The 132,686-nt window shown below is 43.6% G+C and overlaps 1 protein-coding gene, 2 long non-coding RNA genes and 1 pseudogene across 7 annotated transcripts; 3 read left to right on the forward strand and 1 right to left on the reverse strand.

The window, feature by feature from the left end:
* The first annotated feature begins 9,763 nt into the window (after window positions 1-9,763).
* LOC101474103 (uncharacterized) lies at window positions 9,764-14,419 on the forward strand (annotated as a pseudogene).
* A 22,865-nt stretch (window positions 14,420-37,284) lies between these two features.
* Window positions 37,285-112,427, reverse strand: hspa12a (heat shock protein 12A). Of its 5 annotated transcripts, none has more exons than XM_024804792.2 (12): window positions 112,097-112,427; window positions 78,912-78,988; window positions 78,333-78,457; window positions 73,511-73,697; window positions 64,409-64,513; window positions 63,324-63,440; window positions 58,445-58,616; window positions 46,961-47,050; window positions 45,354-45,458; window positions 45,018-45,276; window positions 43,042-43,145; window positions 37,285-41,388 (listed from the first exon to the last, which is right to left on the reverse strand). In XM_024804792.2, the coding sequence occupies exons 1-12, from the start codon at window positions 112,134-112,136 to the stop codon at window positions 40,757-40,759; spliced, it is 2,013 nt and encodes a 670-aa protein (XP_024660560.2). In that variant the 5' UTR covers window positions 112,137-112,427; the 3' UTR covers window positions 37,285-40,756. The 5 variants fall into 5 exon arrangements, with proteins under 5 accessions (XP_024660560.2, XP_024660558.2, XP_024660557.2 ...); XM_024804790.2 differs by having other exon boundaries at window positions 46,961-47,047; window positions 112,097-112,426; XM_024804789.2 differs by having other exon boundaries at window positions 46,961-47,047; window positions 78,333-78,460; window positions 112,097-112,426.
* LOC143421731 (uncharacterized) lies at window positions 77,274-78,389 on the forward strand. The gene is made up of 3 exons (XR_013101290.1): window positions 77,274-77,359; window positions 77,466-77,641; window positions 78,257-78,389. It is a non-coding gene; the product is annotated as an uncharacterized LOC143421731 (long non-coding RNA).
* A 71-nt stretch (window positions 112,428-112,498) lies between the features above and the next one.
* LOC143421732 (uncharacterized) lies at window positions 112,499-113,929 on the forward strand. The gene is made up of 2 exons (XR_013101291.1): window positions 112,499-112,631; window positions 112,762-113,929. It is a non-coding gene; the product is annotated as an uncharacterized LOC143421732 (long non-coding RNA).
* Window positions 113,930-132,686: the final 18,757 nt, after the last annotated feature.

Below are 132,686 nucleotides of genomic sequence, written 5' to 3' on the forward strand. Positions count from 1 at the left end.
GTGCATGGTGGGAGTAGTTACCTTTGGCCCTCCCCAGATAGCCCTCCCCCGGTCCCTTGTTTCCCCTTCGGGCCTTCCCTGGGCAGGGTGGCATGCCCTAACAAGGGCGTGAGGGTTACTTATGCCCTGCTGGTGGCCATTTTGTCGCTCCCTCTATGGGGTGGAGCTTGACACGACAGCTGCAGGCCGACTGGGCATGGAGAGCCTGCCCCAATCCTGTGCCTCTCAGGCTAAATGAGGATGATGGCTGCAGCGTTCCCTCCCATGGCCCTGCCTCTGCGAGGCCTGGGCTGGTGGAGGTTGATTATCGTGAGGTGGATGTTGAAGAAGCTTCCATCCCCTCTGGCTATCACTGGAGTGGGGCCCCAGACGAGTGAACCCATTTCTGGGTCGCCTGATTCCGGGCCCCTCCGACAGCATTCCCTCCCATGGCCCTGCCTCTGTGAGGCCTGGGCTGGTGGAGGTTGATTGTCAGGAGGTTGATATTTATGACGCTCACTTGGGCCCTCAGTGGTCTGAGCCACCAGCCCCTCCCGTGTCGTGGATGATGCAGGTCAGCTGCTCTGCTTCTGGGACAGGCCCTGGGTCTCGTCCTACCTCGGCCATCCACTGAGTGGCCGAGCTGCTGCAAAAGGCTCTCTCTCCCTGGCACTGTGTCACTGCCTAGTGCCAGGTGGGTATCTGTTGTGACTTGACATCTCCAGCCTTCCCGTATGGAGCGTCATCCTTTTTTTTTTTTTTTGTATGGAGCGTCATCCGCATATAGCGGCTTTCTGTCACAGCGATAGCCAGCTGCTGTGCTCGAGTGGCTTGGTAGGCTGTGTTCCCCTGGCGGTTCACCCGCGTTCGCCGGTGTTGTGATATTTTGATACCATGATAGCATTTACAGGATATTGTTTTATAGTGATATCATACATGAAACTGTTACTCAATAAGGCCCATTTACTAGTTGTTTTTCTCTTTCTCTCTGACCCAAGAATTGATGTGTAAGAATCACAGGCTGGTACCCCAAGGTCGAAAATACCACAGAGACGAGACCACTTCCTTACTCCCATCCTCCCTTCTTTATCTCTTAGAAAAAGGCTCGTTAAAGGCCAGGTGGTTTGTTTCAGAATTCACTAATGAAAGAACTCTGTATTCTATGTCTATGAGTGTATTTTGCTGGGATGATCATAAATTGTAGCTGAACTGATAAACTACACACAGGATACTTCTTTGCTCACAAGGCAGGAAGACGTTTCCTTATTTGGTCTGTACCGGTTTGAACTGAGAACTTGCTGACACACGAACCTTTTTTTCCTCTATATAAGCTGTTATGTACTAAATAAACCTTTGAGTCGATTGGGAAGGCAACCTAAAGCAGTCTCTGTTTTCTTGTTCTCCCAAGCTGCTCCCGAGCTCGTACTAACACGCTGAATGGCATACCTGAGTGTTACTTTAAATAATTAGGAATCTTAGAAGGAAAGGACAGAACTCTGCTTATCGCTCGTGCCTTGGAGGGAAAACCGGGATGGACATTTTTTTCCTTCAATTTGGTGTCAGAAGTGGGATTGACTGACAGAAGGTAAATATGCGTCTTTCATATTTATATAAAGACCGTATTATACCTCTCTCAGTGATCGATCCATAAAAAAACGGGATATGCTGACGAAGTTTCACTTAGTGATCCAGAGAGATACACTGACGACTTCCTCAGTCCCCGAATAAAGTAAATTAACCCTTGTGTGGTGTTGGTGGACCCGCTAGAGTTGTGGCTTTCCAAATTAACACTATCAAACAATTTTATGTTAAATTACTATGAATTAATGTGCTTCTCGTTTTTCTTTTATATAAAATGTTATAAATAAATCAGTTATAATCAAGTGGAGTGAGTGGAAAGACACAACACATTTATACGTAAAAAAAAATAATAATAATAATTAATTGTTTAATTTTTCTTTTGAAAAAAAAACAAAAAAAACACGGGTCTCAAGGGTTAAAAGCAGTAAATTAAAAGCAGAAAGACACAGGAAGTTGCCTGTTGTTTTGCGAGAAGTTGCTCGTTAAGCGAGAAGTTGCTCGTTAAGTGAGAGTTGCTCACCCAAACAAAAATTGCTAGCAATAAATTTAAAGTGACCTCAGCTGTGCCGCAGCGAAAATACTAACCTAAATCCTCCTAGCGTGTAAACCCCTCTGGAAATCACTGAACATGGGTCAGAATAATTCAAAGACCACAGACAGGTCCGATAAAAAATCTAAAGTACCTGTAAAACCAAAAATTAATAAAATACAAAATAAAGTCTCAAATAACGGCTCAGTACAACTCCCATTTCCGGTTACGTGTAACCTACGTCCGCGAATCGGTGAAGACGTCCATGATCACGTATCCAGAACATGCGGAAGTGCTTATGGGACTGACTTTGTCTACAACTTAAGAAGTTCAATGCATTCTAATTTATTTCCGGAGCCCTATCCCGAACGATTATCGCCAGAAAACAGGTCAGTAAAACTGAAGGCCAGTGCAGATACTACCACGAAAGCTAAAAGTGTTAAGATAAAGTTGAATTTTGATGTAGAAGGCTCAGAGGAAAGTGAGAAACTAATGTATGCAGGATTACCCGCTCCAGCACAGCAAGGAAGTTTCAGAGGACGGAAGGATAAAAGTAGAGATATGTGTTTTTATTGTGGCTCAGTTTTCCAGCAGCCGCAGACACCCAGAGCAAAAATGAATTTGTGTATTTCATTTAACATAAAGGGTGAAATGTTTGCTGACACTGATAACAGCTTATGTTTTCTCTGCCCTATGTACCGACATGATGGAGAAGGAACATCCTCTGTGTCAGCTGGACCCTCAGCAGAGAATGAACTCAACATCCTTTTTGTCCGGTACTCTATGTCACACACTGTGCCAAAAAACGTGTACAGACGCCACTACCAGGTAATCCCATGACTGGGAGCCACACTTTTGTTTCTCTAAGGTCAAACAGTGATTTTGTCACATAACTCAGACATAGGTTACAAAATATGTCAACACATAGATGTAACCTACCTTATATTGACTTTATACCTTAAATACAACAAGCCAGTATATGTCAAGCAATGTCCCATTTCCACGGAAAAAGCCGCAGCTCTAGATGTCATCATAGGAGATTTAGTGACTACAGGAGTAATAAAGCCCACACTCCTGTCAATCCTGTGCCAAAGCCTAACAAACCTGGCGTATGGCGTTTCATACAAGACTTAAGGCAAATTAATGCAGTCAACATTCCTCTGCCACCTCTCGTTTCAGATGTTCACAGCATATTGACATGCATTGCATACACATTTTACCGTGGTGGATTTATGCTCCGCTCCTTTTTCTCAGTACCTGTGCATGAAGACACACAGCCGTTATTTGCATTCACACATAGAAATAAGCAGTACACTTGGACTCGTTTGCCCCAAGGCATGGTAGACAGCCCTGCTGCTTTCTCAATGGTGGTCCGTGCTACCCTGGACAGCTTCACTCCTCCAGGGCTGTACTGGATGACCTCCTCCTCTGTGCTGAAAGTGAAAAACTATGTCAAACTGCTACACACATGCTTCTCCAGCACCTCCAAAAGACTGGCCACAAAGCATCAGCAAAGAAAATGCAGTACTGTCAGACTTCTGTTCAATATTTGGGATTCACACTGTCTCACGGAAAACGTTCCATGACTGCAGACAGGGTCAAAGCTGTGACCTCCGTCCCTCGGCCCACTACACAGAAGGAAATGTTGTCCTTCCTGGGCATGGTGAACTATTGCAGACAGTGGATACCAGACTGTTCTTTTCATGACCACATTCTGCGTGACTGTTGTAAAAAAGAGAAGCCTCCTCGAATACTGTGATCCACAGAAATGACTGCCTCTTTCAATGCATTAAAGGGAGTGCTGACCTCCGCCACTCAAAGGTGCTGCCTGAATTGTTCAGGGAATGCCGGCCTGCCTGAGGGCAGTAGCAGCTTGCTCTATCATGATAAGGGACTGCGAGAAGCTTACACTCTCACATGACACTATTCTACACACCAATCACCAGGTCATGACCATTCTAGCAAACATAACTACACAACATATGCAAATCTCACTATAAAAGCGAGCAGCACACCTGATTCGCCAGCACATTTATTGATCCTATGCTGTGTTCTTCTGACCGACAGGATGGCTAAGACAGGCTTGACGATCATGACTGCATGACACGTATACAGGAATCCACAGCACCACGTCCAGATTTAGAGCAAACACCTATCCCAGACTCAGCCACGGTTTATGTGGACGGGTCCTGTTCAAGGCCGAATGACAACTCATTTCTTTGTGGCTATTCAGTGGTAACAGTGCCTGACATCATACTAGAGGCTCACTCATTACCATTTCACTCAGCACAAAAAGCAGAGCTCATGGCTTTAATACGCGCCTGTGAGTTACATGTGGATAAGCGTGTGACAATTTACACAGACAGCCGCTATGCATTTGGCGTCGTACATGACTTTGGCACATTGTGGAGACAAAGAGGATTTAGATCTGCTGATGGAAAACCGATTGCTAATTCTGATCTTGTGCAAAGACTTTTGCAGGCTATACAGCTACCATCGGCCGTTGCAGTTGTAAAAAAACGAAAGGACACAGTACAGCTGACACAGACGAAGCAACAGGTAATGCCTTAGCAGACGTGACAGCCAAGGCTGCAGCTGCGTCACAGCTCCCACCGCCGCAGGAAGTATTATCTGTGCCCCTACAGCTGCCACTTGTTACACTCCCAGACTATTTAGACACAAATGTTGATTTAAAATTCATACAAGAGCAGGCCTCTGCATGTGATTACACCTATTGGGAGAATAATGACTGTACCTTAGATGACAGAGATGGCCTATACAAAATCTTAAGGGTTTGATTGCCCTCCCATATTCCCTGATGCCAGTCCTTGCCCGACATTTTCACTGTGTGAGTCATGTCGGACAAAGAGGGGTAATAGGGGCAATAAAATCAAGATTTGTAATTGAGAAAACATCACATGCAGTAAAAAGCATATTAGCAACCTGTCTAACATGTGCGCGAACTACTGTAGGTAGCTCAAAAGCAAAACATCAGCATTTACCACAACCAGATTTTCCATTTCATACATTATGACTCCATCTGCAGTAACCAAATTATTTCCAATTGAAATAAGACTATTTCCAACACCATGGTCAGCTTCCAGAGGGGCACTGCTAGTAGAAGGTGATGTAGATATTGCATTGTCCGACTATGTCTACAATTTGGTAGAAAAACTGAATAATAACTATCAGAAAGTTTGTCTCTCTCAGCCTTTCCCCTCCACAGTTCCACCAGTGGAGACAAGGAGATGCGTGTTGGTGAAGTCGCTAAAACCAAGGACACTTTGGGAGGCCGCGTGTTCCAGCCCCAGACTGTACTGGCAGTGACGAAGAACCAGCATCCTCACAGACGGACAACCTCAGTGGATTCATGCCAGCAGGGTTAAGACCAGCCCAATCGGACCATCTCAGGCGTCAATCAAGCAGATGACATCTCCGGCGGGCCAGCGCCAGGATCCAATTCAATCCACATACACACACAATCACTGATTAACACACAACGCCTGAAAGAGCCAAGACTCAGAGAGCGCTTTGATGCTTCACCTGAACAACAACAAGGTACTCAAACATCCAGCAGGAACAGAAAGCCAAAAGTACCACATGATGTCTAACCTGATAAAGCTAGACTCATTCCATCCTGATAATGGAGAAAATGAAATGCCCATTGTCATCATACGACGCTTATTCTGTGTCTCTCGAACCTGGGACCAGGCCAGGAGACGACTGAAGAACTGTTTTTCTTATATATTTAGGTTATTTATCATATCTATCGCATTAACCTTAGGATTTTTCTTTGCTATTTTGTATTGTAAACTGCAACCATGTTCACATTTCTGCAGGTCATATTTTGCTGACTATACCTCATGCTCTATTTTGCAAGACACCTACTTAATGCACTCCTCACGCTCCTCACAATCAGTAAATAGCAACATAGACGCCACTAATAAACCATCTTATGCGCCCTCTAGAACAGGAGTCAACTCCTGGTATGAAAATGCCAGAACAGCCGCTCGTGATTTAGGAAACAGTAACTGTTATGTCTGTTCAAAGGCTAATCCAGAACAGGTAATAGTAGGATACCCCATATCCGGTTTCCCCCTCACTGAGGGACTAGAGGAAATCGGCGGAGATAATGCTCTCCTTAAAGACACTTTACAGTTGACTCTGAGCCCTCTTGACTGCTTACTTAGACACACACACACACCAACTAACCCTGAGACTCCATTAGGCGAATTATTGAAGTTATCTAATGACACCGCAGGGACCTGCGCCCCAATGAAACGCCCCAAGAATAGGTTAAAGCCCTCACTGCCCCTAGGACAGATCCCTTTCCATTTTAATACTAGTATGATATGTCTGCGCAGACTAAAGTTAACTGGCCCAGACACACACATAGATTATACAAAGGATAACTATACATTTTTCTCTGACTCCCCAGGTGCACGCTGTAATGAGACATGGCTAGCTGTCTCTGTGGCTGAAGTTTTATCATATCTGGAGGAACACACACACAGTTCAAGTTCGAGCAGAGACTCGATCATTGTTCCCCCAGACGGTGTATTAAATGATACTGACTGGGGGGAGTTAGTTAAATCACACATGGTCACGCGCCTAACTAGAGCAATCTCTAACGCTTATTGGTTGTGCAACAATACTCTTAGACTAGCCCTACCTGTTAATTGGACCGGTACCTGTGGTCTAGTGACCGTTGATGTATGCTGTACTTTCATTCCCAATAACACCGCCCCTAACGGTTCATTCACACAAGCTATGAATAAACTTGAAGCATTGCAGATAGAACTAATTGCCAATACAGGTCACGGTCAGTGGCTAGATAAGTGGCTACAGGACACGTTTGGAAGATGGAAGGAACTAATTGTAGCCTTTGTAACCGTTGCAGCATGTTTTCGATGATTATTGTCTGTTGTGTGATACCATGTATACGCTCTCGGAATTTTTGATATTAAGCTTGCTCGAAGGACTAGTTACATTTATGATTTGTCTTTATACTATGTTATCATTTCATGATAAAAGGAGGGAACTGTTGTGATATTTTGATACCATGATAGCATTTACAGGATATTGTTTTATAGTGATATCATACATGAAACTGTTACTCAATAAGGCCCATTTACTAGTTGTTTTTCTCTTTCTCTCTGACCCAAGAATTGATGTGTAAGAATCACAGGCTGGTACCCCAAGGTCGAAAATACCACAGAGACGAGACCACTTCCTTACTCCCATCCTCCCTTCTTTATCTCTTAGAAAAAGGCTCGTTAAAGGCCAGGTGGTTTGTTTCAGAATTCACTAATGAAAGAACTCTGTATTCTATGTCTATGAGTGTATTTTGCTGGGATGATCATAAATTGTAGCTGAACTGATAAACTACACACAGGATACTTCTTTGCTCACAAGGCAGGAAGACGTTTCCTTATTTGGTCTGTACCGGTTTGAACTGAGAACTTGCTGACACACGAACCTTTTTTTCCTCTATATAAGCTGTTATGTACTAAATAAACCTTTGAGTCGATTGGGAAGGCAACCTAAAGCAGTCTCTGTTTTCTTGTTCTCCCAAGCTGCTCCCGAGCTCGTACTAACACGCTGAATGGCATACCTGAGTGTTACTTTAAATAATTAGGAATCTTAGAAGGAAAGGACAGAACTCTGCTTATCGCTCGTGCCTTGGAGGGAAAACCGGGATGGACATTTTTTTTCCTTCAGCCGGGTTACACGCCAGTCTCACCTCACTGGGGGTGAAGGAGGCAGGACAAAAGACACGCTGTCCAGGAATAAATAACTGAATGAAAAGAGGTAAGAAGAAACACCTCAAGTGCATCATGGGAATCCCCTGGCAGCCTAAAACTTTTGCAGCATAACTAAGGGAGGATTCAGGGTCACCTGGTCCAGCCCTAACTATATGCTTTAGCAAAAAGGAAAGTTTGAAGCCTAATCTTGAAAGTAGAGATCGTGTCTGTCTCCTGAATCCAAACTGGAAGCTGGTTCCACAGAAGAGGGGCCTGAAAACTGAAGGCTCTGCCTCCCATTCTACTTTTAAATACTCTAGGAACAACAAGTAGGCCTGCAGAGCGAGAGCGAAGTGCTCTAATAGGGTGATATGGTACTACAAGGTCATTAAGATAAGATGGGGCCTGATTATTTAAGACCTTGTATGTGAGGAGCAGGATTTTGAATTCTGGATTTAACAGGAAGCCAAAACAGGAGAAATCTGCTCTCTCTTTCTAGTCCCTGTCAGGACTCTTGCTGCAGCATTTTGGATTAGCTGAAGGCTTTTCAGGGAGTTTTTAGGACTTCCTGATAATAATAAATTACAGTCGTCCAGCCTGGAAGTAATAAATGCATGAACTAGTTTTTCAGCGTCACTCTGAGACAGGATATTTCTGATTTCAGAGATGTTGCCTAAATGCAAGTAAGCTCCCCTATATATTTTTTTAATATATGAGTTGTGTCATAGCCCTGGACCTCCCAGTGGATTTTTCCTAGAGCCACAAGGTGAAGGACATATGGTGGCTAAAAATGACTACACTTTCACACAGTGTTACTGGAGGCCAAAGTAATGCCATCCAGTGTAAGGGTCTGGTTAGATATTGTGTTTTGAAATTTTTTAGGTTCAAGGTTTACAATGACCTCAGTTTTATCTGAACTTAGAATCAAGATATTAAAGCTCACCCAGGCCTTGATATCTTTAAGACATGCCCATAGCTTAAATAATATGTGTGCATCTGTGAAAATGTATGCTGTGACTTCTAATAATATTGCCCAAGGGAAGCATGTGAGCTCCTCCACGACTAACTCCTCTGGGTTAAGAGATTCCCCATTTCCACCTGGTGTAACACATGGTGCTCCGTGGTGTACTGACGTATGGAAAGTGAAAAAGAGGTGAATGAAGTTTATTAGATATGAGTCAACACATGAAGCACAATTCCTTTAATAGCTATGGTATGTTGTACTATCTGTAGTAAAATATTGTGGTCAGTGGCATCAATGCTGCAGTGCAGTCTACAGAGGTCCATGGTCAGAGACCATAAAGAGGATATTAGTAATTTTCACCAGTGCTGTTTCTATACTGTGACCAATTCTGAAACTTCAAGATTTTGTATATAAAAGGAAAGCTGAAGGTTGGTTTATAATAACAGCAGGGCCAAATAAAGGCCTTTTTAAGTAATGGGTTAAATTATAACATCTCAAAAGACTAAGCTACATAGCCCCTAAAAAAGACAGATTAATCACATTAAAAATGTATTTGTAATTTGTAAAATTGTATTTTGAAATGGATTTATCTGATAGGATACATCACTGAAGATGCATACCAGTGCATCTAGGAGATGTGTCTTTATAGTTAAACTCTGGCTGAGCCAGTGACGCTTAGGAAGAGTCTAGGTGACAACCAAGAAAGTTTGGTGACTACTGGAGAGACAGATGACAGCTCCGAAAGACGGCTCCAGGGGTAGGGTGGGCTAGCATCCCGGTCTGCAGTTTTCGTGAGAAAGCACCCCAAAAAGCTACGGAAAACCCTAAAGAAAGATACCCCCAGGAGATCCCGAGAGGGGGGGAGGATGAGGTCTCCAATCGGACGGACTCAAGGTTAACGACCAACGCAATGGAAAGGACTACGAGTAAGACATGTATCTGCGGCAAGCTGTGTAAGAACCAGCTTGGCCTAAAGGTCCATCAGGCTAGAATGAAATGTTTGGAGCGGGAGAGTGAGGTGCAACGCACAGGTCCTGAACCTGGTGAGACGCAGGAGGAGCCCGGCCAGGAGGCACCCCACAGAGCCCAGTCCCTCCATGCACTGGACTCTTCCAATCCAAGCAGTGTAGTTCCACAACAGCAGATTAAGTGGCCCCCAGCCAGCAGCCGGAGCGAGTGGCAGAAGTTTGATGAGGATGTCTCCAACATCATACAAGCTGTGGCCAAAAGAGATGCCGACAGCAGGCTTAAAACAATGACCACCATCATAGTCAGCTACGCCTCAGAAAGGTTCGGCCTGATCGAGAAGTGTAACAACAAGACCCCTTACACCATGAACCGCAGTGCCATGAAGATTCATCAACTGCGCCAGGAGCTCAGGAGCCTTAAGAAGCAGTTCAAGAACGCTGATGTGGAGGAGAAGCAAGCTTTAGAGGAACTGCATAACATCTTGCGGAAGAAGCTGATTACCCTCCGTAGAGCAGAATGGCACAGGAGGCGAGGAAGAGAGAGAGCCAGGAAACGTGCAGCTTTTATTGCTGATCCCTTTCGCTTTTCCAAACAATTGCTTGGGGTTAAGCGAAGCGGGCAGTTGGAGTGCTCAGCAGAGGAGGTGAATAACTTCCTTCATGAGACCATGAGTGACCCACTGAGGGAACAAGACTTGGGACCAAACGAAGCTCTCATCAACCCTGCCCCACCATCAGTAGAGTTCAAGTTGACGGAGCCAAGTTTGAAGGAGGTGTGTGAGGTCATCAAAGCAGCCCGCTCAGCATCCTCCCCAGGTCCCAGTGGCGTACCCTACCTTGTTTATAAGTGCTGCCCAGAGCTGCTTCGCCACCTGTGGAAGATCTTAAAGGTGATATGGCGGAGAGGGAGAGTTGCTGATCAGTGGAGGTGCGCAGAGGGAGTCTGGATTCCCAAAGAGGAGGATTCGAAAAACATAAACCAGTTTCAGAGCATCTCACTATTGAGCGTGGAGGGGAAGGTGTTTTTTAGCGTTGTCTCCCGGAGGTTGACCGAGTTTCTCCTTAGAAACAATTAGGTGGGAGAGCACCTTGCAGCGCAAGGTCACCTGGGCAAACATCATGCAGGCAGACTTCCACCGGATCCGATTCCTATTGCAGGCAGTATACGACACTCTGCCAAGCCCAGCAAACCTCCATCTGTGGGGAAAGAGCGAGACACCTGTCTGTCCCCTGTGCTCTGGAAGAGGGACCCTAGAACACCTCCTTAGCAGCTGCCCAAGGGCCCTGGCCGATGGTCGGCATCGTTGGCGGCACGACCAGGTGCTCAGAGTAGTTGCTGAAAAGATTGCCTCAGCAATCAGCACCAGCAAGCATCATCATGCTCCGAGGAAGGCAATCTCTTTTATTAAGGCTGGAGAGAAACCCCAGGTGCGCCCACATTTGACAACTGGCCTCCTCAACACAGCCTCTGATTGGCAGCTACACAGATGTCACACGGAATCACATCTTGTATTGAGATAATAAGTTCTCTATGTGTCTTTATGTGTCGCTGTGTAATTTTGTGTTAGTCAGTCAGCCGTGTGTGGCGTAAAATGACAAGCTAACTAGCTTGGTGCTAATGCCAGCTCAGCAGCTAATACGCTGCTGAGCTGACAACCAAACTCTCCGTGTTTGTGCTCTGCAGGACTTTACTGGTGAACGCAGGGGCTGTGCTGAACTTCAAGCTCAAAAGGAAGGAGTCGCAGGGATTTGGAGATGACTCTGGATCACCAACAACAGGGGACAACATCAGAGAGTTTCTGCTCAGCCTGCGGTACTTCCGGATCTTCATCGCATTGTGGAACATCTTCATCATGTTCTGCATGATCCTATTGTTTGGATCATGATCGTGTGTGGCCAGTGGACTTCCTCCAAGATGCTTCCCTTTCCAGATGGATGCTGTCAGCTTCTCCTTAATGTCCTTTTTCTCTTTCTTTGACCCTTTTACTAGTAATTATACTCCTTTTGGTTTACAACCCTTTGTGCTGTACAGGAATTTATGAATGGCTGTATTTATTCTTCTCTTGTTACATTTTTATTGATCTTTCTTTAACTGTAACACCTTTGCTGGAAACTTGTGGTTTTGTAGTTAGTGGTAAAGAAACACCAGAAACATCATTTATTCCTTTTTCCTGCACAGGCTCAGTTCATCCAGATTCCACAGAAAAATCTGAATCTGATTTGTGAGTTATAAATAGGATTATTTTACTCACTTATGTGTTTGTTTTCAACTTCTTAGGGGGGGAAATTGTGCTATTTTCTTTATTCAGCAGCACATGTGCTGTAATTAAATATATATTCACTGTAAATGTGACCTTATTCTTAATAAAAAATAAAGTTTTATTATCAAAAAAAAAAAAAAAAGAAAAAAAAAAAAAGAAAAACATAAACCAGTTTCAGAGCATCTCGCTATTGAGCGTGGAGGGGAAGGTGTTTTTTAGCGTTGTCTCCCGGAGGTTGACCGAGTTTCTCCTTAGAAACAATTACATTGATCCATCAGTTCAGAAGGGGGGGATCCCAGGAGTTCCTGGTTGCCTAGAGCACACTGGTGTAGTTACACACCTTATAAGAGAAGCCCATGAGAACAGAGGCAACCTAACTGTATTGTGGCTGGACCTGACTAATGCGTATGGGTCGATCCCACACAAACTGGTTGAGCATGCTTTACACCTCCACCATGTCCCCAGCAAGATCAAGGACCTGATCCTGGACTATTATGCCAATTTCAGGCTTAGGGTCACTTCTAGGGCAGTTACGTCAGACTGGCACCGACTCGGGAAAGGTATAATAACAGGCTGTACCATCTCAGTTACGCTCTTTGCCCTGGAAATGAACATGGTGGTAAAGGCTGCGGAGGTGGAGTGCAGAGGGCCGTTAACAAGGTCAGGTGTTCGTCAGCCCCCTATCAGAGCCTATATGGATGACCTCACCATTACAACATCATCAGTCCCCAGGTGTAGGTGGATCTTGCAAGGTCTTGAGAGACTCATCTCATGGGCAAGGATGAGTTTTAAACCTTCCAAGTCAAGATCGATGGTACTGAAGAAGGGCAAGGTGACGGACAAGTTCCGGTTCTCAATTTCAGGATCCATAACGGAACAACCAGTTAAGAGCTTGGGGAAACTCTTAGACTCCAGCCTGAAAGACTCTACTGCTATTCAGAAGGCAAATGAGGAGCTGGGAGCGTGGCTCATTAAGGTGGATAAGTCCGGCCTGCCTGGAAGATTTAAAGCCTGGATCTACCAGCATTCCATCTTGCCCCGAATCCTGTGGCCCTTGCTTGTCTATACAGTTCCAATAACTACTGTGGAATCCCTTGAAAGAAAGATCAGTGGCTTTCTTCGTAAGTGGCTGGGACTTCCCCGCAGTCTCACCAGCGCTGCCTTGTATGGGGCAAGCAACAGCATGCAGTTACCCTTCAGTGGTCTCACAGAAGAGTTCAAGGTGGCTCGCACACGAGAAGCCCTACAGTACAGAGATTCTAAAGACTGCAAGGTGGCATCAGCAGGTATTGAGGTAAGGACAGGAAGAAAGTGGAAGGCTGAGAAGGCAGTTGAGGTGGCGGAGTCACGCCTAAGGCAGAAAACACTGGTGAGGGTCTTAGCAACAGGGGGAGCAGGCTTGGGGTACGTCTCAAAGGCCCAGGTCAGCAGGGCACAGGGAAAGGAGACACACCAGCTACTCTAGGAAGAGGTCCGATCAGGTGTGGAGGAGGAGTGAGTAAGTAGAGCTGTAGGCCTTAAGTGGCAGGGAGCATGGACAAGGTGGGAGAGCACCTTGCAGCGCAAGGTCACCTGGGCAAACATCATGCAGGCAGACTTCCACCGGATCCGATTCCTAGTGCAGGCAGTATACGACACTCTGCCAAGCCCAGCAAACCTCCATCTGTGGGGAAAGAGCGAGACACCTGTCTGTCCCCTGTGCTCTGGAAGAGGGACCCTAGAACACCTCCTTAGCAGCTGCCCAAGGGCCCTGGCCGATGGTCGGCATCGTTGGCGGCACGACCAGGTGCTCAGAGTAGTTGCTGAAAAGATTGCCTCAGCAATCAGCACCAGCAAGCATCATCATGCTCCGAGGAAGGCAATCTCTTTTATTAAGGCTGGAGAGAAACCCCAGGTGCGCCCACATTTGACAACTGGCCTCCTCAACACAGCCTCTGATTGGCAGCTACAGGCTGACCTGGGTAAACAACTAACTCAGAACATTGCAAAAACATCACTCTGGCCAGACATGATAATTATTTCTGAGGCATCAAAGCAGCTGATCATGCTGGAACTCACAGTGTCCTGGGAAGAGCGGATTGAGGAGGCCAATGAAAGGAAACGAGGAAAGTACCAGGAACTAGTGCAGGAGTGCAGGGGAAGGGGCTGGAAGACTTTCTATGAGCCCATAGAAGTGGGTTGTAGGGGCTTTGCAGGACGATCACTCTGCAAAGTCCTAGGCCGGCTGGGCGTGGCTGGGGCAGCCAAGAAGAGGGCCATCCAGGCTGTGAGTGAAGCGGCAGAGAAAGCCACAAGGTGGTTGTGGATCAAGAGGGCTGATCCGTGGGTAGCTACTGGTACGCAAGTCGGGGCCTGATCACCCCCGGCTGGGTCGCCTGGGCGAGGGTGTATGATGTTGTGAGACCCGAAACACCTGATGACCCCAGGATACATCACTGAGATGTGAGATGTGTCTTTATAGTATATATCTGAAAATGGTTTTTGAAGTGAGGTTACTATTGAGAGCTTTATCCTGTTTTTTGTGAAATCCATGCACCATTTGAAGCATTTATTAATGGAGTAATAATTACATCAAAATATTGATTTATAATTAGTGATTTTAAATACATTACTTAAGTAATACATTACTTAAGTAATGTAAATGAAAGAATTAAAAAATTTATTTTAAATAAATTCACTAATGCATATTTTATTGCACAATTCATTATTGAAGCATGAAATTCTTTATTTTGGTGTGTGTTACCCTTCTGGTCAGGCTTTCAGATGAATATAAATTTTATCGAGGTTTCTGATCAAAGTGCTGGAGGTAAAAGCTGCTGCCCTCCTCAGCCTGTGCTGTGAGAATTCTGCAGGCTAGCAGGACTTGTGGGTGTTGATTTGTGGGCCCTGATAATGACACCCTGTGAGCCACTGCACCAGCTCCTGGTTGATGGAGCAGCACACCAGGCAGACCAACCTGAACACTGGACAGACTACAAGAAAGACCAGTAGTGGCTCACGCTGATATTGGAATACAAGGCAAATAGTGCACTCATGGCATTCATCAAGCACTCAATGGGACTGTGAAGACAACACTGGAGGCCAACTCAAGAATGGATAGAGATATCGATTCAGGAGAGGACATGGATTGATTCTTACAGAGTGCTTTTTCACTCAAAGTGCTTTACACAACATGCCACATTCACCCATTTACACCAGCACTGTTTGAATACCATCAGAAACCTCCTGTACATGGATGATATTAAGCTGTAAGCCAGGACTGAGCGACATTTCGACTGACTGATCCATCATGTCACCATCTGTATCGAGGATCCGGGAGGGCATTTGAATTGGATAAGTGTCACCAAATGGTTGCAAAGAGAGGGAAGGCAACACAGCTGGACTGATTTTTTATGTTTGTTTGTTTTCTTTAATGGTATAAACAATGAAAGGTGGTGGATTTGCCAATTGGTCATGATGGGCTCTGGGCAGGACCAATTACAATACATCATTACTGAGGTGAAGAGGAAGCGATTGGTCCTGTACTTCAGCTAGAATGAAACCAAGACACAAAGCTGGATTTATTCTGTCTTTGCTGCGCTGCTGCCTCTTCTTCTCCCCCCCTCCCTCTCCTGTTCATACATCATGAAACTGATTAATGATCAGCTGATCGGCTTTTCTCTCTCATTTGTTTATTGCCCACTTTGCGTCAGAAAGAGGAAACCAGCGGATAAACCACAGCAGCACGTTTAAGCTTAATAAGCTGTTGTTAGAATTGATTTAATATCACTGTCTAGTATCAGCTGATGTTTGCTGGAGCCACAGCCCTAAAGTTGCTGGTCATGATGTCGGTTTGGATATGTGGTGAGAGGGAAACATGAAAATGAACCCAGGAGATGTCCTTAAGTGGCCATCTGGTGTGAACTGTATAGAAATCATACATAAATACCAACAAGACTGTACATCACTGTCACAACAGCGTTTGTTTTCATTCAAAGGCTTTATGGTTTTTCCTGTAAACCTGGTGGGCCGGTCTCTAGGGCCAGCCCAGCCCTGGAACGTGATCTGGATTTAAGGGGTAGAAAAATTACTCTATTAAACTTTATTCAGTTGTATTTCTATACTTTCAAATCACAACATCAGCTGCCTCAAGATGTTTTCTATCATAAGGTAGTGTAAGGAAGAGGCCTCCCTTACTACTATTTATTTATAATCTGTTCAGCACCTTAGAAGCACCTTTCACTTTATTAGAAGCACCTTATCTAGCACTTTATTTAGCATCGCACTTTAAGCATAGATTTGCACAGGAAGAACAGTTGCACACAAGGAGTTTAATTATTTATTGAATATTTATTGGGTATTTTAAAATCAGTTGGTAGCCTTGTTTCAGGTCCTGCACAGCTGCTGCTTATCAAGGATTGTGGTGGTTGTCTTTAAAAAGGCAAAGGTTGTGATTGAGAGTAAATAAGGTTTACCAGTAAGGAGAACTAATGCATGTGTGTGTGTAGAAGTCTAGAATTAAAGGGGGGGCAAAGAAATGATTGTAAGATGTGATTACTCACCTTTCTTTCCTGGTGTTTGGGCAAATTCTTCCCCGGGGGTCCAGACACCATGGGTTAAGAGAGTGTGGGGAATCTCTGGTGCTTGGGTTTTGGGGGTTTTATAATAATGGGTGTGGTGTCTGATTAAAGTGTAAAATATTTAATAATATGGAAATATGAAATGTATGTATATCTTTATTCAAATTGTGTTGTATACTGTGGTGGAAGGTTGGGATTTAAGAATTTACCTGTGAGTGGAACAATGTCTGTGACAGCTGAAGGTATTTAAGGCTGCCAGTTGTCATTAGAGAGGGTGTTTTGTTTGGGAGGAGAGCTTCATGTTTGTTCCACTAACACTTGTCTTGGTCTGCCTTGCAGTAACCCTACGATATGAAGGATAACTAAGATCCCAAAGGGGTATGTACCCCTGACACATAGAGGAAGTGGCAGTGATGAATGAATCCATCATTGACTAGAAAAGGTTAGAACAAAGGCTCTAATAATGGCAGCACATGAACAGGCACCAGATCTATGGAGGCATAGGCAAACCACATCCCACAGGACGCAGGTTGCAGACTGTACAAAGGTACGCTATAGACTATCTGACACATTGCAGCAGGATGTGAGATGCAAACTGAGGCAGGGGACACTGAGAGGCACAGCCAAGCGGCTGGGATAGTGTACAAGAAGATCTGTGCTGTATGTGGACAACAAGTCCCAGCGGGAGACGCCACCAAGAGTGACTGAGAACAAAAGGGCTCAGGTGTATGGGACTTTCTGTGTCAATCCCCCGAAACCCAGGTACAGTGCTTCCGAGGTGGAGCTGCAGATAGGCAAAGGAAATAAGACGTGACTTTGTCTTTTCTCTTCATGTCACAGAGTGAAAACAAACCCTGATTAAAGATGAAGAGAAGAGATTTTACAGTTTGGATATAGAATTGAAAAAATGATTTACTTTGCAATGAGGAAAAAATCCATCATTTATTAAACTAACACACTTTTTCTCATTTTAATCCATGGCCACATTCAGCCCACTGATCTCCAAAACAGAAAACACAGTCACCTGCTGCATAATAACCTGAGAACAAAAAGCAAAATGCCCAAATGTTTGGGAAATGTTAAAAATGGATAGCAATGAATAATAATAAATAAAACAATGTTATCGAGTTTTACTCGGCCAAAGAAGAGTGCAACTGCTTATTCTAAAATTAGTGGAAAACTTATTTTGTATCTGCTTTTTTCTCTTTTAACCTTTTATAGCTATCAGCTGTGTCCTCATCATCCATTTAATGTTGATAGTACGCCTCCTAGTGGTGTCAGGAATAATTTCAGAATGGAGATTTTAAAGATGTGATTCAGGCCCTTATCTCATTAAATAATGACTTGCTTGTTTTGTTTTTTATGATTTTGTTTCTCTTACATGCCCTTGTATGAACAAATGTACATGGATGCTGTTGGTCCAATAAGTCAGAGACAACACACAGCCAGCATGTTTGTGTCCTAATGCTGGAGGTCACCTGGGCTGTAGAGAGGCTGAGCACCCTGATAACTGTAAGGAAAGCAACACAAATAGATTTATTTGGAATATAGTGAAGGTACTTTTTCCATAAACAACATGCAACATCAGAAGTACTAAAGTAAGTAATGACTATCCTAATATTAATATCCTAACACTATTTGTATGAAATCTAGAGCAGTCATGCACTTCTGAGTTGGTGAAACACCAACGTGTTACTATGGAGTAGGAAAGGGAAACTGGGATGTGTAAACAGAAATCCTGACAGAGCCCCACTGACTCTGTGTCCAACTGCAGCAAGTGCTCTGTCAAATGAACTCACTAGAGGGCAGCATGGGACTGTCTCTACTGCCACCTAGTGGTGACTGGAGCTGGAGGACAGGATGGGGATGGGGTGGTTGATTAGTTTTCATGATTTAATTTCATTGGTGACTTTTTTGTTACAGTACACTTTCAGTTAAAGAAGAAATGCTCGGGGAAAAGATTTAGAACAAATCAATTTCAATTAAAGGTGCATTTGTTATTTTTATAATTATCTGAGTTATTACATCTCAGATTGTGAGCACATGCATATTTCAAACATTTACTGCATAATTAGATTTATTTCTCATAAAAATGTCAGTGTATTATTATATTCCATTGCTATTTATACAACAGTAAATTAAACATGATAGGTAAATTAAAATATTCACATTCTTTGCTGCAAAGTCTTATTCGGTCTCTGTGTATATCTCATTTTATTCCACAATTTCTTCTTTTGTGGATGTTGGGAGAAAACTCTGTAAAAAACCCAGGAGAAATAAAGACACAATGAGACAAAGTTACTTTCTTTGCTAAACGTGTACACGGGTGAGCTGCTGAGAACAACTCACACCATGAACAGAGGCTTGGCACTTTTTATAGGAGAGACAGTGAGAACAGGATAAGAAAATAATAAACAGATAAAATAAACAACTCCATATGTGGTGCTAGTCTCGTCAGCAGAGAGCTGGGAGAGAGCTGTGAGAGATAAAACAATATGTCCCAAAACAATATGTCTTTGCTGGGAAAGTCTAAAAGGATAATTCTAAACTAATCTAACCATAGACAAAGGGCATCTTTGTACATTTAAAAGAAGGTAAAGAAACATATAATCATTTTTCCTGTAACAGTGGAACAGGAAATGTTGAGAATCCAATCCAGCCTGTTTCCAAGCCATGCTTAACCAACCACAATCACCATTTCACTTTAGCTTAAGATAATTCATTTAAACATAATGTGCAGTCTGAGTTTCAACCTCATGGATGTAGTAGGTTTATACAGTTACTGCACAATGACACAATGACAGTGGGGTGCAGCGAAAAAGGCAAAGTCAGTCCACATAAACAAACGTCCTTACTGCATCTTTGTCCTGAGGTTGGGTGCAAAAGCAGGAAATGCTTAAAGCTTTGTTGTTTAAAAAACCCAACAGAATAATCAAAATTATTAATAAGCATTCTACTAATGTTCACTGGAAAGCACCAAACAGTTGCTTTCTTTACAGGAAAACTCAACCTGATCTTGGTCTAAACATGTACCGAAAACTTTTAGTGAGAGTACAACCAAAGAAACATGTAGAAGAATATGCAGAGAAAACTGTTTTGTGTCATTCCTCCCGCCATGTGGTTAAAATGGAAAGCCTTTCATAAATATGCTCATAGTTGTAGATGTAACATTTTCTGCTATTATATTCTGATTACTACAGGGAGTGCAGAATTATTAGGCAAGTTGTATTTTTGAGGAATAATGTTATTATTGAACAACAACCATGTTCTCAATGAACCCAAAAAACTCATTAATATCAAAGCTGAATGTTTTTGGAAGTAGTTTTTAGTTTGTTTTTAGTTTGAGCTATTTTAGGGGGATATCTGTGTGTGCAGGTGACTATTACTGTGCATAATTATTAGGCAACTTAACAAAAAACAAATATATACCCATTTCAATGATTTATTTTTACCAGTGACACCAATATAACATCTCCACATTCACAAATATACATTTCTGACATTCAAAAACAAAACAAAAACAAATCAGCAACCAATATAGCCACCTTTCTTTGCAAGGACACTCAAAAGCCTGCCATCCATGGATTCTGTCAGTGTTTTGATCTGTTCACCATCAACATTGCGTGCAGCAGCAACCACAGCCTCCCAGACACTGTTCAGAGAGGTGTACTGTTTTCCCTCCTTGTAAATCTCACATTTGATGATGGACCACAGGTTCTCAATGGGGTTCAGATCAGGTGAACAAGGAGGCCATGTCATTAGTTTTTCTTCTTTTATACCCTTTCTTGCCAGCCACGCTGTGGAGTACTTGGACGCGTGTGATGGAGCATTGTCCTGCATGAAAATCATGTTTTTCTTGAAGGATGCAGACTTCTTCCTGTACCACTGCTTGAAGAAGGTGTCTTCCAGAAACTGGCAGTAGGACTGGGAGTTGAGCTTGACTCCATCCTCAACCCGAAAAGGCCCCACAAGCTCATCTTTGATGATACCAGCCCAAACCAGTACTCCACCTCCACCTTGCTGGCGTCTGAGTGGGACTGGAGCTCTCTGCCCTTTACCAATCCAGCCACGGGCCCATCCATCTGGCCCATCAAGACTCCCTCTCATTTCATCAGTCCATAAAACCTTAGAAAAACCAGTATTGAGATATTTCTTGGCCCAATCTTGACGTTTCAGCTTGTGTGTCTTGTTCAGTGGTGGTCGTCTTTCAGCCTTTCTTACCTTGGCCATGTCTCTGAATATTGCACACCTTGTGCTTTTGGGCACTCCAGTGATGTTGCAGCTCTGAAATATGGCCAAACTGGTGGCAAGTGGCATCTTGGCAGCTGCACGCTTGACTTTTCTCAGTTATTTTGCGCCTTGGTTTTTCCACACGCTTCTTGCGACCCTGTTGACTATTTTGAATGAAACGCTTGATTGGTCGATGATCACGCTTCAGAAGCTTTGCAGTTTTGAGACTGCTGCATCCCTCTGCAAGATATCTCACTATTTTTGACTTTTCTGAGCCTGTCAAGTCCTTCTTTTGACCCATTTTGCCAAAGGAAAGGACGTTGCCTAATAATTATGCACACCTGATATAGGGTGTTGATGTCATTAGACCACACCCCTTCTCATTACAGAGATGCACATCACCTAATATGCTTAATTGGTAGTAGGCTTTCGAGCCTATACAGCTTGGAGTAAGACAACATGCATGAAGAGGATGATGTGGACAAAATACTCATTTGCCTAATAATTCTGCACTCCCTGTAATAGAAAACATGTTGATGCATTCGTTTTAAAATTTGAAAACTCTGCCGTTTGATACCTGAAAACAAAACCTTTAAAATGAGCAGCAGAGCTTACATGCATCAGTTTTTTATAGTGCCATTACTGCAGTGTTATCATTGTCGTTTTAACCACCTCAACAACTGCAGAGTACACACCGCACATGTCCAACTTGCTCCTTCTCTGCTTAACAAAGCCAACGGCCCGCTGATGCCTGTCAGGGCAAATATCATCCTCCTAATGTTGCGATATCGTTTGTGCAAACACAAATCAACAGTAGATTATACGGTGAGGTAGCTGCTTTCTCCTGTTCGTTTGGATACAGAACGGTGCCAGACTAAATCTTGTCTAGTGTGTCACATATATCTGTAATTCCAAAGGTCCTTTGCATGTATGTGTGTGGATGCAAGTGTGTCTGCAAAGCACTTATTAATCTGTCCATGGCCTTTCCCTAGCTTATGAAGTGCTGATTGTTTGTCATTGTTTTGGCTTCATTTATTTGAACACACACCCCATAATCACGCTTGCAAATATACAGCTTTAAAAAGGCGAGCTGCCATTTTCATCATGGCACTAACAAAGTGCATTTGAAATCACTTTGACTTCCCCTGAGCTGAGCCGTGAGTGCTTGCACAATACCAATCAGAAGAAAAAACTCTCGGCTTCAAAGCTTCAAGCTTGACTACATTAATAATATTAATAAAACAGCAAATTGAATATGTGGGCTCAGAGGTGGGGGGAGAAAACGTCTTAATCCTCTAAAGACATCCATCTTTGTCTGCGACTCTTGTTTCTCTTTTCATTATTGGCTCATTGAAAGTGAAGGCTAATGACAAAATAGCAGGCTAATTCCTGTAATTATCTGTATTTGTCAGAGGAATTTTTGGAATGACAGTGCTTCTTTTTCTAATCTTTAAGCCAGTTGTGAGGGGTGGCATTGTTACTAACAAAGCATTTATAGACAGGTCATGAATTAGCGAGGTATAGATGTAGGTGGCAAGAAAAATAGCTTCCCTGTGGAATGCTTGCACAACAAACTTAACCCCTGGCCGTTAGTGTCTATTGCAACAGGAGCAATTCAACACTGACGGAGAGGTAACGAGAGAGCATTTTTGCAGGAGGGTGCAACATTGAGGAACAACCAATAAATGAATGTTGACTAAAAGCATAACAGGACACATTATGCTCACAGACAAACCTGAAAGGAGCAGAGACCTCACACTGAACAGCAAAACGTTCAACTGTTCACTGTCTTCCCACATTGCCAGCAGAAAGATTAGGTCTGTGTTACCCTTATAATAAAACAATTTTAAATACCAAAATGTGTTTCGATCTTAATAATAAATGATTCCAGCAGTAATATGAGATACACTAAGAAGTCTGTATAGTGAGCAGAGGCTGAATAAAATGTTGTCACACACAGTCAGAGCAGTGTTTTACAGCAGCTGCTGACATTAGCTTTAACTTGTTTTGTGCTGATACTTGACAGCTTGAGAAGACAACCGTTGCTGTGCTTCTGCAATTCATTCACACATGAGGGTATGTAAGGCTGCACATTTCTGTAGTCTAGATATATATAATCTTATATCTGTGCTGATCTTTATGTCATTGAAGATAATGTATGGCAAAAACTACCGTTCTCCAGACTATGCCTGGACTACTGTAAGTTATTGTGAGAATATCCTAAAAACTCCCTGAAAAGTCTTTCTTCTGTGCTGCTTCTGTGGAACCAGCTCCCAGTTTGGATTCAGGAGACAGACACTATCTCTACTTTTAAGATTAGGCTTCAAACTTTCCTTTTTGCTAAAGCACATACAGGTGTGAACAAAATTGTTGGTACCCTTCGGTCAATGAAAGAAAAACTCACAATGGTCACAAAGTAATAATAAATAAAAATTCTATAAATGTTTACCAGTGAAAGTCAGACATTGCTTTTCAATCATGCTTCAAGGGAATTATTTAAAAAATAAATGCATGAAACAAGCCTGGACAAAAATGATGGTACCCCTACTGAAAATAATGTGACCAAAGGGACGCGTTAATCCAAGGTGTGTCCACTAATCAGCATCACAGGTGTCTATAATCTTGTAATCAGTCAGTGGGCCTATATATAGGGCTCCAGGTAGTCACTGTGTACTACACTCAACATGGACCAGAGAAAGTGAAGGAACTAAATTAGAAAGAAAATCATAGCATGTTGAAGGTAACAGCTAGAAGACCCTCTCCAAGCAGCAGATGTTCCTCTGACTACAGTTGCACATGTCATTCAGAAATTTAAGATCCATGGGTCCGTAGCCAATCTCCCTGGACGTGGCCGCAAGAGGAAAATTGATGACAAATCAAAGAGACGGAAAATCCGAATGGTAACAAAAGAGCCCAGAAAGACTTCTAAAGAGATCCAAGCTGAACTTCATGCTTAACGAACGTCAGTGTCAGATCGCACCATCCGTCGTTGTTTGGACTACATGGCAGACGACCGAGGAGGACACCATCGTTGAAAACAAATCATAAGAAAGCCAGACTGGAATATGCCAAACTACATGTTGACAAGCCACAAAGCTTCTGGGAGAATGTCCCGTGGACAGATGAGACCAGAATTGAACTTTCTTCCAAAGCACATCAGCTGTTCACAGACAGACAAATGAAACCTATCAAGAAAAGAACACTGTCTGAACTGGACATGTGCGTGCTTAATAAACTGGCAAATTACAGCAGGATATTCCTATCCTTGGTCAGAAGGTGACTTGTATGATGAAAGAGGGGTCCACAGCAATGATAATATGGGTTCCTTTAATCCAAAAACATCTTCGGAACATTTGCGATCTTTAATCTTCGTATGATTAAGTGAATCTATGTGAGTGTGTGTGGTTCTGTAAAATAACAGAAATTACAATTAGAAAACAATTAAAGTAAACCAAAACTGTTCTAAATAATACAGAAAATCTAAATCAAAAATGAATAAACACCACCCCTGGTGGACACACATGGGATGCTGCACAGGGATAGACTCCATCTTTACTTTGGGCAGCTCAGTCCACAAGGGTGGCGCCATTTTGGTCAATTCAACATGAGTAACTACAGTGTCTCGTGGCTATACAAACCACTGGCAAACTGTATACAAGCATCACACAACTACGGTGGCCCCTAGAGACAAAGCACGTACAAACTCCAAAACACTTGCAAACCCCAAAAAACACGTGCAAATTCCAAAACACAGCGGAAGTGCTCCAGGACGCTAGGGGCAGTGTTGAGCTCGATTTGCAAAATAAACGGCAAGTTTGTCTGTCTCCGTCGCGCTTCCCAGGTTGCCTAGCAACCATGATACTAACCGCTGGAAACAACTTTGTTTGACAGAAATGAGGGAGAACATATTTTGTTCATTTGTTTGTTTGTTTCTACAAGAGCTTTGTGTGATTTGATAAGTATCTGAGGCTGAGACCACAGGACTGTAAAACCCATTCTGCTGCTGATACATACTTTAGGTTTCTAAACATGAAACTTGTTGCTGCCTTTCATACAGGGAGTGCAGAATTATTAGGCAAATGAGTATTTTGTCCACATCATCCTCTTCATGCATGTTGTCTTACTCCAAGCTGTATAGGCTCGAAAGCCTACTACCAATTAAGCATATTAGGTGATGTGCATCTCTGTAATGAGAAGGGGTGTGGTCTAATGACATCAACACCCTATATCAGGTGTGCATAATTATTAGGCAACGTCCTTTCCTTTGGCAAAATGGGTCAAAAGAAGGACTTGACAGGCTCAGAAAAGTCAAAAATAGTGAGATATCTTGCAGAGGGATGCAGCAGTCTCAAAATTGCAAAGCTTCTGAAGCGTGATCATCGACCAATCAAGCGTTTCATTCAAAATAGTCAACAGGGTCGCAAGAAGCGTGTGGAAAAACCAAGGCGCAAAATAACTGCCCATGAACTGAGAAAAGTCAAGCGTACAGCTGCCAAGATGCCACTTGCCACCAGTTTGGCCATATTTCAGAGCTGCAACATCACTGGAGTGCCCAAAAGCACAAGGTGTGCAATACTCAGAGACATGGCCAAGGTAAGAAAGGCTGAAAGACGACCACCACTGAACAAGACACACAAGCTGAAACGTCAAGACTGGGCCAAGAAATATCTCAAGACTGGTTTTTCTAAGGTTTTATGGACTGATGAAATGAGAGTGAGTCTTGATGGGCCAGATGGATGGGCCCGTGGCTGGATTGGTAAAGGGCAGAGAGCTCCAGTCCCACTCAGACGCCAGCAAGGTGGAGGTGGAGTACTGGTTTGGGCTGGTATCATCAAAGATGAGCTTGTGGGGCCTTTTCGGGTTGAGGATGGAGTCAAGCTCAACTCCCAGTCCTACTGCCAGTTTCTGGAAGACACCTTCTTCAAGCAGTGGTACAGGAAGAAGTCTGCATCCTTCAAGAAAAACATGATTTTCATGCAGGACAATGCTCCATCACACGCGTCCAAGTACTCCACAGCGTGGCTGCAAGAAAGGGTATAAAAGAAGAAAAACTAATGACATGGCCTCCTTGTTCACCTGATCTGAACCCCATTGAGAACCTGTGGTCCATCATCAAATGTGAGATTTACAAGGAGGGAAAACAGTACACCTCTCTGAACAGTGTCTGGGAGGCTGTGGTTGCTGCTGCACGCAATGTTGATGGTGAACAGATCAAAACACTGACAGAATCCATGGATGGCAGGCTTTTGAGTGTCCTTGCAAAGAAAGGTGGCTATATTGGTCGCTGATTTGTTTTTGTTTTGTTTTTGAATGTCAGAAATGTATATTTGTGAATGTGGAGATGTTATATTGGTTTCACTGGTAAAAATAAGTAATTGAAATGGGTATATATTTGTTTTTTGTTAAGTTGCCTAATAATTATGCACAGTAATAGTCACCTGCACACACAGATATCCCCCTAAAATAGCTCAAACTAAAAACAAACTAAAAACTACTTCCAAAAACATTCAGCTTTGATATTAATGAGTTTTTTGGGTTCATTGAGAACATGGTTGTTGTTCAATAATAACATTATTCCTCAAAAATACAACTTGCCTAATAATTCTGCACTCCCTGTAGTGTGTAACTTGAAGGCCCTGAGTACTTTCTCCCACACTGGAAACACTGGGATGATCACATTATTTGAACATTACCTAATAAGACTGATTCAGCACAGACAGTTATGTTAAACTTTCCTAGCAGTCCTTCACAAACAGGGAACAGTCTGTCTATTCTCTCCATCTGTCAGCTGCTGCTGGCTCTTCCTCCTCCTCTTCCTCACACACTGCTGAGTTTGTCCTGGTGGATCATCAGGGGTGCAAAGCCTCACAGATGATGTGCAGCAGTGTGTCCCTCAGTCTGTCCTCACTCTGGACACTTGCAGTCGTCACACATGGAAATCAAATGTGTGATAAGCTGCAGGATTCAAACACAAGTGTAACTTATAAACACATGTTCATACTTTTATTCCACAATCAGAGAGAAAGAAACAGAGAGAGAGTGCAGGACAGACAGACAGGTGACAGTCTCAGGTGTACACACTGCTACACAACAGCACAGAGAAGCAGGATTTAGTGTTTGTGTTATTACGAAACAAGAAGAGTTCCAGATGGTACAGTGGACACATGTGTGACTGCTGTGATTAAAGCATCTTTCTTTCAGCTTAACGAGTGAACCGTCAGCTCGTTCAAACACACGTTAAAGTGCGTTTGGCTCGACACCACCGAACAGAGGCAGCAATATAACACAGCTAACATTAACAGTGCAGTGGATCCTGCTTGTGCCGTGATGTTCAGGACTGCAAACCGAGCAGCATCACTGACTTTCAGCTTGTTGTGTTTGTGTATATATATATCTGACTTTAATTATCCATAAAATCATCAGATTCTCTGTAAGATTAAAGTCAGCTATTGAACGGCGTATATTTTGAAGTAAAGGCTTTAAAACCAAGTTAGTACAAACATCGCTAATGTCACATAACTTTCCCGACATGTGGCCAACAGTAATGTTTTAATGTTCTACATTATAAAAACATTTGCGCATAAATAAGTGACATAATATTCAGTACTTACTTCTGAAAGTTTACTCTTCGTCCGCTCCGCCTCCGCCGTTTTTTTTCGGCAAAATTATCCACACCACTGCCGAGCTATGAAGTCTGGGATATGTTGGGCCATGAAGGCAGGGAAATTAAGGACGCATTTGAGGGCCGCATTTCGAGGACTCCAGTCACCCCAGCCATAAACTGTTCAGACTGCTTCCATCAGGAAGGAGGTTCTGCAGCATCCGTTCCCGTACCAGCAGACTGAGAGACAGCTTCTTCCATCAGGCCATCAGACTGCTGAACACGTCATAGACACCTCAGCTTCACTACTGGAACTTCAACATTATGCACTCCATACTGTATATAAATGCCACTTGTTTTGCACATATTCAACTCTGTATATTTTATATATTTTATTATTATTATTATTATTATTATTATTATTATTATTCTTTTATTTTTTTTGTTTTACTATTTAATTTGTAAAAATGTGTATACACACACACACACACACACACACACACACACACACACACACACACACGTAGGAAAATATTTAGTATACACATCCAGAAATGCATACACTATTATATATTGTACATATATTTATTAGTTTCAGGTTGGCCATTCTTGTATTTTGCTCGTTTGTGTTGTTGTGTTTGCACATCTCTGTTGCTTGTGGGGCTCGCACACAAGAATTTCACTCGCATGTGCTGTGCCAGTGTGCCTGCACATGTGATGTGACAATAAAAGTGATTTGATTTGATTTGAGCAGCCTTTGAATTGGGACAGCCTTCGTCGTGTCGCTGTGACGTAATCGGCCTTAAAAAATTTTTTTTTTTTTTTTTAATTTTTTACTTTATTTAACAAACAATGAGTATACAACATACGAACAGATGAAGTATACAAAACAACAGAACATGAACACAAAAAGCCAAGGGTAAAAGAAAAAGGTAACAATTATAAGATTCACATACATATATTGTTTTGAGAGGCTTTTTGTTGGTGGAGTCTGATATTGATTGTATGTACATTTCCACATCCTTAAAATAATGACAGAAATATGGTGTTTTGTTAGTAAACTTACATTTATGGATAAAAACTTTAGCTAAAAGTATTAACAAATTTATCATAAAAAACATTTCTCATACTTCTTGGGGAACTTAAAGAAACAGAATAAAACATTTTCCCATCGTAAAGAAAACTCCCTTAAAATATGGACAATAACAAAGCTGCTAAATTCCTTCCAGAATCTCTGTGTAAAAGAACAGCACCAAAAAAGATGTGTCACAGTTTCTGGATGATCCCCACAGAAAGTACAATTAGTATTTATGTCCCTTTTAAATTTGACCATGTAGTGACTGGCTGGATAACATTTATGTAGAATTTTAAAAGAGACTTCTTTCACCTTATTTACAATCAAATATTTATGGGGGACCATCCAGACTGTCTTCCACTTGATATCTGGAACATATCGGTTCCAATAAGATATTATATATGGGAGAGAGACGATATCTTCTTGGAATAAACTACGTATTCTCTTATTGCTATTACCAAGTTCCTGTGAAAAGCAGATTTTTCCTGTTGGTGACTCAGCTGGATCAGGGAGAGTGACTGAGGTAGAGATCGAGCTGTCAGTGTTTTTATATAACATTAAAGTCCCTGAGGGTATGGCACCAAGCACCATTGAGAATTCCTGAACACTGATTGGAAAATTATATAGTGCAATAAAGTCGTCGTATGTAAGTAGTTGTCCCTCTTTATTAACCAGCTGAGCCATCAATAGGATCCCATTCTGGATCCAAGTTTCCAGGAAAAGTGATTTATTTTTCTATAAAATATCTCTGTTGTTCCAGATAAGGTATTTGTGAGGTGAGAAGTTGTGTTTATAAATGAGGGTCCACGCTAAGAGGACCTGCTTATGGAAGGATGAAAGCTTTAAATCGGCCTTAAAATGCGGCCTTTAAGGCTGCAGACCCCAAATCCGGTCATTAGTGCTTCCTGGCTTGTGTAGTTACTAGGTAACAAAAGCTCAACACTGCCCCTAGCGTCCTGGAGCACTTCCGTTGTGTTTTGGAGTTTGCAGTTATTTATTTGTAAAAAATGTTTGGAATCATGTCTGATTTTCGTTCCACTTCTCACGTGTGCACCACTTTGTGTTGGTCTTTCACCTGGAATTCCAATAAAACTGATTCATGTTTGTGGCTGTAATGTGACAAAATGTGGGAATATTCAAGGGGGCTGAATACTTTTGCAAGCCACTGTATGCAATTTCAACAATGTTAAAGTGTTCGGTTAATGTTTTTGCTATAATTATTCTGCATGCATACTCTGGCATGATGTGAGGATAGTCAGCACTACAACTACAGCACACACTTTAATCCGCTCGTGCTACACTGTCAGTGTGACAGTCCAACCAGATTAACACAGGTGATTAACAGGTGACACCCCCACCGGGATTCATTCTAACCAGATTAACATTTCCTGTTTCATGTTAAACACATCAGATACAACCGCTACAGCTGTCCATCTTTTTGTATGTACTACCCTCTTATAAACTAAGATATATATAAAATTTCTGTGTTCCAGCTCCCTACTTACCTCATGTGTTTTAGAGTCCTCCGTTTCCCTCTGTTGTTCATCAGATTATCATCATAACTCTTCATGTCGTGTGGGCTCCAGTCTGTCAGTGTCTGTGTCAGTCTCTCAGTCAGTCAGCTTCAGGTAACTCTGCCTTGAGTTTTTGCTAAGCTTCCCAGTGCTAGCTAATAAAGCTGCATTTTGAATTTACCTCTGTCTAAGATATCCTGCATTTTTGGTCCCTCCAACTAATACACAGCACCCTATGACATGTGCACACTACAAACAAAAGTATCACAGAAAGTTCATTCTCTTCATCTGGACATAGCGTTTCATCATCATCAGGTGACTTCTTCAGTCTTAGTTGACTGCAGGTTTCCAACATTATGAGCTTAATGAGTGAAATGTTCACCACTGACTAACAATGGGCTAAGATCAGTTTCATGATCATTAATATGAAAATGATGTCTGCACTCTGTGCTTGATGACAAAGAGACGTGGAGTGTAGAGGAAATAAGATACACAAGTAACTAATTTCAACAATGTCAAGTATAATATAATATAATATAAACCAGAAATATATAATATTATATGTGTGTGCAGTGTATATAAAACTAAGATAGCTCATGTTTCATAAAAGTGTTGGTGTATGGGGTTACTAATGTCATAGCTGTGAGCTAGCACCACTGACCAACAATGGGCTGAGGTCAGTTTCATGATCATTACGTTTTGAAAATCAATCAAGATCTAAAAATATTACTAACAAATTACTCTATATACCAAAGTTTACAAGTTTTCAGAGACTATGTTTTCAAAGGCACGAGCAACAAAGAGGATTGCAGCAGATAATTGCAGGAAACCTTCAGCAAATGTGCACGAGGCCCAGTAGGGGGCACAGAACTCAAGCAAAACAGCTTCCTCCTAAAGTGCTTTGAGTGGATGGTAAAACTAGTGATGTACTATATAAATGTTAGTACAGTCAGGGGTAAGGGCAAAGCTGGTGGTTGTCCCACCCCTGCACCAAAGGAACCAATCAGGAGTAAAAATGGAAAACATATGGATCAATCATGTTGCTACACTGATGCAAGATTTCATTGAGGGCAATCTTGGCTTATTGTATAGATAACATCAATCAAATGGTAAATGGACTGCTTCTTATGTAACGCTTTTCTACTCTGAGCACTTAAAGCGCTTGAAAGAATGAGAAAATTTATTAGAATTAACATGAAGCTTCTGCTTTGTGGGATGATTGTGACGGCACGCATGAGGAGGAGAAGATGAGGGCTTTTGGCATTTTTATTTTTTACATTTTTAAAAAAAAATATGAGATTCTACAGATGCACTTGTTACATACCTCCAGCCATAGAAATGCAGGCTCTGTCCTCATTCATTGGGTTGAAATTGGGTTCAAAATAAGTGCCTCTGAAAATATTAAGAGCCTCAGAATTTCTGATGATCATGTTGCTAGGCAACAAACAGGGAAAGGCTTTGCAAGAACTGACCAGGTTTGCTAGTGCTGGTTCTTGTTGAAGAAATATTTTCACTGATTACTGCCAATCTAAACAATAGAGAAGGTCACAGAATGGAAATAACATTTACACATTATGTGTGTAATATAATCATGAAGCATGAAAAAACATTTTTACTGATCACTGTCAACCTGAAGTGCAGATAAGTCATTGAAAAAAATAAATAGTATACATTAGATTATTCAAATAAATGTCATTGTGACACTGTGGAGAATCAATGCATGTGATTATGTCAACCGATTTTAGACTGGAAGGTGCCAGTTTAGCTCAGTGGGCGAGCAGGCAAGTACATGCTGCATGAAGTAGAGGCCTGGGTTTGAGTCTAACCTGCACCCTTTGCTTCCTCACTTTCCTGTCTGTCTATCCAATAAAGAGCAAGCTAAGAAGATTGCACCCTGTCAGAAGCTTGTTTACAATTTTGACCTATATATGTACCTTGATTCAGTTTTTTCTTAATAAATCCAACAGTAACTATGTGAAATAATTAATATCAGTATATGATGTATGTGCTTTTTCACTTCATCTGTGTTCACCTCTTAATACCATGACCTGTGGTGCTCTCTAATAGATAATAACACAGTCTTTCTCCCTCAGTGAGCCTGTGTTTGGTTCCTTTACAGGTGAAAACTTCCTGATAATTTAAGAAGGTTACACAAATTTTCCATTAGGTTGTTGAACTTAGATTCTGTCTTTTTTTCATGACAGGAATCATTAACGAGCACGTGTGTCAAGCTGCCTGTTATTGTCCTGTGATTTCATTGGTTAGTCATATTGCTCTGAACTCTGCCATTAACTGCAAGAGAACGCATAAGTGAGAGGGCAGCTAAGCTGGCAACTAAAAGGCCATTTGGAGAGTCTGGGTCCCTCCACATTGCTGTAGCAACTACTCTGCTTCATTGTTACGTGAGGGAAGTTGGCCACACCTATCCAACTCTCTCACCCTTTCTCTACAGGCCCCTTCTACTGACCCTGGCACACACACACAAACACCATACCCAAGCTAAAAACAACCTTGCCCTGTAAAGGGTCGAGTAGCTCTCTACCTGCACTTGTGTAAGAATAACACACTCTGCATAAATGTGTTCTGGTTACTGAATAAGTGGTTGTGTTTAGTTTTATATTCAGCTGAGTGAATCACTGGTGGTGGTGTTTGAAGAGAACTGAAAGAGAAAAAGCTGAATTTAATGGAAAATTGGTTCCTCTATGGGGGTTTGTAACCTTTAAAGCACAGCAGAAACAACAGCTTGTTTTGTTCTTTCTTGTTTAGCAGTCAGATTTACTTACGACCATGTCTTTCTTATTAAAACGGAAAATACACCCATGAGCCTTTATACTGAGCTCCTCACATCTGTGGATATTGTGTAAATGTCAGTGTAGTCATTTTGGTCTGTACAGAGAACTGTAATGTTTTGGTTCAGATGGTTGTATGCAGGTTGAAATCCTTTAGCTAACAAAATGTTTAGGCTGTTAGATTTGGCCCACATCTTAGCCTCCATATCCTGTAAGTGCAACACAACATTATTACACTGGATTAGAATAGATTTGCCATATGAAAAGATACAAAGAGATACAATCTTGCCTTGTGGTGACAGTTGTCGTAATTTGGCAATACATAAATAAAATTGAATTGAATTGAACTTAATTTCTAAGACTGTAACATAACAATATCAAAGAATGCACACACACACACACACACACACACACACACACACACACTGAATTCAGTGAATTAATCTAAGCGTCATTAGTTTAAATTCATCTCTGCTACACTTGATGTTACCTAACTCTGCCCATGAACACAACAGCCACTATGCAGCAGTGCAACACAGTGCTTTACTGTAAATTCACCACAGTACTGCAAGCAAAGTTATTTGTCCCGCACTGAACTGCTGAGTGTTTTGAATAACATAATATATTTCAGTTTGTTTTGCAGGACATTTTACAATATAAAAAACACAGCATTACATTAGATTCATAGTTACTTTATGATTTAAAAAAGTATTTAAAAATGCATGGTCAGGCGCTTCCTGGTCTTGATGTCAGTGGCTTCTATCTCCTCCTTTGACCAGCTTATTATCTCAGCAGGGTATCTGATCACGGGCAGGGCAGGGCGTAGGTGTTGATAGGCCGGATCTCATTGTTAACGTTTAGCTGACTGCTCAGGACTTGGCTGACCCTCTGCGGGTACTTGGTGGTTGCAGCTTACCTTGATCTTAGCCTCTAGCCTTCTCCATGGAGGGTACTGCCCCCTGTGGCCATTTAACTTTGTAGCCAAGCATCTCACTGATCACTGCTGCCATATTGTAGATCAGCTTGTTAGTCTCGGTATTGGTAGCTGTAGGTATCGTCCGTAGTGCTGTATTAATGTCATCTAGCAGACCTTCTGAGGGTACCCTATTAGAGCACTTTGCTCTCGCTCTGCAGGCCTACTTGTTGTTCCTAGAGTATTTAAAAGTAGAATGGGAGGCAGAGCCTTCAGTTTTCAGGCCCCTCTTCTGTGGAACCAGCTTCCAGTTTGGATTCAGGAGACAGACACTATCTCTACTTTCAAGATTAGGCTTCAAACTTTCCTCTTTGCTAAAGCATATAGTTAGGGCTGGACCAGGTGACCCTGAATCCTCCCTTAGTTATGCTGCAATAGACGTAGGCTGCCGGGGATTCCCATGATGCATTGAGTTTTTCTTCTTCACTCACTATGTATTAACAGACCTCTCTGCATTGAATCATATCTGTTATTAACCTCTGTCTCTCTTCCACAGCATGTCTTTATCCTGTCTTCCTTCTCTCACCCCAACCAATCACAGCAGATGGCCCCGCCCCTCCCTGAGCCTGGTTCTGCCGGAGGTTTCTTCCTGTTAAAAGGGAGTTTTTCCTTCCCACTGTCACCAAAGTGCTTGCTCATAGGTGGTCACATGATTGTTGGGAATTTCTCTGTATCTATTATTGTAGGATCTACTGTACAATATAAAGTGCCTTGAGGCGACTGTTATTGTGATTTGGTGCTGTATAAATAGAATTGAATTGAATTACTTCACGCAGTCTTGGTAACCGGCCAGGTTTCAAGCTTGGCCATGATCCTACCTTTCAGGTCAGTTCCTCTCACACTCAATGATCCTTCTCCTCTTGCACTTGGGGCGTGGTACCCAATCTCAGGTGGGGGTGATGATATCTCCCCCACACAATCCAGGCAAGTTAAGCCCACCATCCACCTGAGCATCTTCATCTCCACAGCAGTGAGGATCTGCTCATGTTTCTTGGTGGCTGGCCAGCATTCTGGTACTATAGGGCCACCGGCCATATGACTGCCTTTTAGATCTTAGCTTTGAGGTGTTCGGGCATCCTCTGATAACACAGGATGCAGGTCGATTCACGCCATTTAAGCCATGCTGCGTTGACTCATAAGAGCACATCCGCGAGGGTCTCACTGTCCACGCAGACCATGGTATTCAGTGGTCTTCTTTAACTACTGGCCATCGATCTGGATCAATCCCAGAGTTCGAGGGCCACATTTTAGGTACTCCATCTTCTTGGTGTTCAGGTGCATTCCACTTTCTTCCAGCCAGTCCTTCTACTCCTGCAACTGCTCTTGGAGGGGCAGGTGGTCTGGGTCAGCAAATGCAACATCGTCAGCGTAAAGGAAGCTCCAGTGTATTCGTGATTGTAGGTCGGCCGTTGCTGTGTCCATGCAGAGGATGAACAGCAGGGGTGACAGGGCTGAACCTTGGTGGACGCCGATGGTGATGCTAAACGGTGACGAGGTACCTGCAGGGCATATGACTTTGCTGGTGACATTTTGGTAGAGTAGCTGCATCCATTGCACTTATTCTTCTGGGATGCTATGTGACCTAAGTGCTTTCCAGATAAGGATGTGTGGGACGTGGTCGAAAGCTTTCTCCAGGTCCAAGAATGCCACATGCGCCATCCCGTTCATCTCCCTGTGCTTTTCCATAAGCAGTCGAGCAGCATGAATGGCATCCGTGGTGCTGGAGCCCTTGACAAATCCACACTGGTTTGGGGTAAGCTCAACGATATCACGAAGGCATTTATTCAGGATTCGCTCAAAGATTTTCATTGCATGACAGAGTAGTCGAATCGACGCAGAGTTGGTGCACTGGCTGACATTCTCCTTGCCTTTCCAGATCGGCATGGTGGTGCTGGTTGTCCAGGCCTGGGAAGGCTTGTTCTCGGCTGCAATACGATTAAGGAGATCAGCTAGGAACGCATCTTCCATATTTTGGCTGGGATGTCATCTGGTCCGGTTGCCTTTACATTCTTCATCTTCTTCAGTGCCTTCCGCACACAGGTACTGGGCAGGGAATGGGCGGGGGGACTTTGGATCGGCGGGTGTGGGAATTCCTGATTGGAGATGCCAGCAAGCATCTAAGATAATTTGAGATTTCCAGTTACAGATGGACAAAATGGTGATGGCCAACCAACCGGACATTTGTTAGCTAGAATCAAAATCAGTGACTTTTTGCCTGCCCAACAAATACTTTTAAGTATTAGAAGGCTCAGACAAATAAATTAAAGAGCCTTTAAAATTAGGAGAGAGTGGGGTGAGTTGTGCCAGTTTTTACTTACAGTGAGGCCATGACAGTAATGCTTCCAACTAAAACATGTACTTATATTTCAGGATGTTTCAGGATGTTGTGCATCCCTGGGAACAATCACTGTGGATCCAAAACAAAGTGGCCTTGTGGCACACCTTGCCCCCAGTGCGGGGTAAGTTATAAAAGCAAGTTGCGCCACATGAGCACATCCAAAGTCAATTTTATTAAACAAGGCCTAGCGCCACACGGCCACATGTTCAGAACAAAATGAAATTCAAATGAAGACGAAATGAACTGCAATTGTCTTCACAGATCTGGCCTACTTCATAACATCCCACTCTTTGATGCTACCCACTACCACCAAGTTTTTGTGATGTGGGTAGTGTTTTTATACACTAGGGATGACTCCATCATCATCTTCTTTGAAAGTGAAGCTGGGCTTTCCATTCACAGACCTATTACTACTTGACCTTAAAAACTTGCACCACTGTTGGAACCATCAACCATCTCAACCAATCCAGCGTAGTCGTAGGATTTGGCTTTGTTGCAATGAGGCTCTCTTCCTTGCAGGATGAGTAAAATGGTTGACTCTTCAAAAATGTGCAGTCACATGACCAATTTCCTCTATGGCTTTGCAGAAACAAGACCACTTTCCCCTACACTTAAATACAGTAAAGTATTTTTAATTTGTAACTTCCCACTTCTGGTGCAGTTCCCACATAATCTCCTAAATAATTAACTAAATTCAATGAAAATGGAAATTACTTGCAGCCTTTAAAATGAGGTCTGCAGTGCTTTGAGAACTCATGTCAAAAATAACATGCTAGTCCTACGAGCAAACTTTTTTTCTTTTAAAAAAAGTGGAGTCCTTGACGTCTCACAATAATAAAACCAGGGTAGAGCCAGCTCATTCCTCATTAGAGCCACTTGGTGGCAGTGTTGCTTCACAAACATGTAGCCATTGTTCTTCAGATTGTGTCAGCTTGGCTCTAACAGACCTGCTGATAAAACCTTAAAGCGTTGGTCGGTGTGTTAGGAAATACAAAGGTCTAAATCTAAAATTAGATAGCTAATCATACAAGTAACACGCAGGCTGTGGTTGCACATGTTAGCATAGATAAACACACTTTGCGTAACTTTAACATTTTAATTGTTGGTTGCCTTGGCTCTGCTACTAAGACCTATGAAATGACCCCATTTTAACTAAGCTGAAGAAAGTACAGCAAACAATTTGAAATAAACATTTTATTAGTGACAGTGAATATCTGGCATTGGTAAAATACACATAGTACTGCATGAAAAATAATAAACATAAAAATGTCTTTGCTTAAACAATAAAGTTTGCTTAGTTTTTGCGTTCCAGAGTGGCTAAGGTGATCCTTACAACAAGCTCTGTGATTTTAGCTGCGAAATCTTCTGAATTCTTGGATTTTCTAGAGAGTCTTAAGGAGATGCTTAAAGACAACGCAAGCTGACTAGAGTGCTACTCAAATCACATCCAAATAACCTGAAATCATTCACTCATTGACCAAAAATTATGCTTCACACACCAAGAATAAAGTCAGCTAAAGTCAGCTAGTCAGCTAAATCTTGCTAATCTTGTTATAGCTTTAGGTAAAAAGCTGCTACATAACAGTACCCTGTGCATCACATAACACTCAAAGGTGTACAAAACACATAGCAATCATCTAATGTTAAACAAGTCTTACATTTATGCTTTGTGAACACAGAGACGTGTAAAATAAAAGGTTATTAGTTCAGTTATCAGTAATGTTTGTTATGAGCTGCCATCGCTTGAGCTCAAACACCAGAGCTCAAAAAGAGGACACTACCAGAGTAAACATCAGTAGTTAAGCGTGGTTTTGTGTATTAGTAATAGCAGCCATTCCTATGTGACACATGCAAAACGTGCATCGCAGAAAGAGTGCTGAAGACAGCAGAGGGCACTGGAGCTTGTGCAGCTTTGTACACTTACACTGAAAGGCGAGACCAGCTTTAATTCACAGTTTAAACAAAGGATCAAAGGAAATCCATAATAATTCAGACATAACTCATAACTGCTGCATATCTGGACCATGGCAGTGAAAAAATGAAATTCAAAAGTGTGATTATATAATTTAAGGGAGTTTGTTGCAGCTGAGACTGAGTGTTTTTCCTCCTAAATCTCCTGCTGACTGTCAGTGTGCTCCACAGGTGCCACTCTAATGATGGCACCTGGGGGTGCTGATGTATACTGAGTATACGTCAAAGTACTTGTACTTTTTCTTTAAGTATGTATTTGTAACTTTCCAAAGCATGAAATTTAAACAATAATGTGGCCCTAATGCAACAACTGTTAAAGGGCAGACTGCCTCCTACATCTGTGCAACACTGAGACTAGAAAGGCCAACAGTTAACGTCTGAATCTTATGGCCGTTTCAACAAATTAATCTTAAGTCAAAAACAGGCGAAGCTATGAAATCAGGTTTTGCACGTTCCAATTCGATCGTTTTCTGCTTATTCAAATACGGATCTTCCTCCATTGCAGGGACGAACGGATGTCTTTATGAACCGAGCTGCAGGTGAAAGTAAGCACTGTATGTTCTTGGCGGTGACAGAATTTGAACATCACATTTATTCATGCTAGGCACTATCATGATTGAGACTTTTTTGGAGATCTGGAGATTTTACCTGTATGATTATTGGTGACTGTGCCTCACACTTTAATGAAGAGAATCTGAATGTGTGCGGTCCAACTGGGCCGTGCACATTCAGATCGTGGAACCATGCAACCCTACGGGCTGAAATATTTTTAAGGACAAAGGTATTCAAGCTTTTTTGTGTGATTGCAAAGTGACAGTAAGGTGACGCATCCAGTCTTTGAAGGAAAACAACAAAGCCTCTAACTCTCACGTTCTGGCTGGTGAGAAAGAAATGTTGAGGATGTCCATGTGACAGAACATGAGCTTTCTTCTCTCCTTCATGTGCACGTACACAAAAACACAGACATATGCACTCTTGGCTTTGAAATTGCTCGTACAATGCTAAAAATCTGTACAATATTTAAATACTGTATTTACAGAAATAAATACACTGTTGTTTGCCTCAACTGGCCTGCTGCACCTTATACGTGCAATCAAAGAGGTCGAGTGGGCGGGGTCATTCTTTCCACAGCTGATAATCAGAAGCAAAAACTAATAAAGGCCACAGTTAAGCAGATTGATGGTTGTTCTTTCTTTAGGATTGAGCTTGCAGCACATTTCACATTACTGGAATCAGATATAACACTGGATTACATCAAAGGGCCAAGCTGGTGCATTTGCATGATTCAGCCTAATGGTAAAGTGGCTATATACTTTATAAATATACTACTATAAATGTAGTTGCAATAGAATCACCACACCTTCAGCCTTTACACGGGTTCCCTTCGTCTGTGTAGTACTGGGTCTAAAGGCTTGATCATGAAACCAAAGCATGAAGAGGACAGCATGTTTTTCCTGGTAGAAGAAGCTTTCCACTCCAGCGGTGGACAAAGGCTAATAAAAGTTGAAAAAATCAGCAACCTCGGTTGAGTAAAAACCCATATTTCTACAGATGGTACAGTGACTACCATGAGTGCACCAAACCCTACATGAGGCTGTAAACATAAAGTATGTTGCTACAGGCGAAGCACAAATATGATCTCTTATGTATGTAAGTATTAAATGTCTATGCAGGATGTAAAACACGTGTTTCATAGATTGTAATAATGAAATCTATGAATGAATGAGCCTGACAGTGAGAGTCCGCCCATGCTGGAAGCTGAATTCAATCTAAAAATATGAACTACTCTCACATCTCCCATTAATGGAAAAAAGAGCAAAATGACTCAAATTAATATTTTTGCGTGCATTCTCAACGCATTAAGAATGATATAGTGTATATTTGTAACTTTAGTTTTGGTAAATGTTAGCGAGTCAGCGTGGTTTCACTTGTAGCGGCTACCCAAAGATGTCACAGCGTTAACACTTTGCATCAATCCTCCATAGCTGAACATTTTTACATAGTAATGCTAGTTATTTTTAAGCTAGCAATCTCACAAATGGAAGATGACTGCAAGTCGTCCATTTGGCAGACTGGCCATGTATAAGGAAAACTGTGTGTTTTGCCCTCGAGGGAACCATTCAAAGGGCTGAATATTGCAGAACTACTAACATGACACGAGTTTATATAGAAGAACATTAAGATATTTTTGTGTAGCTCTTCTGAGGATGTTTACTGACCCTTTCATAGTCTCAGAACAGAACAACAACAAACAAAGATGAATTCACCGTATGTGTTCCTCTCTGTGCCAGAGGCAGTAGATCTGCATAACATAGATTAAAGTATGGAGAAGCTTCTGTCAGGAGCTTTTAAGCCTCATCACTGGGTTCAGGGGTTTCCTTGGAGGGAATGACCACTAGAATGCTGCTTATCCACGAAACCTGACAGATGTGGTGAAGTGACGAACCTAAAACATACTAAGCTCTCATTAGTGCCTCTCTTACCTCGATGATACGCGGATTCTAAAGCTGAATGTCTGAGTTTAAGTTAAGTTTGCACACATCATCACTTTAGTGCTTAAATGAAGAGCGACTGAACCTTCCCGGTACACGCCCCTACAGGTGTGTGTTTGTATGTATGTGTAAGCTGTTAGCGTCCGTCTCCACAGCTCCGGACTGGAGCACGACTTCTCTTTTGATACTTAATGGCTTAGGAAATCAATGCTAGCTTTGACAGTGCGTCCGGTAGACACGTCCACTGCCATGGCTCGGATCTCCGTGTCGCCGAACTGCATGAGCGTCTGGATCTCTCGGCGTGCCGCTGTACTTTCTGTTCCGCTCACGTCTAAGCGCAGTGTCCCACACTTCCTGACACTGGGCTCGCTGATGAAGCTCGCATTCTCCTTCTCAGAGCAGTAAACATGGATGACAATAACCTGCTGGGAAGGTTTAGCCGGCGTGTAGCTCCGCTTGACCATCTCGCCAAGCGCCACAGACTGGTCCGCAGCTATGAAGGTGTCGAAGACGTCCGTGCACCAGCGCGTTCCATCTTTAACTAGCAGCTTCTCCGGTGGGTGCTTCCCCTCCACAAAACGATTGAGGACACCAACCCCGTATGTGAGTGGCGAGCGGCGGACTTTAATCACACTGGGGTCCAGGCCAAACAGAACAGCGCCTTTCAGGATGGTTAGGCCAACGTCATGGGGAATGATAATGCGGCTGCGGCCCTGAAGCATGTTCTGGACAGCTTGCTGCAGCAAGGGAGACTCGGCAAAACCTCCCACTAAAAACAGGAACTTGATGTCACTGACTTCTGGCTTCTCGAAGAGCTCAGCTGCAGGAGAAACACAGAAATGCCTTTTATTCATACCCAGTGAGTGCACTGATACACAGCTGTTTATATCTTCCTTTCACTGATAAACAGCTGAATTTGAATTTTATGACCACCACCAGTCTCTGAGCCTGGTTCTGAAGGACGCCTTATTCTCCTCCCACTGTTGCTCATGTGATTGTTGGGCTTTTCTGTGTATTGCACGGGGTTAACCTTTCAATATAAAGCACCTCAAGGCAACTGTTGTGATTTGGCGTTATGTAAATGAATCGAATTGAACCTGTCACCAAAATAACATGGTTTATGAGGCTTGGCCTTGCTGTTCTACAGATCCTCATCATCTGGCCATAGCAGGTTTCCTCTTGTAAAAGTCTTCATGCTTTCCCATTTCTAGAGAATCCTTCCAATCAGATAATCGATGTTATTATCTCTCAGTGTTTTCGCTCATCAGTGCGATTCATACACACGATGATGGCAGGAAGTTGTCACGCAAGGCTGAAAAAACAGGACTTACTCATTTTAAATTGGTTCTAACACGGGAGCAAGAATACAATTACCCATTTTGGTGTTTAAACTTCATTAAGGTTTGTGGATTTCCTTTGATGTCTTTCTTGAGACAACGTATGGATATTAGGCAGATTGTTTATTAGATTCCTCACTTTGGGGCTTAATGAACGGACAGAGAGCAGGTCTCTCCCACGTTAGCTTCTCTTCTTTGGCGTCCTGTTAAATCCAGAATTGAATTCAAACTCGTTCTCCTCACATACAAGTGCATGTGCCGCAGGTTTCTTCCTGTTTAAAGGAAGTTTTTCCTTCCCACTGATGCCAAATGCTTGCTCATGGAGGATTGTCTAACTGCTGGGTTTCTCTCCACTACTGTAACATATTTACAATTTGAGGCAGCTGTTGATGTGAGTTAGCACTTTATACATTAAACTGAATTAAATTCAGTTGTAGCACTGTCTTTGCAGTGTTTTCAAATGCGTTACAAATGTCACAGAAAAACAGGGGTTTTATTTTATTTATGTTATGCTATAATAAATTGCTATAATCACTATCTGTATTGAAGCAGGCCCATCCATCCTTAAGAAATGTGACCTACTTTCATGTGGTTGAGCAAACTGTGGATTATCTAGGCCAGGCAACGCCAGGCCTCGAGTGCCGGTGTCCTGCAGGTTTTAGATCTCACCCTGGGTCAACACACCTGAATCAAATGATTAGTTCATTACCAGGCCTCTGGAGAACTTCAAGACATGTTGAGGAGATAATTTAGCCATTTGAATCAGCTGTGTTTGATCAAGGACACATCTAAAACCTGCAGGACACCGGCACTCGAGGCCTGGAGTTGCCCACCCCTGATCTAGGCTGTCTGGAGTTAGGGAGTGACCAACCCTGTCAGTTTGAAACTGAGCAACAACAACACATTGAACAGAATGTTACTGATCCCAGTGAAGATTTTTGACACTCATTGTTCAATACTTATACGATCTTTTGTTACTTGAGAGTAGTGGCACAGTGACTAAAGGTTGTCTTAAAAGTTGCATTGCAGTTTTAATGTATTATTATTAGCAATACAACTACTATTATTTACTTTGCAACTTGCTTGACTCTAAGGTGAGCGATATGTGTTTATGCAGGTGTTATAATGTAGCTTACTGAGATGTTGGATGATGTGGTCTATGGTGGGCTTAAAGAGGGAGTTCATAGCATCTGGATTCATCCGCAGCATCCCCTGAGATGACCACTTCACAAAGTCCACACTGGAAAGAGAGGAGAACATCTGTTACATACACTGTATTCATTTCAGTTCACAGGCAGATCATTAGTTAGTTACAATAAATTATCAAATCAAAACATCACTGAACTGTCAAATTTCACAAAATGGCAAAGACTCATATTTATAAATGACAGCACAAAATGTAACTAATGATACAACTGAACTGTTGTTCACTTTATTCTCATCCAGATACAACATGTTTGTTACAAATGGGACTAAAAATGCAAGAGTTTAACTGTTTATTAATGCAAGTCAGAGATAGAAATCAAAAAAAGACTTTTGCTTCAGGTGATGGTCCAGAAAATGAAAGCATCTCTTAGGCTCTTAACATGTTAGCACAGCCTACAGACAGCCACTAGCTACAGCAGTATGAAAAAGTAATTGCCCCCTAAACCTAATAAGTGATTAGGCCACCCTGACAGCAACAACTGGAACCAAGCGTTTCTGCTAACTGGCTGTTACAGTGCTGTGGAGGGTTGTCGAGGTCGCCTTGTCAAGGTCATGTCACAGCATCTCCATCAGATTCAGGTCAGGACTTTGACTAGGCCACTCCAAAGTCTTCATCTTGTTTTCCTTGAAACATTCAGAGGTGGACCCGCTGGTGTGTTGCGGATCATCGTCCTGCTGCAGAACCCAAGTGTGCTTCAGCTTGAGGTCTTGATGGCTGGACAGTCTCCTTGAGGGTGTTTTGGTAGACGGCAGAATTTATGGTTCCATTTACCACAGCAAGTCTTTGGGTCCTGAGGCAGCAGGACGGCCCCAGAGCATCACACTACCACCACCTTATTTTACTGCTGGCAACATGTTGCTTTTCCCAAAAGTCTTGGGACTCATCAAGATGATTCAAGATCAAGAAACTGAGAGGGGTCTTTATGTTCCTGTTGCTCGGCAGTGGTTTGGAACTCATTTTTTGCCCAGTGTCTTTCTTATGGTGGAGTCATGAACTCTGACCTTAACTGAGGCAAGTAAGCCCTGTGGTTCTTTGGATGTTGTTTTGGGGTTCAGTGACCTCTTGCAAGAGTTGTTGTTGTGCTCTTGGGGTCATTTTGGTTGGCCAGCCACTCCAGGGAAAGTTCACCACTGTTCCGTGTTTTCGTCATTTGTGGATAATATCTGTCATTTTTGGTTCGCTGGAGTTCTACAGCTTTAGAATGGCTTTATAACATTTTGCAGACAGAGATTTCAGTTACTTTGTTTCTCATTTGTCCCTGAGTTTCCTTGGATTGCGTCATGGTGTCTGGCTTTTGAGGATCTTTTGGTCTACTCCACTTTGTCAGGCAGGTCCTATTTAAGTGGTTTATTGAGAACAGGTGTGGCAGAAATCAGGCCTGGCGGTTGCTAGAGTAATTCAACTGAATAAAGGGGACAAACACTTTTCACACTTTTAAAATTTCATCTTAGTCAAGATGTTGACAAGCTAAAAAAAACTAATATGTGCCTAATCTGTCTTGATGGATGCTCAATCATCCAGGTCAGTAAATCCCAAAAGGCAGCTCATCTGGACTTAGCGTTTAGAATGGTACTGAGGAACTGGCCTCCCAGCCCATTGTTCATCAGTGGGCTAGGAGATGTCCCCTGATGTCCTGTTCATAAGGTTGGAAACCTGCAGTCAGCTGAGACTGAAGAAGCCCCCTGATGATAATGAAACGTTTCTGAAAACGTCCAGATGAACAGAATCAACCTTTTGGATCATGTACAGAATCAAATGTGATCAAGAAATATTGCAACATGAAATCACAGAGTCAATATAATTCAGATTAAATCTGTATCAAAAGCAAACGAGCGCATCTTTTTGGTGTCAGGATTATAGAGACGCTCATGTCAGTCCAGGATTGGGTTTTCTGTTTACACTCACTTGCTTTTGCGCAGAGCATGTTCCACACTGTGGCCCCTGAACTTCTTGTAGTAGTCAATGAAGGAGAAGGGCAGGTTAATATTGAGAGGATTGGTTCTGTCAGGGGCTGCAGCTCTCTTTCGAGACTCAAATGCAATCATCAGATCCACCCACGCAGCTGGCCTCTTTATCTTAAATTGGTCAATGAAATCTTGGCCAAAGATCTTACACAGCAGCTTCTCAAATTCATAGTCAATCCCAATGGACCCATAGGGGCCACCTGAGAAAACAGACAGCTGTGAGTCACATGAACACGGTCTGATGCTTTAGCAAAGTGTTACGCTACACGTGCTGTACCCGAAGCCTTGTAGAGCTCTTTCAGATGTCCTTCTGGAAGACGGATCTGATGGACAGTCAGGTCAACTGTTCCTCCACCACAGTCCACCACCACATATCGGTCACCTGTGCAGAGAAGTGAGCAGGTGAGAAGCGTGGCATGAGACAAAGTGCATGCACTGTGTTGTTTACAGGAACATGACTTTGTCTGGCACTCCTGCTTCTGGAGTGAGGCCACAGAGAGCACTGCTGACCTGATCCTTGTAAACTCAGTTCTAAGGCAGTGTAGAAGGAAGCAAACCACTCAGGACAGGTGGAGCTAACAGGTTTAATAGCCTCTATTAACCCTGTAAGACCCATCACAAAATAGCCAGAAAATTCAGATTTTTTAGAACTGAGATGTTTATGAACCCTTATAACAAAATCCACAAAATGTGTTTATTGCTTTATCATGTTGTGTTTGATAGATTTTTATTATGTGTATGTTTTGTATTGCATTTGATACATTGAGTGTTTTTGACAACTGTTTGATAACAACGATGTTAATTTTAGACAAAAAAAGAGTTTTGTCCATAACATTTTGAAATGATGGCAAATATTGATCATGTTGATGCAGGTCTCAGAAACTCATGTATCAAATATGATACAAAAAGTTTATATGTATCCATGTTGAAAGCAATAATTATAGTCTTTGTATTAAAGTCAGTCTTCAATTTTTAGTTAGAACTTTTAAAGATGAAGGGTGTGTAACAGCACAGCCACTCGGCTGTGACATGGGAACAGCACAGAAACCACAGCTCCCGTGGTTATTAAAGCTCGCTAGCAGGACGGCGTTTAGCAGACTGATACTGTCAGCTGCAGGTAAGCATTTGTCCAGTGTTCAAGAGCAGAGATGCTAATGAGCTATCAAGCCTGTAAAGCAGGGTTTCCAGTGGTTTGTGCTGTGATTGGTTGTTTGCTAACCAGTCAAATGGTTTATGTGTTAATTTAGCAGAGCTGCACATGTGCCGCTGATGGGTATCCCGAATAAGCCTTAAAACCTCTTCAGCTGGGCTCTTTTCCCACCTAAAAGGAAAGGTTTGTAAAATAAATGAGCTCAGTTTAAAGTGGCTCTAAAACCACATGTGTGTGTTGAAGGAACAGAAACTAATTTTATAGGGAGGCTGTAATATCCTGTCAGGTGACTGTTTATTCTGATATGACCAACAACATAACAACCAACCACAGCAATGCGTCCCTCTGGCTGATCCAGCCTTTCCCAGTTAGTGCAATCAAATGAACTTATTTAGCAAACTGCATCAGTGTTATTTGGCTCCATGCTGGACACACATCCCCGCTGTGGTTGTGTCAGAAGGGTAAGAAACTGCCAAATCAAATGTGTGGCCCTACCTTCTGCCAAGCCAGCAGCTGAACGATGCTTAAACTATGTCGGTGTTTCTGAACACTTGAGTTTTTTTATTTCTTTATACGTTTGGTGCCAATTCTCTAAATATTAGGTTTATGATGCTGGTTTCTTAATCGGCATCATAATCTCTTAATCTATGACAGGATGACAGTACATGAAAGAGCCAAAGGAGGCAGCCTAAAGTAAAAGAGAACAGATGAGTAAAAGAAGAGAGAGACTCTACCTTCTTCCAGCTCCGACCAAAGCTCCCCTATGACATTTTCCACCAAAAACGTGCGACTCTGCCGGTTGCGCCGTACATGCTCCTTAGCTGCTTGTTAACAGAAAGAGAGTGTTCTGGTGAGTCTGACCAAGGCAGGAAGCGTTGCTATGAGAAGTTGTGGGGCTCATATACAGTGGAGTGTGAGACAAGCAGCAGCCTGAGATTAATCCATACTATGAGCAGGATCTCTATAGAGATCTTTTCAGGAACAGTTTCATTAAAATGCTTATTAAATGGGTCATTTGGTTGGCATACATACATACAGTCACTACAGAACATGATATACAACGTCATGCACAGAATCTAAGTGGAAAATGGATCTATTCAGTCTTATTTATATAGATGCGAATCACAACAGTCACCTCAGGACACTTTAGCTTGTAAGTTAACGACCCTACAAGAATACAGAGAAAACCCAAACAATTGGACAACGCTCCACGAGCAAGCAGTTTGGCGACAGTGGGAAGGCAAAACTCCCTTTTCGTCTGCAGATTAACTCTGTTTATGTATTTTCCATTATCACCACAGACGGTCTGCAGCGTGTTGGTGATGTCACCAACCCTGAACTACAGGTGCTGCATACCAGTGATTGTTGCATAATGGGGAGGTTAGGTCTTATCAACCAATCAGCATTTGCAGTCGCAAACTTGATCCACTGCCAGCGACATGCAGTTGGGATCTGAAGTCCCACAGATGTGTCCATCCACATGTTTGGTTTGGAATGAGCCGGAAAGACGATAAAAGAATAAAGCATGAAAATGCAGATTTTTAACTCTCGCTTACACTCCAGCTTTTTGTATGTTATAACCAATAGCAGCACAAGTAAGAGTGGCAAACCAGCAGTAACACATACTTTGTGCACTGCCTCCAAATGACAACAGAAGACGGGCCCTGGAGCAGGGCGGCCACCCGAGCGCTCTCTCTGCTCGACCACACATTTAGCTTTAGCAAACCGACTGCAGGGTCCTTTACAGGGGCCCTCTTCTGTGTTGTGTCATCTACTTAGCTTAGACCATTCAGCTTCCCTGATGTATAATTCATGGCGATCATCCAGGCACGTCACCGTGCATACTATATCACTCTGTGCCGGGTCCCGATCCGTCATGTGTGGACCAGTTTTGATGCACCGTGTTATGGGGTTCAAACAGTGTTTAGAGAAAACGTCACAGCTGTTCCGACAGTCCCACTAAAGACTTTTCTGTGGGCGAAAATCCTCTTTTTCTCTGTTTACCTGAACTTTGTTTGCTGTTTTAGCTGTTTTTGTTGTTTCATGGTTGTTTCATGGTTTTGTGGGGTTTTAGCTGAGATTCTGATGTTTCCATGGATACCACACATCTATGTTTAAATATCTGTACATCCTGTTAAACCAGCTGTTCTCCCTTTTACCCCCGGTAAGGGGAATGGAGGTTCAACAAGTTAATTGTTTATTGCTTAATTACTTTGTTAAGCTGAGGTTTAAGGCCTGGACAATTGTCAAACCTTTTGTTCTCCATTATGGAAAATTGCTGAAAATAAAAATGGTTATGACTTTAGCTCCTGATTCGATCAAGTCTCCACGTCACTGAAATGCAGACAGGTTCCGCTCACTTTATGTTTTCGCTCGTTGCCTTTTTCCCGACCCACTTGGGTTTAAATGCCTCAGTGTCTCTGTGTACCTGGCCTGTACCACTACACCTGCTGTTTTGGAATATCTGCCCCACTTCCTTCTTTCACACAATGGTATGATTCCAGTCTGCCTTTGCATGTGATTGGCTGCATGATGTGTCCGTCAAAGTCTCACCCTAACCTGCATGGATTCTCAGCAGGGCTGAAGATTCGGCTCACACATAATAATTACATCGTGTGAAACCCATGACCTAGAGCAATATTTAAGTGCGTTCCCAGCTCTGACAAATGTTTTTAACTGACTTTAGCAAGGACTGCCTAAAGTTAGCACATGAGTAGGTGTAAAGGCCAGCCAGCAGACCTGACATCCATCACACTTTCCTGTTTTAAAAGGTGGCGTGGCCTGGAAGAAAGAGATGTGCAGCTGAAAAGCTGCTATAAAGAAAGACCATGTAAATAAAATCACTCATCCTGCAGCACTGTGTGGATGGGTCCTTTTTGTGTTACAAATGGGAAGAAACAGGACCAGGCTTGGGAATGAGGCTCATTTGACACAACCAGCTGGGGAAGAGGGGCGAGGTCAAAAAGACAAACGCTGAAACAGAGCCAGAGATCACAGTAATATAAATGTATGCTATGTCTTCTAATGATGCTGCCTAAGGGAAGCATGTATAATGTAAACAGAATTGGTCCTAGCACTGAACCCTGTGGAACTCAATAATTAACCTCAGTGTGTGAAGAGGACTCTCCATTTACATGCACAAACTGGAGTCTATTAGATAGATATGATACAAACCACTGCAGCGCAGTACCTGCAGCATGCAGCTACTTCTCTAATAAAATGTTATTGTGAGTAGTAACAAACACTGAGGTTTAACAGGAAGCTTAGAGATCGTTCTGTGATTAGCTGAGACAGCTAATGATGCTTTTTAAGTAAAGGTTTAATTCCTGCACCCTCCTGTGGTACTTAACCTGTTAACAGAGAGACTCAGTGCTATCTGAGTTCATCGTTCTAAAAACATTTAGTGTAAACTTTCATTTTTACCAGAGCAGGTCCCTTTGACGATGAAAATGTTCAGTCCAACTATAAAGAATTTTAATTACACATGATGCAGAGAGGGATGGACAATCAGTAGTTATGTACAAGAATCTCAGGCTAAATGATACCTGAAAGATCAATCCAAACCAATCAATATAGAAATAACATAAACATTACAAAACATTACAGATGTGTGATTTGGACTAAACCATGTGAGGAAGAATATGCTTCAGTGGGAATGCACATCCAAAGGAAACTGCAGTCGTGTTCCAATAGTCTTTAATATTCTGACAGCTTATTTATTATGGACTCATGTGTGTACTATGAGATGAGATGCATGCACCTGACTGTTCACAGGGATCCTCCAACAGAGTGTTGGACTAACGGACTCTCCTATCTCCAAGGAAAGCTCAGAAAATGACAGAACTGACACCCAAGTCTTTAAATCATCTTTAAACCATTGTTTCTAATAATACTACTCTGAGACGTATTCGACGAGGAGTGACCGTCACCACTTACAGGACAGTTTGTTAGGTAGATTTCTAATCAGCCATTCTCATGGCAGCATCTCACTGCATTTAGGCATGTCAACAGGGTTAATATTATTAGTTATTTTTGTTGTTTGTACTGGGGGACCATTTCCAAGGCATCCAGTTACAGCTAGAAATATGTTCTCCAAATGCAGTGACACTCCTTTCCTGATGTATTCATTGTCACCTGAATTGTACAGTCTGTTGCAAAAACGCACATTTCAAAGGTCCGTTTTCAATTGCTCTGAATCTTTGAAGCCCTGAGTGCTTCCTGCTTGAATATGACAAAACCAATGAATGGTTTCTCTACGATTACAAACTGTCATGGTCCTGGGTCATTTGACTCAGCATTTTGTGTTTATTATTATTATGATCTTGTGTTCTAGTTCGTTCTGATCATGTTTTTGTGTTTTGATGCATGTCCCTCTGCTCTCTGTCTGTACCGTGTCTCTGAGTCCAGTCTGTGCATTTCCTGTTTTACTTTGAAGGTCTGTGTCTTATGTCAGTGTGTTCAGTTTTGTGCTCTCCCTGTCTCATCTGTGTAATTAGTGTCAGCCGTGCCTCCCAGCTGTTTCCTCTTAGTCCTGTTCACCTCTTGTATTTAGTGTCTGCGTCGTCCCTCATTCAACTCCGTGTTCTGTTTGCCTGCCTGTTAGTTTATTTGCTTTGTTTAGTTAGTTTTCTGTTCAGTATGCAATCTCCCAATAAAGCCGGGTGTTTTCACATTCGCCTCCGTGAGTCCTGCTCTTGGGTTCACCATTCCCTCCTGCCTTCACACAGCTATGGCACAAACTCTGTGATTTTTCTATTCATTTCTGTGTTTTATAGCATGCCTGCCTGTAGCCGAGGTCTGAGCTGCAGGCGGTGCCAGCACTCACACTCTTCTATTCTGAACTCATGCTTGTGTTGCACAGGCAGTGTACTGTTTAGCATTAACCCTACAAACTGAATGGAACATATGTTACTCTAAAGCTTTGATGATGCCTTTTAGGAAGTGAGGTGTTAGAGCGATATGATGATGCGTGCTCGATCATCCAGGTGAGGAAATCCCAGAACGCTGATTTTGTTCATCTGGACGTCGTCAGTGTCAGAAACATTTCATCACACATCCAAGACTGAGCCTGAGACTCAGCTGGATTCAAGTTTCCCCCCATTATACACAATAAACTAGCACTATTTACTTAATAATGAACAATGGCTTCAATTTCATAATGATTGGTAGGTAAACTGTCAACATTGAAACTGCCATCTTCAGACGAACAGAATCGGTTTTCTGGCACTGTGATACATGCAGTATACATGCAGTATACATGCAGTATACAAGCAGTATACATGCAGTATACATGCAGTATATATGCAGTATATTTGGTCTTGTGCACGTGTATAAAAGTGTGCTGCAAAGGTGCACAACTAGAGCAAACTCATTCGTATCCATCCATCCATCTTCATCCGCTTTATCCGGGGCCGGGTCGCGGGGGCAGCAGCCTAAGCAAAGAGGCCCAGACCTCCCTCTCCCCAGCCACCTCCTCCAGCTTATCCGGGGGAACACCAAGGCGTTCCCAGGCCAGCCGAGAGATATAATCTCTCCAGCGTGTCCTGGGTCTGCCCCGGGGCCTCCTCCCGGTGGGACATGCCTGGAACACTTCACCCAGGAGGCGCCCAGGGGGCATCCTTATCAGATGCCCGAACCACCTCAGCTGGCTCCTTTCGATGTGGAGCAGCAGCTGCTCTACTCTGAGCCCCTCCCGGATGGCCGAACTTCTCACCCTATCTCTAAGGGAGAGGCCAGCCACCCTTCGGAGGAAGCTCATTTCTGCCGCTTGTATCCGCGATCTCGTTCTTTCGGTCACTACCCACAGCTCGTGGCCATAGGTGAGGGTAGGGACGTAGATCGACCGGTAAATTGAGAGCTTCGCTTTTACACTCAGCTCCCTCTTCACCACGACGGACCGGTGCAGCGTCCGCATTACTGCAGCTGCAGCCCCAATCCGTCTGTCGATCTCCGGCTCCCTTCTCCCATCACTCGCGAACAAGACCCCGAGATACTTGAACTCCTCCACTTGGGGCAGGAACTCATCCCCGACCCGGAGTGGGCACTCCACCCTTTTCCGGCTGAGAACCATGGCCTCAGATTTGGAGGTGCTGATCCTCATTCCCGCTGCTTCACACTTGGCTGCGAACCGTTCCAGTGCAAGCTGGAGGCCCTCACCCGATGAAGCCAACAGAACCACATCATCTGCAAAAATCAGAGATGAGATTCTGAGGCCACCAAAGCGAAAGCCCTCCGCCACTTGGCTGCGCCTAGAAATCCTGTCCATAAAAATTATGAACAGAACCGGAGACAAAGGGCAGCCCTGGCGGAGCCCATCACCCACCAGGAACGAGTCCGACTTATTGCCGGCAATGCGAACCAAGCTCTTGCAACGGTTGTATAGGGATCGAATGGCCCGTAGCAATGGGCCAGACACCCCATACTCCCGCAACACCTCCCACAGGACAGCCCGAGGGACACGGTCGAATGCCTTCTCCAAGTCCACAAAACACATGTAGACTGGTTGGGCAAACTCCCATGCACCCTCAAGTATCCTGGAGAGGATAAAGAGCTGGTCCAGTGTTCCGCGACCAGGACGAAAACCGCATTGTTCCTCCTGTATCCGAGGTTCGACTAACGGACGAACTCTCCTTTCCAGCACCCTGGCATAGACTTTCCCAGGGAGGCTGAGGAGTGTGATCCCCCTATAGTTGGAACACACCCTCCGGTCCCCCTTCTTAAAGATAGGGACCACCACCCCGGTCTGCCAGTCCACAGGTACTGCCCCTGATCTCCACGCAACATTGCAGAGGCGTGTCAACCAGGACAGCCCTACAACGTCCAGAGCCTTCAGGAACTCGGGGCGGACCTCATCAACACCAGGGGCTCTGCCACCAAGGAGTTGTTTAACTGCCTCAGTGACCTCGCCCCCGGAAATTGGCGGGTCATTCCCCTCATCCCCAGACTCTGCTTCCTCCTCGGAAGACGTGTCAGTGGGATTAAGGAGGTCCTCGAAGTATTCCTTCCACCGCCTGACAATTTTCTCAGTCGACGTCAGCAGCGCTCCGCCAGCACTATACACAGTGCAGGTAGAGCACCGCTTTCCCCTCCTGAGACATCTGACGGTTTGCCAGAATCTCTTCGAGGCAGTCCAAAAGTCTTTTTCCATGGCCTCTCCGAACTCCTCCCACACCCGAGTTTTTGCTTCAGCCACTGCCCGAGCCGCATTCCGCTTGGCCTGTCGATACCTGTCGGCTGCCTCCGGAGTCCCACAGGCTAACCAAGCCCGATAGGACTCCTTCTTCAGCCTGGTGGCTCCCTTCACCTCTGGTGTCCACCATTTGGTTCGGGGATTACCACCACGGCAGGCACCAACCACCTTGCGGCCGCAGCTCAATGCAGCAGCTTCGGCAATGGAGACGCTGAACATGGTCCATTCGGACTCAATGTCCCCAGTCTCCCTCGGAATGCTGTTGAAGCTCTGCCAGAGGTGTGCGTTGAAGATCTCGCGGACTGGGGCCTCTGCTAGACGTTCCCAGCACACCCTCACTACGCGTTTAGGTGCACCAGGTCTGTCCAGCGTCCTCCCCCGCCACCTGATCCAACTCACCACCAGGTGGTGATCAGTTGACAGCTCAGCCCCTCTCTTTACCCGAGTGTCCAGAACATATGGTCGCAGGTCTGCCGATACAATTACAAAATCGATCATCGACCTACGGCCTAGAGCGTCCTGGTGCCACGTGCACTTATGGACACTCTTATGTTCGAACAGGGTGTTCGTTATGGCCAAACTGTGATTAGCACAGAAGTCCAATAACAAAGCACCGCTCGGGTTCAGATCAGGGAGGCCGTTCCTCCCAATCACGTCCCTCCAGGTCTCACTGTCGTTACCCACGTGAGCATTGAAGTCTCCCAGCAGGACAACAGAGTCTCCAGGTGGAGCACCCTCCAGCACCCCCCCCAGGGACTCTAAGAAGGCTGGGTACTCTGAACTGCCACTCGGCGCATAAGCGCAGATGACAGTCAGGACCCGTTCCCCGACCCTAAGGCGCAGGGAACAAACCCTCTCGTCCACCGGGAAAAACCCCAACGTACTCCAGACTGAGACAGAGTCCAGCCCCTCTCCAGGAGACTGGTTCCAGAGCCCAAGCCATGCGTAGAGGTGAGCCCGACTATATCTAGCCGGTACCTCTCAACCTCACGCACTAACTCAGGCTCCTTCCCCACCAGAGAGGTGACATTCCATGTCCCTATTGCCAGTCTTGGCAGCCGGGGGTCAGTCCGCCAGGGCCTCCGCTCCTGGCCGCCACCCGGCACACAATGCACCCGACCCCTATGGCGCCTCCTGCGGGTGGTGGGCCTGCGGGAGGATGGGCCCATGTCTCCTCTTCGGGCTGTGCCCGGCCGGGCCCCATGGACTAAGGCCCGGCCACCAGACGCTCGCCCTCGGGCACCCTCCCCGGGCCTGGCTCCAGGGCGGGGCCCTGGTAACCCTATCCCGGGCAGGGTAAACTGTTCCCTCGGTGTCCTTTTCATAAGGGTCTTATGAATCGCTCTTTGTCTGCTCCCTCACCCAGGGCCAGTTTGCCATGGGAGACCCTACCAGGGGGCAAAAGCCCCCAGACAACATAGCCCCTGGGATCCCTGGGACACACAAACCCCTCTACCACGATAAGGTAGCGATTCAAGGAGGTTCTTTTGTGTATCCATGGATACACAAAAGAACCAACAATGCAAATGGAAACAAGCAAGGCCAAAATGAGTCTTTGAATGTGGAGTTTGTCTTTATGCAGACTAACAATAGGACTGATAAACCTTGTAAGTCTTCTGTTTTGGTTGTGGTGATGAACACATGCTTTGCACCAAATACAACTTAAATATGTGAGAAAGAACGCACAGAGAGCTCATTGCTGTTTAACATTTTCACTTTGCATCATTGGCACACTGCTTGATAGACTAGAAATGATTCTGTCCTGCTTTTAATGTGGAAGCATAGAAAACAGGCCACATGTTTAACTCGTTCCAGGCCTAATAAAACCATAATTAAAGTCCTTTTGCTCAGATGGGAGGTTGAAATTTCATGTAATTTCACCCCTAATTACTATTGCACAGATTTCGATTGCAAATGACTTTCCTATGTTTTGGGTTAGTGGGGGCAACATGAGCAAGCATTTGGTGGTCTGGCCTTAGCCCGCGGAGCCAGCCATGCTCAGCCCGAACGAGCCACATGGTTGTACCCCTTCACACAGGAGGGGCTGCAGGGGACCAGTGCGCTGTGGACCAGGCAGCAGCTGAGGGTGGACGTATTGGTGATCCAACCCCCAGTTGCTGAAACTGGTTTTAGATATATGTGACGTCCACTTTTTGGTGGGAGAGCGCCCAAACTGGTGTTTGAGGGCGAGAGACACTGGTCCCACCTGATGACTCGACTGTCTTACTGGTGTTGAGGTTTACATTTATAATCTTAAATGCTTATATGCTGATTATATTGCTTTATATAAGAAAGGCCTAACTCTGAGTACACTCTGTGCCAAAAGTGCTGACAGGAAACTGCATGCGTTTGCAGAAGCGTGGTAACTGCAGTAGAAAGTGAAACCAACTAGGCTGTTTGATCGAAACGTAAAGTGTGGTGTGACGTAGAGAGCAAGTGCATAAATACCTAGGCTTCTGTTTGTGCTTCAGACCTGGGGTTGTGTGTTTTGTGTTCAGGACCACTTCTGAACTGTGTCTTTTTGGCCGTAAAGAATACAAAAGAACCGAATTTAATACTGGGAAACTTTAACACTAATGTGGAGGGGATGTGACTGCAGGGACTGACATGCTCAGCTGTGAAGCAGAGTGTTTTCTATCCAACATCCAAGATTCACCCTGACTTTCCCAACTTTCTGTTGCAGTTTGCATGGCTGACACGCATCTGCAACACTGCAAGGACACTGCCTCTGGATTGGCTGACCCTCTTCAAGAGGGTGTACCAGAGAGTGTGCTGCAACTTTTGGGCCTCAAGCTTCTCAGCCCCCTGGGAGGATGTATGCCAGAGAGTTGGAGAGGATCTATTAGTCAAACCTCAGATTCGAAAAGGAAAGGAGCCATTTCAGGCATCTAACCAGGATGCTTCCTGAGCACATCCTAGGTGAGATTTGCTGGGCATGTCCCACCAGGATGAGACCGGGGAGCAAACCCAGGTCAGACTGGAGCAATTACATCTCCTGGCTGGCTTTTGAACATCTTGGTGTCCCCCAGAGGAGCTAGGAAAGATGGTGGAGAGAGGGAGGTCTGGGCTCTGTTTAGACTGTTGCCCCCGTGACCTAGATACAGTGGGGCAAAAAAGTATTTAGTCAGCCACCGATTGTGCAAGTTCCCCCACCTAAAATGATGACAGAGGTCAGTAATTTGCACCAGAGGTACACTTCAACTGTGAGAGACAGAATGTGAAAAAAAAATCCATGAATCCACATGGTAGGATTTGTAAAGAATTTATTCGTAAATCAGGGTGGAAAATAAGTATTTGGTCAATAACAAAAATACAACTCAATACTTTGTAACATAACCTTTGTTGGCAATAACAGAGGTCAAACGTTTACTATAGGTCTTTACCAGGTTTGCACACACAGTAGCTGGTATTTTGGCCCATTCCTCCATGCAGATCTTCTCGAGAGCAGTGATGTTTTGGGGCTGTCGCCGAGCAACACGGACTTTCAACTCCCGCCACAGATTTTCTATGGGGTTGAGGTCTGGAGACTGGCTAGGCCACTCCAGGACTTTCAAATGCTTCTTACGGAGCCACTCCTTTGTTTCCCGGGCGGTGTGTTTTGGATCATTGTCATGTTGGAAGACCCAGCCTCGTTTCATCTTCAAAGTTCTCACTGATGGAAGGAGGTTTTGGCTCAAAATTTCACCATACATGGCCCCATTCATTCTGTCCTTAACACGGATCAGTCGTCCTGTCCCCTTGGCAGAAAAACAGCCCCATAGCATGATGTTTCCACCCCCATGCTTCACAGTAGGTATGGTGTTCTTGGGATGCAACTCAGTATTCTTCTTCCTCCAAACACGACGAGTTGAGTTTATACCAAAAAGTTCTACTTTGGTTTCATCTGACCACATGACATTCTCCCAATCCTCTGCTGTATCATCCATGTGCTCTCTGGCAAACTTCAGACGGGCCTGGACATGCACTGGCTTCAGCAGCAGAACACGTCTGGCACTGCGGGATTTGATTCCCTGCCGTTGTAGTGTGTTACTGATGGTGACCTTTGTTACTTTGGTCCCAGCTCTCTGCAGGTCATTCACCAGGTCCCCCCGTGTGGTTCTGGGATCTTTGCTCACCGTTCTCATGATCATTTTGACCCCACGGGATGAGATCTTGCGTGGAGCCCCAGATCGAGGGAGATTATCAGTGGTCTTGTATGTCTTCCATTTTCTGATGATTGCTCCCACAGTTGATTTTTTCACACCAAGCTGCTTGCCTATTGTAGATTCACTCTTCCCAGTCTGGTGCAGGTCTACAATACTTTTCCTGGTGTCCTTCGAAAGCTCTTTGGTCTTGGCCATGGCGGAGTTTGGAGTCTTACTGTTTGAGGCTGTGGACAGGTGTCTTTTATACAGATGATGAGTTCAAACAGGTGCCATTCATACAGGTAACGAGTGGGGGACAGAAAAGCTTCTTACAGAAGACGTTACAGGTCTGTGAGAGCCAGAGATTTTCCATGTTTGAGGTGACCAAATACTTATTTTCCACCCTGATTTACGAATAAATTCTTTACAAATCCTACCATGTGAATTCATGGATTTTTTTTTCACATTCTGTCTCTCACAGTTGAAGTGTACCTCTGGTGCAAATTACTGACCTCTGTCATCATTTTAAGTGGGGGAACTTGCACAATCGGTGGCTGACTAAATACTTTTTTGCCCCACTGTACGTGACAGAAAATGTACGGATTGATGGATAATAAATCTGAAGAAGCTGATTAGTACAACACAATTCTCAGAGAAGAAGCAAACATAAAGGGAAATGTGAAGACTCAAAAGAAACGAGTTGGTGTACGTTTGAATCGTTTTTGAAAAGTTGTGTAATAATTACCTGGTGATGCTATAAAGAAAACAACATAAGGGAAAATGTTATGATGCCAGTAACAATGTTGCCATCGGAAATCAAACACTGAACATGACTGTGTGCATGTATGAATGAAAACATGCTCGTGGCTTCAGAATAATCTCTTATATCTGTTAGTGAGACATACCTTGGCTCATCCCACTGCCCACATTGTCAGAGGGGCTGAAGCCATTCTGTGTGGTCTGGGTGCCCAGGTCCACCATCTGGTGGAGGCGGAGCTTGCGGCAATAGATCGATGCTGCTTCAGGTTCTAAGGCGATGATCAGCTGCTCAGGGTTTTCCCGGGATACCAGACCAGACTAGACAAGAGCATGCACAACACAATACGCTTCAGCTTTAAAGGACAAGAAAAGGTTTCTTTTGTCTTTTCAGCTTCTTCTACTGTGTCCACATGTAGTATACACTGAGGTACCCCGTGTTTGCTGAATTATTAGTCACAACTGTACCTCACCTTTGACCCTGTGACAGGTGGGATAGGTTACAGCCCCCTGAGAAAATGGGGTTTTCTCTTTTAATCTACAAGATCATCCGGTCTCTTATGCTTTGTCACAATTAAAATATTTACAATTAAAACCTTCCTCTTTTTAGTCTGACACTTTAACTATTTCACAATTTAGCGTATATAGAAGTTTTTCTTCTGGTTATTCGTACATGACTACATCACTCATGAAGAGAGCTGCAACAATTAAAAATCCACTATTTGTTTTCACTGATGCCTAATAAACCCTTTATGGACTGGTCACTAGACAAGCATATGGATTTTTAAATAGAAAAACACACCATCAAGAATAAAAGTTTAAAAAACAAAAGCCAGAACACAAAGCTGGAACAAACACTCTGTGGAAACGTAACACTCTCTGCTTTGCCTTTCATTAGCTTTAGCAGTAAGACCTGTAACAGCGTTAAAGGTTTAGCATAAACACCTCTCTGACAGACTCAACACCAACTTACAACAATATATTGACCAGAAAAAGAAAATACAGCCACCCACCCCCACTAGGTGATGTAACTGATCAGTGGGGACCAGAGAGAAACAAAGTCATTGGTTTTTTGAAAAAGCAAAAGTTTCCTCCTGATTAATTTGATCATGCAGTAAAATTCTATATAGATGGACACATAAGCAGTTTTTTGGTTTCCAGTTCATCAGAACAGTTTTCTTGGCAATGTATAAGGAAGTAAGGAGTATAAATGATGTATTTGCTTCCATGCCTAGCAAAGACATCATTCTAAATTGAATTCTCTTTCTAGAGAGAATTCAATTTAGCTGGTGAGCCTCACCCAGCCTCACCAGCTGGGTGAGGCTGGGATACCATACCTAAACCATGTGTCTTCACATATTCACTGCCAGAGCATTTGGACAGGCGTGCAGGACCATATAACACGGACACAGCTTGCAGCACAGTTGCTGCAGGCTGCTCACCCACACTTCAGAGAGTGCTGATGTGGTCTGGGTCTGGGACTTGCTGACTCCTTACTGCGCCCTAGTTTGTGGTCTGGGATGGCTCAGTCTCTTCTACGTGGGAGGTGGATCTGCTTGGTGTTGGGTGGTTTTTGGGCACCTGCAGCCCCGTTCATGCTGGGATGGCTGGCCTATGGCAGGGTGGGCTGCCCCTTGCCTCTGGTCTTCTAGGGCTCTTGATCTTTAGCCATGGTGCTTCATCTGGGCCTCCCTCTTCTTAGTCCTGGGGTGGACACGAAGTTGTCATTGTGATGTGTAGCCTCGGATCAGTACTCTATGGTCTCCTGGGTCCTGCGGCTCCTGGTTGTGTTATTGCAGCTTCTCACTCTCACTATAAGGATGTCAAAGACATCTACACAAACACTCACACATGTTTGTTGCACATTCTTTCCAGGTCTGTTTGCTGTTGTATATATGCAGCCGTTGGCGACTCATTTCACTTTCTTATTAGTGCACCTATCTTGGAGTGGAGCTAAAAAAGCAAATTCATGTATTTATAGATTATTTAATTGATCATCATCACTACCAGAGTACTTCAGTCTCAGACCGCAGTTGTACTTCTGGTTTTTAGGATTTTTAAAATTAGAATGGGAGGCAGAGCTTCCAGTTTCCAGTTTGGATTAGTGAAACAGGCACACACTCAGCTTTAAAGCTTTCCTTTTAGTTAGTGCTGACTGACCACCTTAATGCTCCAATAGGCTTAGGCTGCTGGCAGGCTTCCCATCATACACTGAGCATTTGTCCTTCACTCACCTGTTTCGACACTACTTTATTTAATCATGAGTAAATATTAAACTCTTGCTCTTTTTCCCGTAGGCCGCCTTTTGTCCTCACTCTCTCTGCTCTAGTTGTTTTATCCTCACCCCCAGCGGGTGCCTCAGTCTGGTTGTACTGGTGTTTCGTTCTTCTTATAGGGGAGTTTTCCTTCCCACTGTTGTTAAACACTGACTTAGAGACTTAGAGCTTTTTATTGTCATTGTGCAGTTTCTTGCACAGCGAAATTGGGTAGCTGGACCACAAAGGTGCAAAAGAAAGAAGAGAAAACAAAATACAATGAGGGGAAAAAAATAATATAAATAAAATAAAAAGGTGGATGGAACATTGTTTGATTATCTCTCTAACAATATGCCGAACTTTAAATACAGAGTTCATTGAGGTGCCTTGTGTTGTGAATCAGGACTATAAGAATAAAACTGAACTGAAAATAAATCTGACTACAGCCGTCCCAAGTTAAATACAATAAAGTTCAATTAACAACTTTTTCTACTCACAGGAAGCAACAGGCCAAGGAATGCAATGAATGCATAACATGGCGATTATACAAATCTGCAATCAAGAGTGAAGAATGTGCTGTGACTAATGCTGCACATTAGCTGTGATATGAAGCAGTGATTAAGAACTGCTGGTGAGGAATGACACGTGCAGTGTAAGCACAGAACAGAAAACTGCAGCTGTTACAAATCACAGTCCACCAAAACAAAGATGAAAGTGATAACGACTGCATCTCACATTTGTGTCGTTGTTCACATTTCCTTTAGTTTTCTTTCCTTACTTCATCTCATGGCTACTTTAAATGCACAAAATCAGCTGCTCTGCTTTGAACAGAAAGTCCAGAGAAGCTGCACTGAAGCAGTTAGAGACGAAAGCAGTGGCTTTACTGTAACTAATGCTGCCACCAATTAAAAGCAGCTGCTGACATGTGGAAAATGTAGGAGCTGAGTGGCACAGTGGAAACCAAATTTGTATTGACCCAAACTTAGTGATCTCCAGCAGGGCAACAACTTTCCCTTCAGCTAACTTTTACTTGGACAGCTGCAGCACATGTGTCCAGCGCATGTACCAGGCGCATTCAGCCATGGTAAATGGACTGATTCTCATACAGTGCTTTTCTACTCTGAGCACTTCACACAATTTACCTCCTTCACTTTTTAATACGCTGTTTCAAATGTCTAACATTTACGTTCCCTGATGGCATCAGAAAAACGTAGGAATAGTACCTTGCCCGAGATATTTGGCATGCACACTGGGATCAAACCACTAACCTTCTGGTTAGTAGGTGACCTGCTCTACCACCTGAGCTACAGCCATACGACGGGTTTGGCAGTCAGAGACAAACATGATGCCGTGGTATCAACAAAGACTCTTACAGATCTTGCAAATGTCACCTGAAACAAATTTAATACCAAAAGTCTGCTTTGTAAGAATTTCCATTTAGTGGTTTGAACAGTTAAGACTTGTTTCAACCAAGCAGTTTGTTGTTAAACTTCAATTTTCCTCATCATCTTCAGGGTTTCCAACAATGTATTTCAAGTCTGACTTGAGCTAATTTATCATCTAAGCATAACATTAAGAAGATGTTTTTACAGATGCAAAGCCTGAAACACTGGTTTTATAACACATGGTCTCAACAATGCATTCAGACGTTGTCCTCTAAATGTGCAAATTTAGTTAGAAGACCTAAATGCCATGTTGCAATACTATACTGCTATGGTAGCCAACGTTTTAAATGCAAGTTTGACAGATTTGTGAGTGTACACTTTATCCAAAACCTAGTGACGGTTTACTCATCGTTGCCAGTGGGTAGCTGTAGCTCAGGAGGTAGAGCAGGTCACCTACTGATCGGAAGGTTAGTGGTTCGATCCCTGACTCCTCCAGTCTGCATGTCAAGAGTGTGAATGTGCATGAATGTAGTTAGGAAGCACTCTGTTTAGAGAAAATTATGTGACTGGGTGAATGTGGCATGCCGTACAGAGCACTTTGAGTAATCTGGGACACTAGAAAAGTGCTATATAAGAGTCAGTCCGTTCACTGTCTGAACAGAGTTTCGTCATGTTACTTTTGCACTATTATGTTCCGGCACATGTCTTGGTTAAGCTACACATTAGGCTGACATCAGGGGCCAGAGCTGAAACTGGTCTGGGCCAGCACAGGGCCAGCAGTGTGTCTGCAACTGGCCCGTGGCTGCACACAACTTACACATGGCCCATATACCGCAAAGAATGACGGCCCTTTGGTGGCCCAGATCAGGTTTGCCAGAGGTAATCCACACATGGGCCAGCACAGGACCACCAGCGTGTCTGCAACTGGTCTTGTGCTGGCCCATGTGTTGGCCACCTCTGGCAGACCAGATCTGGGCCACCAAAGGGCCGTCATTCTTTGCGGTATGTGGGCCATGTGTAAGCACATTGTGTGGGCCAGATCGGGGCCATACCAATTTTGCTATGTGGGGCACACCCAACATCTTCTAAGTGAGGTGTTTTTGCCATGTCCAGCTGGCAGGAGGATTTTTATAGATTCGGGACACATTAGAGTAATTATATCTCTGGAGTGACCTCAGTGTACCCCAAGAAGAGCTCCAGGAAGTGGCCAAGCAGAGGGAGGTCTGGATATCTGTGATTAGATTTTAGCCCTTGTGACTGGGAACCCAGATAAGCAGCAGAACATGGATGTATGGATTTACAGGTATGGATACAACGACACTCAACAGTAATTCTACTTAATGTTAAAATCACCACTACATTTGTGGGTGAGTGGGGGAAGAGTCTACCTTGTAAGCAGCTTCCCTCATGAACTGCTTTGCAGGCATTTTCCAGATGGCAGGAACTGTGATCACCCATCTGACATCACTGTTGTCAAACTCGCCGCCTGTCTGATCACTCAGCTCCTGTTGAAAGAACATTTAAACGCGCCATTTAATCCTTATGCATTTCAAGTTGCTATACATCAATACAACTATTAAAGCCCAAATTTTAATAATATGTATGCATTAAGTGCATAGTAATTACATAAATTGCAAAAAAGTGCAATAAACTACAAAAAAATTGAAAATTGTTTTTTGTTTTTTTAACATATATTTCTAGTTAGAGAAATTTAAGAGGCTTATCCCTCAAAACTGTAAATACAAAAAAGTTGCACAAACTAGTTTCCCACCACAGGAAATTTATTTTGAGTGTCTTCATAGTTTTATTTTTGAAATAAACCAATTTTCATATGCTGCAGGAAAAACGAAAATAAATATTATAATGCAAATTTGCAAAATAACAGCATATGCATCAAAATAAACTATTTCCAGCAGTGCAATATGAGTCCAAAGCATCCCAGAAACGACACAGAAAGTCATAAAGTCAAACATAACTTTTAAAAACACCAGTATAGGCTTATGAGGCCTTGATGGTAAAAAACTACATTTCCGCAAAATGACGTCACTTCCGGTTTCGGGCAGGTCATGGCGGACATGCGACAGTTCACGCTAATGGACGTAGGAAGTGTTACAAACAGCTGATCGGATCGGCAAAGCGTGTTTCTGGAATATTATGTTTTTGTTGCTGCAAGTGCTTTTTATACAGTTTTTGCAAAGCTATATGTGGAAGGAAACCGTGACCGAGGACAAGCTGATGGCATAAGATCTAAGTACAACTCCTCCGGTTTCATATGCAAAAAAAATTATTGTGCTAGCTTACGTGGTTGCAGTGCTACCGGAATTTAAAAATAGTTACGCAAAATGGAGCGTGCCCGCTCCGACCGGCTTTAAAGGGTTAAATTCTACACATCTTCCAATGTTTGTCAACAGAAGCTTAATCAAAGGAGAAAATATTACTTTGCATGAGTAAGAGAACAGAAAACATGTCTTACCTTCAGTGCTTGTTCCTTAAAGAAAGCCAACGCATAGGCAAAGATGTCCAGAGCTTTGACACGCTTCCCATTAGCTGCATGGAGGTCAGTGTTGATGGACAGGTTCTGATTGCAGAGAGAAGACATCACAGTCAATATATCACTGCTAGTTTCTTTTCTATTCCCTTTGTGGATTGTCCACACGCATCTACTACCACGCCACACTGTACAATCTACTCCATACATTCTTAACGACCTCTCATCCATGACCAATTTAGACGTATCAGTTATTGTAACATGCATGAGTCACGGGTAAACATCTAAACTTGACAAAAACAGCTGGGGTAAAAAAGTGTCTGTCTGTGAAGTGACACCAACTATTCTGACACTGAAGGACTCACAGCCATTGGATGCACTCAGTTTCATAATGTATGTAAAAAAAAGGTCTATCAGATGTAACAGCATGTTTCAAGTAGCCACATATTTAAGCTCATGGTGGGCTGAATGGCAGTGGTCTTTTTTTGGATTTTCAAACTTCACATGGCTCACGTCTGTACCTGTACTTGCTGGGAAAAAAATAGAAAGTGAAACATTTTGACATATCCCTATAGTGGGCCTATAACTCAGAAAACTCCTAATCATAATAATATTGTACAAAAAACAAGCCGATTATGAGAGACTCAGATGGAGGGACTCCCTGAATATCCACGTAATGATCCTTTTACTTCAGTAACTGTTGACTGTGGGAGAAAAGTGTGTTGTAATTATGAGCAGTAACGGGCTCTGAGCCAAAAGCCATTGGCAGAAATACAGAGCACAGCAAAAATATTTGCCCCCTGGTTATCTCTTTATTTTTGCATTTCTCACACTATGTTAGACACTTTAGCCGTTGATGTTAACGCAATTTAGTATCCAGTATACAGAACTGTTTTCTGTGAAAAACAAAGTGAAGGTGCGCCCAACTTATTTGAACCTTTGGCTTCTATAATATGTGGTTCTATAGGGCTTTGGAGTTGACGTAAAGCCGCAATGCATTGTGGGAGCGCGGCACTCTTTTAGCAGGCCATGAACCAAAACAAACACAGATTTCAGCACAAGACCCCTGCTTGGTTTTGCTGGCGTGCAGGGAGAGTCGCAGCTTCAGTGATGCATGCTGTACTTGCTACAAGTTTGGACACACCAGTGTTGTGAATCGTGTGTGTAACCTCGAAAAGTCTGTGTCTACTGTGCAAACAAGATCTTACACATGAAGAGGACGCACGAAAGGCCTACACCGAGACAATGGCAGCAAAGTTTATGCGGTTTTTTAGTGAACACAAATTTTCCAGAACTCGGAGCATCTCCAGACGGACTCACAATGTGTGACTGTTGTGGGAAGATGTATCTGGAGATTAACTGTCCACAGCATAAAGCAGGCATTGGCTGCACAAGACACAAACTTCTGCCTTCGGCCACAAAGAGAGTTTTCTGTGATACGCATCTTCCCTGATGTGGATTTCTGGGAACCGCGTTTGAAGAAAGCACAAGACTTCTTCCAAAAAGTGTGTCCTCCTGAACTAGTGGGAAAATATTTCTCAAAAGAAGGGCTGCTCTAAATAACCAAGTGTTTTATTTTGTGGGTCATGATTGATGCCAGCTGTGCGTAGCCATGTTAATAGTTTGCATTTCAAGTACATCTGAACAAGTCTTGAATAAAAAAACTAAAAAACATATGTCCTTTCCGTTTTATTGAAAGCACTTCATAGAAAGTTACATGGGTTACAATGAACTGTACAAACAACACAGCATTTTAAAAAATATTTAATAAGAGCAAGTTTCATTTCACCGAGGTTTGACAACCACATTTGGGCACATATTTACCAAAATGCAGCAAATCTTAACTATCTTATCCAGCAGCACACCAACAGAAATCTATGGTAGAGAACTCCATATCAGCTCGTCTCACCGCTGCTATCCAGGCCTGACGTCTTCTTTTGGTAATATCCGATACATGTGATGCCTGACGTTGCTTCTAGAAGGGGAAATGATAAAAAGAGAGCCCATTTTCCAGCTTATTCCCTTCCCGATTGTGCAATCTAACACTACAACCAACAACACGCCAAGTACGAACCATGGCTCACATTATCCGTGTGCTTTCACCCTTTGTTTGGCATGTTCAAATGGCCCCTTGACCAAAACTCCTGGCCACGCCCCCTCCCGTGACATCAGGCTACAAAGCCCTATTGCGTGCAGTGTACATAACCTAATGTCAGCTAGATCAATATTAAAATGTATAATATTGTTAAAGTCACTAAAATTTGTGACGTGAGCTCTATGTCTGCTTGTGAAACTCAGAAATTCAGTAGAGCTGATATGTAGCTATATTAAATATTCACATAAGTATTTTAAATGTATAGAAATGTTTTAAATGAATGAACGTGTGTCTTTGACTGTTATTGTGTAACTTACTTTCAGACTAGTTAATCATAGGGGATAGACATAGGGGATTTCTGCGGATTTCTCCTGTTTCTTTCCTTGTTTTTACTTCTGTTGATTCTCCTGATTCTTTTCCAGTTGCTGACCAAACACAAAACCATCCACTGAAGTGCACCATACTTCCCAGCTGACTGGCAAGTTAGGGATTCATAGTTTTCGAGATTAGCTTCTGATTCTGATCTTTTCCATATCTCTCGAGGAATACTGGATTTAGGTGAGGAGCGTTCTGCAGCAACTACTGGGAAATCGTTTATATGTGAAATCAGAAAAACGTAAGTTTCATGCCACCACTGTCTCATTCATGGGTCACATTTTGGCCAGGGGGCAGGTGACGTCCCAGAGTCTCGAAAACAGCTCCAGCGTTTTCTAGTGTTTGCCAATTCCCACAGGTAATTCATAAGAAACTACAGCCAAGTCGCCGCTCCGCTCCCTTGGTTCGCTTCACTCAAGGTACCGTTCACCTGGTCCTCCCACCACCTGGTTGGTGTAGGGGCATACTGTCTCACAGGTCTGATCCCCAAGGCAAACTCCAGCCGAGCGCCTTTTTCTCCCACCGCAGAACAAAATTATGATGTGGGAAATATCCGTTGGGTTATGGATGTGCAGAGTTGGCCCAATGGATAACCGCTGTTATCTATTGGGCCCATTGGGTTATCCAAGGTTCGTGTGCCACCCAGGAGTGAGAAGGACAATAACTTTTCTCAGACAACATTTCTGGTGGCCATCCCTAAACAAAGATGTGAGAGAGTCTGTTGCCATTTGTCCTGCCTGTGCCTGTAACAAGTCCTCCACCAAGCACCTCAGGCCTACTCCACCCATTAACCACACCAATCCAGGGCGCATGCGCACGCAGAGACCGGCAGTGAGCGAGAGCTTGGCATCCTAAGTTTTTAAGTGTTTAAGTTCTTATCGTTTCTTTTCGTTTCTATCGCTGGCATGTGTTTTGGTTGAAGGAAGTGACAGTTTTCTTACAAAGTGACGCTCCACAACAGTGAGAACATCATGGATTCTTTTTTCTTCATTGTGGTTGGATTTCTACTGTGCTGGCTTGTTTCCGATGATGTGGGCGAGGCCGTGAGTCAGCTGAGGATTGTTTGCTCCCGCGACGAACTGTTAAAACTTGATGGTAAGGACCTCACCTCATATGCCGGATTTTATACATAGAGACTCTAACAGAACGAGTGAGAAGAGGAAAAGAGGGAGACGTGGAGGTGTTAAATTGCGTCTGAGGAGACAACAGGTCAGTCGGTTTCCCCTGCCGTCTGTTATCCTTGGAAATGTTCAGTCTCTTAGGAACAAGCTGGATGAACTCCAGGGAAACGTCAGGTTCCAGCTGAGTGATGGCTTTTTCCGAGACATGGCCGACGGAGCTGGACCAGGACACCGATTTTTCAATTGACGGTTTTGGAGCTCCCTTTCGCCGGGATCGGGATGCACGGGTAACAAGGAAATCTCAAGGAGGGGGAGTATGCTTGTATGTGAACAAACGTTACTGTAGCGCTGTGACTGTTAGAGAGTGTATTTGTACACCAGATGTTGAACTTTTATCCGTGTCGCTGCGCCCTTTTTATCTCCCTCGTGAGTTTCCACAACTTTTTATTACCATAGCTTACATTCAGGGCTCACCCCGCCTCCACCTGCAGCATCATCTCAGACGTAGTGCAGAAGCTGCAGGCGCTCTCTCCTGACGCCCAAACTTTATAATGGGGGACTTTAACCATGTCTCTCTTGAATCAACTTTGGGCAATCTGTATCAATATGTATCCTGTCCTACCAGACGGGATAAAATGTTGGACCTTTGTTACGGATCGGTGAAGAATGCTTATAAATCCCTCCCGCTTCCTCCTCTGGGATCTTCTGACCATAACTGTGTGCATCTCAGTCTTAAAACGAGAGAAGACAAAGACTAAGGATGTTGACATATGGTCAGAAGAATCTGTGCTTACAGATTGGGAAGTTTTTATTCAGTCTTGTGGAGATGATCTCGACGCTTTGGTGGATGTTACTAGCTCTTATGCAGTATTTTGTAAAGACATGATTATACCCCGTAAGCGCGTTAAAGTCTACGCTAACAATAAGCCATGGGTCACTAAAAGCGTCAAATCCTGTTTAAGGAAAAAGAGACAGGCCTTTAAAGAGGGGGCTGTTACTGATTTTCAGACAGCCACCAAGGACCTGAAAATCGAGCTCTTGAAAGCAAAACAGAGCTACAAAAACCTTCTTGAAAGCAAATGTGCTGCAAAAAATTTTGGGTCTGCCTGGACTTGTATGAAAACCATAGCAGGGTTTCAAACTCCTCAGAGCAGCAGTCAGGTCATTTTAGATGGTTTTAATTCAGACAGAGATTTTGCAAACGCTTTAAACATGTTTTATGCTCGTTTTAGTTCTTCTGATTTCAGCGAGGATATTTCTGAACTGAAACAGAAACTGAGAGATACTCAGCACTTTATCATTGAACTCAGCGATGTTAAAAAGGCCTTTCATACAGTCAATGTGAACAAGAGCCAGGTCCTGATAATATTAGTGGCCGCCTAATTAAATCTTGTGCTGATGAACTCAGTCCTATATTTCAGGTTATTTTGAACAAATCCTTGCAAACACAACACGTGCCCTCTCTTTGGAAAGAAGCAGTCGTGGTTCCTGTCCCTAAATCTAGTCGTCCAACAATTCTAAACGACTTCAGGCCTGTTGCCTCACTTCAGTTGTCATGAAAGTCTTTGAAAAAAATCATCAGAAATGTGATTATGAAAGAGACTGAAGGTCAGCTGGATCCAATGCAGTTTGCATACAGGCCCAACAGAGGAGTGGAGGACGCACTTTTGACTTCACTAAATCTGATTCTTAAACATGTAGAGAGTAAAGGGACTTTTGCAAGACTTCTTTTCATTGATTTTTCTTCGGCTTTTAATACAACACAGCCCCATATTTTAATTAAAAGACTTTTAGAACAGTTTGAAATCAGGAAAAACCTGCTGGGCTGGATTTTAGATTTTCTAACTGACAGGTCACAAAGAGTGAGAATAAATGGGGTTCTGTCTGACCCAGTGTTCTCCTCCACAGGTTCTCCTCGAGGGTGCGTCCTATCGCCCTTATTATTCACTCTCTATACAAACATGTGTCAGAGCAGACATGAAAACAGGGACATTAATACTAATTAATACTTGTTAATACTTGTACAGCTGCTGTTATTGTGTATATATTTATTTATATTTCTTCATACATTCTTATATAGTTCTATATTGTGTATTTTGTTGTACAGTTATTTTATTTTCAACTTTAATTTATATATTTTATCTTATTCTTTCCCAGTTAAATTTACCCTTCATTCTAATTTGTGTTGTACAGTTATTTCATTTTTAACCTTAATTTATATTTTATTCCTTCCTAGTTAAATTTACCCTTTTTAATTTTTCATATTTATTTCCTATCTTATTCATAGCCTTTTCCTTTTTTGTTTTCTTTAGGTCACGAGCAGTTGTCCAAGCATTTCACTGCATATCGTACTGTGTATGACTGTGTACGTGACAAATAAAATTTGAATTTGAAATTTGAATTATTAAATATGCAGATGACTCTGTTATTGTCAGCTTACTGAAAGAGGGTGAAATTAACCACGGTCCAGTCATTGATGACTTTGTTCAGTGGTGTGAGGAGTCTCATCTCCAGCTGAACATATCTAAAACAAAAGATATGGTTGTTGATTTTAGGAAACAACAAAATGGGCACGGAGTCACTTTAACTAAAGGTCAGAAAATAGAGCAAGTACAATCATATAAATATCTTGGGACCATAATCAATGAAAAACTGAACTTTGATCAGAATTGCAAATCAGTTTGTAAAAAGGGTCACCAGCACCTTTATTGCCTTAGGAAACTTGCTCATTTCCACATTGACCAAAACATTTTAACTTCGTTCTTTTATTGAGTCTGTTTAATCCTTTTGTTTGGTGGCATGGTTCGGTCAGACCTCTGTCACAGAGAAAAACTCACTGAATCAGATAGTGAGATGGTCCAGTCGTCTGACAGGTGAGCCACAGTCTTGTTTAGCCTCCCTGTACTCCAAGCAGGTACAGAGGATGGCTTTATCAATCCTTAAAAATGGTTCCCATCCGCTAAGGGGTGAATTTCAGCTTCTTCCCTCAGGACGGAGGTTTCTATTTCCGAGATGCAGGACAAAGCGTTATAAAAACAGCTTTGTCCCCGTTGCTGTCACTGAATTAAATAAGAACTGTTTTTGATTCGAAATATTAAATTACTATATATGTGCCACAGTGAGGTTTATATCTTTATTAGGTCTGTGTGTTTTTGAAGGGATGCCAAATGCTGTCATTTTTTCTGTAAAGCAAATTTAGCTATGGGTATGAATAAAGTTACCTTGACACCACACCGCCCTTGGTCACACGTAGGCTTAGATTTCTTCACCGTCTCCCTGCCTCTTCGGGGAGGAATGTCATTCTCACCATCGTAGAGAGGTTCTCTAAATCAGCACAGTTCATTGTACTAGAAAAATTGCCCACTGCCATAGAAAATGCTCAGCTATTAGTCGATCATGTTTTCAGACTCCACGGCATCTCTCAGGAAATAGTTTCAGATCGAGGTCCCCGATTCACTTCACAAGTTTGGAAAGCATTCTGCACAGCTCTGGGCGCCAGAGTCAATCTGAGCTCTGGGTACCACCCACAAACCAACAGCCAAACAGAAAGGCTAAATCAGTGCGTGCTGTCACATAACCCCTTGTCCTGGTCCACCCTGTTATCATGGATTGAGTACACACATAATTCACTTACCACTTCTGCTACTGGTCTGATCCTGTAATAAATGCATGAACGAGTTTTTCAGCGTCACTCTGAAACAGGATATTTCTAACTTTAAAGATGTTGCACAAATGGAAGAAAGCAGTCTTACATATTTGTTTAATATGTGCGTTGAAGGACATGTCCTGGTCAAAAATGACTCCAAGGTTCCTCACAGCGTTACTGGAGGCCAAGGTAATGCCATCCAGAGTCAGGTACTTCTGATTAGAGACCTTAGTTTTCACAGGAGCTACAGTATCCAGAGTCGTACGTAGTGAGGAGGTGAAATTATTAACAAGATAATCGACCTCTGTTGGGGTAGCGTTCAGATAGCTGCTCTGCTCTATGTTGGTACAGGGCATTGAAGATGATAACAGTGGGTGGATTATATTCTTAAACTTAGTTACAGCGCTTTCAGAAAGACATCATCTGTGATATAGTCTACTCTCCACTGCTGTGTAATCAATTATTGTAAATGTAAATGTTATCAGGAAATGATCAGACAGCAGAGGGTTTTCAGGAAACACTGTTAAATGTTCAGTTTCTATGCCATATGTTAAAACAAGATCTAGAGTGTGATTAAAGTGGTGGGTGGGTTCTTTTACATTTTGAGAGAAGCCAATTGAGTCTAATAACAGATTAAATGCCATGTTGAGGCTGTCATTTTTAGCATCTACATGGATGTATGGATGGATTCAGAATTTGGATTTCGTCCACTATCACTGCCTTTCACCTGCCCAACGTTTGCTTCGGAGCTCTGGATTTGCAGCTCGGACCATTCCTGCTACAAAACCACTCACTCGGGTTAACGACTCCTCCTCCCAACGGGAAAAATGCCTATATGGGGTTTGGTTGAAAGGGCAGCTGCCTACACAGAGAAGCCCAGACCTCCCTCTCCCCAGCCTATACAGGGGAACACTGTTGCATTCGGACATCTTCGGACACCTGTTGGGACATCTCGCCCACTAGGTGCGCAGGTGGCATTCTTATGAGATGCCCAGACCACCTTAAATGGTTTCTTTTGATGTGGAGGAGTAGCAGTTTTACTCTAAGGAATCCATCGACCCTCTGGAGAAAGCCATTTCCACCACTTGTATCCACGATCTCATCCGTTCCGTCACTACTCAAAACTAATGACCACAGGTGAGGGTAAGGCTTAGGGGCAACAACTCATCACCGATTGGGAATGGGCACACCAACCTTTTCTTGCTGAGGACCCATAGCTTCTGAAGGGGCTGATTCTCATTCCTACCATTTCACACTCCACTATGAGCCAGTGCAAGCTAGAACACATCACCTATAAAAATCACAGATGAGATTATACGGCCACCAAAGTGAAAATCTTTAAAAATACTGGTGGTCGCCTGTAGATACGCCTATGGTGTCAATTTCAAAATTGCCTTGCTCTTGAGCTATTCCTTTCACAAACTTGGGTGTCCACACTGAACGCCCTCCTTTTACACCTGAGCAGTAAAAACTGCATTTTGTATTTACTTGGTTCATCTTTGTCTGATATTAAGATTTGTTCGATTAGCTTGCCCGAACAGCAGGACCGTCACATTTTCCATCAGATGAGTCACTGAGTGGTGACGACGGAGTGTGCCTGTGCTGATCCCGCCTGGAAGAAGAGTGACCTAACGAGCCGCTATGCTCATGATGTAATGTGTGTATATGCTACAGTATGTGTTGGGCAAAATACTGAACAATGAATGACTCTGAATTCCTCTGTTTTGTATATTAGTGTGTGATTTTAAGTAGTATGTATAGAATAATGCTAATGACTGGCTATCCTTACTGTGAAGCAGTATGAGTGGTCAGGAAGACTAGAAAGTGAAATTTAATGTCAGTGTTCTTACTGCAGTGGTGTGGAGCTTCATTTTGAATTTTTCAAGGTAAAGCCAGTGTTTGGATTCGCTGGGGTCCAGGTCGTGATAGAAGTCACGAGCCGCATAACCAAAACTGTGGAACTTCCTGTCTGGAGTGAGAAGGATGGTGGTCGGGGTCTTCTGATTGGATACGCCTGGGTCCCCACCCTCCCAACGCCTGAAAAAAAACGACAGTTATCAATATATGTGCAGTAAATCTGCTTTTAAGTGAATACAGCAGCTAAACTTGTTAACGATTGTCACAGATGTTGGGTAAGGACTGATTATCCAGGAAGAATTAAGCATCATTCCACAACTCACGGCAAACTTGTAAATAAACCTTTAACTCGTTCTTTGAGTTCTCTGAGGCCTTATGAACCCACTGGCTCACTCACACCCCGGCACGTATGGACAAACAGAGGACTTCTATTATTAGGGCCCTATTGTTCCTGCGCCTCTAAACCTTAAAGTGTGAAGGCCCTGTTGTAATCACTGTTTTATTTTCTGTCTTTCACTGCCTTTTTGAAGGATTTAACATACTGACAAACTCATTAAAATTTGCACATGCCTCACACCTGTTCAAAGTTTTTTTAATTATAAGTTACGATCTTGCCATAACCAGCCACTGTACTTTTGGGATTTTATCGGCTTCATATTTGGTCAGTCTAAACCACAGCCCCTGAACACATTTCAACTGATTTATTTGACAGAGGGCACAGCGCCACCTAGTGGGAACATGAAATGCCATGTTTTACACTTCGGGGTACAGTTTTGAGGTGGTTGACCCCAGCAACTTGAAATTTGTCCAGGAAAGCCTTAAGGAGTTGGTCTTTGGTCACATGTTTTCATCAGACTTTTGATGCACTTCTCCTCCAAGGTTGAGCCCATCCACCTCAAAATCACACAAAACAAGCAGAATGCGAACACTTATCGTTTCCACAATTGCTTTCTTTAGTATTTTTAGACCTCTTTCCCTGTTTTAGTAAAGCCAGTGACTCTAGTCTCTCCCCTGGACCTGTGATTAATTGTCCTGAGGAAAAGATTAAATAAACCTTGCATTCCTGTGAACCTTCCCATCTCTTCAGTCTGCTTTTGGCTCCGCCTTTTCCCCTTTGGCCTTCGGACATATCCAAGCTAAACGCTTACAGGTGTTTTCATTTTCCTTTATATAATTTGTCTGCAGCGACTGGTTCTACCGGAGGACCAGCAGAATTTGGGCACAAGTACAGATCACACTTTTTAAAATAGCAAATTTCCTGCTGTTTGTAAATGCCAGCAGGCAGTGTTGGAGCAGCTTGGAAAAATAAATGCAATCCCTGGTGACGACGACTCTAGACAAAGGGCTGTTCAGCTGTTACGGCTCTCGTAATACATGCATACCGTTTTAAACAATACAATAATTATTGTGTCTCTAAGTCAAGGACTTTAGAGGTTTTATGGTCATTCCAACACATGTCCTCAAAGTTTTTTTATTTTTTTATTTTTATTTTTCACAAAATGGATTTTATTGGTGTTTTCGTACGATTTTTAAGAGCCAGAAAAAAAATAAATCTTTCGTATCTCTTTGTGTAATAAGCAAAGTTGTGGTTACGACTTCACAGTAGCCTATTTAATCTTTTTTAGCCAGAACACCAACTCACTCGAGCCTCCCCTCACATGATGGTAATGTCACGTGTGATATAGGATTTCTTCTGTACTGTTTTGTTCGACCGCTGTGTATTCAGTAACACATACTGAATTATGTGGTAAACAAGCTAAAATATGTTTTGTATCTGATTCCCAAAAGTGATCACTACCTCCAGTTTACCTCATTAAAGGCTGCGTCTTCTCTGTTTAATTCAATTAAATTCAACAAACAGCTCTATTCAAATACTAATAGCTTAATACTTAGTAATATTAATTACTTAAAGCAAGAATAACATAATCAAATAAAAACAGAACTTGAACAGAAATCACAGTTTACAGCTACCCAAGGACAAGATCAGGAAGCCCATAAAAGTTCAAGAGCTGTGAAAAAAAATCCTTTCAGGCTGAAAGATGCAGAAGATATTTAACATTTCAAAATGAATTTAATATATCAAAATGTTTTTGCCTTTGTGAATGTTTTATCTGAACTTTTAACTGTTTATCAAGTTTTGGGATTTATCCTCTTTCACGTACAGCTCTCTTATTTCTTTCTTTCTTCAAAGCTGACAATCCAGCATCCAGGAACATTTATAACTTTCTAATATGAAGCTGTGCTTCTAAAGCTTTAAGCGTCCTAAAAGATGCACGCGTAGAATTATTTGAAAATCCTAGGTGACTTCCTGCCTAAGCTGTCACAGTCACAAGATTTTCAGAGAACATAACCTCTGACCTTGACCTTGAGTACAAGACTCATCCAAGACCTGGTAGGGTCTCCCCAAGACAAATTGGTCTTGGGTGAGAAGTTTTCATAGGAAGCTGAAAGTCACTCATCCAAGCGACTTCCAGTGTTCCTCTCTCTCCAGGACGTGTACATCCTTATCACTAAAAGACTGGCCACTGAAGAAGTCACTTTGCTGAGTGATGAAACGTTTCTCCCAGATGCACAGAACTGAGCATCAAGACACCTGGTGGTGCGTTGGATCAGGTAGTGGGGGCGAGTCCTGGACAGACCGAGCGTAGCATGCCTAAACGTACAGTAATGGTATCATAAGGAGATCTGGAGCGGTGTCTCTGGACTGACAGACTGGGGTGATAGTTCCTATCTTTGAATAAGGGCCCGGAGTATGTGCTCCAACTCCAGGGGACAACACGCTAAGCCTCTCTGAGAACAGTCTATGCCAAGGTGCAGAGTTTGTTTGACCTTGGATACAAGAGGAACAATGCAGTTTCCATTCTGGAACGTTGGGCCAGTTCTAAATGATATTTGAGGGGGATTCCCCAACTTGTCTACATGTGGATGGCCAGCACGTTGCTACGATCCCTGTACAATGTTCCCAGTCTTTCCAGTCTGTCTTGTTGAGGAGGGCACAAATAGTTAGCTGTCAATTACAGAGCACAAGCATTCGAGCTTTGTATAGTGACGGAAAGACAGAGATCATGGATACAAGCAGCAAATTTTCTCTGAAGGGTGGCTGGATTCTCCCTTGGAGAGAGAGTGAGGGGCTCAGAGTAGAGCCGCTGCTCCTCCACATGAAAAGGAGCCAGTTCAGGTGGTTTGGGCACCAACATGAAAATCCTAGGTGACTTCCTGTCTAAGTTATCACCTCGAGGTCAGACATGAATATATACATATACATCTGTATATTAGGACTGAGCGTTACTAGTCAACTAACCAACTAATCGGCACAATTGTTGTCACAGTCCTGGTTCGGTGACCCAGTGTTTTTGGGTTTTGTACTTTTACTTTTGATGTTATTATGAATTATGAGTGTTTGTGTTTTGGTTTCTGTCCCAGTATTTCTAGCTCATAGTTTTGTAGAACTGCTGAGTCCTTGTTTTTAGGTTTTGTTATTTGGTTTCCCAGAGTTACTCTGTGCTCACACTTCTCCGTGTTCCCTCCGTCTGTCCATGGTGTCACTCTGCTTGTGAATCTGTTAAGTTCAGTGTCTTGTCTGGCTCTGTGAGTTTCCTGTTTTATTCTGAAGGTCTCTGTCTCATGTGAGTGTGTTCGGTACGTTTCCCCTGTCTCGTCAGCTCTGACTTCTCCCAGCTGTGTTGCCCTCCTGTCTCCCATCCCTTGATTACTGCTGTGTGTATTTACGCCCTGTGTGTTCTCCAGCCTGTTGCCGGTTCGTCTGCGTTATTTCCCTCCGTCAACCTGTGTATCTGTGTGTTCCTATGTTTTTCTCCTCGGGTCTCCAGTTGACGTTTCAGGTTTGTTTTGTTAGTTTTTTCCAGTTTAGGTTTTGCTTAGTTTCCTCCACGCCTTTGCCGTTTCTGTTTGTATCTCCACCTTCAATAAAATTCCCCTGCATCTCAGCTGCCAGCATCTTGGGTCCACACGGCTCATCCCGCGAGCCGTGACAGTACAAACCGACCAGCCCGCCGGAGGACGTTCTGTCCGGCCCGTCGGTCCAGCCTTCAAAAGGGAAGCGGCGATCATGCCGATGCCCTTCGCCTCAGCTAGACCCGGAGACTTCTGAATTGCTGGCTGTGGTGAGCGAAAGAGACGTTAATCATGGGTTTTCTGACTTTGGGACTATTTACTCCGGGGCCGTGCCCAGCAGCATTCAGCTCAGTCTTCAGTGTCCCTGTTACCTGTAGCTCAATCTCCAGTTCTGTCGCCCTCTCAGCCATCCATTATTTCTATGCAGGGAGAAAATCTCATTCCCACCCAGGGTGTTTCTCACAGTTTAGCTGCTTTAGGTACAGTTATTCACTCCAGGGCCTCCCCAGAGGCTAGGTAGCCCCCGAGGAACTGCACGCGGTGTCAGCGCTGCCTGGGCGGAGCCCTGCGCAGCTCCAGTTACCTCTGTGCCTGCCAGAGGTCTCCGCACACAGTCTCACAGATTAAAGTCCAACAGGCAAACAAAAGCACTGTTTTTACCTTTATGCTGGATATTCATCATGAAATGAATCTTTTAAATTATTTGCGCAATCGATTAAACATTAAAAAGTAACTTTAGGTTAATATTCTTCCTTCTTTTGTCTGTTTTGCTGACACTTTTCTGTGTCACATGTCCAATTAGCTACATTTAGTTTTCATTTGCCTGCCAGAACATCTTCCTTCAGCCTTGGTGATAAAAGACTGTTTTTAATTTTTGTTCACAGCCGAACTGATCAAGTTCAGTGCACCACCAGCCCACCATCACATTCCACCTCAGTTTCCACTGCAGTGTCAGCCTACCTCATGGTGTGAATGCACTCTGGTTCCTTAGCAAAGGCGTAAGCATAACCGCTGGATGTGGTGCCAAAGTCAATGGCAACTACGACCACAAAGGACGGCCCTGACGGTACCTGGTCTGTATCATTCTGCTGTGCACAAAGAGGAACAGACAGTTTGATGGTGTTAGGACATATGATGAGTTCAAAACAACCAATCAGCATATGCAAATAAAAAATAACAACATCAAAATGGTAAAGTGATATCACAGGTGAGTAAATATCTGCAGGATGTTCAGTGTTCACTTTGAATGGCACCGTGATGATGGAGACTGCAGGTTTATTTCTGCATTTACTCAGTCTTGGTGTCCTGCTGTTATGTAACATATATGAGTGAAGAGCAGACGGTCTCTACCTAACAGTTTGTAAGGACTTTGCTGTTACTGCTGTAGGATATGTTAAATAGATCATGACCCTCCAATGCCAGGTGTTGTGGCACTCAAGCATGATACAAAGGTAATCAGATTACCAGAATGAGAAGAAACGTATCAGATCACACTCGTCCTGCAGGAACAATAATTACAAACATGAACACATGAGTCACCTGAGTGTGTGAAGGAGAGAGAGGTGTAATTCCAGGGTCGCCCATGCTCTTTGCTGGAGAAGGATCAGCCATTGCATCTGTACATGAAGACAGCAAAGGATTTATTATGCAGTCCTACGATGCAGTTCACTTTCTATTGAGTATTTATATAAAGTTGCACGCTGTCGTGTCATTTTTAAAGCATGTCTTTATTTGAACATCAGTAGGAAATTTATTCCTTTTACACGTTTTCATTTTATGCACCTTCTTTTTATGCCGTGCATTTGTGCAGCTGTAAGCTTTTGCTACTGTGTAGTGAACAAGGACTACAGATCTGCAGGTCATCATTTATACATCTATATGCAGTGTTGGGGAGTAACAGAATACATGTACCGGTGTTACGTATGTAAAATACAATATGAGTAACTGTATTCTGTTAGTTTAAAGGTTACCATTTAAAAAGGTGGCATTCAGTGCCTGTGTCTCAGTCTCGTGGCCCAGGTCACCTCTACAGCCCGCATAACGACGTAAAGAAATATTTGAAGCATGTAAATATAATAATAACCACTGCAGCCAAACAGAGAGCCTGACGAGCCCAGCTATTAAGACTCGACTGTACACCGTGTTCGTGTTTTCCTCTGAAATAGGGCTGCTTAATAAATCAAATTTTAATCTCGATTACGATCTGGGCTTTCAACAATCATTAAAAAGGACTGAGCCGATTATTAGCCCCTCCCTCGTGCTTTACTTGTGCTTGACAGTCTTTAAAGTCATTATTCAACACATTGTTATTGTTAAATAAATATGTCAAATAATCGAGATCTCAATTTCAGTGAAAATAATCGTGATTATCATTTTTGCCCTAATCGAGCAGCCCTACTCTGAAACAATAAGTTCTGTTGGAGTCTTTCAACGCCTCTGTCTGTTTCTCGCTAGCAAACTTGACCCAGACAACAAAGTAAAGCTAGTTTTCAGCTATGAGCCGACACGAACCCGACGTATTAGTCAGAGGTCCCTTTACTACAGTTCAGAGCCGCGGACCTGTTTTATATACGCGAGGAATAGTTTCTACATGAGATCGCTGCAAAAAGTGCAGCCTTACCTAATGTCCACCTACTGTTACTCATTTATATTAAGATTTAAACATCTAGCTGGTGTTGGTGTGGAGAGTAGCCTTCAGTAATAGTAATAAATCACACAGCAATAGGACATTCATGTAGCTGTAAAAAGCATGGTAATATATTAAGTAATCCAAAGTACTCAGTTACATTACTCTCATTGAGTAACGTAACAGAATACATTACAGAATACATTTTGGGGCATGTAATCTGTAGTGGGATACATTTTGAAAGTAACCTTCCCAGCACTGTCTATATGATATAGAGCTAGTTAAATGAACATTTTTATGATAAGGGTTCATTTTCTCTCCTGCTCATCTTTTTTATCCCAAACTGAAACATTCAATGTATCTCCTTGCATCTTCTGACCTTTCACATTACCCACAAACGAGCCTCTAAGGCTGAGGCCATACGCACTCTTTTTTAAATGTTACATTGTTGGAGACAACCATTCATTCATCTACAAAAACAACATGCACAGCATGCTTCCTGCATCAGTCGACTCCTGACTCAACCCTGCGATGCAGCCATACTCCTGTTAGGGGACAACTTTGAGATATTATTTTATTTAAAAATGACAGACTTACATTAACTTAGTAATTAGTACTTAATTAAACCTGAAAATAAACTTCCTGTTGGTTAAATAATCAACTGACAGCCACTATTAGCAGGTTTGTCCTGATCTCCATCCAGACGACACCGTAATTTAAAGGACACTGCTAACAGAAGCCTAGCTTAGCCACTGACTTAAATTAGCTCCACACTTTAAGCACAATACTACGATAAACATAACAAATTGTTATCAAGGCCAGCTGACTAAAGATTTCCATGGTCACACTGACTTTTTTCTTGAACACAAGAAGGCAATAAGGCTCTGAAACTAAGACATGCTGCTTCCATAGTTGGTAAGCACCAAAGAAATGACCCAGAACACCAAAGAAAACCGTGTTCCTGCAGAGGCTGCTGACCATGAACTCTGTAAATGGCCCAGAAGTGAAAGGATGCTGCTTTGTGGGTGTCAAACAGCCAAATGACAACATTTTCTGTGTGGAAAGTGCAGAAAATGTCTGTTACACCTGTCTTCAAAACACAATGGCATTTCAGTAGAATAGGAGATTGTCTACCCATTTGCTTCCATCATTTTCATTAGTCTGGCTTAATAACCTTCAGTGAAAGTGTTCTTTGAATGCATACAATAATAATACTCCCCAGACATATTGTAAGTGTCTGGCAGAATTGTCTCACGGCGGGACATCGTGTTATCCATCCTATTTTTCCAGCTCATTCACCCTTTTCTCTTGCCATCCCCTACAGAGTGGATGAGTGGTCTGAAGACCCATAATACACTTTGCCAGGCAATTACAGTGCAGAATTACAGACCACCTGTGGCTAGACTCCATCTAGCCACAGTCCACTTTACAGCCTGGAGTTTTATTCCCAACAAAGGGTCGAAAAATCTCATCACAATTAGCAAAGTAAAGTAACGGTAATCTTATAATAAATAATATTTCAATCTTTCTGTGCCAGCAGAGTGTTCACTTCTGTTCAATGATTCATTTAATGTCTAAGGCATGTTTACGCTGAAATTCTAATTCTTCCCCTCCAGCATTCATCCGTTCTCTCATCCGTGACAATCACACAATAATTTAAGTCATCCTGCGGCAACCCTGTGTCGTCCATACAGTGATAAGACTGCTGGGTTTGTCCAACCACGTCATCATTCTTCCCCATTAATCACATTTCTATACTATCTATATGAAAACTAACGATTGAAAATATCTTAGACAAACAAACATGATGAACTGTTAGTGCACATTAAATTAAACTGCATTCAATCCACTAAAAATAATTAAAGTTCATTGAACTTTTTATAGAGTTCAAGTCGCTGAACTTTAATTCACAAATCTATCAATTTTAAGACAAAATAGAAACTAAGCTTTAAAAACAAAGTGTTATTTATTACATTTACTCTATATGATGTTCAAACCTAAGATTTCATTTTCCAAAGTAAAGGTTAAACTATTAGTCATGCCCTTATGTTTCCAAATGATCAAACAAGAAAATGCAAAAACTAACATTTAATCAACCAGTTAAACAAAGAGACAAAAGTCTGGTAAATTAGTATGAAGAGTCCACACAGAGGGCACGTTGTAGTGGATGACTGGGTCAAACAAGTGACAGGGGACTGAGATCCACAGATTAGAAATGTGTTTTTAATCGTTTCATTTTGAAAATATTCTTAGTTTCCTCCTGCAGTTTGCTTAGGTGCAACACAGGAAAGCCTGTGGTCAGGGTTAGATCTGTGCATCTGGCAGAAAACCCTCCAGATGACCATGCTTTGTTCAAGCCAACCAATGACAACCAAGAGGGTAGGGCTGCTCAATTAATCGAATTTTAATCTCGATTACGATCTGGGCTTTCAACGATCATTAAAAAGGACTGAGACGATTATTAGCCCCTCCCTCGTGCTTTACTCTCGCGCTGCTCCGTGTGGCAAATCGAGCGCACCTCTCTGCATTTCGAACACGTGTCACAACAATTAAGAGCAGCGGTCTCCAACCTTTTTTGCACCACGGACCGGTTTATGCCCGACAATATTTTCATGGACCGGCCTTTAAGGTGTCGCGGATAAATACAACAAAATAAAACTAGTACCGGTACTGAAAAAAAGAAAATTTATTCATAACACACGTGAAAAGACCCAGGAAAACAGAGTTGACTATAAAAACGATAACAAAATAACGCTGAAAACCGATAAAAACCCTGAAAACTATACATTTCACACCTGAGCCTCAACTTTCGCGGGTACCGGTACCGGTCCGAGGCCCGGGGGTTGGGGACCGCTGATTAAGAGGACCCGAGGGAAGCTCGGAAAGCTAAACAGAAGTTATTTGGAGAGGAGAGTGACTGCCGCTGGTTGAAAAGAGGTAAAACAAAACTTCAATGGTGTGGAAACATTATGGGTTGGCGGAGTCAGACGTGGATCAAGTAGACATAGTGTGTAAACTTTGCTATGGTGTCGTAGCTGCACCACAGAGCAACACTGCAAAGTTCACTAAACACAGATGTTTACATTTTTCATTTATTTCTTATATTGAAAACATTTGCACTGTTATCAGTATTTGCACACTATTTTATGACAATATTTAAAGTAGGGCTGCTTGATTATGGCAAAAATGATAATCACGATTATTTTCACTGAAATTGAGATCTCGATTATTTGACAATATTTATTTAACCCTTTAAGACCTACCATAGAACCAAGTCCGCCAGAGCTTATTTTATTTTTTTACATGCTGTGGAGCCATTTTTGGGAGCATTTCAAGTTGCTATACATCAATACAACTGTTATAGCCCATAATATGTATGCATTAAGTGCATAGTAATTACATTAATTGCAAAAAAGTGCAATAAACTACAAAAAAATTGAAAATTGTTTTTGTTTTTTTACATATATTTCTACTTGGAGAAATTTAAGAGGTTTATCCCTCAAAGCTTTAAATACAAAAAAGTTGCAAAAAATAGTTTCCCACCACAGGAAATTTATTTTGAGTGTCTTCATAGTTTTATTTTGGAGATACAGCAATTTTTATATACTGCAGGAAAAACAAAAAACAATCCTATGATGCAAATTTGCAAAGAAAACAGCACGTGCATCAAAATAAACTATTTCCAGCAGTGCAATTCGAGTTCTAAGCATCCCAGAAACTATTCAGAAAAGTCAAACATGACCAGTATAGGCTTTTAAGGCCTACAAGTAAAAAAAACTACATTTTCTGCAAAAATGACGTCACTTCCGGTTTCAGACAGGAAATGGCGGACATGTGATAGTTCGCGCTGACGTCTGTTTCAATGTGGGAAGTGTTACGAACAGCTGATCGGATCGGCAAAGCGTGTTTCTGGAATATTGTGTTTTTGTTCCTGCAAGCGCTTTTTATGCAATTTTTGCAAAGCTTTATGTGGAAGGAAACCGTGACCGAGGACAAGCTGATGGCATCAGATGTAAGTACAACTCCTCCGGTTTCATATGCAAAACAAATTATTGCGCTAGCTTACACGGTTCAGGTTCTACAGGGATTTAAAAATAGTTACACAACACGGAGCGTGCTGCTCTGACCGGCTTTAAAGGGTTAACAATAACAATGTGTTGAACAATGACTTTAAAAAATAATATAAAATAGTGTGCAAATACTGATAACAGTGCAAATGTTTGCAATATAAGAAATAAATGAAAAATGTAAACATCTATGTTTAGTGAACTTTGCAGTGTTGCTCTGTGGTGCAGCTACGACACCGTAGCAAAGTTTACACACTGTGTCTACTTGATCCACGTCTGACTGAACCCATAATGTTTCCACACCACTGAAGCTTTTTTTACCTCTCTTTTCAACCAACGGCAGTCACTCTCCTCTCCAAATAACTTCTGCTTAGCTTTCCGAGCTTCCCTCGGGTCCTCTTAATTGTTGTGACACGTGTTCGAAATGCAGAGAGGTGCGCTCGATTTGCCACACGGAGCAGGGCGAGAGTAAAGCACGAGGGAGGGGCTAATAATCGTCTCAGTCCTTTTTAATGATCGTTGAAAGCCCAGATTGTAATCATGATTAAAATTCGATTAATTGAGCAGCCCTACTTTAAAGCCATTATTCAACACATTGTTACTGTTAAATAAATATCATCAAATAATCGAGATCTCAATTTCAGTGAAAATAATCATTATTATCATTTTTGGCATAATCGAGCAGCCCTACAAGAGGGTAATACTACTATAAGGGACTGTAGAGCACATCGAGTTAAGTACAATGCAGGTCGGAGTGTTCCTGCTTTTCTTGCACGCTTTTTAATCCCACTGCCCTTTTTGGTCAAATAAAAGCACAAGCAGGGCAGAGTCTATATCTTTATTGTTCTCAAGGAACACAAGCTAAAGTATTTGTTTGCCATAGAGCACCCCAATGGCTTTTAGGATTGTTAACGATCAGGACATGAATATTATTATGTACATCCAAACATTCCTTTAATGCCAGGCGTTCTGTAAACGACCTTTCATTGTCATGAGTTTGTTCAGTACATATTTCTGGATTGTGAGAGTTGAGACAGTATGAGCACGATTATCCACCACACAAAGGAAAGACGTTTAGGTTTGGTAAATGAGAAGCTATCAATATGTGCAAGTATCAAAAACATATTTGTCATTTTTATCCATACATGCCCCTGAAAAGAAAGCTGCGTTTAACATGGCTTAAAATGTTACTAACTTGTCACAGCTTTGCACTAATGTGCAACACAGTTCCTGCATCGCTATCACTGAAACGCATTTCCATAAAAACAAGGTGAATAAGGAGAAAACAATATAGCTAAGAAATTTATCAGGTGATAGTAAATAAGACAATGAAAACACATCAGATGTCAATGTGAAATAATCATGCTTCACTGCTATGGATGGTGTAATGTGTTAGGAATGTGAAGCATGCCACATCATTTGATGGAAATGATAAGAATCACAAAGGGCTGAACTCAAAGATGTTTCAAAAACACTAGAAAAGACAAACTTGTCAAACGTTTGTTACAGAAATTCAAAACTCTGATCAATTTTAATGGAGGGATTGGCCGATTACGTCCGAGATGAGATGACTGGATGTGAGGCTCCTGAGACTGAATGAGACCATAGATCTCACTCTAAAGACATACCAACGAGTTATGTGACGACCTTGAAGGGTCTTTAAACACTTCTGCTTCCAGAGAGCTACAGCTGCACCGCCTCTGGCTTCCTGCTTAAGGAAGCGTTTCACCTCTCTCGAGGTCTCAACTCCACTGACCAAAATCTAGCTTCTCTACATTCTGTTAACCCCGGTCGACCGTTTCATTCCTGTCACTTCACACACACTTCAGATCCCTACCCAATCTGATACCAGACCAGTATCATGTTCACTGGTCCAACCAACATGTCCTACGACATGGCCATCGAGCTCCCCATGGAGCAGTATCCCCTCGTGGTCACCTGCTCTCCCTATCCCCTAGGGAAAATAAGGCTATGGAGGAGTACATTACAGAGGCTCTCCAACAGGGCTTTATTTGACCCGCCACCTTCCCAGCCACCGCTGGGTTCTTCTTTAAGAAGAAGGATGGCACAGTTGGCTGCTGGCAGAGCCTGTGGGCACGCCACTGCAGCCCCCTCTGACTTCTGCTCCGTGGCTGCTGAGTGACCCCTTGTCTCAGGGGCACAGATGCCTCTCCGATGATCCTCCTTGGGCTCTCGCACTCTGGGGCCTGGAGAAACCTTTTGAATACACGTGCTCTCATCCACACAGGTGTTCACACCTGTGTGCACATCTGTGAGCACACCTGTGTGCACACAGGTGTGCTCACAAGACTGAGGCATTTTTATATCATAAAATAAAATAAAACTCAGCATAATTTGGACCATTAAGGATCACTGTTCACTGGATGAAAAGCTGAATAACATTATAGAAAGAAACAAGAGTGAGCTGGTGTAGCTGCAGCATTACATTACTTTAAACCACAGGTCAGCATGCATGGATAAGGAATGATAATACGGAATGCCGGCACGGGTTGTGCTTTGCACACAGCTGTCTCTCAGTGTACTTCCAGTTTCCCATCAAAAAATCTCTATTTTCTGCATTATTTGCTTGTTATGCACCAGGCGCTGTTTTTTTTATTTCAATGAATTTGACAAGAAAGTCTGATTTCTGCTGTTTAACAGCAAAGACTTTTACAAATGATTGCTTATCAGTGTCTCAAATCAAACCTCTGTAACTTTGCTCTGCTTCACTTCAGCAGCATCAGGTAATGTTCACATATTGATTCATGGTATTTTACCTGCTATAAAAAGCCAGGCCATCATGTTTTTCTGTTTTAGCCTCAGTTACTTTGACACAAAGGCATCTGCTGTGATGCTCACACCTCTGATGAAGTCTCACAGTGTCAGCTTTGTTTTATACCAAGATAGTTTACACCGAGTTTGTAATTGCAGAGAAACAGTCAAAAAAAAATGGAATTAAATATTTAGAATTTACAAGCTTCTTTCAGCAGTACGTATCCAAGATAAATGTAATATTTCTGCCTGTCTGAGTCAAAACTGAAATGAATTCAATCAAATCGAAATCTTGTTACTCCGAACTGAATAAGTTGTAGAAATCAGTGATGACACCCAGCACTACAACTGGCCTCTCCACAATGTGGAGGCTCTTCTCTGACATCATAATAACATAGCTGAACAGGCACATTCAACATCTAAGATCATATACTTGTCATTGTAGAAAGATACAAAGACATTTTGTTTGGTGACAATTAACCAGCAAAAAGGGATAAACTTCACTTTAAAAAGGCAAAAAACTAATATAAAGATCTAAGAATAAAAAGAGCTATGTACGAACAACAGGAATATTTGCAAACGTTGTGTTGTTGTTATGAGAGCAAGTGCAGACATTCTGTTTTTTTACATGACTGCAAAGATTGCAAAGTTGTGCATGTGCCCGTGCACTAAATCAGTCCCAACAGTTTGCTAATAAAGGCCACAGCCATGAGAAGGAAGCTGCTTTTCACTCTTTCCTGGTTTTAAATGTCCAGTATCTATTCCCCCAAGGTAAAAGTGTAAAAAGGTGATGACCAGGTATGTCGACTCTCTGCTTATGAAGCTGGCTTTCTGTTTAAAGCGGTCAGCATACACAGTGTGCCATTGTTGGAGTATTGCTCCCTCCCTCTGGTTGCCTCGACGACACGGGTAAGGTGTTTTTTTTTTTGTCTGCTTAGCAAACCACACTGTAACACACTGAGTGAGGAGCTGAGTGCGTTACAGTGAGTGAGGAGCTGAGTAACACACTCGGTGTTACACTCATGAGGGCGTTACAGTGAGTGAGAGCCGAGGGCGTTACAGTGAGTGAGATCCGAGGACGTTACAGTGAGTGAGATCCGAGGGCGTTACAGTGAGTGAGAGCCGAGTGCGTTACAGTGAGTGAGATCCGAGGGCGTTACAGTGAGTGAGAGCCGAGTGCGTTACAGTGAGTGAGGAGCTGAGTGACACACTCGGTGTTACACTCATGAGGGCGTTACAGTGAGTGAGAGCCGAGGGCGTTACAGTGAGTGAGATCCGAGCACGTTACAGTGAGTGAGATCCGAGGGCGTTACAGTGAGTGAGAGCCGAGGGCGTTACAGTGAGTGAGATCCGAGGGCGTTACAGTGAGTGAGAGCCGAGGGCGTTACAGTGAGTGAGAGCCGAGTGCGTTACAGTGAGTGAGATCCGAGGGCGTTACAGTGAGTGAGATCCGAGGGCGTTACAGTGAGTGAGAGCCGAGGGCGTTACAGTGAGTGAGAGCCGAGTGCGTTACAGTGAGTGAGAGCCGAGGGCGTTGCAGTGAGTGAGGAGCTGAGTGACACACTCGGTGTTACACTCATGAGTGCGTTACAGTGAGTAACACACTCGGTGTTACACTCATGAGTGCGTTACAGTGAGTAACACACTCGGTGTTACACTCATGAGGGCGTTACAGTGAGTGAGATCCGAGGGCGTTACAGTGAGTGAGAGCCGAGGGCGTTACAGTGAGTGAAATCCCAGTGCGTTGCAGTGAGTGAGGAGCTGAGTGACACACTCGGTGTTACACTCATGAGTGCGTTACAGTGAGTAACACACTCGGTGTTACACTCATGAGGGCGTTACAGCGAGTGAGATCCGAGGGCGTTACAGTGAGTGAGATCCGAGGGCGTTACAGTGAGTGAGAGCCGAGGGCGTTACAGTGAGTGAGAGCCGAGGGTGTTACAGTGAGTGAGGAGCTGAGTGACACACTCGGTGTTACACTCATGAGGGCGTTACAGTGAGTGAGAGCCGAGGGCGTTACAGTGAGTGAGATCCGAGGACGTTACAGTGAGTGAGATCCGAGGGCGTTACAGTGAGTGAGATCCGAGGGCGTTACAGTGAGTGAGATCCGAGGGCGTTATAGTGAGTGAGAGCCGAGGGCGTTATAGTGAGTGAGAGCCGAGGGCGTTACAGTGAGTGAGATCCGAGGGCGTTATAGTGAGTGAGAGCCGAGGGCGTTACAGTGAGTGAGATCCGAGGGCGTTATAGTGAGTGAGAGCCGAGGGCGTTACAGTGAGTGAGAGCCGAGTGCGTTACAGTGAGTGAGGAGCTGAGTGACACACTCGGTGTTACACTCATGAGGGCGTTACAGTGAGTGAGAGCCGAGGGCGTTACAGTGAGTGAGAGCCGAGGGCGTTACAGTGAGTGAGATCCGAGGGCGTTACAGTGAGTGAGAGCCGAGGGCGTTACAGTGAGTGAGAGCCGAGGGCGTTACAGTGAGTGAGATCCGAGGGCGTTACAGTGAGTGAGAGCCGAGTGCGTTACAGTGAGTGAGATCCGAGGGCGTTACAGTGAGTGAGATCCGAGTGCGTTACAGTGAGTGAGATCCGAGGGCGTTACAGTGAGTGAGATCCCAGTGCGTTGCAGTGAGTGAGAGCCGAGGGCGTTACAGTGAGTGAGATCCCAGTGCGTTGCAGTGAGTGAGGAGCTGAGTGACACACTCGGTGTTACACTCATGAGTGCGTTGCAGTGAGTGAGGAGCTGAGTGACACACTCGGTGTTACACTCATGAGTGCGTTGCAGTGAGTGAGGAGCTGAGTGACACACTCGGTGTTACACTCATGAGTGCGTTAATCAGAATCAGAATCAGAATCAGAATACTTTATTGATCCCTGGGGGAAATTATTTTTTGTTACAGTGCTCCATTTTAAACCAACATTAAGACAAGACAGACAATACACTAACTAAGAATAGTACAATATATACATATATATACATACATACATACATAAGTCACTTATAAATAAATATTTGGAAAAGAAACATGTGTAGTTGTAGCAGCAAACAGTGTGTTAAGTGGATGCGTTGTACAGGGAGATGGCCACAGGCAGGAATGATTTCCTGTGTCGTTCAGTGGTGCTTTTCGGTAATCTCAGTCTCTCACTGAACGAGCTCCTGTGACTGACCAACATGTCATGGAGTGGGTGGGAGGTGTTATCCAACATTGTCTTTATCTTGGACAGCATCCGCCTCTCCGACACCACCTTGAGGGAGTCCAGCTCCATCCCCACAACATTGCTGGCCTTACGGATCAGTTTATTAAGTCTGTTGGCATCTGCGACCCTCAGCCTGCTCCCCCAGCATGCAACAGCATAGAGGATCGCACTGGCCACCACAGACTCATAGAAAATCCTCAGCATTTTCCGGCAGATGTTGAAGGACCTCAGTCGCCTCAAAAAATAGAGACGACTCTGGCCCTTCCTGTAAAGTGCTGTGGTGTTTTTAGCCCAGTCCAGTTTATTGTCAATGTGTACTCCAAGGTATTTATAGTCCTCCACAATGTCAACACTGACCCCCTGGATTGAAACAGGGGTCAAGTGTTTCCTGGTCTTCCTGAAGTCCACGATCAGTTCCTTGGTCTTTGCCACGTTGAGCTGCAGATGATTCTGCTCACACCACGTGACAAAGGAGTCGACCACAGCCCGGTACTCTGTCTCATCATCCCTGCTGATGCATCCAACCACCGCAGAGTCATCAGAAAACTTCTGAAGATGGCAGGTCTCTGTGCAGTGGCTGAAGTCTGTGGTGTAGAGGGTGAAGAGGAAGGGGGAGAGGACAGTCCCCTGTGGTGCCCCTGTGTTGCTAATCACCTTGTCAGACACACACTGTGGGAGACGTACATATTGTGGTCTTCCTGTCAGGTAATCAACAATCCAGGACACCAGAGAAGCATCCACCTGCATCGCTGCTAACTTATCACCCAGGAGGGTCGGCCTGATGGTGTTGAAAGCACTGGAAAAGTCAAAAAACATGACCCTCACAGTGCTCGCCGGCTGGTCCAGATGGGTGTAGACACGATTGAGCAGGTAGATGATGGCGTCCTCTGTTCCGAGACGAGGCTGATAAGCGAACTGAAGGGGATCCAGATGTGGTCTTACTATGGGTCGCAGCTGGTCCAGGATGAGCCTTTCCAGGGTCTTCATGATGTGGGAGGTCAGTGCCACGGGCCTGTAATCCTGGGGGCCACTGGGACGAGGCGTCTTTGGTACAGGGACGAGGCATGATGTCTTCCACATCACCGGGACCCTCTGCAGACTCAGACTCAGCATAAACAGTTTATGAAAGACTCCACACAGCTGGGGGGCACAGGCCTTGAGGACAAGGGGACTCACTCCGTCTGGTCCAGCAGACTTGCCTGAGTGAAGTCTCCTCATTTGCATCTCAACCTGGTATTGAGTGAAGGTGATGGGTGGGGGAGGGGTGTCAGGAATCTCACAGGAGGCAACATGTGAAGAGAGAGGCTGGCACAGTGGTGTGGCTCTGGATTCCAGGCTGACTGCAGGTGAGGTTGTGGGGGTGGGAGCAGACACTGTGGTGTCGAATCTATTGAAAAACAGATTCAACTCGTCGGCTCTATTCTCACCTCCCTCAGCTCCCCTGCTGTTGGTTGGCCTGAATCCAGTGATGGTCTTCATGCCCCTCCACACCTCTCTCATGCTGTTCTGCTGGAGTTTCCACTCCAGCTTCCTCCTGTAATTGTCCTTAGCCTCTCTGATCTTGTCCTTTAGTAACACCTGGACCTTCCTCACCTCCTCTTTGTTGCCCCCTCTGAAAGCCCTCTTCTTGTTGTTGAGGAGGGCTTTGATGTCCTTAGTCACCCACGGCTTGTTATTTGGGTAACAATGAACAGTCTGAGCTGGAACAATGGAGTCGGTGCAGAAAGTTATGTAGTCTGTGATACACTCAGTAAGCCCATTGATGTCCTCGGCGTGAGGCTCACAGAGTGTTTCCCAGTCGGTCACCTCGAAACAGCCCTGTAGTTCCGCTATTGCCTCCTCTGACCACCTCCTAACAGTCCTGGTGGTCACAGGTTCCCTCCTCACAATTGGCACATAGCGGGGGGTGAGGTGAATCAGGTTATGATCTGACCTACCAAGTGGGGGGAGGGAGGAGGAGCTGTATGCATCCTTGACGTTAGCATACAGTAAGTCTAAAGTTTTCTCTCCCCTGGTGGGACAGTCCACATATTGTTTGAATGTTGGTAGTGTATTGTCCAGTGATACATGGTTGAAGTCACCCGAGATCACAATAAAGGCACTCGGGTGCTGAGTCTGTAGCCGAGCTATGGCAGAGTGGATAGTGTCACATGCAGCTGTGGGGTTAGCAGAGGGGGGAAGAGTGTGTTACAGTGAGTAACACACTCGGTGTTACACTCATGAGGGCGTTACAGCGAGTGAGATCTGAGGGTGTTACAGTGAGTGAGGAGCTGAGTGACACACTCGGTGTTACACTCATGAGGGCGTTACAGTGAGTGTAGGGCTGCCACAAACGATTACTTTGATAGTCAACTACTCACTGATTATTTTTGTGATTAGTCGACTAATCAGATCATCATCCATTGGACATAAAACCTTCAGCTTATTGCACCAGCAGCATCTGCTCTTATATAACTATCACTAGCTTACAGCTTTAAGTGTGTAAGGTATGTGCTAACTAAAAATAAAGACAAGATGACAGTTTATTAAATTTTAATGAAATCTGCAGATTGTTTCGGTGAAGTTTAATAAACTCCTTGCTATCTAAAATATAACAGGACACTGGAGTATATTAGGGCTGCCACAAACGATTATTTTGATAGTCGACTAGTCACCGATTATTTTTGCGATTAGTCGACTAATCAGATCATCATCCATTGGACGTACAGCGTACAGCTTATTGCACCAGCAGCATCTGGTCTTATATAACTATCATTAGCTTACAGCTTGAAGTGTTTGTGCTAACTAAAAATAAAGACAAGATGGTAGTTTATTAATTTTTAATGAAATTTGCAGATTGTTTCGGTGAAGTTTAATAAACTCCTTGCTAAATTCTCGAGCATCTCACACTTCTGATAATCAGCTGTCTGCTTGACAGTTTTAGCTGTGCAAAAACTATAACTTTAATCTCAGCCAAACCGATTTACTCAGGAACAAATAAAATACTAAAGAAAGCCAAACAATAACATTTTTAAGTTATCTAAGTGACTTATATATATGTTTAACCTGACTAGCGAAAGACGGCGGTGGGTTTGAAAACGATTTGCCGGGAGTCCGGTGTTCTCACGGCTCTAGTTAGCCTAGCCCCCGCCTAGCTAACGAGCTAGTGGGTAACAGACGTCTCCGAAAACGTCGGGGCGCTTTTGAAAATATGCGGTGTCTTGATAAACTGAGCAGATATTTGAGGTTTACACAGCTACATTCTCGCCTGAAAATATGTTAAACGTTTATTTTGTGACCCAGAAAGAATAATAAGAGTAAAGTTAAAACTAACTAGCTGCCGCCATTGTTGACAACTGTGCTGGGCTGCGCTATGAATTCTGGGACACAGCTTCTTCTTCTTCGGGGTTTAACGGCAGCTGGCATCCTTGTACATGCAGTGCTGCCATCTTCTGTTTCAGTCCGTTATTACACTCTTAAATCCCGCTACTTATTCCTGCGTCTTTTGGGATCTTACAAAGCTTCAAACGATGCGTCGACTATTAAATTAGTCGTCGACGATTTTAATAGTCGACATAATCGTGACTAGTCGACTAATCGTGGCAGCCCTAGAGTATATACTCCAGCATCTCACACTTCTGATAATCAGCTGTCTGCTTGACGTTTATTCAGCTGTGTAAAAACTATAACTTTAATCTCAGCCAAACCGATTTACTCAGGAACAAATAAAACACTGAAAAAAGCCAAACAACAACATTTTTAAGTTATCTAAGTGACTTATATATCATGTTTAACCTGAGTAGCGAAAGACGGCGGTGGGTTTGAAAACAATTTGCCGGGAGTCCGGTGTTCTCACGGCTCTACTGAGCCTTGCCCCCGGCTAGCTATCGAGCTAGTGGGTAACAGATGTCTCCGAAAACGTCGGAGCACTTTTGAAAATATGTGGTGTCTTGATAAACTGAGCAGATATTTGAGGTTTACACAGCTACATTCTCGCCTGAAAATATGTTAAACATTTATTTTGTGACCCAGAAACAACAATAAGAGTAATATTAGATATTAATAATTATATAATATTTATTAATATAATATTTATATAATATTAAAATGTAATAAATTCTGTTTTCATGGATGCCTGGATGTTAAACTTAATTGTTACACCTGGTAAAGAAGCAACGCTGACCATTTTATTAAAGATGAAAGAATTTAGACAGTTTAACTCTCAGTGATGCCGCAGTGTTGGTTTGACTTTGGGACCTGAAGCGGACGGAGTTTTGGACCCAGAAACGGTTAATGAGTTACAGACCGGATAAGTTATTGAGTTCTCTATGTGCTGTACTCAGTTCCTTCAGAATATTTGTTGAGCCCAGCTGTTTATGACGTTTATTCAGCTGTGTAAAAACTATAACTTTAATCTCAGCCAAACCGATTTACTCAGGAACAAATAAAATACTGAAAAAAGCCAAACAACAACATTTTTAAGTTATCTAAGTGACTCATATATCATGTTTAACCTGAGTAGCGAAAGACGCTAGCGAAATTGTTCTCCAATTCTTTTTGTTTGGCTTGTATACGCTATCATTCGTTCTTGAAGGTATGTTTTTGCACAATCCCAAATTATAAGGGGAGACATTTCTGGAGTGTTGTTTACAGACATGTATGTTGAATACGTGGCAGTAAACAATGCTGAATGAGGCTACAAAGAAGTGAAGTCCTTATCATTTAAAGTGGATGCATATTATCTCCACTGCTCTGATTGGTCCTTTGTGTTCTTTGTTCCAGAGGAGTAGGGAGTGATCTTATAATGTTATTGGGAGTGTCTCTATATTTCCAATTCTATACAGCTCTGAATTTGAGCTGAAAAATAAGTGGATTCTATAGGATCCGCGTCTACTTGAGTAAAACATGAAATCCCTTCTCTCAGGAAACAGAGCTCCAGACGTCCACTAGGCCTGCCTCTGTACTTTGATTTTAAAGCATTCTCCTCCTCTCCTCAGATCACAGCACAAAAGAAACATCTTACCACTGTGCTAACCAGCAAGGGTTTCTCCACCATGTGCCAAGTTGTGTTTTGCTTGGAATTCAAATACTTATAAAATCATTTATAACTTTCATGAAATGCATTTTTTCTGGATTTGTGGTTCCATCTCTCCACCATACTACATACCATAAAGAAATTAGAGAGCCTTTATTTCTTACTCGACAGCCAATCTTACCAACAATGTAACCCGACCCTATTATGTGTGTTAGTTCACTTTTCACTGTCATAAACTCAAAAACAAATCAAAGTTCGCACTAAACAGAAACAGAAGATTCTTGATAGAAAATAGCAGCATATGAAAATGCAAAGATGAGACACACACAAAGATTGGCAGCCATTACAATAGCAGAAGGGGGACCTCATTAAATTCACTGAAGCAAACCAGAGGGCACAAACACAAAACACATCAGCTATCAAAGAGCCACATTCATCAGGGGCAAGAACAAAATGAGCATGAGGAGAGAATGTGCTGTTTCTTCTACCATCTGAGCACACATTCATAGAAGCTAAGCAGAGACCCCCACGCACAGTCGTCCTGGTCGTGCCAGAACAGCCTTTCAGCAATTACAGCCACTGCATGCTCCTACGTACGCGCTCCTACGTACGCGCTCCTACATACGCGCTCCTACACACGCGCTTCTACATACGCGCTTCTACACACATGTCCCCTTCCTGTTTTCCTTTTTATATGTTGATCACACTTAAATGTTTCAGATCATCAAACAAGTTTAAATATTAGCCAAAGATAACACCAACCACATTTCACTGTTGATATGATGTTCCTTTTCTCAAATGTTGTGTGTGTGTGTGTGTGTGTGTGTGGTTGTATTGAGTAAACTGTGAGTGATAAAGTTTTAAAGAAGTAAATATTTCGATATAACTGGATTGAGAGGGATTATGTTGGCTCACTAACTATCAGCTCAGAGTAAGTTAATTAGATAACTACACTTAGGTGATTTAATCATTATTTTGTGACTATATGTCCCATCCTCTACACCCTGCAGACCCACACTGTCATAGCTGGACTGGCCATCGGGCATACCGGGCATTTGCCTGGTGGGCCGCTGGCGATTTTTTGTTTTTAATGGGCCGATCGATTTTTTTTTTGGAAGGGTATAAATAATGAAAGGTGTTGGATTGGCCAGTTGGTCATGATCGACTCTGGGCTGGACCAATTACAGCCGAGGAGGTCGAATGCTGGACTAGTAAACGGGAGGCCAAACTCAAAACACGACTTTATTAACAGAAAGGCAAAGACGATACGAAAGTACACTGGGAAGAACTAAAACTAACTCACAAGGAGGCGGGGAAACCACAGGGAAATGCCCACAACACTGAGGGACAAAGCCACACAGAACAGAGGGAGATTCTGACATAAATACACAGAAGGTAATGAAGGAAGTGGGAACACATGGGGAGCACAGCTGAGGACAAGTACGCATAACGAGACAGGAAGGACACAGAACTGAAAATACTGACCCAAGACGCGGACCTTAAACGTAACACAGGAAGAACACAGAGATGCAGAGAGGAGGGAGAGAGATAGCAAGGTACAGGAACTCAGAGCTATATGAACACAGACACACAGAGGAAGATACAGGAGCAAAGACACGATCCGACAACCAAAACCATAACCACCTAAGGACAAGGACTCAACTTTAAACTAACAAGGTGGACTCAAACCAAAATACAAACCCTCAAAGACCCCCACACACCCCCACACAGTGTGAAATCCAGAACGTCCCGACTCAACAACTCCTTCCTCCTCACTGCTGTCAGACTCTTGAACAGCTGACCTATTTTAACAGTAATAATAATTTTTGCACATCAGGTCATCTCACATATTAAACCAGCATATTGAGCTCATAGCTCTTTTGCACACACATCTATTTAACACTTCAATTTTTGTCTCCATTTATTTATTTATACTATTTGTATTTTACCTGTTCTAGTTCTGTTTGCACATATTAATGTGTGGACAGCAGAGAAAGACTTTCATTGTACAGAGAAATGATTTCTTTGTGCACATGACAATAAACACTTTGAATCTTGAATTATTTGGTCCTGCTGTTGCTAAATTTGTTAAATTACTTTAATAAATATCCTTCAAGTAAAATCACTCCCTTCTGAACCCTTTGTACAACAGTAAAGGTAAAAACAGTATTAAAGATCCTCATTAGTATAAAATCAAATCAAATCAAATCAAATCAAATCAAATCAAATCAAATCATAAAAGGTTAGTCCAGCACTTTAAAAGTAACAAGTTCTAACTTAGTTCTAATCACTATATTCATGTGCACTGTTACCTCTACGTTGTCTCCTCTTTTGAATTTTGCATCTTCATCTGATGATGACGTTATAGCGTTGAGGTCCTAGTCGTCCCTTCTCCCTTCCTGCTCACCGCCATTAAATAATTGACCGTGTGGCTTTGAAGCAGAACGACTGTGAAAGACTGTAGTTGTGCTTCGTGACTGGGCGTGGCCCATCAGCAGAAAGTGCCTGTGTGACTGGGTGAATGGGGCAGGTTGTACAAAGTGCTGTGAGGGATCAGGTCGAGCAGAAAAGTGCCATATAAGAATGAGTCCATGAAGCAGCTCATAACAAAGGCATTATTAGGTCCTTCCTCTCAGCTTGTAATATATTTCTCTATCACTCAGTAAATAAGATGATGAACATGAGAGTGAATATCTCCTTAAACTCTTCTCCCGCGATGATCCTAAGTCATACTACATGACATCATTATTAATGGGAAAGATGAAACGAGCAACATGAGATTTCAGCTCCCATCTTCTCTTAGCAGCATGTCTCCACCCCTCACAGCTCCCTGAGTTTAGTTCCTGCCCGTTTTAAACATCTCATCACTAATTTACTTAACAAACTAATCTGTTTGGTTCACACTCACGCTCCTCTTTCTGTTTCTTTTCCCATTTTTGTCTCATCTAAGGAACACTTAGAACATAAGCTCTAGTTGGCAGAAGTGGAAACGAGTGATTCTTGCATTTGTGTCACTGTGCTTTTTGTTCGGCTTGTTTACTGGCATGGAGAAATTCTCTTTCACACAGTGTTACTACACTGCTCAGGGGTCACATTCACATAGATTTTAATGCTTCTCCTGCATCAGTGAGAAATGTGGCTTTTGTGCCAAAAACAAGGCCCGGATGAGTCTGACGGCGAGCAGGTCAATAAATAACTTTGATGTACAGTTCTTTGCTGTACTAAAATGAAACTATGACGAAAAAGAAACTGTTCCCTTTTTTGTAAATGAAATGCAAGTTAACGATATTTGATTTGATAGCCTATGAATATCTTCTGCTGTTTCCTCTCTTTCCTCCACAATTTACACTTTATACATCCATCCAGCTGCTTCCACTTCTCCTATTCAGGGTCGCGGGGGCGCTGGAGCCTATCCCAGCTGTCATTGGGCGAGAGGCGGGGTACACCCAGGACAGGTCGCCAGTCTGTCGCAGGGCCAACACACAGAGACAGACAACCATTCACTCCCACATTCACACCTATGGGCAATTTGGATTAACCAATTAACCTATCCCCACAAACTGCATGTCTCTGGATGGTGGGAGGAAGCAGGAGTACCCGGAGGGAACCCACGCAAACACGGGGAGAACATGCAAACTCCACACAGAAAGACCCGGCCTGATGGTGGAATTGAACTCAGGACCTCCTTGTTGTGCGGCAACAGTGCTAACCACCGTGCTGCCCAGTTTACACTTTAATTAAAGGATATTTAATAAAGCAGATTAATAAAGCAAACGCCAAATGAATGGAACTACACTGATGTAATTAACCTACTCTGAGCTAATGCTGATTATTCTCTTGTCCTTTGAAGGACAAAGGCTGGAGCAGGTCCAGGCCTGACGCTGCACCCATCTTATTAAATCTATAATCTAACACAACAAAGGTGAGAAGAAAAATCATCTGAACATTCAACCACATGGATATAATTCACTTCATGTTTCATTTGGTTTGTGTCTTTAGCACCTTTTCACATTAAGATTCATTTTAACAACACACCGACCCCTGAGTCCCCGTGTTTTTAACTCGGTGGGCGTGATTAAGGATGCCGTGCAGGTGCGTCCGCCCTCCCTGCACCGCAGACCACGCCCCCCTACTTTTAAAATGTAAAATAAAGTATTCCCCCGTGTTTGTCAGTTGCAGTAAAGCCAATACAGCTTCCTTTTCTTAAATCATACACTTTAAAAGTCACACACACAGACATGCGTGCGTGCGCACACACACACACACACACACACACACACACACACAGCTTCCAAGGTTGTTTCTATAAAGGCTCCAGAGAGGCTGTTAGAATCATTTCACAGATCATATGTTCTCATTTATTAAATGGGTTAAACGTAATTATTTGTAATATACCTGATTATATTCTGATCAGTATTATGCATAATTAACTATGAGCAAACTCACACATGAAACGTGATTTCTGCAGTCACACACAATCTGCCAAAGCTGGATCGCGTCCACACACACACACACACACACACACACACACACACACACACACACACACACACACACAGATGTCCGACACTAATCTTTTTAACGACTCTGTTTTAGAGCCTTTAAGCCTCTCAGATGTGATGACAGGGGAAGCTGCAGGACTTCCAGTCTCTCTGTGGCCCACCTCTCTGGACAACCTTCATTATTAGAGCACAAAGTCAAAGCTGACATTGAAGGTCTTTTTCAAGAAGCCATATTATATGAAAGGGCATGGAGAGAGAGCTGTACAACATACTTTTTATCTTTTCAATACAACCCCTGTGACATGACAATGGTACCAAAACAGCCATAACACAGGCAGTCTGAGGCCTTCTTCATACTGAGGAATCACACTGGTATTGGATCAGTACTATGGCTATACTATCACACCTGAACAGGAAAAAGTGCATCCCTGTACCACTGCGTTTGGCATGATGACCCTTTACACTGCATCGGCAATCATGTTTAGTAGGGCTGGCACCAACACGTCTAACTGAAATGGCTCATACCACCGGACCAAAAGCACCCTCTGAGGCAGCGGTGTCGTGTAGGTCTGTGTCTGCAGCAAATCCTCATATCCACCCACTTGCTTCCTAAGCGCTCCTGGCCTTAGCCCCTCTTAGCCTTTCACATTTTTATATTAGCATTTAAGTTTTCGGGTGATGTCCAATAACATTTGGATCTGAATTCTTTTTACCAGGAACTTTAGCACCACCTGCTCAGTGGTCACAGTAATATGATTAGAGACTGCCAGCTACCCTTTACATTTCTTTTCTTACACCAAGTACTTCAAACTCGATTCACGATAAAACTTAAAGTAGCCACAGACATCATAACCTTTAGTGTAATATTTAGATTTGAAAGACCCAATTTGTTGTACACTAAAATAAAGACTTCTATAAGTAACGACGTAGAAAGATGGCAGACAGAAAGAACGCAGCCTCCTGAAGAGGTCACACTAAGGAAATGCCTTCAAACTCTCTGCAGAACAATGGCTTTCCTTCCTGCCTGTCTGTAATGGAAGAACTGACATCAACAAAAGCTGCACTCAGATATGGGCTGAGCACTGAAGATAACTCCCTACACCCAGGTTAGATAAAAATAGAGCACTGATATCATCATTACCTGGAGTTATTTTTGACTCCATCAAACCTGCATTAACAGGAGCCTGTTCATAGTTAGCATGTCTGGACTTCTCTTACTGTATCACATGCATGTTTTTAGATTCTGCAGCCCTGCATTTCCTGGAATGTGTGCATATTGAAACACAGCATGAATTATTTAAGACTGAGGAAATATTCATAACTAGGCAACGAGGCTTCACATTTGTGGGACAGATTCACGATGGCTGTAACCTAGAGTAGGGTTAGGGTAAAGCTGACAGTATTTGTTGGTGCTCTGCTGTACTACAGAACCAAGAAAACACATAAACCGACATCCACGGATTCTGTAACAATAACAATAGCTTAGTACAACACAACATGTTAAATGTATCCAACAGTCCACGGCTTTGTAAGTAACAGACTAGAACCCGGGGCAGCATAAACATCTGATACCTGTGTGCTAAATGGTTAGCATAAACGACTGATCAGTCTAAAGTATAGCCTGTATAGTTCTAAAAAACTTGTTATAGTATGAACATGAACAGTAGCTGCAAGTGTAAAGATTATTTTCTGATGCAGCATATATATACTGACAATTAAATGTTCTGTTCTAAAATTTACAAAGCAATTTACAAAACTTGTTATTTTACAGTTTATATATACACAACCTGTCAAAAGCTTCAGAACAGCCCAGTTCTTCCAGCTGTTTATTGCAATTCAAGTTGTTCAGGTCCAATCAACATCTTGAAATGGTCCAAAGGTAAGTGGTGAACTGCCAGAGGTTAAAAAAACAGGTAAGGTTACCCAAAACTGAAAAACTATTTACATTTCAGAATTATACAAAAGACGTTTTTCAGGGACAACATGGGTTAACAGTTTAAAGCTGTTCTGCAGCAATGGAGGTTGATCAAGTCTTGTAAGCTGGTGCTACTAATTCCTACAGCTGGTCCAACTTTTCTGGATTACTTCCCCCTCTGTCTGCATATAGCAGTGTGGTACCAGACCCTCATGAGCATCAGCTGAATAGTACTGTACTGCAGAAAGTAGTGTTTTGGTACAGAAGTGGTGAGAAAAAGGCGATTAACAATGGAAGAGAGACAGACCATCATAACACTTATAAATGTCGGTCTGTCCTACAGAGAGACTGCAAAGAAAGTCAAGGTGTCAGTGAGTACAGGCACTCAGAAACGAACTCTGGCAGGAAGAGGTCTGGCAGACCCTAAGACACAACTGAATCAGTGATAGGCGGCTCACAGGACAACAGCTTCAAGCAGCTTAGTAGTGCTTGTAGTAAGCAAGTCTCAGTTTCAGCTGTGAAGAGAAGCTGCAGGTTTGACAGGACGAGCTGCAGCAAGAAAGCCATTGGTAAGACAGAACAAGACAAAGAGGCTTGTCTGGGCCATGAAACATTGGACCACTGAAGACTGGAAGAAGGTATTATGGACTGATGAATCAAAATTTGAAATCTTCAGTTCATCGATTCATTTGTACACCGTGGAGTAGGTGTAAGGATGGGTCCACAGTGTTTGGCATCAACTGTCAAACATGGAGGAGGAAGTGTGACGGTCTGGGGCTGTTTGCTGGATCCAGGGTCGGTGACTCGTACAGAGACGCTCCCTGAACCAGAACCACAGCACTCTGCAGCTCCATGCAGGACCCTCTGGTATGCACCTAGTTGGTCAGGGCTTCATCCTACAGCAAGATAATGACCCAAAACATGAGTCCAAGCTGTGCCAGAACCACCTCAGGAAAAAAGAACAAGACTGTAAGTTTGGAAACACGGAGTGTCCAACACAGGCTCCAGACTAAAACCCCATCGAGCTGGTTTGGGATGAACTGGACAGAAGAGTGAAAGCAAAGCATTTTGGTCTATAAACTAATTCCATGATTTATTTTTTAACTCCAGTTGCTTATTTGTACCATGCTTTCATTTCAGAGTGCAATGAGACATTAAACCGAGTAATTTTCAATAAAAAACTGGAAAAAATGAGGTGTTGTAAAACTTTTGACTGGTAGTGTGTATCAACACACAACTCTGTTCTGATGTTTTTGCTAAGAAGATGTCATGAAACTTTTCTCGTCTGATGGCAGTGGTCTCTGCCACAGTGCTCACTGACTGTTAAATACACAATGTTCATTATAGTCACCAGCTGAAACTAGCATTTACTACACATGACACTTCAAACTGGTTTTTCTTAGAGGTTTTCTACTATTAAAACATAATAGTGAAGTATTACTATTAGTAAGGTTGGTGGTTCAATCTCTGGCTGCTCTAGTCTCCAAATATCCTTGAGCAAGACACTGACCCAAACAGCTCTCTGATTGGAGTGTGAATATTAGACAGACGAGAAAAAGGTGCCTGTGTGAATGAGGCATGTTGTACAAAGTGCTGTGAGTGCTCAGGGAGAGTAGAAAAGCGCGGTATAAGAACTAACAAACTGATGACTTTTAGACATCAACAGGATATGAAACAACACATGAAACTGTGCATTTAATGTTGTATAGTTTGTAGAATCATGCTGTTTGACTGGGCAGTGCAAAAGAAGACAGCAGAATGTTAAGAGTCGTGTAGGAATACGGCACAACGCAGACGTCCTAACAATGTTTTGTTTCCAAATGAGCTGTTTCCGCACTCCCTCCAGAAAACTTACTATCTGATTGCCTGACAGAAGCCCCTCCCCCATCCTGTGACCCGCTCCGCTGCAGATCAGCCCCTCCCTCAACACATGGATTATGTCAGAGAATGAATCCTGGAAACAGCCTCTGGCTCCCATTTACTCTCCAGCATTCCACGGCACATCTTTATGGGAGTGGGATGATTCTTCTTCTCCCTCTTTTTGGTGTTTTGCTCAGGCAGGGCGGTGATTGATTAACAAATGTCTTCATATGTATTTTGAGGTTAAGTTCCACAAAGCCCCTTCTAACCGTAAGTAGAAGGGGCTAAGTATCACCGCTACATCCTTTCTCCATGGGGTGTGGCCTGCATTGGCCTAGTGCAGGTAACACACTGGCTCTGAAAGCTTATAATGGCATATAACTGAGTGAACACCTAGTTATAGTTGACAGTTAAACATGAGAAAGAAATGTGCAAAGTGTTTCTGACAATGTTTTCCACAAGCAGTAGCTCCTGCTGAGGACCAAATGCTTTTAAGGAAGATAAGTGATTTTCTCCATGTGAGAGTGAATATAGTTTTGTGTTTGTATCTTAAGGTGTGGCTATGGCTCAGGTTGTAGGGCCATCTGACCCCTGGCTCTCCACACCTACATGTCAAAGTAACCTTGGGCATGATACCCACAACACCCCGATGCATGTGTGTGATGCAGTCTGTTCCTACTTTGTTCTTCTGGATTTGTTCTTAGTTTCACTTTGTTTCCAGAGTCAGTTTTCTTTTTTTAGTTCAGCTTTAATAGTTTCAGTGTTGATATTAGTCCTTGTAATTATTATTGTATGGATGGCAAATGCCTCGGGGCAGATTTAGGAAAAATATAGGTATTACAATAAAAACACAAAACTGTTTCAAAGCAGCTGACTTCCAGTCTGGTAACATGTCCATCAAAGCCAGTGCTTCAAAATCACATCACTTTGATTTTAGTTAACTAAAACGCTGTTGCACATCTAATTTTGGCTTTTACTTTAGTTTTCGTTAACTATAATAACCTTGTTTGATTATAAGATCCACAGGACCACGCCTCCATGTTGAAGCCGTGTAACGTCACCTGAGGGATGGTGGCAAAAATATCTGGAGCGACTGGTTATGTGGGGTTTGCTTCTTTATGTGTTCATCCTTTCCAGTGTCCACAAAGCGCTTGTTCATTTGGGGGTCGTCTGATTTTGGGGGTTTTTCTCCGTATTGTTGTAGGTCTTTACCTTACAATATAAACCACCTTGAGGTGACTGTTGTTGTGATTTAGCGCTAAATAAACAGAACTGACTTGAATAAAAAGGTCAGCTGTGCTCGACTGGTATCGTGGTCACTGTATGAAGATATTAACAGGCCTGTGTTTGCTAACTCCTGACTGACAGCTGAAGGTTTGGGTGTGCTCAGTGCTGACGATGACAGTCTCACTGTTTGTACTGCTATGAATAACACAGGCCCTGGATTAGTAACTCCCTTCATCACATTCAGATGATACAAACGTTTCACACATACACTGCACCTTTTTCAGACACTTCCAAATAGAAGTGATGAGGCGTGGGAACACATGTCACAAATGAAGCATCATTGTGGAGAAATCTGTTCATCTAGGCTGGAACTTTCTGTTAACGCTGTCATTATTATTATTGTTATTATTATTATTGTTATGGTTATTATTATTGTTATTGATATTATTGTTATTATTATTGTTATAATAATAACAATAATAGTGGTTGGTGCCTGCCGTGGTGGTAATCCCCGAACCAAATGGTGGACACCAGAGGTGTAGGGAGCCACCAGGCTGAAGAAGGAGTCCTATCGGGCTTGGTTATCCTGTGGGACTCCGGAGGCAGCCGACAGGTATCGACAGGCCAAGCGGAACGCGGCTCGGGCAGTGGCTGAAGCAAAAACTCGGGTGTGGGAGGAGTTCGGAGAGGCCATGGAAAAAGACTTTCGGGCTGCCTCGAAGAGATTCTGGCAAACCGTCAGATGTCTCAGGAGGGGAAAGCGGTGCTCTACCTGCACTGTGTATAGTGCTGGCGGAGCGCTGCTGACGTCGACTGAGAAAATTGTCAGGCGGTGGAAGGAATACTTCGAGGACCTCCTTAATCCCACTGACACGTCTTCCGAGGAGGAAGCAGAGTCTGGGGATGAGGGGAATGACCCGCCAATTTCCGGGGGCGAGGTCACTGAGGCAGTTAAACAACTCCTTGGTGGCAGAGCCCCTGGTGTTGATGAGGTCCGCCCCGAGTTCCTGAAGGCTCTGGACGTTGTAGGGCTGTCCTGGTTGACACGCCTCTGCAATGTTGCGTGGAGATCAGGGGCAGTACCTGTGGACTGGCAGACCGGGGTGGTGGTCCCCATCTTCAAGAAAGGGGACCGGAGGGTGTGTTCCAACTACAGGGGGATCACACTCCTCAGCCTCCCTGGGAAAGTCTATGCCAGGGTGCTGGAAAGGAGAGTTCGTCCGTTAGTCGAACCTCGGATACAGGAGGAACAATGCGGTTTTCGTCCTGGTCGCGGAACACTGGACCAGCTCTTTATCCTCTCCAGGATACTTGAGGGTGCATGGGAGTTTGCCCAACCAGTCTACATGTGTTTTGTGGACTTGGAGAAGGCATTCGACCGTGTCCCTCGGGGTGTCCTGTGAGAGGTGTTGCGGGAATATGGGGTGTCTGGCCCATTGCTACGGGCCATTCGATCCCTATACAACCGTTGCAAGAGCTTGGTTCGCATTGCCGGCAATAAGTCGGACTCGTTCCTGGTGGGTGATGGGCTCCGCCAGGGCTGCCCTTTGTCTCCGGTTCTGTTCATAATTTTTATGGACAGGATTTCTAGGCACAACCTAGTGGCGGAGGGCTTTCGCTTTGGTGGCCTCAGAATCTCATCTCTGATTTTTGCAGATGATGTGGTTCTGTTGGCTTCATCGGGTGAGGGCCTCCAGCTCGCACTGGAGCGGTTCGCAGCCGAGTGTGAAGCAGCGGGAATGAGGATCAGCACCTCCAAATCTGAGGCCATGGTTCTCAGCCGGAAAAGGGTGGAGTGCCCACTCCGGGTCGGGGATGAGTTCCTGCCCCAAGTGGAGGAGTTCAAGTATCTCGGGGTCTTGTTCGCGAGTGATGGGAGAAGGGAGCCGGAGATCGACAGACGGATTGGGGCTGCAGCTACAGTAATGCGGACGCTGCACCGGTCCGTCGTGGTGAAGAGGGAGCTGAGTGTAAAAGCGAAGCTCTCAATTTACCGGTCGATCTACCCTCACCTATGGCCACGAGCTGTGGGTAGTGACCGAAAGAACGAGATCGCGGATAAAAGCGGCAGAAATGAGCTTCCTCGGAAGGGTGGCTGGCCTCTCCCTTAGAGATAGGGTGAGAAGTTCGGCCATCCGGGAGGGGCTCAGAGTAGAGCAGCTGCTGCTCCACATCGAAAGGAGCCAGCTGAGGTGGTTCGGGCATCTGACAAGGATGCCCCCTGGGCGCCTCCTGGGTGAGGTGTTCCAGGCATGTCCCACCGGGAGGAGGCCCCGGGGCAGACCCAGGACACGCTGGAGAGATTATATCTCTCGGCTGGCCTGGGAACGCCTTGGTATTCCCCCGGATAAGCTGGAGGTGGTGGCTGGGGAGAGGGAGGTCTGGGCCTCTTTGCTTAGGCTGCTGCCCCCGCGACCCGGCCCCGGATAAAGCGGATGAAGATGGATGGATGGATGGATGGATGGATATTATTGTTATTGATATTATTGTTATTGATATTATTATTGTTATTGTTGTTATTGTTATTATTGTTGTTATTGTTATTATTATTATTGATATTATTATTGTTGTTATTGTTATTATTATTGTTACTGATATTATTATTATTGTTATGGTTATTATTATTGTTATTGATATTATTATTATTGTTATTATTATTGTTATTGATACTATTATTGTTGTTATTGTTATTATTATTGTTATTGATATTATTATTGTTGTTATTGTTATTATTATTGTTACTGATATTATTATTATTGTTATGGTTATTATTATTGTTATTGATATTATTATTATTGTTATTGTTATTATTATTGTTATTGATATTATTATTATTGTTACTGATATTATTATTATTGTTGTTATTGTTATTATTATTATTGTTGTTATTGTTATTATTATTGTTATTGATATTATTATTGTTGTTATTGTTATTATTATTGTTACTGATATTATTATTATTGTTATTGTTATTATTATTGTTACTGATATTATTATTATTGTTATGGTTGTTATTATTATTGTTATTGATATTATTATTATTGTTATTGTTATTATTATTATTATTGATATTATTATTATTATTATTATTGTTATTGTTATTATTATTATTATTGTTGTTGTTATTGTTATTATTATTATTGTTGTTATTGTTATTATTATTGTTGTTGTTATTGTTATTATTAGTTTTGAAAAATGAGATCGCAGATGCAGGAGAGGAAACAAGCTATGTGTCTGTGTGTGTCTGTGTGTGTGTGTCTCTGTGTGTGTGTGTGTGTCTGTGTGTGTCTCTGTGTATGTGTGTGTGTGTCTCTGTGTGTTTGTGTGTGTGTGTGTCTCTGTGTGTCTCTGTGTGTCTGTGTGTGTGTGTGTGTGTGTGTGTGTGTGTGTGTGTGTGTGTGTGTGTGTCTCCGTGTGTTTGTGTGTTGTGTCTCTGTGTGTCTGTGTGTGTCTGTGTGTGTCTCTGTGTGTGTCTGTGTGTGCGTGTCTCTGTGTGTTTGTGTGTGTGTGTCTCTGTGTGTGTGTGTGTGTGTGTGTGTGTGTAAAAGTCACCGTCTGATGACTAATAATGTTCCTTCAAGATGTAAAATACTGTTACAGTGTTGCAGTGCATTATGGGATTCCATTGTGCTGGTGGACACTTCATTCAGTGATATATTAGAAGTATGTGCATCTAAATCCCAGACAGAAAACTGTTAATGTTGTTCAACCAGCAGCTCCTTTAAACTCGACACTAATTTAAAACAGAGACACGTTCATCAACTACACACGTGAAACACATCCAACTCTACAACTGCCTACATCTGCAGAAACATGCCTGATGCAGCCACCAGACAGAGAACAGCATAAATGGCAACACCAGTTATCCCAGCAGTTCTTATCTGGCGTGAGTGAGTTTCCTTTATCGTCCTGTCTAACTGCTGATTCTGCTGTGAAGCTTTAAGCCTACGATGTAATCAGCAGCAATAAAGCTGATATGTGCAGTTTAACATTGTGTAAAGCTGGGTAGGTCTACATGTGTGAGGTTCTTCTCTCTCTCCAGGACCCAGCTATCCCCACTCGTTATCCTCACTGTCATAACAAACAGCCCACAGTGACCCCCACAGCACAGAGCTCAGAAAACTGCTGAAATACCAAAAGGCCCACAGGGGGAAAAATGTATATATGGTCATTCAATGTATCAGACAGTTGTTTTGTAAAGATGGTGCTGCAGACTGACAGAAACACGGTCAAGCTGAACTTCCATGTACAGATGTGTGTAATAACTGCACAGCGTTACCTCAGCCAGCCTTCCATGGCCTCAGCAGCACACAGGCATACGAGCCGCCATGGCAGAAACCCCTGTTTATTAATTCGCACAGTGAGTCCAGGCCAGTGGTAGGCTGCCCATTAGCAAGTTGTTTTTGGTCTAGTATATAGATCCAAGACCCCACCCCAATATAATGAGGGAGCCACAAGCCAGCGTACTTTTAGTATTGCTCCTAAACCCAGCATGGGTTGTACCAGGAAGGGCATCCAGCATCTCTGACAAATCAAACATGCTGATAATCGCTAACATTTCCACACTGGATCAGTCAAGGCCTGGGTCAACGATGACCACCACGGTGGAAACTGTGCTACTTTTAGCCAAAGACAAAGGACGAGAGAGGGGAGGAGGAAAAGGAAATGCGGAGGGTTGGTGTGACAGCAGAGGATCCTAAGGCCAGGGAAGGGGTGGGCAACTCCAGGCCTCGAGGGCCGGTGTCCCTGCAGGTTTTAGATGTGTCCTTGAACCAACACAGCTGATTCAAATGGCTAAATTAGCTCCTCAACGGCTGTGTCCCAATCCAGGCTCTGCAGCCTTAAAGGCCGCATTTTAAGGCTGATTACATCACAGCGACGCGCCGAAGGCTGTCCCAATTTGAAGGCTGCTCGAAATGCGGCCCTCAAATGCGTCCTTCATTTCCCTGAATTTTAAGGATGTGGCGGTGTAGACTTCGTGGCCCAACATATCCCAGAATGCATAGCGTGGCGGTGGGTGTGGATAATTTTGCCGAAAAAAAACGGTGGATGAGGTGCGGCCGAAGAGTGAACTTTAAGTACTGAATATGACGTCACTTATTTATGTGCAAATGTTTAATAACGAAGAACATTAAAACATTACTGTTGGCCACATGTCGGCAAAGTCATGTGACATTAGTGACGTTTGTACTAACTTGGTTTTAAAGCCTTTACTTTAAAATATACGCCGTTCAATAGCTGACCTTAATCTTACAGAGAATGATCAAAGCTCATGTAGGAACAAACACATGAACAAAAGATTTTCTCCTTCATTTCTGTCAAACACAGCTGTATGACACGTTTCCAGCTGTTAGTATCATGGTTGCTAGGCAACCTGGGCGGCGCGACGGAGGCTAGACCGCCCATTTCACAAGCCTCGCACTTCCGGCCTTAGCAGTCTTTAAGTACGCGGCCCTTGTGGACCGTTGAGGCTGCGTACTTTAAGGCTGCAGACCCTGAATTGGGATACAGCCAACATGTCCTACAGTTCTGCAGAGGCCTGGTAACGAACTAATCATGTGATTCAGGTGTGCTGACCCAAGGTGAGATCTAACACCTGCAGGACACCGGCCCTCGAGGCCTGGAATTGCCGCTAGGGTGATATGAAGGCAGATAATCCAGACTTACCTTCATATGCAAAAACATATTTCTGAAAATGTTCAACTCTGTCTTTAAAGTACACGGTCTATACTGTTTAGGGAAGTAAAATTGTAGTTAGTATGCCAGACGTGCCTGGGTGTGATGTCACGAGAACATTACCAACAGATAGAAGCTCCGATTTGTGCCTAATTTAGCTCCTGAAACTGAAAGTGCTACAAACAGCGGGAACAACATCATAAATAAACCTAATAATATAATAAACCTTAAACATGTGGCCCACCACAGCAGGTAGTGCCACATGTTTAAGGTTTTTTATGCCATATTCCTTGAATCATAGCCCAAAGGGATTTGTGCCTTCTCCCAGGACTGATCCAAGTATCTTTTCCTTTTTAGGTCAATCTGTAAACTACTGACTGAAACGCCAAAACTCTTTGTTCTTAGCAGGCTAATGTTGTCTTTTTGATTCAGCCACAAAGTGTTGTTTTCTTCCTTCTATCTTCTAGAGCAGCAAATCAGGCATCATTCAGCTGCAGACTATCATGGCTGAGTGAGTCATGAAGAAGTGTTTGTATCTTTGGCAACCTTTCCATTTTTTGGGAACTGTGTGAACTCCTACGAAAGTTCATCCAGCAACCAAAGTGTTGCTGTGAAGATGGAAGATAAACACATGGTCATATGACTTTATTACCTCACAAGTTAGGAGATTAACTCTCACAAGAAGTCGTTTTTAGCTGAGTCCAAGCCAAACAAAGTGTTCTATGAAGCTCTGATTCCTGCGAGACATCATCAGGGTGGAGTCTCTATGGCTTTCATTCAGTGACGTTACATAAGTCTGGAGAGCTGCCATGTCTCCGGCCCAGGCTTTTTCATTTTCTTTTGTTTTTGTGAGGAAAGAGCTTCTGCACACTCTAACCAGCCAGGCTCTGGAATTTCTGCCTAATTTAAACTCGTCACAACACAAACAGCACAACTTCAGCTCATATATAATACAAGAAATCATTAAAATGCTATAGGTAGAGAAGTGCTGGTGGGGGGTACATCGCATAAAATGGTGCCGGATGACCCCACAGGTTGAAACTGTCAAAATAAAAGTCTTTCTTATGTCTGTAAATCTGTAACATATTGTATTGTTAAATATTTCTGTTACTATAGTGGAGCAACTGTAACCCACATAATGTCCTTAGGGATTAATAAAGTGCGCTGATTCTGATAAATGTTGCTTGGTATGCTTAAATGTACATCTGGAGTGCGACACACAGAACTGCTGACAATTGTGTTAGTTCAGCAAGCAATAATAAAATGACCGACTTCAAGCCACTGATACCAACTTTAACACAGCAGGCTCTATGCACGCCGCTGATGTGAACCACAGCTCAGGACTCCAGCTCCATCACACGCCGTGCCAGCGCCGACTGGGCGGGGATGAGCAGTACCTGAGGATGTGGTGCAGACTTCTTTTTTTGCTGCATTGAGTCACAGCTCCGGTGGGATGGGCCACGTGACCAAACCCCGCACCGTTATGGAGGACAGACCTGGTCTGTGTCTGCGGTAACGACCTGCCACACCGAGCTCAGTCGGAAAACACGAGCCAGAGAAAGCGAGAACTTATAACATCGCCATGTTCGTACATGTCCCTGCTCGGGGCAAGTCCCTGCACAACACGAGTGCCCTTGGAAATCCCAGGCAGGGTTTCAAAGCGCACACAGCCTCTCTGCACTGCAGCAAAGTGTCGTATACGCGTTTTGGCCAGAACTAGACCGAAGCGCGGAGTGCCACCGTCGGACAAATATCAGAGTTCCGCGTCTGACAGGCGCCTGCACCGAAAAGCAGCTGCGCAACTGCTATCAGAGCACCGCGGCTTGTACCGACAGAGGTGTTTGTAGAGGCTACGGGATAAGCTAACTCACCTGAGATTATCTTCTCTGACGATGCGTCTTTCTCGGTCATCGTGTCCCGCAGTTTCACCTCCTCTCGAGCCTTCTCTCCGATACAGCTACACCAAGCAATTTTCCTGGTTGCTGAGGCGCACCGGGCCAAAGTGGGGAAAAATCAAACAAAATGTGGTTTTCGTCACTAACGCGGTGCCCCCCCCGAGCTTCGCTTTACCGCCTGTCGTTGTGTGCATAAGACCTGGAGATATTCGTGGACAGGGTTGAGGTTCGTGAGGGTCTAGAAGCAGGAGAGGTGCAGAAAAGCTTCAGCACAGAGGATGTTGGACCCCAGATTTGCTGCTGCTGCTCTGTCCGCCCCTCCCATCACATTCATGGCTGTCCTGACCAGGAATGCTGCCCCTGTCCGGTCTGAGGCAGCTTTGCTCGGTGCAGCCGCAAAAGATGCAGTACTACCCACTGTACCCCCCACTACTGTACCAGCATTCAGACTAGTGTAACGAAAACCCCATGAAAAAATTACCAAACGAGTGAATACGTGAAAGACATTCAGGTTAGATTCATACAAGTCGATCGTTTCCCCCCTCCACTTTAATTACTTTAATTAAAAAACAAACAAACGTTTGCATGTTTGTTGCATGGTCCCGAGTCTTCTGATTATTATTGTGTTTTGGGTTTTTCAGGAGGCCCGGGGTAGACCCAGGACCCGCTGGAGAGATTCTATCTCTCGGCTGGCCGGTGAACGCCTCAGTGTTCCCCGGACAGGCTGGAGGAGGTGGCTGGGGAGGTCTGGGCTTCTGTGCTTAGGCTGCTGCCCCCGCGACCCAGTCCGGATAAGATGGATGGATACTTCTGTTTAACTGTCTTTAGGTTTGGTTATTATTCTACATGTGTGTGATTCTCTTTGGTCCAGTTCACAAACACAATCTGCATACCCCATACAGATTGTGACAGTCTGTGTGAAGTGGTATACACGGCATTATAATACAGGTGAGAGGTAAGGAAGTGCAAATACGTCGTTACTGCAGGTACGTTATTTTCAGGTAGCTGTCTCTACTTGAGTATTTATTTTTCTGATGTTTTTCTAGATCCTAGATTTTAACAAAAGTATCTGTACTTTGTACTTTTTACATTTTCAAACCAGGCGTAATACTTTGGGTTTCAAACATTTGAAGAGAGCGCTGCTGCTGCCGGGTGTTAACGTGGGCCAGTGTTGTTTTTGGGGGGGCACGATACCGGAACAGTGCAGATGTCTAAAAGTTCTAGTCGCAGTACTTCAGCATCTAGCTAGCCCTACAAGAGAGAAGGAGGAGTAATGCTTCTTAAGTGGCAACATGTTGACTTGACATTTCTTGTTTCCAGTAGGGGGCGCTCTAAATTTTGCTGAGAGTGGGCATATCAGTGTGTTCAGGGCAGGACCGTCATCCTGTGGAGTTTGGACTAGATTTCTATGTGTTATAGAAATATGGCTCATCGTGGCAAAACATCAAAGCTCTCCATGCTGCCAGGGGTGTATCTTTTTTATGAAAGCTCACAGTTTACAGTGTAACACAAGTCCAACTTCTTAATGTTTTTCTGGACAAATTTGTGGTTGCTGGGGGCACGCACCTTCAAACTGTACCCCAACATGCAATACGTGACATTTCCTGCCCCCGCTACGTGGCGCTGTGGCCATTGTCAAATATTACAATTGAATTGTGTTCAGGAAGTTACAATGCGTGAGAAGTTTGATCGAGATTGGACAATGTATCTGTGAGAGGCGTCTTTGCCACGGCGCCCCGTCGCAAAGACTCAATTCAGTACAGCCCAAGTTAATTTTTATTGATCAAAGTTTCAGTTTACCAGCAAACATGGCAGCTCTGAGAGCACCAGTGGCCTCTTTGAGCAGCAAACAAAAAACGCCTTCTGCATCTGTTTGCAGGATGATTGTTGTCAAAGTCAAGGCTGTGGAGAACAGGCTGGGGGATTATGGCTTCTCTCACATTCCTCTGTTCAGTGTACCTTGTTAGGACCCAATTTCTTGCTGAGGTCATTCAACACAACTTACTCTCTCTGCAAATCGGGACACAAATGTTTCTATACCATCCAGCCAGGCCTACAAAACCTCTCACCTTCCTCTCAGTGGTGGGAACAGGAAATGATTGGGTGGTGTCCACATATCCTTTATCCAAACGTCACCAGTTCTAGGATGAAAGTTAGAAATGGCATTTATTTACCAGAAATCAATACAAAAATCTTTCTGTTTGTCAGAACAGTGGGGATGCACCACTAGCTACTGGAAACTTTAGTTATTCCCAGTTCCAGCACTTTCTGCAGCACTGGCACCAAACTTTTCAGGTGAACTGGGGCATTCTCCTTAATCTGTATCTTGTACTGGAAGTGGTGCGTTTGAGTGACTCATGCATGAACAGAAGACTATAACTGATGGAAATTAACTTACATTTATTATTAAGATGACTATATGCATTTGTGTATAAACATTTACTGCACACTAACAATCACACTACGTTCTTGACTGCCCAATAATTCTAACGTTTTATTATTAAGCTACATGATCATAGCTGATTTATGTTTTGACTTTTAAGAGTTTTATTGGTTAAATGATTCACAGTTATGGTTTTAGACATGTGGGAGTCTTACAGATCCTTACTGCGCAGTATTTATTATATATTACCCGTATTTTAACAGCTTTTACATACTGTAACTACTAGTTGACCTGCTTATTTATGCTACCAAAGACAGTCTAATAAGGATTATAAGACACTACACAATGTGTCATTTGAGGAAAGTACTATGTCTTATTAGATTATGGATTTACAAGGAAATAAATTAATATGGTTACAGTGGGTGTGTTGTTTGTTTGTTTTATTTGTTGTGTTGTTGTGTTGTTTATTTACTGGGGGGGAAAGCGCCAAATACTCACCATCTGTTGTTTTGGTAAATGACTACAAAACTACAAACGGGTTGTAAAAAGGAAGGAAAGGAAAATAGTCAGCGAGAAGGAAGGATGTAGAGGTACAAAGAACAAGGACCAGATGGAAAAAGCACTTAGCAGGCTGGAATCCAAATAGTCCAACTTGTCATTAACGGTTCAGAACGAGCCAAAACAAAAAAGATCAGTTCTCCAATATGAAGGATCTGTCCTGGGATCTTAGTCATGGAGAAGGTTCATCAGACTCACATGTTGTACCTTAATGTTAATCCTTCAATGGAACGCCAGGAACTTAGCTGCAAATGGACAGGCGCTTCAGGGCACAGATGTGTTCATTAAATTTAAATCCAGATATCATGTGTACACAAGAAACATTGGTTTAAACCAAATCTAGATTTCTAGAGTTAGCTCTTGATGATAAAGATGTTGATTTTGATCAGCCAATTAATCAGTTAAACTTTAAAGTCTATCCCAAAGAAAAGAGGTAACAAAAAGGAAAAGTTAGTGTGTTACATTCTTGTGTGTTGGACACAAGAATGTAAAGCATAATTAAAGCCAGGAATAAAGCATTTAAAACACTGAAAATAATAATAATGTGTGTTAAAAATGTAAGGCTCTAAAAGGAAACAGGCAGAAGTTAGAAGAATAATTAAAATGGGAGTAAGAGGGAATATTGCATGAAATACTGTAACACTTTGGAGAGAGTCCGGACAACTAATAAATATATGTCTGTCTACGGGAAAGAGTATGGTTATCCAATAATGAAAGATAAATAGTTGATAACAAAAGTAAAGCCGAACTATTGGCAGGAACATTTGCAAAGTTCACAGCATAGAAAGTTTAAATAATGCAGAAACACAAAGGAAAGGAGGCCCTACAAGAAAGAGGTGAACATGAAGGACTGATAACTGTCATGTTTTCAATAGCAGAGTTACATAATGCGTTAAAGAAAGTAATACAGCTCCAGCACCAGATCTAATTAGTTACTGCATGATTGAAAACCTTGGTAAGTTTGGTAAGAGTAGAATAGTAAAATTATCTAACAAAATATGGGGTGAAAGTAAAAAAATCAGTGGGAAAAGGCTGTTGTTGTTCCATCTGTAAACCAGGAAAGGATCCAAGCTTAGCTGAGAGTTACAGGCCGATAACTTTAACATCTCATTTGGAGAAAATAATGGAAAAAATAGTGAATGAAAGATTATTTCTTAGAAACTAATGGTAAGATCAAATATTCTCATAGTGGTTTTAGGAAAGAAGAAGCAAGATGGATCCAGCTCTGTGTCTACAACATGTAGTAAGACGACCCAAGGAGAGAGTACAGCTGTGTTTGTAGATACTGAGAAGACATATGATAGGATGTGAAAGAAAGACTCCTGGTCAAGCTGCATCAGATCGACAGGAAAAATGTAGAAATGGATCAGGAATGTTTGAACGAGTAGGAAAAGAGTTCAGTACAGGTTATGAGGTACAGAATGGTAATCCACAAGTATTGTTAGTCCAATAATATGTTCCATATTGATTAATGAGGTATTTAATAATATAATCAATGGGAGTTTCATTGTTTCCAGATGATGGAGTCATTTGGAAGAGAGGAAGAAATATAAGGTTCATCATGACTGAAGTACAGCAAGAACTACAAAAGAGGAGGATTGGGCTCTGGGATGGGGATTTATGTTCTCTGTTACAAACACAAAGTGGATTATTTTGACATAAAAGAGAGTAGATTAGCAGTTTAATCTCAAATTCTATGGAAATGAAACAGAAAAGGTTGATTTATTTTATATTTAGGTATCTGGTGTAATAAAAGGCTTACATGGAAAACACATATTGGGGAAATAACTGAAATGTAAAAAGGTTTTGAATATTTTAAGATATTTAAAAGGCAGCGAGTGGGGTGCAGAGTGGACAGCATTAAAGGCTTTATATAAAGGTCTCATTAGATCAGTTCTGGTTTGTGGTTCAGCAGCTAAAACATTGTTAAATAGCTTTAAATTAAAATTCTGTATCAGGCGCTGAGGCTGTGATGTGGGGCCATTCAAACTACACCAGTGTCCACACTGTGAGTTTAAAATGGGTAAACAACTGCTAGAAATCAGAAGACACCAAACTGCTTTAAATTACTTAGTAAAGTTAAAAGGACATAGCATATATAGCACAGAGTATAATTAAACCTAGTCAAGAAAAAGGAAGTGTACAGATAATCAGTTTTGGTTGGATTATAAGGGAAAAATGAATGAGAGACAAATTAGTAACAAAAATATTAGTCCAGCAGTACCATTCTCAGTTTTATTGCCATTGCTACAGTGGGGCAAAAAAGTATTTAGTCAGCCACCGATTGTGCAAGTTCCCCCACTTAAAATGATGACAGAGGTCAGTAATTTGCACCAGAGGTACACTTCAACTGTGAGAGACAGAATGTGAAAAAAAATCCATGAATTCACATGGTAGGATTTGTAAAGAATTTATTCGTAAATCAGGGTGGAAAATAAGTATTTGGTCACCTCAAACAAGGAAAATCTCTGGCTCTCACAGACCTGTAACGTCTTCTGTAAGAAGCTTTTCTGTCCCCCACTCGTTACCTGTATGAATGGCACCTGTTTGAACTCATCATCTGTATAAAAGACACCTGTCCACAGCCTCAAACAGTCAGACTCCAAACTCCGCCATGGCCAAGACCAAAGAGCTTTCGAAGGACACCAGGAAAAGTATTGTAGACCTGCACCAGACTGGGAAGAGTGAATCTACAATAGGCAAGCAGCTTGGTGTGAAAAAATCAACTGTGGGAGCAATCATCAGAAAATGGAAGACATACAAGACCACTGATAATCTCCCTCGATCTGGGGCTCCACGCAAGATCTCATCCCGTGGGGTCAAAATGATCATGAGAACGGTGAGCAAAGATCCCAGAACCACACGGGGGGACCTGGTGAATGACCTGCAGAGAGCTGGGACCAAAGTAACAAAGGTCACCATCAGTAACACACTACAACGGCAGGGAATCAAATCCCGCAGTGCCAGACGTGTTCTGCTGCTGAAGCCAGTGCATGTCCAGGCCCGTCTGAAGTTTGCCAGAGAGCACATGGATGATACAGCAGAGGATTGGGAGAATGTCATGTGGTCAGATGAAACCAAAGTAGAACTTTTTGGTATAAACTCAACTCGTCGTGTTTGGAGGAAGAAGAATACTGAGTTGCATCCCAAGAACACCATACCTGCTGTGAAGCATGGGGGTGGAAACATCATGCTATGGGGCTGTTTTTGTGCCAAGGGGACAGGACGACTGATCCGTGTTAAGGACAGAATGAATGAGAGCATGAGGGTGGGGATGGATGTTTGTGTCTGTGTGTGCCTGTATGTCTGTGTCTATATGTCAGGTTGGGTGTCAGACGCCACCTCTCTGGGGACATCTCAGGCCCTCCAAGGTTTGGAGGCCTATCTCCACCCACCACCACTTCCCCTGCCAGTGGCGGACTTCCTCAGGTGTCGGTGCGTTGGTGGTTCTTTGTGTCTGGGGTGGGCGTCCGGGTACACACCGGCTCACTCCTTGGCGGCCGCTTATCGGGACCTGGAGCCTGGTGCTCGCTCGGGCCACTTCGGAGGTGGGGTGCCCCCGGCCTCTCGGCCTGGGGCTCGGTCACTCAGGCGCAGCTGGCTGCCGGCGGAGCTCACGGGCGCGTCACTGCAACCCCCCCTGGCTTCTGCTCCGCGGCTGCTGAGTGAGCCCTCATCTGGGACTCTCCTCAGCTCTTACTGGGACAGTGGCGCGGCTGCCCCTCTGTTGGTCTTCCTTGGTCTCTTGTGTTCTGGGGGCCTCTGGATGTCTGGAGTTTTGATCTCCTCCATACCTGCTTCATACCCTGGAGGACGGGGCTGTGGCCCCCCCACACTCCCTAGCAGATCGTTACATGGAGAAACCTTTGGAATGCAAGCATGCTGATCCACACAGGTATGCACACAGGTGTACACATGGGTGTTCACAGACGCGGACTACAGCTTTCTTGGCTGCTGCCTCAAAGCACATTGTGCGCTGTCTATCTTGCGTGCTGCACAATATCGTTTATTATTTAGTATCTACTGATATCTACTGCTAGCTAGTTTATTGTGATGGTGCCGTTTTTTTTATTATGTTGCTCTTTGTTGTTTGCTTTCCCTTCTGTTTTTTTTCTCCATAGAGGTGCTGTAAGATGGCGCCGAGTATGGCAGCCTCGTCGCGAGCTCCCCCAAGCAACGGCTTTCTTCTGTGTTTAATTTTACTTTTCCTTTATTTTTTCACGAGCAGCACTTGTCTCCTTGTGTACGACCGACAAACCTTACTGGACATAAAAGACGGTCTTTCTTATAACTTTCCGGAGTTCAAGTTTTGCAACACGGACTCTCCGTTTGCAGACCCCCCATCCATCTCACCTGAGACGCCTTTGTTCTCTGGCCCTGGAGGCCGCAAACGCCGACGCAGAGGGAGAAGATCTGGCGTTCTGGTTCGACTGAGACGGCGCACTAACAGACCACCGTTACCCAGTTTATTACTGGCTAATGTGCAGTCTCTGGAGAACAAGCTGTGCGAGCTTCGGGCACGGATCTCATTCCAGCGAGAGATGCGGGACTGCTGCGTGATCTGCCTCACAGAAACCTGGCTATCGGACAAGGTACCGGACTCCGCAATACAACTACCGGGGTTCTCCGTGCACCGCGCGGACAGGTCACAGGATCTTACTGGGAAAAGCAGAGGCGGTGGTGTGTGTTTCATGATCAACAACAGCTGGTGTGATTATGCGAACGTGCACCCGGTCAAATCCTTCTGCTCACCGGACCTGGAGTACCTGATGATTAAGTGCCGGCCATTCTGGCTACCGAGGGAATTTACAGCAGTGATTATTACGGCTGTTTACATTCCCCCACAAGCCGACACTGACCGTGCACTCAGGGAACTGTACAGCGCGATCAGCAGCGAGGAAACCGCACACCCAGAGGCAGCGTTTATCACAGCCGGAGACTTTAATAAGGGAAACCTGAAGAAAGTCTCACCAAAACTCCATCAACACATCCTTTTCAACACACGTGGAGACCGCCTACTCGACCACTGTTACACCTCTTTCCGGGATGCGTACAAAGCCCTCCCCCATGCCCCATTCGGCCAATCAGATGACTGCTCCATCCTGCTCCTGCCCGCCTACAGGCAGAAGCTGAAACAGGAAGCTCCAACCCGGAGGGCGGTGCACTGTTGGACGGACCAATCGGAGTCTGCGCTGCGGGACTGTTTTGATCACGCGGACTGGGAAATGTTTCACGTGGCCGCCAGAGACATTGATGAATACACAGACTCAGTCTGTGGATTTATCAGGAAATGCGTGGAAGATGTCGTCCCATCCAGAACAGTCAAATCCTTCCCAAATCAAAAACCCTGGATTAACGGAGATGTTCGCGCGGCACTGGCGGCACGGAACACCGCCTTTGCCTCCGCGAACACATCGGACTACAAACACGCACATTACCAACTCCGGAAGACGATCAAAGCAGCCAAACGTGAGTACAGGGACAGGGTGGAGCAACAGTTTGACAACCCTCGGAGTATGTGGCAGGGACTAAACACGATCACAGACTTTAGAGGGAAAACCAGCACACCGCAGACCACGGCCTCTCTGTGTGAGGATCTAAACGTATTCTACGCTAGATTCGACACAGCGAACACCATGAGACCGGACAGTGTGCGCACCGCGGATGACGTCAGTGCGCACACTGTGTCTGAGGAGGATGTGCGGAAGTGCTTCAGGAAGGTGAACGCACGCAAAGCTACTGGTCCGGACGGGATTCCCGGCCGCGTCCTCAGGTCATGCGCGGCTCAGCTGGCTGGAGTGTTCACGCACATCTTCAACCTTTCCCTCTCTCTGTCTGTAGTCCCAGCCTGCTTCAAAATGGCCACCATCGTCCCTGTACCCAAATCCTCCACCATCTCCTCATTGAACGACTGGCGACCTGTAGCCCTGACCCCCATCGTAAGCAAATGCTTCGAGAAGCTGGTCAGGGACTTCATCTGCTCTGCACTACCCGACTCACTGGACCCTCTACAGTTTGCATACCGCCACAACAGGTCCACTGATGATGCCATAGCCCTGACACTACACACTAATTAATAATTACACACTACACACTAAATAATTTCCCCCAGGGATCAATAAAGTATTCTGATTCTGATTCTGATTCTGCCCTGTCACACCTGGAGAAGAGAGACACGTATGTGAGAATGCTGTTTGTAGATTACAGCTCAGCATTCAATACCATCGTTCCCTCGAAGCTGGACAGGAAACTGCAGGATCTAGGACTGAGCAGCTCCCTCTGCAGCTGGATCCTTAGCTTCCTGTCTGACAGACGCCAGGTGGTCAGACTGGGCAGCATCACCTCATCCCCCATCACACTGAACACTGGTGCTCCACAGGGGTGTGTACTGAGCCCTCTCCTGTAGTCACTCTACACCTACGACTGCACGGCCACTGACAACTCCAACATCATTGTGAAGTTTGTGGACGACACTACAGTGGTGGGTCTTATCACCAACGGTGATGAGACGGCTTACAGGGAGGAGGTCAGCGCCCTGACCCACTGGTGTCAAGACAACCATCTCACCCTCAACGTCGCAAAGACAAAGGAGTTGATAGTGGACTTCCGGAGGTGCAGAGAAGTACACACCCCCATCACCATCAACGGCGCTGCTGTGGAGAGAGTGAGCAGCTTCCGGTTCCTTGGAGTACATCTGGCTGAGGATCTTACGTGGTCAGTACACACAAACAAAACAGTGAAGAAGGCGCAGCAGCGCCTCTTCTTTCTCAGGAGACTGAAAAGATTCGGCATGAGCCCCCGCATCCTCAGGACCTTCTATCACTGTGCCATTGAGAGCATCCTCACTGGATGCATCACCACCTGGTATGGCAACAGCACCACCTACAACTGCAAAGCTCTCCAGCGAGTAGTGCGGTGCTCTGAACGGATAATTGGAGGTGAGCTTCCCTCCCTCCAAGACATCTACAGGAAGCGCTGCCTGAGGAAAGCGGGGAGGATCATCAAGGACTCCAGTCACCCCAGCCATAAACTGTTCAGACTGCTTCCATCAGGAAGGAGGTTCTGCAGCATCCGGTCCCGTACCAGCAGACTGAGAGACAGCTTCTTCCATCAGGCCATCAGACTGCTGAACACTTCATAGACACCTCAGCTTCACTACTAGAACTTCAACATTATGCACTCCACACTGTATATAAATGCCACTTGTTTTGCACATATTCAACTCTGTATATTTTATATATTTTATTATTATTATTATTATTATTATTTTATTTTTTTTACTATTTAATTTGTAAAAATGTGTATACACACACACACACACACACACACACACACACATACATACACACACACACACACACACACGTAGGAAAATATTTAGTATACACATCCAGAAATGCATACACTATTATATATTGTACATATATTTATTAGTTTCAGGTTGGCCATTCTTGTATTTTGCTCGTTTGTGTTGTTGTGTTTGCACATCTCTGTTGCTTGTGGGGCTCGCACACAAGAATTTCACTCGCATGTGCTGTGCCAGTGTGCCTGCACATGTGATGTGACAATAAAAAGTGATTTGATTTGATTTGATTTGATTTGATCCAGGTGTTTTGTTTTGTTTGGGTTTTTTTTCCTTTCTTCCCCCCCTTCTCACCGTCTCTTCTCCCCTTTGGTTTTCTTTCTCTCCCTCTCTTTCTTTCATTCTCTCTCCCTGTTCTATCCCCCAGTCATGTCTGTCCCGTTTGTAGCAACTGAAAATAAAATAAATTCATAATTATAATAAAGGTCAATCAAATGGACCAATATGGCAAGGCCATGATGATCCACTTGGTAAAATAAATCCGCTTGGCATCTTTCTTGGCCTTCAGACAACAATTCTGATGGCTAAAGATCCAAACGGGACACAAAAAAAAAAAAGAAAAAAAAAGGACAGAATGAATGGGGCCATGTATCGTGAGATTTTGAGCCAAAACCTCCTTCCATCAGTGAGAACTTTGAAGATGAAACGAGGCTGGGTCTTCCAACATGACAATGATCCAAAACACACCGCCCGGGCAACAAAGGAGTGGCTCCGTAAGAAGCATTTGAAAGTCCTGGAGTGGCCTAGCCAGTCTCCAGACCTCAACCCCATAGAAAATCTGTGGCGGGAGTTGAAAGTCCGTGTTGCTCGGCGACAGCCCCAAAACATCACTGCTCTCGAGAAGATCTGCATGGAGGAATGGGCCAAAATACCAGCTACTGTGTGTGCAAACCTGGTAAAGACCTATAGTAAACGTTTGACCTCTGTTATTGCCAACAAAGGTTATGTTACAAAGTATTGAGTTGTATTTTTGTTATTGACCAAATACTTATTTTCCAGCCTGATTTGGCGCGAGATATGTGAAGACTTATCATTTTCTGGGGGTGCTCTGTCTCCGGGCTGGGGCCCTGGCTGGGCCTTGGGGGCTTGGGTCCTGGTTAGTGTGTCGCCGGGGTTGTGGGCGGGTGGGTGTATGGGGGCTCAGCCCAGGTGCCTGGTGCCGCCGGTGCATCGAGCCACCTGAGGGGCTCTTCAACTGGTGGGGGAGGCTGTTACATCTTTGCAGGAGGTCTCCTCTCTCCAGGAACTCACTCTGCAGGTGGGGGAGAGATATAGGAGAGGTGAAGGATGAACTCAACCTTGGTGTCTATTATATTGTGTAGTCTGGGAGATGAGTGGATGATGGGGTGGGTGCAGTTTTCTCTGTGGTGGGGTCGGGTGGGCTATCCTGGGCTCTGGGGGGCCGGGCAGCGCTGCTGAACTGGGCCCCGGTCCGGATGGGTCTGGGCCCCCTTGCCCTGGTGGCGTCCAGAGTATGGGGGTGTCTACTGGGGTCAGCGGGTGAGCTGGCCCCAGGGAGTGGCCCTTGCTTCTCTCCACCCCAGGGAAGAGGGTAACACTACCTGGGTCTGAGTGCAGTTTCCCCCTCTAGGGGCAAGGGTACCTAGATCTGTGGTATAGAGTACGCTTGAGGAGTGTGATTGTGTGTACAGGGTCTCTCTATGTCTGTCTCCACGTTGGGTGAGCTCACGGGCGCGTCACTGCAACTCCCCCTGGCTTCTGCTCCGCGGCTGCTGAGTGAGCCCTCATCTGGGACTCTCCTCAGCTCTTTCTGGGACAGTGGCGCGGCTGCCCCTCTGTTGGTCTTCCTTGGTCTCTTGTGTTCTGGGGGCCTCTGGATGTCTGGAGTCTTGATCTCCTCCATACCTGCTTCATGCCCTGGAGGACGGGGCTGTGGCCCCCCCACACCCTCTAACAGATCATTACATGAAGGAACCTTTTAAAAAAACAAGCGCGTCCATGCTCACAGGTGTACACACGGGTGATCATACCCACAAACTACACCCTTTTTGGCTCCTACCTCAAAGCACACTGTGTTCTGTTGATCTTATGTGCTGCACAATAATGTTTAATATTTAGTATTTACTGTCATATTCCCATATATCATTGTGATGTTGTTTATTGTATTACTCTTGTTCTCTTCTGCTTGTTTTCTTTTTTCTTTCTCAGCAGGTGATCCAGGTGATTGATATATGCATTTTCTTTTTCTTTTTTTCTTTTCTGCCCATTCTGTTAGTTTTTGTTTTTTGCCCTTCTCCCCCGTCCCTCTTCTCCGCTGTTTTTTCCCCTCTTTCTTTCTCCCTTTTCTTTTCCTCATTCAAGTCTGTCCCGTATCTAGCAAGTGAAAATAAAAAATAAAATAAACAATAAAAGGTGAATCAAATAGACCATTACAGCAAGGCTGGGATGGTCCATTTGGTAAAGTAAATCCGTTGGGCATCTTTCTTCGCCTTTAGACAATAATTCTGATGCAAAAGAAGCAAACAGGACAGGCAAAAAGAAAAAAAAAGGAACCACTCAGTTTAGAGAAAGTTCAATTCAATTCAATTTTATTTATATTTATTTATATAGCGCCAAATCACAACAAAAGTTGCCTCAAGGCGCTTCATAGATACAGAGAAAAACCCAACAATCATATGACCCCCTATGAGCAGCACTTTGGCGACAGTGGGAAGGAAAAACTCCCTTTTAACAGGAAGAAACCTCCAGCAGAACCAGGCTCAGGGAGGGGCGGGGCCATCTGCTGTGATTGTTTGGGGTGAGAGAAGGAAGACAGGATAAAGACATGCTGTGGAAGAGAGACAGAGGATAATAGCAGATATGATTCAATGCAGAGAGGTCTGTTAACACATAGTGAGTGAGAAAGGTGACTGGAAAGGAAAAATTCAATGCATCATGGGAATCCCCGGCAGCCTACGTCTATTGCAGCATAACTAAGGGAGGATTCAGGGTCACCTGGTCCAGCCCTAACTATATGCTTTAGCAAAAAGGAAAGTTTGAAGCCTAATCTTGAAAGTAGAGATAGTGTCTGTCTCCTGAATCCAAACTGGAAGCTGGTTCCACAGAAGAGGGGCCTGAAAACTGAAGGCTCTGCCTCCCATTCTACTTTTAAATACTCTAGGAACAACAAGTAGGCCTGCAGAGCGAGAGCGAAGTGCTCTAATAGGGTGATATGGTACTACAAGGTCATTAAGATAAGATGGGGCCTGATTATTTAAGACCTTGTATGTGAGGAGCAGGATTTTGAATTCTGGATTTAACAGGAAGCCAAAACAGGAGAAATCTGCTCTCTCTTTCTAGTCCCTGTCAGGACTCTTGCTGCAGCATTTTGGATTAGCTGAAGGCTTTTCAGGGAGTTTTTAGGACTTCCTGATAATAATGAATTACAGTCGTCCAGCCTGGAAGTAATAAATGCATGAACTAGTTCTTCAGCGTCACTCTGAGACAGGATATTTCTAACTTTAGAGATGTTGCACAAATGGAAGAAAGCAGTCTTACATATTTGTTTAATATGTGCATTGAAGGACATGTCCTGGTCAAAAATGACTCCAAGGTTCCTCACAGTGTTACTGGAGGCCAAGGTAATGCGATCCAGAGTAAGAGTCTGCATCTGGCCTTGTACTGGCCCATGTGTGGGCCACCTCTGGCAAATCAGATCTGGGCCACCAAAGGGCCGTCATTCTTTGAGGTATGTGGGTCATGGGTAAGCACATTGTGTGGGCCAGATCCGGGCCATACCAATTTTGCTATGTGGGTACTGGGTGTGTGAGCATAGCGGCAACCATGGAATGCTGCTAGCGTAGCTGCTGTTGTTTTCTTCCGTGCTATGTCTTTAAGAATCTACAGGTCCTTCCTGATTGGAGAGCTGGTGGCGGCTGATTGGTCCCCTAATCATGTGGCTGTTTTGAAAGGTCCCTCACCAGCAGTTGTCAGCGGCAGCAACTGGCAGCAGGAGCAGATCTGACCCTGGCTTCCAAACCCTGTGTTTTGTGTGTGTTATTCCTGAGATTTACAGAGGTTGTATATAGTGTGTAAATTAGTTTTCACTTGTAAATAGGCGCTGAAACAGAAGGGGTGAGCTGCGGTAATTTTTCTTGTATTGTTTTCTTCTGTTTATTTCAGTTAGGGTTTTAGGTGTAGCATTTGTCTTTTGTTTGTTTTTTGCTTCACCTACGGTTTTAGATAGCACTTCCTTTCCTGGCTTAGCGTGTTTTGTTTGTTATTTTGGGCTTTGTTCACCCTGGGGTTAAGTTTTCAGTGTAGTCACAACTAAACTACACTTCTCTTCAAAAATTTGGCTTCTGGGTATGGTTTCGGAGACCAGGGCGGGGTCACTTCCTTTCTAACCCTTATGTTTAGTTCCTGTACCCCTAGACTGTGGCATAACACCCAGTCACAAAATCAAGTGTGATATGGGACCACGGTCTGGAGAGTGTAGACAGAGGATAGAGTTGTCCTGCAGGCGGCTGACTTGAGGGTTTATTCCGGGTGCAGACTGGATAGGCGGAGACCTATTCTTGAGCATCCCGAGTGAGAGATGGCCACCGGAAGTAGCGTTGCAGAAACCTAATAGTTCTGTGTACTCTTGGGTGGCAGGTGAAACGAGCAATATGGGCCCAATGCAGAACTTGAGACCTAACAGTATGGGGAACAAATAGCCGCCGGGCTGGCCCTCCTCCAGTGTTGGGTTCCATTTTCTGAGCCTCCTGAATTGCCGCCTCTTCTCCCAGGGAATGACTGCCACGGTGCAGGTGGCAGGTAAAATGGGAACGAGGTCGGTCTTGTCCTCTGAACCAGAGTATTGACGGGATAGGGCGTCGGGCTTGAAGTTGTGAGATCCGGGTCTGTAAGAGATCGAAAACTGGAAACGGGTGAAAAACAGGGCCCACCTTGCTTGTCCAGCGTTGAGTGTTTTGGCAGTTTGTAGGTTGGCTAGGTTCTTATGGTCTGAAGACAACGAAGGGTTGAGCTGCACCCTCTAGCCAATGCCACCACTCCTGCAAAGCGAGTTTGATTGCCAGTATCTCCTGGTCTCCGACATCGTAGTTTCGTTCTGCAGGGATGAGACGGTGAGAGATAGAACTGCTCCAACTCTGGAGTCAGAGGCATCGACCTCCACCACAAACTGCAGTGTGAGGTCAGGCTGGACGAGGATGAGCGCAGAGGCAAATTGCCTCTTGAGTTCTTGAAAAGCTGACTGGGCGGCATCATTCCACTGGAAGAGAATCTTAGAAGAGGTTAATTGGGTGAGAGGTGAGGCAACCTTAATGGAATCCCGAATGAACCTTCTGTGGAAGTTCGCGAACCTGAGGAATCGTATGTAACTGGCACCGATTGGGTGGTTCAGGCCATTCCACCACCACTTTGACTTTGGCCGGATCTGGACGAAGGTCCCCCTTCTCTATTATGTAGCCCAAAAAGGCAACTGTGGAGACATATAACTCACACTTTTCACTCTTGACGAATAATCGGTTCTCCAGAAGATGTTGCAGGACCTGTCTGACCTGGACCTCGTGCTTGGACTGGGATTTGGAGAAGATCAGAATGTCATCAAGGTACACAAACATAAACCGCTTGATGAAATCCCTTAGAACGTCATTCACCAGTGCCTGGAAAACTGCTGGGGCGTTAGTGAAACAGAATGGCATGACCAAATACTCGAAGTGTCCCAGGTCAGTATTGAATGCAGTTTTCCATTTGTCGCCCTCGCGAATATGGACCAAATGGTAGGCATTTCTCTGATCCAGCTTACTGAAAATTGTGGCCCCCTGGAGGAGCTCAAAGGCAGATGTGAGGAGCGGCAGCGGGTAATTTGTTCATAATTGTAATGTTATATAGTCTATGCACGAAAAACCTCCACAAGGTCGTGATAATGTTCGACAGATTGGAGGACACAGGCAGCTCAGAGGAGATCAATGCGCTGGGAGGTGACGCAACCTTAAGGCAGGTCATGTGACAGCCCCCCCCCATCCAGTAATGCATCCCTTCTGCCAATTAACGTGAGGGTTGTGTTGCTGAAGCCAGGGGTTCCCTAGAACTAACGGTGTCTGAGTGACTTTGAATATAAAGAAACAAATCTCCATCAAAATGGTTGCCGGAAAGGTTGAGGACTAATGGCTGATGTGTGTGATGTCAGGAAGACGCTGCCCTGATAGAGCAGTGGCACGCAGGGCATGAGCTAAGGGTTTTCCGTATTCAAACAGAGTTGCTGACCTAAATCTTAATCAATGAAATTCTGTTCTGTTCTGGAATCAATCAAAACAGAGAGAGAATGACATTCAGTGTGGACAGAAATCTTGGCTGGTAATGTCAGGTGTGGAGGAGATTTATTATGGCTGAGTTCGCCCACCAGTACTCCTACCCTCACTGGCGGGCATGACCTTTTACGCAACTCCCCGGCTGAGATGCGATGCTGGCGCTCCGCAGCTGCAAGATGTGAGCTGCCAGTCTGCATCGGTTCCCCCCTGTCAGCGCCCTCTGGTGCCCGAAAGGGTCCATGTTCAGCCGATGAGCCCGCACCGAGTTGCCCCACGGCCTCATGGGAGCTGTCGTTCCATGGCGTCTGGCAAGCATGCAGCTGCCCATCCACCTTGATGCACAGTGACATTAATTCATCAAAAGAGGCAGGGACGTCACGCACGATTAATTCATCATTCAGTTCCAACGCGCTCCGAAATGCCTCCGGCCCCCAGCAGGTTACTTCAGCCAAAATCCAAAAATCTATGGAGTAATCAGACATGCTCCGCTTAGCTTGTTTGAAATTGAGCAGGCGGAGTGCAGGGGCTTCAATGCTGGAACCTTTATTTAACACCATCTTGAATTTAGACAAAAAGTTAACATAGGTAATCATAGGGAAACATACAGTTTAGGCATCAACCACTTTGTAGCCACAGTTCAGTGCAGCAGCCTCATCAATGGAGGTGGTGAACATGGTCCATTCAGACTCAATATCCCTGTTCTAAAGGCGGGACTGTGATGCAGTTTTCTTCCTCGGCACTAGGGGGCACTGCCGTTTTGTGAGTAATGTTTTGACTGGGATGAAAAATGGTGTTCATGGAGGCAGTGTGAATCACAAGTTATGCTCGGGAGCAGTTTTATGTGGGTTCAATGAGAGTGTGCGTCTATAAGACTGGTGAGTTACAGGACATTTCTTGTGTAAGAAGGATAGCCTGTATGTTTTATCGCTCTGGACATCCTCGGACATTTTCTATAAGCTAAGCTAAGCTAAGTTTGCCTAGGCCAAACTGAGTTCGGTTTGAGTTGGTGATTTGTTATGTGTATTTGCCTTCTTTAGTTGGCATCATAAGTTAGTGAGGCACAAGAGTTCAGACTATAAGTAAAGGCCGCCAGCTTAGTAGCAGGGCCTATAAGACAAATATGTGGCTGTAATATGTTATATGGTGATTATTGTTGTCTATAATTTGATTGTAATTTGTGTTCTGTTTTTCCATTCAGTTTGTAGAACCACACACACATACACACATACCCACACCCACGCTAAATCTGCCATTAAAGAGCCGAACGATCATCCCCTGTCCTCGTTATTTTCTGGAGGGTCATAGTGGCACTTGACCTGTGCACACCCTGCGATCACTACCGTAGAACTGAACCTCATATCAGAAATCATCATAACAATCCCCAATCTCCCTCAGCTGCAGAAACTCTGCCAGAGGTAACAGTTGAACATCTAGTGGACTGGGGCTTCTGCTGGCATTCCCAGTCTAACCCCACTATACTTTTGGGTGCAGCAGGTCTGTTCATTGTCCTCCCTCACCGCCTAATCCAACTCACCACCAGGTGGTGATCAATTGAAAGCTCACCCCTCCATTCACCCGAGTGTCAAGAATGGCCACAGATCTAATGATACGATTACAAAATTGATCATCAACCTCAGGCATTGGGTGTCCTGATATGGAGGACCACAATAATAATAATAATTTAATTTAAAATACAAACACTACTTGTAAATCAATATTTCCAAACAAAGTATTAATCCATAAATAAATACTTCAAATCAATTAATAAAACCTCATATCAAAAACCATTTTCAATTTTCAAATTTAAAAAATAGATTTTTAAAATCGTTTATTTTTAAAACACAATTTAAAAAACAGAAATAAGTAAATGGATTTAAAAATCAAAGATTTATTTCTGACATTTAAAAAAGCAATTCCACTCCTAATTTGAAAATCCATTTCCCTTTCCTGTTTGCTAATCTATTTGCTATTATATTAGCAAATAGATTAGTTTTGGGATTAACTATTGGATTAACTACTGAATTAGCTATTTTATTTCTGAAACCCTGATGCAATGCAAATTAGCCACGCAGTGTGATGTAATGAGCTCGCTGATTGGTTGGACAGACACACTCTGGCTGCCTGGAACTTTCTACACTGCTGTTTGTGCTCGTAGCTTTGCACTCCTAAGAGGTGTGAGTGCTTGTAAAAAGGTCATTAAGCCTCGAGATTTACACTTTGTAAATCCCGACCCTTCAGTCCTGCAGGGTCCCACCTCACAACAGCTCAGCATGGGACGTGCTAGCATGTCCTACAGCATCCACAACAGCCAGGAGAACTTTTTCTACTGACACTGATGTTGGAATGAAAACTCGCCAAGTAGCAAGGACCCTTTGTGGTCACACAGCGAGTGGGGGATGCTGACTGTGAGGTGGTGTGTTCAGACAAGAAAGGAGACACAGGTATATCACCTTAACCTCCTCAAAGCATGGAGAGAGACTGAAACCACTTCTTTGGTGGGCCTGGTGAAAGGGAGAGCAATGAGTTGGGGCTGGAAGTGCCAAACAACACCATTCCTGACCTCCATTGTGATGACCATCTCACACAGGCCCACAGAGCAGATGTTGCTGCAGTGCAACAGCGTTTTGGAGACATGTTCTCCCCCCTGCCTGGTCATACCAACTCATAGAGCACTGTAATGAAACATGCCCAGGTGTGCTGGTGCATATCGACATCGACTATAGGTTAGTCTCTTGGCTCTTTTAAAGGAAGAGCACCCAGCCACTGGTACAGATATGTAGACGACACCTGGGTCAAAATCGAAACACAAGAAGTGGAATCCTTCACTGCGCACATTAACGCTGTAGATAAAAACATGAAGTTGACCAGGAAGACACAAAGGACGACTGTTTGCCTTTCCTGGACTGCGCCGTGCACATTGAAGAGAACGGCAAACTCAACATCGAAGTTTACCGGAAGCCCACACACACGGACCAGTACCTCCTCTTTGACTCCCATCACCCTCTGGAACACAAACTTGGAGTAATTAGGACCCTACACCACCGGGCAGAACATGTTCCCTCTAAGCCTGAAGGAAAAAAGAAGGAACACACACATGTAAAGGAAGCACTCAAAACGTGCGGCTATCCTAAATGGGCGTTCTTAAAGTCAGCAAAGAGGCAGAGAAAAGAAGACCAGACACCAGCGAGGGAGGATAAGAAGGACAGACGCAACAACATTGTCATCCCCTATGTAGCCGGTGTATCAGAGAAACTCAGGAGAGTTTTCTCCAAGCATGACATTCCAGTGCATTTCAGACCCAGCAACACGCTCAGACACAAACTGGTTCACCCGAAAGACAAAACGCCAAAACACAAACTTAACAATGTGGTGTTTGCTGTACAGTGCAGCGAGGAATGCCCAGACCTCTACATTGGAGAGACCAAACAGCCACTTCACAAGCGCATGGCACAACACAGAAGAGCCACCTCCACAGGACAAGACTCAGCAGTCCATCTGCATCTTAAGGATAAAGGACACTCTTTCGAGGATGCCAATGTTCACATTTTGGACAGAGAGGACAGATGGTTTGAAAGAGGAGTGAAAGAAGCCATCTATGTCCACTGTGAGCGACCATCTTTGAACAGAGGCGGGGTTTACGACACCAACTCTCTGCCATCTATAATCCAGTTTTGAGATCCTTCCCAGACGCCTTAACGCCCACTCACATCCTGGGCCATCAGGAGGGAGGGAACGGTAAGTGACGGAAGTGATGTTGTAGGTGACGTCAGACGCCGGAGATTTTGGCAGAGAAAAAGCAAATGGTAGCATAGAGTTTAACAAAGGTTTTCCAAGCTTCAGTATTACCAAATATACTAATCAATTGTCATATAACTAACAACATCTGTTTTATCATCTCTAACACCCTGGAGGACAACGGGGAGAGTTTAGACGCTCTCCAAGATTACATCGACCGCTGTTTTCAAGATTTAGTAATGCATAAGGCCCAGAGTGCATCTTCCCCGG

Source organism: Maylandia zebra, linkage group LG13, assembly GCF_041146795.1.
Source record: "Maylandia zebra isolate NMK-2024a linkage group LG13, Mzebra_GT3a, whole genome shotgun sequence".
NCBI classification, from domain to species: Eukaryota; Metazoa; Chordata; class Actinopteri; order Cichliformes; family Cichlidae; genus Maylandia; species Maylandia zebra.

What these genes read in the sequence shown, in the direction of transcription:
- hspa12a (XM_024804788.2), bottom strand. Translation starts at nt 112,136, where the DNA reads ATGACCGAGAAAGACGCATCGTCAGAGAAGATAATCTCAG. An exon ending in GTCAGAGAAGATAATCTCAG is followed by an intron (nt 78,989 to 112,096) that starts GTGAGTTAGCTT and finishes CTTCATGTACAG; the next exon opens with ATGCAATGGCTGATCCTTCT. An exon ending in TGAGGGAAGCTGCTTACAAG is followed by an intron (nt 58,617 to 63,323) that starts GTAGACTCTTCC and finishes GCTCTTGTCTAG; the next exon opens with TCTGGTCTGGTATCCCGGGA.